Source organism: Schistocerca piceifrons, chromosome 8 (genome assembly GCF_021461385.2).
Source record: "Schistocerca piceifrons isolate TAMUIC-IGC-003096 chromosome 8, iqSchPice1.1, whole genome shotgun sequence".
NCBI classification, from domain to species: Eukaryota; Metazoa; Arthropoda; class Insecta; order Orthoptera; family Acrididae; genus Schistocerca; species Schistocerca piceifrons.
Genome location: NC_060145.1, coordinates 492,911,856 through 493,036,345, shown reverse-complemented (window position 1 = coordinate 493,036,345; position 124,490 = coordinate 492,911,856). Strand labels below are relative to the sequence as shown.

Sequence of the window (124,490 nt, the reverse complement as noted above, 5' to 3'; positions counted from 1 at the left end):
AAACCCACTCAGCTGACGATGAAGAAGAAACTGCTACAAAGATTCGACAGTCAATCTAAAGCTGTAAAACAGTCCTATGACACAGAAGCAGCCAGTTCGACTCTCCATGTATCAGTGCCAGATTCGTGTGAATCATCAACACAGACCTGCTTTGACGATGAAGTGGTTAAATTAAGTGTAGCTGTTCTTTGGTAATTTGCCAAATTGTATCAAAAGTCTGACAGACAGCCAACCAATATTTAAATGCAAATTAAAAGAATTTCCGAATGACAACTCCTCCTATTCAATAGATGAATTCTTAGATATGAAGTAGTAACGGTAAAAAAAAAACAATGAAGTGTATAGCTACAACATTAGAAGAAAGGATGATCTTCACTATTCTGGATTATATCTCACTTTGACGCAGAAAGAGGTGAATTATGCTGCCACAACAATCTTTGGTAATTTGCCAAATTGTGAAGTGTCAGAATGCCCAGAAGCGAAACTATTACGGGACAAGGAAAGTGCCTACAGACAGATTGTTTGAAAATTATTCAAATATTTGGTTTTTCGTGAAATGTAATGTATTCAGCTCATTATAGTGTTTTCAGCATATGTCTCCCACTATTTAGCAGTTGCTTGTCCCACTTAGAATAATATAAAGATGAAGGTCGTACTTGTGGCAACAGGAGACAATGACAAACACAGTAAGCCTACAGAACGATAAACGAGCTGTCGATCGCTTTTGCATGTAGAGGTATGTGTCTGTGCTTCTTACATGTAAATCTGTGTGTTTATATTCTTTTGATATCAACGTGGTAAGCTGCAATTGTGTCCAATGTCACAAGTGTTTCTTCACGAATGTGTTGTAGCTTGCCACTCTATTCATGGTTTTTGTCCATACTTGCGCATATTTTAGAATCATTTTTAGAAACGTATATGCCTTCTGATACCACACAAACTCTTGGAGACAAGAAAATAACTCGAATAAATCGGAAATTACGTAGGAAATGGATGCAAACAAACATTATACTTACGACGCGTCTGACGTTCACCTTACCCGCCGCTTGGAGCGCTAGTGTCGCTCCATCTGTCAAACGGCAACAACTTTTACAGCAGTGAGTGTCGCGACTGTTATGTTAGACTGTGGTAGCACATTAACATCCTTTTTTTTATTTTCATAGACATTAAATAAAGATGCTGCTCTTAAATTATCTCTGCATATCAGTTGTTTCAAGAACAGTAACTATATCTTTTATACTAATTATATTCATAACATTCTTTAACTGCGGTTTACAACCGATAAAAATGTCAATATTTATGTGACGTACCGTCACAATACACTTTCACTTATCAAATATTAAATGCATTGAATAACTGAACATCACCCACTGGGATATTTTGTGATCTCTCAAAGGCTTTTGATTATGTAAATCGTGAAATTCTTCTAGATAAGCTTAACTATTATGGTATGAGTGGGACAGTGCACAAATGGTTTAATTCATACTTAACTGGAAGAATGCAGAAGGTTGAAATTAATAGTGCAGATAGTCTGCAAAAACCAGCACAGTCCCCTAACTGGGGAGATATCAAGAATGGTGTCCCACAGGGCTCAGTCTTGGATCCTTCATTGTTCTTAATATATATTAAAGACTTGCTACTCTATATTCATGAAGATGCAAAGCGAGTTCTTTTTGCTGATGATACAAATATAGTAATCACATCTAAGAAGCAAGAATCAGCTGAGGAAATTGGAAATAGTGTCTTTCAGAAAATTATTACGTGGTTCTCTGCAAATGGACTCTCACTAAATTGCGAGAAAACATAGTTTATACAATTCTGTACAGTAAATGGCATAACATCATTGATAAATATAGACTATGAATAGAAGTCTGTTGCTAAGGTAGAATTGTGGGTGTGTGCATTGATAAGAAATTGAATTGGAAGAAACACATCGATGATCTGCTGAAACGGTTAGGTTCAGTTACTTATGCAATTAGGGTTATGGCAAATTTTGTGATAAACATATCAGTAAATTAGCCTACTATGCCTATTTTCATTCACTTCTTTCATCAAGCATTATATTTTGGGGCAATCCGTCATTAAGGGACAAAGTATTCATTGCACAAAAGCGTGTGGTCAGAATAATAGCTGGAGCCAATTCAAAATCACCTTGCAGACATTTATTTAAGCAACTTGGGATATTCACAGTACCTTCGCAATACATATATTCATTTATTAAATTTGTCATTAATAACCGATCCCAATTAAAAAACAACAATGAAGTGTATAGCTACAACATTAGAAGAAAGGATGATCTTCACTATTCTGGATTATATCTCACTTTGACGCAGAAAGAGGTGAATTATGCTGCCACAACAATCTTTGGTAATTTGCCAAATTGTATCAAAAGTCTGACAGACAGCCAACCAATATTTAAATGCAAATTAAAAGAATTTCCGAATGACAACTCCTCCTATTCAATAGATGAATTCTTAGATATGAAGTAGTAACGGTAAAAAAAAAATATTTTGTGTAAAGAAAACTTATGTTAAAATGACATATTCCACATCATTATGAAATGTCGTATTCATGACAAGGATTAATCTATGTATGTATGTATTAACGGTAAAGCTGCTGATAGCTCAACAAAGACAACAATTAAATTGCGGTACGATCTATATAACATTACATACGTTCACAAACGGTGAAAAAAATTTTGAATCGATAATGCAAAAAAATAGATGTTGCGAGCAAAGTTTTCTTTCAATTCCAGAAATAGTCATTAGTCACGGTTTACTTTTCTGAACTCGATTACTTATTCGATTCATTGTTATCAATTACATCGATTCATCGATATCAATTGCTTAAAAGTTAACATTGATTTGAAAGCAGCATGTCCGTGTCAAAGTTTTACGGTCTTACTGCAATCATCCCGATTCTTTCTGAAATAAATATAAACATCTGCGAAATGTAATATTACTTCCATTTTGACTTTTGCTCCAAAATATAGGTATTCAGAAACTATTTGAAAAATGCTGTAATATTGGGACTGGCTGTATATGTTGCATGAAAGTATTACGGGGCGTTAAACGCCAACCTTCGTGTGTTTTGATACTGTTGTTCATTAATTTTGAAAATAACAGTGCTGTATCATAATCGTTGATAAATTCGATACCAACACGTGGCAGCGTATTGTCAAAATAGCAGTGCTGCACACGTTGACGCAAGGAGTGGGTTACATTAGTTTTATCTATTGAAAATTCGCTATGAAATATGAGTACTGTAAAACTGATTTCATCTACGAAACATCACGGAGTGACAGTAGTGTTCAAAGTGGAAGTGTATTCGATTCAACGTTGCAAAATACGTGGAAAGCCGCGTTGGAGCGTGGTGTCTTCCGATACGTTTTGAATATACAACATTCTAAAATTCTAGAGGGAAAATTTTCTTTTGTGGCACAGGTGAGAAACAATAAAAGACCTATAAGAAATGCTACAGCCCATATTGTTTTATTAATCTGACATTTTTGCAAAAACTGTCATCAGTTAAATACAGATCGCGCTCTTAAAAGAAGGGCCCCCGAGGAAATAACAAGCCTGACGCAGCCCTTTGACCACGACAGATTTAATTTTACGAAAATAGACGAGACTGAAATACTTTTTGAGCTGAGAAGAAAATGTGACACAACAACAAATAGGCATTGTGTGATAATTAATGAGAGCCCACTAGAGTTTGGGCATTGTTTACTTTTACCCTCACGGCTGAACTGCTTACCACAAATTGCTACACAACATAGTCTGCAGCTGGCAATAGAAGTTATGCTTCTTAGTTCAAATCCGTAAGTATCTCCTTAATGAGTTACAACAGTTTCGTGATTTTAATATTACTGTCGCCTTGCCTTGGGATTAAACTTGTGTTTCATTGTTAAATGGTTTGCAAAACTTCTCAGTATGTTGAAATATTATCAGAATCAGTTAGGAAGTGTCCAAGATCTTTCGTTGACAGTTTCTACATATAATTTATTTGCATTCTGGAATAATTTTTAATGTAATGCATCTACACTTTAATGGAGACCTTACCTCTTTCTTCATCTTTTTTGTCACTATGTGGTCACTCTATTATCAGCCCTTAAATGTAAATACTAGACATCAGTTTGGTAATTTATTGTTGGTTTGTTTTCTTTGGCAGCATTCCATTTTGAGACATCTCATTGGATATTTACGTTTGCATTCTGCAAACAACCGTGAAGTGCGTGGCAGAGGGTACTTCCCATTGTACAACATATTAGAATTTCTTCATGTTCACATATGGTGTACAGGTAGAATGATTGCTTAAATCATTCTTTGCACATTTAAATAGATCTTGCCTTTACAGCCTATAAGGATGTAATACATAGAGAATTTTAATATAATCCTAGTTTCCTCAGGTAATACAGATGAGTCATTCCATGTCAAATCAACACAGTTTAAATAAAAATTTTACCTCACCCTCTTAGATTTTGCTGAAAGTTGGTATACATATAGTGGGTGCTGAAACTAAGAAAAATACCAAATTTCAATTTTTTACCTCAAACCATTCCTGAAATATGGTCATGTAAACTTTTCAAAAACTGGCCCAAAATTGTGTGAACGAACTTTTTTTAAATTGCCCTAGTAGCTGCCCTAATTGAGCTAGAGAACTGGGAAAGGTGTCATTTTGTAGCATTTTTGGGACTAGTGCAGCAGGGGATACAACCCGTCGGCTTTGGACAATGACTTCACAAGCGGCCAATCGAGAAGCGATTCTTCTTAGTGTTGTAGCTCCCTTCAGTGGCTGATAAGTGTTTTTTGGCTTTTTTTAAAAAAAATCTCACGAGATAGAATAAACAGATCCACTTTATTAAGCAATCAGTAAAAAAACGAAACTGAAATATAACAGCAAAAGCGAAAATGGGAAACTGCTCTCTGGCGGCTTGTGACGTCCTTGTACAAAGCCGACGGGTTGTATCCCCTGCTGCACTAGACCCGCATTTTTCATGCTCTTTCCAGTGATAGACAAAAAACCATAGCTTCTAATTAACAACATTTTTCAAAATGGTAATTAATATTTTGATTTAATTTTTTTACAAAAAGTACATAATTGAAAATTTTCAAAATATTTCCATAACTACTTCATACTCTTGTAAATCACATGGCAAAACATAAATGTGGGATGATGATTGGTTCATTGTTTAAAAAAATTTATTCCGAACTCTTGTTTTTCACTAATGGCCCTAGTTTGGCCAAACTGACCTATAAGGTAGTACGTCAGTAGAGGACCGTATACATAGGGCTTGATGTCTGTACAATAATTCAGAGACTGGAGCCATTGTTGAGATGATGTAGTCTGCATTGATACCTTCTAAGGCTTTGTGTGCCTACAGCATTATTGTGCACTGTGGTTTTAGCGCAAATCAATTGTTACCTCTGTGTTGACCAATCTGTATGTATTATATTTAATAGTTCATTTGCAAGTAAATCTATACATTGAAGGCCAGTTTATAAGTGGTTTTTGTATAAATATGGAACCAAGTAAAAAGTGCAGTGCTGTAAGAGTTCAGTGTTGTAATCCATTGAAGAAGTCAAATCATTTTATTAGAGACAGAAAAAAAAACTGAGATATGTCACAACATGGATGCCCAAATTATTTCCTCAAATACCAAGTGGTGACAAGATTTGTGATAAATGTAGGAAATTGAAAAATACACCAGAGCCCATCAGTGATGAAAGTGTTGAAGAATCTTTTGGATCAGAGATAATCATCCGAGGCCAAGACCCTGACTTCACTCCAACTTCAGTAGCTGTTAAAACATTTAACACAACACTTCAAGAACTAGGTGAGTGCCCAATTGACAAGAGAAAACTAACATTTAGGCATTACACCAAATCAAAAGTGAAGAAAATCTCATCAATGACACGTAAACTTTTTGTTGCTCCTGAAACTTCTTCGTCAGATACTGATACTGATGAATCCGTTCTTGAAAATCTTGAAAGAAACTTTAAAAATTCTATGAGTAGAGCAAAAAAACTAATGATTCTTACAAGTTTAATGCTCCTAATTAAATTGTTCGGCAGTCCAACAGAAACTGACAAAACCGTACATTCATTTTATGAAAATGATGAAGTTAGCAGGGCAATGCCAGGTATTAAAGATTGTGTGACAATTACAGAAACAAATGGAAATAAAACAAAAATATAAAAAAAGACTTATTTTGTGTAACCTTAAAGAAGCTTACAAGCATTTTAAAGACAAGTTTCCTAACATAAAAATAGGTTTATCTAAATTTGCTGAGTTGAGACCAAAACATTGTGTATTAGCTGGCCAGAGTGGCACACATACTGTCTGCATGTACACAACTCACCAAAACATAAAATTAATGATAGAAAATGCCAAACTAAATACAGTAACAAACAGCAGCTTAAACAATTATAAGCAGTGCATTGCAAAAATGCTTTGCAACCCATCATCAGTTGATTGCAACATGGGAAACTGTGAATACTGCCCAGGAGAAACTGTCAAACGTAAAATTTTAAAAGACTCTTTTTATGAAAACTTAATTGAACAAGTTCAGTTCCGACAGTGGATGTCAGTTGACCGATGCAATCTGAAAATTGTTCAGAAAACTTCTGAAGAATTCATAGATTTATTTTGTAGTAAGATGTCTACTTTGATTCGGCATGACTTCATTGCCAAGCAACAACGAACATTTCTTAACTCCACAAGAGAAAACCTTATGGAATCTGAATTTGTTGTCATATGTGATTTTTCAGAAAATTATAGTATAATTCTACAGGATGAAGCTCAGAGTTTCCACTGGACAAGACAATAGATTACCATTCATCCTTTTGTTATATATTACAAACAGGAAGACAAAATTGAGCATATGAGCTTTGTCATTGTTTCTGATTGCCTGGAGCACAATACAACTGCGGTTTACACCTTTCAAAAGAAGCTAATTTCATATCTAGCAAACACATTTCAAAAGATTCCAAAAAAGATATACTATTATTCTGACAGTTCTGCCGCTCAGTATAAAAATAAGAAAAACTTCCTGAACCTTTGCCTTCATGAGGAAGACTTCAACATAAAAGCTGAGTGGCACTTTTCAGCCACAGCACATGGGAAAGGGCCTTGTGATGGAGTAGGGGGTTCAGTAAAGAAACCAGCAGCTCATGCAAGTTTGCAAAGGCCATACCAAAATCAGATCCAACCCGCACAAGATCTGTTTGAGTGGGCAGTAGATAACATCACAAATGTTGATTTTGCATATTCCACTCAAGAAGACTACGCTGCTTCAGAAATATTCTTAAAAAACCGATATGAAGAGGCATTGACAATCAAAGGAACACAGCAATTTCACGCTTTCATTCCCAACACTACATCAAAATTAATAGTCAAATACTTCTCAGGTGATATGCAGAGTTGGGGGAGGGAAGTAACTACATCACCAGACAAACTGAAGTTACAAGATGTATCAGGCTATGTCACCACTGTATATGGCAGAAACTGGTGGCGTGGGTACATTTTAGAAAAAAATGGAGAACTTGATGAAGTGAAAATAACTTTTCTTCATCCATGTGGACCAGCTACCTAAGTCATTTTCTTATCCTGTACATGCAGATGTCCTGTGGGTGTCAGTTGTGGATGTTCTCACAAAAGTGAATCCATTTACTCCGACAGGGAGAGCATACATTCTTAATGAAAGTGATGTAAACCAAACCCAGTCAGCTTTATTAAAATGCAATATGTGAAGTTCCAAGACAATTTACAGGGAAACTGCTTTCAACTCAAAACTTAATTTTTGTCTCAGGTTAGTGTTAATGTATATTTTATAGAAAGATGTTTCAAAACTATTGTTAGTACCTATTGTGTTAAATTAAGCTATGTACATATACCTGTTACTCAAAAACAAGCATTACGTATTTAATTTGTTTAATAGTTCCATTTCCAACATCATCGACTATAACTATTATGTAAAGACTTGTCTTATTCATACTTTATTTCAGTTTGTATTAAATGCTCAATTTCTTGTTTTTGTTATATTGGTTAATATACTGTTAGTGAAGGTGCACGAAATTAAAATAAGCAATCAACTTAATTATAAAATATGTTGATTAGTTTTGGTTTAATAAGGTGACGTTTTGATATTTCTAATACTTTTTTACTTACCTTTCAGTATATTTTAAAGAAATTCCTGTTTGTTAAAGGTCAATTTGGTCAAACTACGGCTGTTAGTGAAAAACAAGAGTCGGGAATCATTTCTGTAACAATGAACCCATCATCATCCCAGATTTATATTTTGCCATGTGATTTACAATAGAAGTAGTTATGGAAATATTTTGAAAATTTTCAATTATGTACTTTTTGTAAAAAAATTAAAATTAAATCAAAATATTAATTAGTATTTTGAAAAAGGTTATTAATTAGAAGCTATGTTTTGTTGTATATCCCTGGAAAGAGCATGCAAAATGCTGCAAAATGACACCTTTCCCAGTTCTCTAGCTCAATTAGGGCAGTTCCTAGGACAATTTAAAAAGGTCCATTCACACATTTTTGGGTGATGTTTGAAAAGTTTACATAGCCATATTTCAGGAATGGTTTTAGATAAAAAAATTGGAATTTGGTATTTTTCTTAGTCTCAGTGCCCACTATAAGTATACCAACTTTCAGCAAAATCTAAGAGGGTGAGGTAAAATAGGTGTGTTGATTTGACATGGAATGACTCAGGTTTTCAAAATTCTACAAGTAAACTTTCATGAGACAGTTCGCATCTATCTAAAACCCCTTGCTTGTTCAGCCCGAGTTCTCCCTAGCAAGAAATGTGCGATCAAACCTACACAATATCTCTCTTTCACTAATATGTGATGGTGTGATGCAGAGTTAAATATATTTTGTAAGTCAAAGAATACTGTCTTTATCTGATTGACTTGATCCATGTCCTTCAGGATGTCATGTGAGAAAAGTGTTAGTTGGGTTTTGCATATCATTGTTTTCAGAATTCCTGCTGGCTGTTGTGAAGGGGCTCATTTTGTTTGAGATAGCTGATTATGTTTGAGCTCAGTATGTGTCATAAGATTCTACTACAGGTTGACATCAGGGACACTGGATGGTAGTTTTGTAGATCACTTTTGTTACACTTAGAACTTGTAGTGGATGAGACCTGTGTTGTCTTCCAACTATTGGGCATATTTTTTTAGGATCTGTGGTAAGTTATTGATAAAAGAGGGGCTAACCCTATAGCAAATTCCAGGCTAAAGTTACATATTGAACCCTCGTAGAAATCTTGGTTGTTTTGACAGAGGTTGGAAGGCGGGAATTTTTATTTATTTTGCTTACATATGTACAGAAGACTGATAGATGAACACACTTCGGACAATAAATATACCCATTATTATTTTAAGGACACAAATGGTGGAAAAATTGAAATTTTTTATGACGTTATTAAATTCTATAGTCTTTCAGAAGATTGATAGATGAACACACTACATCCATTATCATTTAAAAAAATATATATTCGGGGTTGCCAAACGTTCTGGAAGTCAGGGAATATGAGTAAATTTCAAATGTATCAGGGAAATTTCGGAAAAAAAACTGGAAAAATCTTGTTTTTGTCTCAGTAGCATGAAATTGTTCATTTACTGAGATGTCATGCTTCATTGCTGGCTGGGTGCAGCTAAATACGCGTGCCGCTTCTCTACTGTTGCATTCTTACTGCTTCTCCCCTTTCCACCCCTCCCCTCAGCTTGCAGTCTGTGCTGCGACCATTACTTACTGTAAGCCTAGCAGCTGCCTAAGCGAGGCTGGGAGGCATGAGGAGTGGTTTGTTTGGATCTGATTCTCAGAGATTGTTGACGCAGCAGCAGTAGACAATGGTCATGTGTGCACGAGTTGTGTCTGAGTGATTGTGAGTGTGTGTGTGCGCTCTCATTTTCTGACAAAGGGTATGGCCAAAAATTCAGTTATGAGAATGTGATTGTCTCTTCTAAGTGCCTGGCTCAGCGATCATCTTTTCGGTGAGTTGCTACCTATCCTCATTACTATTGATTATCACAGTATTTGCGCAAGTTGTGTGTTGCGTGGGTGATAATCGCAGTCTCATTTCATCAACATGATGTCTGTGACATGTGAATAGCTGGCCACACGAGTAGGGTTCCATGGTGGGCCAAAACCACAGGCCATTTCTGTGAACATCTCTAATGGATCAGGCCTACCAATCTCAGGTCCTGCCTGTCGGATCTAGTCTCACCGATCTGCCCCCAGGCTGGGTCTGTCTGTGTGCCGTGTAATGCACCGGATTTTCATGGTTTATCCATGGACCCAGGGCTGTGGTGCTGCTTGACAGGTCAGAAGTTACAGGTGACGGATTTCAGGAATTGTGACTGTCTCATCGCAGGTACATTATACAGTGCCGTGTTTTATAGACATTTTATTTATCATAGTACGTTTTGGCACTTCAAAAGTAGTTTATATATTAGAAAGTGTGGACGATAGGAAGAAGAAAATTGTGGCAGTCACTGGCAGTTTGTACGCTATGTACTCAGTATTTCTTGAAAGAAAAACCTGTAGAATAATAGACATATTGCGGTGGGTAATTACTGACACTAACAAACATAGTAGAAGCAACATTTTATTGGTGGTCACCTGTAGTATTGGTTTACATAACTCTTCCCCACCTTATATGTTTCTTTCAGGAGGCCTACTTTTTTCTGAGGTTATTTCTGAAAGCAGTGAAGGTATTTTAAATCTGTCTTGTGACTCCAACAAAATGCATATTTTTGTCATCAAATGCATTTTGCTTTATTGAAATAAAATAACATCAATGGTCTTAATGAAACATGTATAACATGCGGCTTGCTTTCTCCATCTAAAAACAGTTCATTGCAAAATATTTTGCTGTTAGTTTTTAACATTTTTGCTCAGACATTTTTAATACAGAAGTCCTTACATTTTTTGTCAACTTATGTCTTTACTTACCCTTAAGATCTCAAAATTTGTCAGGAAAAAATGCTAAAACTTATCTGGAAGTCAGGGAATTTTACTTGGGGAAACTTGAGGCAACCCTGATATTGCTTGTGGCCCTTTTCTGCAGTTTGAAATTTGTGTCAATGTTTTGTGCAATTAATCCCCAGAAAAAATCACATGGCTAAAAACTGAGTCACATAGGAGTAGTATGTCAGTGCAAGACAATGGGTGTTACACACTGACAATGGGACCTTAAGGGCATAACATACAGGTGACACTCTGTTTCCCAATATTCCCAGAAGTATCAGTGTAAGATCGAGAGACATGCCTCCCACAGGTGAGATTATTAAAATCCTAATGGTAAACTGCTGAAGCATTTGCAACAAAGTGCCAAGGACTTATGAAAAACAGTAAAGCTCACACAATACTAGGTACAAAAGCTGGTTGAAAGCTGAAACAGATAGCAGTGAGATTTTTGGGGAGAATTTAAGTGTATGTCAAAAGGATAGGCAAATGATAGCGGGAGATGGTATATTTGTCAAATCCATTGAGATAGAAACTGAAGCTGCCTGTGAGACTGGGCAAGAGTCAGTATCAGAGGGTGGGCATAAAATGATAATTGGATCCTTCTATTGCTCACCAGACTTATCTTCTGATGTAACCAAAAACTTCAGAGAAAATCTCAGTTCACTTGTATGTAAATTCCCCCCTCCCCCCCCCCCCTCCCCCCCCCCCCTGCTGTAATAATCAGTGGAGACTTTAATCATTCAACAGTTAATTGGAAAAATTACAATGTTGTTAGTGTTAGGCCTGATAAGACATCCTGCCAAACTTTCCTAAATGCCTTCACTGAAAACTACCTAGAACAGACATTTAGGAATGCCACTGATGATGGAAATGTAGTGGATCTAATGACAAGAAATAGACCTGACCTCTTCGAGGTTGTCCACATCGAAACTGGAATCAGTGAACATGGCGCGGTTGCGGCAACAATGATTGCCAACGTACAAAGGACAGTTAAAACAAGCAGGAAGATATATATGTTCAGTAAACTAGACAAAAAATTTAGTAATGTCGTATCTTATTGAGGGACTTGAAACATTCAGCACAGGTTAGGAGCATGTAGAATGTCTCTGGCTTAAGTTTAAAATAATAGTTGACAACACACTGGATAGATATGCACCCAGTAGAACAGTTCATAATAGGAGGGAACCTCCATGGTATACAGTCACTGTAAAGAAACTACTAAAGAAACAGAGATTACTGTATAATAGGTTCAAAACAAAGCATAGTGCTATAGATAGAGATATGCTGAATGAAACACATTTGGCTGTCAAGAGAGCAATGCATGATGCCTTCAATGACTGCTGTACCAGATCATTGTCAAATGACATTTCACAAAATCCAAAGAAATTCTGGTTGTAAAGGTTGTTTGTGGCACCAGAGTTAGTGTCCAGTCCCTAGTGAATGAGACAAGAACTGAAATTGAGGGTAGCAAAGCAAAAGGACTCAGCATGTTATCTTGGATGGAGACTCAGTGTTGGATGCAGGAGTAACTTCGGGTGTGTCACACGGAAGTGTGTTGGGATTCTGCTGTTCATGATTTGTTAATGACCTTGCAGACAAAATTACTAGTAAAATCTTGCTTTTTGCAGATGATGCTGTTATCTATAATGGAGTACTGTCTGAAAGAAGCTGCGTAAATATTTAGTCAGATCTTCATAAGACTTCAACATGGTACAGAGACTTTCAATGTGCTTTAAATATTCTGAAATGTAAACTTCACAAAACATATGACTATAATATCAGTGAGTCACTACTGGAATTGGCCAACTCATTCAAATGTGTGGACGTATTACACTTTGTAGGGATATGAAATGGAATGATCAAATAGGTTCTGTCATTGGTAAAGCAGGTGGTAGACTTCAGCTTACTGGAAGAATACTGGGGAAGTGCAATAAGTCTACAAAAGAGATTGCTTAGAAATCACTCATGCGACCCATCCTAGAGTATTACTAATAACTGGTACAATGGAATGTACCCTGTGCCATGCACCTCACAGTGGTTTGCAGTGTGTAGATGTAGATGTAGATCCTGCGTCAATTGATAATCAGTATTCACCCCTAAAAAAAGCTTTTTATTTGCTACAGTCAATTGATTTATAATTTATGCTTAACATGACAATGTTGGCCCTACGCAGTGCAGATTGCAAACACCATTGAGGGTTTCGTTTGCCTTCTCTTACAAAAGTTCTGGTGTTTTATTAGTGACTCTAATATTTCTGACACTGGCCAATAGAATTGTTTCTCTGTATCTTATACTGTCTAGACTTTGATAAAAATATCTCAATAAATAAGAGACTAACAAATAGTTTCTGATAGGAAGTGTGTCCTAATTGAGTATATCTTATTATCACAATGTAAGGTAAATTAAAGCCTCAGTGAAGCCTGAGAGACCTGATCATATATAAAGTAGGATATTAAAAAAATAAGCTTCTTTTGCACACATTACAGTCATCCTCTTGCACTAAATCTTCAATCATGCCTCAATTAATTTGTAAATTGTGCACCTTAGATCTCATTGTGGAGTCAAGACAGCAAAGCTATAGAGGACTGTTCTAGACATGTTTGACTCTATAAGACTTTGTTTATAATGATTGGTTGGTTTAATTGCTAACACATTGGAAAAGTAAAATACAAAAGTTGTTGCACTCATGGATCCTAAACTAGTCACATTTCCTTGACACAAAAGGTACAAAATTACTCAGGAGCTATTTATCACAGTATACACCTGTTTTTTACCTTCTCATATCATTTTTTATTTTATCCTGTTGATTACATATTGTACTAGTGTGCATGGACCCAAGTGGGTCAAGCTTTGAAGACAACTACCATATCTTATAAATTGCAGCATCAGTCTCATTTGTTTCAAGAAAACCTCACACAAGAAAGTTTCGAGTGGTCTTAGTAGTGTTATATTGTGTGGGATGTACTTACGGATTTAATTTTTTTTATTGTTATCTCACATATTATTTATATCACCAAGTACATGAATGACATGCAACCTTTCTCATAGTCTCAAAGAGAGTTTGGTTATTTTCACCTGAAGATCTGTGTGTCATCTTTATGCCTATTTGCTTTAGGTTAACACTGAAAGTTGAAATGAATCCTGTGGTAAGGATATTTGTATTGGACTCAGCTACTTTATAAAATTTTGAGAGAGAGAGAGAGAGAGAGAGGGAGAGAGAGAGAGGGGGGGGGATAAAAGGAAAGGAATTCTAAGGAATCAACACTGAAGTCACGTAATTAACTATTTACCATCTGTGACTGACTGAGGAAATGTGAGGTGTGATATGCAAAGTTAGGTGCACTTGTATTCTTCAGGAATCTCAATGAGGCCAGGTTCCTTGGCTTTCATAATGTAAATAAGATTGGCAATTGTCACCTGTATAGCATTTAGAGGGGGGGAGGGAGCAAGGCTGGGCGACCATTGTTATTTCTCCTTTGAAGGAGTGGGAATGCTTTGCTTGTGTATGCCATTGATCAGGGTACCTAAGCATAAAAGACTGCTGTGTTATGAATTCACAATAGTGGAGACTAGCAGTCATGTGAGCACAGCAGGCCTGATACAACCATGTCATCAGAAACCTCAACAGGACCAACAGATGCACCACACTTAACCTGGCAGCTCCCTTTAGTGCTGCAGTCCAGTTGCCACATCATCATGTAAATCTGCTCTGTGCGACCAGCAGTGAGACAATTTGTGTTTGTACTGCTTGCCCATATGCATTAACTAGTACTTCTGTTCTTGCTTCTCAGTTTCTCCGGAGTAACACTGGTAGTTGTTGCTGTAAGCTAGAACTTTGAGTAGTGAATTTGACATTTCTCCTCCTCCCATGGTCATGGTTTGAACCCTCTTGAAACTCAATTGAAGATGGAAGTGTCTCCAGGGTGTGCTCCAAGAGCTACTATGGAAGAAATACGTTTGAGAATTAAAGAGTACTTAAAAATTATTCCTGTGCCTACAGTGTATACCCTTGGAATTCGATTAGCAACAATGCATAAGATTGTACATGAGAGCTGTAAAGCTGGGCACATATGCAGGAAGGAACAAATCCCACAATGTAACATAGGGATATGATGACATATTCATCTTTCATATCTGCAGCTCTTGTCTTTCTTCCTGAGTTTGCAGTTAAATTATAGCGTGTAGGTTCCATCTTCATGCAAAAACACTGTTTTTATTTCCACCCAAACATGTTTTGGCACCTCTGTGCCATCATCAGTGGGTTTTGTTCATTGAAAATGTGTTTTTACATTACATGTTTTTTGCAGGACCACTGTATGGTGTCCTGCACTGATAGCTTTTCATGTTTTGTTGTGACTGATCCTTCTTCTTTTACATTCTGTGGCAGTGCACATACATATTAAGGTACTTTGTGTAATTTGGTTTTTCCTATAATAGGATATGGTAACATTTGGAATTAATTGAAACAAACTTTGTTTTAAAGTGTGTAATAGATATAAATTTGAACGACTACCATGGCAGAGTTTTATTATAAATTTTTTTGGATTAGAAGTCCTGGTCATATATTAAATGTCATAAGAATGAGTACAATAACATTTTCCAAATCTTGCAAATCATGTCCTCTCCCATCCCAACATTACCAGTCTTGATTCGCTATAGTCTATTCACTGTTGATCTTCACCTGCAATCACCTGAAAGAAACCCTGATCTACTTGCTCTTGACTGTAATTAATTTCATACTCACTAATCAATATTTCTTCCTTGAGCAGCATAATATGGAGAGTATCCAGAGAAGCAATTGTTTAAGAAAAAATTAGATACATTGCATAATTTCCCAGTTATTTAGCATTGAAGTGGGCCAGTCAGGTTGTTGCGTACACAGATTCAAGCACTTATTATGCATTCTGGCTTGAGCTCCCAGAGTCGGCAGTCATGTGTGGATGACTGGTGTGTGGTTCTCCCTTTCAGATGAAGCCTATGGCCAAAATGATGTGCGTAAGTGTCTTTTAATTGTACCTGTCTGCAATTTCGTGTGTCATTTTGATGGTAAATAGCAATCAATTTTTTCCTACATTATTGTTATTCCTACCTGGAGTTTCTATTTTTTGTTTTAGCTAGAAATACATTCGTTCAGTTTGAGTTAATCAGAAGAAGATCAAGTTTGGCAATACTGTCCCTGACAGGCAGCTTGAATTTGCACGCATGACAAACTGATTTGCTAACTTAAATGTTAAGTATTTCAAAAATGGCACAACATTTTGAATTTTTTTCTTAACAATTATTTTTTAGCACAACCTCCATTGCAACACTCTTATAAGCTTTCTGACTGGTTCTGACCACCCTGTATAAACAGTTCAGGGCATGAAACTTCCTGGCAGATTAAAACTTTGTGCCGGACCAAGACTCGAACTCAGGACCTTTGCCTTTCACGGGCAAGTGCTCTGCCAACTGAGCTACCCAAGCACGACTCACACCCCGTCCTCACAGCTTTACTTCTGCCAGTACCTCGTCTCCTACCTTCCAAACTGAAAGGCAAAGGTCCCGAGTTCGAGTCTTGGTCTGGCACACAGTTTTAATCTGCCAGGAAGTTTCATGTCAGCGCACACTCCGCTGCAGAGTGAAAATCTCATTCCAATTCAGGGAATCTTTATATTTACCTTTTAGGGGGCTGTACAAAGAGAGCTTTCTGAGAATCTATGGCTGAATCTAAGACGTGAACTGTTCTCTACCTGTATGCATAGCTGAACTGTAATATTATTGAAAACACCTGTATTCATTTACATATATAAGATCCATGTCTTAGTATCCTACCCCTTACTTGGCAAGCTTCCTAATGGTAGTGGTGGTGGTGGTCGTGGTGGTGGTGATTGTTCACTGGCTCTCTCAGTGTGATTCTCCATTCTACACATGGTGAGTTTCAAAGTTCAGTACATGGTTAGTCCACCAAAAAAATTGTTTCTGCTCTTTATCAGTTGCCATTTTTTTTATATGAAATAGGTTCTACTCCAGCCTTGGAGAGAGACTAATTCACTACAAAAATACATAGACTGTCTTGACTGAAATTATTCCTACAGACAAGCAGTTTATTTCACAGGAATATTCTGAATACCATCTTGACCATCACAAAAAATGTTGACAAATAAATATAAAGAATGTACCTTTCATCACCCAGTACTGTTCTTACTTAGAAATCATCAATTTACCTTCCTGCTAGAGCTATGTTTATCTGACAACATAACCTAGAATGAGGTCCAACATCAGTTAGAGCTGTTGTCATGAAGAGACCTTAGTGGAAATTGTGTTGGAAAAAAGTGGGGTTAACAGAAGTGTCCGATTCCACCTGTCTGCTTTGACCCATGACATAAGGGTGGTGTTGTGTGTGACGTCATTACGGCACGGTGTTTATGAGTTAGTTGTGTTTGTAGATGTCATCTTGTTGTGTTTCATGGTGCCATCGGGTTTTGTGTGTGTGTGTGTGTGTGTGTGTGTGTGTATGTGTGGGCGCGTGCGCGGGCGTGCGCGCGTGCGTGCTTGCGTGCACCTTGGTGTTGGATTGGATGTGTGAAGTCATTGTTGGCAGCGTTTGTAATTCCAAACGTAAGGTTTTTCAATGAGTTATCAATTTTGTTTATGTGTTTGGCATTTTTGTTAGGTGTTATTGGTTTGTTGTTTGTAGTATGGTAAGACGTTTAATTTGTGTGTGTGTGTGTGTGTGTGTGTGTGTGTGTGTGTGTGTGTGTGTGTGTGTGTGGGAAAAGGGGGGGGGGGGGTGTTGGGCTGGCCAACCTAGTTTGCAGTGCTGGAGTTGGTTGGTGGTAAGTAATCACTCAGGATAGCAATGTCATCAGCAAATCATATCATTGATATCCTTTCACCTTGAATTTGAATTCCAGTCCTGAACCTTTCTTTTATTTCCATCATTGCTTCTTCGATGTACAGATTGAACAGTAGGAGTGAAAGGCTACATCCCTGTCTTACACCGTTTTCAATCTGAGCATTCCGTTCTCGGTCACCCTCTCTTATTATTCCCTCTTCTGTCTCTCACTACAGCATACCCCTATCTTTCTCAGAATTACGAACGTTGTACACTACTGGCCATTAAAATTGCTACACCACAAGGATGACATGCTACAGACACGAAATTTAACCAACAGGAAGAAAATGCTGTGATGTGCAAATGATTAGCTTTTCAGAGCATTCACACAAGGTTGGTGCTGGTGGCAACACCTACAACATGCTGACATGAGGAAAGTTTCCAATAGATTTCTCATACACAAACAGCAGTTGACCAGTGTTGCTTGGTGAAATGTTGTTGTGATGCCTCGTGTAAGGAGGAGAAATGCGTACTATCATGTTTCCAACTTTGATAAAGGTCGGATTGTAGCCTATCGCGATTGCGGTTTATCGTATCGCGACATTGCTGCTCGTGTTGGTCGAGATCCAATGACTGTTAGCAGAATATGGAATCGGTGGGTTCAGGAGGGTAATACAGAACCCCGTGCTGGCTGTGCTGGATCCCAATGGCCTCGTATCAGCAACAGTCGAGATGACAGGCATCTTATCCACATGGCTGTAACGGATCATGCAGCCACGTCTCGACCCCTGAGTCAATAGATGGGGATGTTTGCAAGACAACAACCATCTGCACAAACAGTTCGACAACGTTTGCAGCAGCATGGACTATCAGCTCTGGGACCATGGCTGCCATTACCCTTGACGCTGCATCACAGACAGGAGCGCCTGCAATGGTCTACTCAATGACGAACCTGGGTGCATGAATGGCAAAATGTCATTTTTTTGTATGAATCCAGGTTCTGTTTACAGCAACATGATGGTCGCATCCGTGTTTGGCGACATCGCGGTGAATGCACATGGGAAGCGTGTATTCGTCATCGCCATACTGGCGTATCACCCGGCGTGATGGTATGGGGTGCTATTTGTTACACTTCTTGGTCACACTCTGTTCACATTGACGGTACTTTGAACAGTGGACATTACATTTCAGATGTGTTACGACCCGTGGCTCTACCCTTCATTCGATCCCTGTAAAACCCTACATTTCAGCAGGATAATGCACGACCGCATGTTGCAGGTCCTGTACGGTCCTTTCTGGATACAGAAAATGTTCGACTGCTGCCCTGGCCAGCACATTCTCCAGATCTCTCACCAATTGAAAACGTCTGGTCAATGGTGGCCGAGCAACTGGCTCGTCACACTACTCCAATTACTACTCTTGATGAACTGTGGTATCGTGTTGAAGCTGCAATGGCAGCTGTACCTGTATGCGCCATCCAAGCTCTGTTTGAGTCAATGGCCAGGTGTATCAAGGCCGTTATTACGGCCAGAGATGGTTCTTGTGGGTACTGATTTCTCAGGATCTATGCACCCAAATTGCGTGAAAATGTAATCACATGTCAGTTCTAATATAATATATTTGTCCATTGAATGCATTTCTTCTTGGCGTAGCAATTTTAATGGCCAGTAGTGTACATTGTCAAATACTTTTCCTAGGTTGACAAATCCTATGAACGTGATTTCTTCTTTAGTCTTGCTTCCATTATGAGCTACAAGGCCAGAATTTCCTCTCTGGTTCCTCTACCTTTCCTAACGCCAAACTGATCATCATCTAACACATTCTCAATTTTCTTTTCGGTTCTTCTGTATATTATTCTTTTTTACAGAAATCAGTTAGTCTTTCTCATCTCTCATCCCTTGTCCCTGCCCGTATTCTTCTGTAACTTTTTCTTCTGCTCCTTCCCCTACAACTGCATTCCAGTCTCCCATGACTATTAGATATTCATGTCTGTTTGCATATTGTATTACCCTTTCAATATCCTCATATACTCTCTCTCTCTCTCTCTCTCTCTCTCTCTCTCTCTCTCTCTCTCTCTCTCTCCATCTTCAGCATGCGATGTCGGCATGTATACCTGAACTATCGTTGTCGGTGTTGTTTTGCTGTTGATTCTGATACGAATAACCCTACCACTGAACTGTCCACAGTAACACACTCTCTGCCCTATCTTGCTATTCATAACAAATCCTACTCCCATTATACGAGTTTCTGCTGCTGTTGATATTACCCTATATTCATCTGACCAGAAATCTTTGTCTTCTTTCCATTTCACTTCACTGACCTCTACTATATCTAGATTGAGCATTTGCATTTCCCTTTTCAGATTTTCTGGTTTCCCTACTACATTCAAGCTTCTAACATTCCACACCCCAACTAGTAGAATATTATCCTTTCATTGATTATTCAATCTTTTTCTCTTGGTCACCTCCTCCTTGGCAATCCCCTCTATTCCAGAATCTTTTGCCAATGGAGAGATCATCATTATACTTTTTCAATAACTGGCTGCATGTCCTGTGGATACATGTTGTGTGTCTTTAATGCAGTGGTTTCCATTTCCTTCTGCATCCTTATGCCATTGATCACTGCTGATTCTTCCACCTTTAGGGGCAGTTTCCCACACCAAGGGCAAGAGAGTGCCTTGAACCTTTGTCCACTCCTCCGCTCTCTTTGACAAGGCTGTTGGCAAAATGAAGGTGACTTCTTATGCCGGAAGTCTGGGGGTTTTCAAACCCGGGATCAAGGATGTTTTGATTATGAATCAGAGATGCTACCCCTAGACCATGGGAATCATAGGACCATAATTTTCTTGGGTATTTCCTATTGTATCGTGTATGAAGATTTCTTCTCATTCCATTTACATATTGAGCATGTAACAATGCTTATTTAAATGTCTCTGTAATTAGTCTAATTACTGCAAGTCTGTCACTCTGTATCACTGATATCTTTCTCTTGCAGAATATTAGAACATATTCGGAACTCAAATGCAATGAGGTATCTTGAACAGAATAACCTCCTCCATGGCAACTGTTCCAACTCAAGTGCAATAAAACCCATGGCCGTAACAAATCTAGTATTTATTAAGTTGTGGCAAGACACCATAAGTACAATACAATTTAGAGAACATACACAAGGCTGCTGACGTTGCCAGTACGTGGCTCTATAAGAACCATTTGCCCACTAAGTGCTGCGTGGCTGCAGGCGCTAGAGGCACTGATCCAAGGTCAGCAGCCTCTGGTGGCAGCCCAGAGCAACCAAATGGTGTGCTACTCAAATGAATGTGCATATCGACAGATGCCACTGTGGTGGTGGCGGAGGTGCAGTAATGTGCGGGGTACTTCACTGACCAGCAGTGACACCAAAGATATAAATTGTATGAAACTTTGTTTTTCTCTTGTGAAAGTCATGGATGAAGGAAGTCATGTGGATACAATATTTCTTGACTTATTGAAAATAATTTAACTCAGTGTCACACCAGTACTTAGTTATGAAAGTGTGTTCATGTGGGGCATAAAACAAATTTTTGGACTGGATTGATTTCTAGGTTTGTGAGATGCAACGTATCATCTTTGATGGAGAGTCATTCAGAGATGTGTAAGGAACGTCAGGCATATGCAGGAACCCTTAATGTTTGTATAATATTTCAATGGCCTGATAGTTAGAACAACCTCAGACATTTTTCAGATTATGCAGTTGTCTATAAAACAGTACTACATTTAAAAATTTGTGCCAACAACCAATGTGATCTGATAAGACTCCAGGGTCGTGCAAAGCTGCCAATTTGCTTTAATTGTTCAGCAATATAAATTGTTTAACCAGGAAACAAAGAAACATAGTATTATATTAAAATGGCATCAGTGAGTCACAGCTGGAATTAGTCAACTCATGCCAATATCTCGATGCAACAATTTAAGGACATATGAAATGGTATGATAAGACTGGCTCTGTCGTAGGTTAAACAGGCTTAACCTTCAGTTCTCTGGTAGGATACTATGAAAATGACCCAGTGTACAAAGGAAGTTAGTTGTGTTGCAGCTACACTACTCATCCTAGAAAAGTGCATTGATTACAACTAATGTGGTTAATGAATGTGTTTTATCTGTCTGGCAGTCATTTCCTGTGCAAGCCGTGTGGGCAGCAGCCATGCTAGGATGACATGGGTAAACAGCTCTCAACAAAACGAAGATATTTCCTTGTATGTCCTGGGCTGTTTATCACGGAATTACATGTCACCTCCACAGCACCTGGATGCCTACCTCACCGTCAGGCAGTGTACCTGCCATGGCAGGGTAGTAGTTTGTTACACCAGGTCATAAGCACTAGCACCGCAGTGTGGATAGCCATATGTGCCTGCCTGTTCAGGTAACTGCCAGACCTTGTGAAGACTGTTATGCATGCCCATCATGCAGACAGTGCTGCCAGCAGGGCACTATTATGCTACGACAGGTCAATGCACTTGCAGCGGCATGTAGATATCCATCCATGCGTGCAGGGCCTACTTCGCTGCTACTGGACTGTGTGGAGACAGTTACACCCTACACCTCAAATTGGCAGTACCAACAGTTCAGTCCGGCCACATCAGCAGTTCAGTTTCACCACCTCAGCAGTTCAGTCCCAGCATTACAAGTTGGCAGTACCAGCAGTCTTGCCTCAGCATTGCATGCGAGCCGATCTGGTCCAGTTCATCCAGGTCTTCACCAGCAGCACATCAGCCATAATATGCCAGCAACTCTGCCACAGTAATTCTCCCCAGTCTTCACACCACTGCCTACCATGACTCTGGGGTTTATCGTGTAGGCACATACCAGACAATGTCATAGGATAGACATTTCTGTTGTATGTAGTTGTGTGGATATTCATCTGAGGAGTTTATAATTGAATTCTGTTTTGTTAATAACATTATGCTTTTAAAAGTGTCTTCAGTCAGTCCTCAGTAATAGATATGACATAATGTGTACAAAGGAGGTCACAGGCTTGATTGACTCTCGTGAGAGCATCACAGATGTGCTCAATAACCTGAACTGGTAGATGCTTGAAGATAGATGCCATCTGTACCACTTACTTACAAAATTTCATGAACTATTACTAATCAAGTAATATTCCAGGATATGTTACAGCTCCTTACATATTACTCCAATAGGCACTGCAAAAACAAAATTAGACCAATTACATAGGGACTTAAGCAAGTGTTGTCACGTGCTCCATATGCAAATGGAATGAGAAGAAACCCCCATATGTGACAATATGAATGACCTCTGCCGAGAACATCAGAGTTTCTATTCACCTTTCAGTATTTTCCACATAACTGACTTTATCAAAGTACACAGTGTAGTATACAGTAATCAGTTACATAAGGTCATGGAAAACAAACAGCTGGTTTAAGAACTAAAATGCTTACTTCATCATTTAAGAAAAACATATGTAATAGTGATTAGTTTCTAGGAGTTTGTCAGCTGAATAGAATTCATTGTATTTTAGCCAAATTTGTAAAGCTCTTATATTAGTGGTGCTATAAGAGCTGAATGTGGTAACTTAGTGATTTTTTTTTCTTTTTTTTTTTTTTTTTTTAAGTTGTCATAGTTATTATTGACGGTAGCTAGTCTTGAGGAAGGCAAATCAAAGAAAGTGATTGTTTTTGGCATTGTGTGCCTACACATAGTATTTCATGTTGATTTTTCTATGTTTTCTCTAGCATATATTAAACAGTTAAACATGTACAGGCTGGACATTGTCATGCCGAGACATTGAAAGTAGTTTTTGCAGGATTCTCTGGATGTTAATACTAATTAACACCTGCTTGCTTTCCTCTGCCATCTGAAAATATGTTTAACTCTTGGGGAATTACACCATAGCAATATTCCATAGTGCAGATAAGAGTGAAACTACACAAACTAGCTTTCTGCAAAAATAATTTGTGTGTATTTCCCAAGAGAACTTTTAGTCTGTGATTTGTTCAAATTCTGTTTTCACATGGTTAATGCATGACTTAATTGCCTGACACCAGTGACTAGTTATTTGCATCATTTCTCTTTTGTTATCTAGTAAACTTTGTAAATTTTTCCAGTAGTTATTAGAGTCATATTATCAGCATATAGTAAATTCTTATTTAATTACTATACGGAAAGTCCAGGATGGAGTTGTATTATGAAAAGGAAAATTGCCACTCGCCATATAGCGGAGATGCTGAGTCACAGGTAGGCACAACAAAAATACTGTCACACATAAGCTTTGGGCCAACAAGGCCTTTGTCAAAAATAGATCTCTCACACACACACACACACACACACACACACACACACACGCGCGCGCAAGTACATCTCGCACACATGACTGCAGTCTCTGGCAGCTGAAGGAGTGTGGCTTCAGCTGCCAGAGACTACAGTCATGTGTGAGTTGCGTTTGCGTGTGCGCATGCATGTGTGTGTATGTCATCTGTTTCTGAGAAAAGCTTATTTGTGAGTTATTTTGTTGTGCCTATCTGTGACTCAGCATCTCCTCTATGTGGTGAGTGGAAGCTTTCATTTTCATAATATTGTTAATTATTGTATGTAATTATATAATATGAAAAATCATTAATGTATGCTATGAACAGGAAGTTACAAGAACATGGAGCATTCCTCTAGTCATTGGGAGTATTGCTGATCTCTGCTCATTTACATATACGGGCCCTATGTAACCTATTGCTTGGATAAAATTTGAATAAACTGACTGATTTAACTTTGATGCTGCAGTATTGTAAGATTTTAATCATTATGAAATGTGACAGGGAATCAAATAATTTGCTTAAATCAATAAATGTTCCACACGTAGCCAACCGTCTTTCATACCCTTGATAAACATAATTTACTAGAGCTTAAATTCTTTTTACAATTTAATTTTTGGGAAAATTCATTCATCTAGTACTCTGACAGTGAGAGAAATATTCTGATTTCATTTGCTATACTTTCTATAATGAAATTAATGCATCTGAACACAGACTTTTTTTTGAAAATGCTTAGTTTGTTTATTAATTTCTAAATGTCATTTGTAGAGAAGCAGTCTATCCTTTTCATACTGTTGATGTTGTTGTGGTCTTCAATCCTGAGACTGGTTTGATGCACCTCTCCATGCTACTCTATCCTGCGCAAGCTTCTTCATCTCCCAGTACCTACTGCAGCCTACATCCCTCTGAATCTGCTTAGTGTATTCATCTCTTGGTCTCCCTCTACGATTTTTACCCTCCATGATTTTTACCCTCCACACTTCCCTCCAGTACCAAATTGGTGATCCCTTGATGCCTCAGAACATGTCCAACCGACCGATCCCTTCTTCTAGTCAAGTTGTGCCACAAACTCCTCTTCTCCCCAACTCTATTCAATACCTCCTCATTAGTTATGTGATCTACCCATCTAATCTTCAGCATTTTTCTGTAGCACCATATTTCGAAAGCTTGTATTCTCTTCTTGTCTAAACTATTTATCGTCCCTGTTTCACTTCCATACATGGCTACACTCCATACAAATACTTTCAGAAACGACTTCCTAACAAATCTGTACTCTATGATAACAAACTTCCCTTCTTCAGAAACGCTTGCCATGCCATTCCCAGTCTACATTTTATAGCCTCTCTACTTCAACCATCATCAGTTAGTTTGCTCCCCAAATAGCAAAACTCCTTCACTACTTTAAGTCTCTCATTTCCTAATCTAATTCCCTCAGTATCACCCGACCTAATTCGACTACATTCCATTACCCTCGTTTTGCTTTTGTTGATGTTCATCTTGTACCCTCCTTTCAAGACACTGTCCATTCTGTTCAACTGCTCTTCCAAGTCCTTTGCTGTCTCTGACAGAATTACAATGTCATCGGCAAACCTCAAAGTTTTTATTTCTTCTCCATGGATTTTAATACCTACTCCGAACTTTTGTTTTGTTTCCTTTACTGTTTGCTCAATATACAGATTGAATAGCATCGGGGAGAGGCTACAACCCTGTCTCACTCCCTTCCCAACCACTGCTTCCCTTTCATGCCCCTCACTCTTATAACTGCCATCTGGTTTCTGTACAAATTGTAAATAGTCTTTCGCTCCCTGTATTTTACCCCTGCCACCTTCAGAATTTGAAAGAGAGATTCCAGTCAACATTATCAAAAGCTTTCTCTAGGTCTACAAATGCTAGAAACGTAGGTTTGCCTTTCCTTAATCTATTTTCTAAGATAAGTCGTAGGGTCAGTATTGCCTCATGTGTTCCAACATTTCTACGGAATCCAAACTGCTCTTCCCCGAGGTCAGCTTCTACCAGTTTTTCCATTCGTCTGTAAAGAATTCATGTTAGTATTTTGCAGCTGTGATTTATTAAACTGATAGTTCGGTAATTTTCACATCTGTCAACACCTGCTTTTGTTGGGATTGGAATTACTATATTCTTCTTGAAGTCTGAGGGAATTTCACCTGTCTCATACATCTTGCTCACTACATGGTAGAGTTTTGTTAGGCCTGGCTCTCCCAAGGCTGTCAGCAGTTCTAATGGAATGTTGTCTACTCCTGGGGCCTTGTTTCGACTTAGGTCGAAGGTGCTCTGTCAAACTCTTCACGCAGTATCATATCTCCCATTTGATCTTCATCTACCTCCTCTTCCATTTCCATAATATTGTCCTCAAGAACATCGCCCCTGTATAGACCCTCTATATACTCCTTTCACCTTTCTGCTTTCTCTTCCTTGCTTAGAACTGGGTTTCCATCTGAGCTCTTGATATTCATGCAAGTGCTTCTCTCTTCTCCAAAGGTCTCTTTAATTTTCCTGTAGGCAGTATCTATCTTACCCCTCGTGCGATAAGCCTCTACATCCTTACATTTGTCCTCTAGCCATCCCTGCTTAGCCATTTTGCACTTCCTGTCGATCTCATTTTTGAGACATTTGTATTCCTTTTTGCCTGCTTCACTTACTGCATTTTTGTATTTTCTCCTTTCATCAATTAAATTCAGTATCTCTTCTGTTACCCAAGGATTTCTACTAGCCCTCGTCTTTTTACCTACTTGATCCTCTGCTGCCTTCACTATTTCATTCCTCAAAGCTACCCATTCTTCTTCTACTGTATTTCTTTCCCCCATTCTTGTCAATTGTTCCCTTATGCTCTCTCTGAAACTCTGTACAACCTCTGGTTTAGTCAGTTTATCCAGGTCCCATCTCCTTAAATTCCCACTTTTTTGCAGTCTCTTCAGTTTTAATCTACAGTTCATAACCAATAGATTGTGGTCAGAGTCCACATCTGCCCCTGGAAATGTCTTACAATTTAAAATCTGGTTCCTAAATCTGTGTCTTACCATTATATAATCTATCTGGGACCTTCTAATATCTCCAGAGTTCTTCCATGTATTCAATCTTCTTTCATGATTCTTGAACCAAGTGTTAGCTATGATTAAGTTATGCTCTGTGCAAAATTCTACCAGGCGGCTTCCTCTTTCATTTCTTAGCCCCAATCCATATTCACCTACTACGTTTCCTTCTCTTCCTTTTCCTACTACCGAATTCCAGTCACCCATGACTATTAAATTTTCGTCTCCCTTCACTATCTGAATAATTTCTTTTATCTCATCATACATTTAATCAATTTCTTCATCATCTGCAGAGCTAGTTGGCAAATAAACTTGTAGTACTGTAATAGGCATGGGCTTCGTGTCTAACTTGGCCACAATAATGCGTACCCGCACTCCTATTTTTTATTCATTATTAAACCTACTCCTGCATTACCCCTATTTGATTTTGTATTTATAACCCTGTATTCACCTGACCAAAAGTCTTGTTCCTCCTGCCACCGAACTTCACTAATTCCCACTATATCTAACTTTAACCTATCCATTTCCTTTTTTAAATTTTCTAACCTACCTGCCCGATTAAGGGATCTGACATTCCATGCTCCGATCCGTAGAACGCCAGGTGTCTTTCTCTTGATAACGACGTCCTCTTGAGTAGTCCCCGCCCGGAGATCTGAATGGCGGACTATTTTACCTCCGGAATATTTTACTCAAGAGGACGCCATCATCATTTAATCATACAGTAAAGCTGCATGCCCTCGGGAAAAATGACGGCTGTAGTTTCCCGTTGTTTTCAGCCGTTCGCAGTACCGCAACAGCAAGGCCATTTTGGTTAGTGTTACAGGGCCAGAACAGTCAGTCATCCAGACTGTTGCCCCTGCAACTACTGAAAAGCCTGCTGCCCCTCTTCAGGAACCACATGTTTGTCTGGCCTCTCAACAGATACCCCTCCATTGTGGTTTCATCTACGGTACGGCTATCTGTATCGTTGAGGCACGCAAGCCTTCCCACCAATGGGAAGGTCCATGGTTTTGTGGCGGCGTTCGTAGCGACAAACAATTCGCTGTAGAAACGGCTTACGAAGTCGCCGCCACACTTTTAATAGCGGGCCGACCGGTCCGCTGGAACAGTGAACAGAAAGATGAAAACCCAAACACTCTGATTAAATAAAAGTCAGTACTTATCTTTATTAACAAAGATACAGAAACTCAGTAGTGAACTCCGTGTCTACAGAAATCTGTCTAGTTCGGGTCAGAGCGGCTAGGTCAGCGTCGGCTGACGACAAACAACAACTCTGCTGCTATGAACACACAACTGACTGGCAAGTACACAATTCGGTGGCGAGTATACAACTGAGCGGCGAATACAGAACTGTCCTAGCGCTCGCGACTCCAGCGCTTAAGAAACCAGAAGCCAGCGGTGGCGCGCGCAGACTTGCGGCGATTTCCTGTCTTGCTGGCGCTGCTTATGCGGTCGGCATCCGGACTTTGATGCTGCCAACCTTTTGGCAGCGGGCTCGGGTGGCATTACTGGCTAGGATATAACACATGGTTCATGCTATTGTCCTTTAAAGTGATTTAAACCCAAGTAAAACTCTCATTTCTTGGCTGTTTTGCATGAGTATAGCATTATCGCATGGACTGGTGGTACTGGGCCTATTCGTAAAATATTTATTGAAGATATCTCATTTAGTGTAGACATCATTATTTTTAATTGCTTTGCCCTTCAATAACATTGCAGGTTTATAAATGATTTATCTTTGGTGTTTAAAAAAATACTCATCAATTGCATTATACTTTGCAATTCACAGTGGTTTTCGGAAAGTGGGTATAGTAGAAAGAGCTGTGCAGACATTAATAATAATAATAATAATAATAAACCCCGTGGAGGTCCGGCAAAAGAATAGGCCTCCGTTGTGTTCTGCCAGTCGTAAAAGGCGACGAAAAGAACAAACCACTAATAGGGCTAACCCCCCTTTTAGTGTGACTAATTGGTTCAGGACAGAACTAAAGAAGCCTCGGACAACCGCTGTCATGGTCGGGGATGACGCTTGAACCCTATGCCCGTTCACAATGGTAACAACACTGCTAGCCACATGGAAATGATTGAAATCCAAATAGAGGTGTTTTGCAGGATATGCTTTCTGCAACGACTCTAGAAGGAAAACAAAGACAGAGGATGAGATGGTCAGATGAAGTTAACCGACACCTCATGTTCTGTTATTACCAAGCAACAAACTTAGGAACCAACACAACTGGATACAGATCACAAGTATACACAACATTTATTACCAGATACCCAGAATTAAAATTTTTAACAGAACAACGACTAGCTGATCAGATCCGTGTAATAATAAAAAATAACATGATATCCCAGTCAGAATTAGAAAACATCAAACAACAAGTACAACAAATACTGGAACAAAATAATGTGCAATCAGAAGAAGAAGAAAATACAGTAATGGAGTCAAACATCCCAGAGCAAACAAACAAAGAACAACACGCATCATTTAAACAATCAGAGGAAAACAAAATCTTAAGACAGCCACCAGAACAAGCAGAAATAGAACACAAAGTGACATACATGTTAGATATAGAAGAAAAATTTCATCTGACATATATAGAATACAAAGACACTAATACAGACATTAGACCATTCTTGCATAGACCGCCAAATAACCCATAAGTTGAAACAACAATAAAAACTATGAACACAATCATACACAACAAAATAAATGAAAATACAACTATGGAAGAGTTACAACTACTGGTTTATATAGGAGCACTCACTACACTAAATATTCACACTAGGCAGAGATCAGAACCAACCAACACACAGAAGAAACCCACAAAACCAGCGTGGAAACACAGGCTACAGATCAGAATAGAAAACTAAGAAAAGACATCGGACAGCTAACACAATTTATAGGAAATGAAATATCAGACAAAAAACGATAAAGGTTAGGTAAAATCTGACAACAACAAGCGATAGAACAATTAGATAAAAAGAAGCAGAAATTACAAGCATTGGCCAAACAACTTAGAAGATACAAAAAAAGTGAAAATAGAAGGAAACAAAACCAAACATTCAACACAAACCAAAAGAAATACAGATACAGACAAAAAATAGGAATAGATAATACAAATATTAAAGAAGAACTAAAAGAAAAATATAGACAAAGATTAACAAAAATACTGAAAACAGAACTGACAGAAAGAAACAAGACAAAAGCTATAAATACTTATGCTATACCAATATTGACCTACTCATTTGGAAATGGAGTAACACAGACCTAGAAGCACTCAATACACTTACACGATCACAATGCCACAAATATAGAATACATCACATACATTCAGCAACTGAAAGATTCACATTAAGCAGAAAGGAAGGAGGATGGGGATTTATCGACATTATGGACAGGTAGACAATTTAAGAAAATTCTTTTTAGAACGAGCAGAAACTAGCAAAATACACAAAGCAATCACTCATATAAATACATCGGCTACACCACTGCAATTTCATAACCACTTCTACAACCCTTTAGATCACATAACATCAACAGATACGAAGAAAGTAAATTGGAAAAAGAAAACACTACATGGCAAGCACCCGTATCATCTAACACAGCCACACATCGATCAAGACGCATCCAACACATGGCTAAGAAAAGGATTCATGATTGCAATACAGGATCAAACAATAAACACCAGATATTACAGTAAGCATATTATTAAAGATCCCAATACCACAACAGATAAATGCAGACTTTGCAAACAACAAATAGAAACAATAGATCACATCACAAGCAGATGTACAATACTAGCAAATACAGAATACGCCAGAAGACATGACAATGTAGCAAAAATAATACATCAACAACTTGCCATACAACATAAACTAATAAAACAACAAGTTCCCACATACAAGTATGCACCACAAAATGTACTGGAGAATGATGAATACAAATAATACTGGAACAGAACCATTATAACAGATAAAACAACACCACATAACAAACCTGACATCATACTCACCAATAAAAAGAAGAAATTAACACAACTAATCAAAATATCCATACCCAATACAACAAATATACAGAAGAAAACAGGAGAAAAAATTGAAAAATACATCCAACTGGCTGAGGAAGTCAAGGATATGTGGCATCAGGATAAAGTTGACATTATACCAATTATACTATCAACTACAGGAGTCATACCACACAATATCCACCAGTACATCAACGCAATACAGCTACATCCAAACATATATGTACAACTACAGAAATCTGTAATTATTAATACATGTTCAATTACCTGAAAGTTCCTAAATGCAATGTAACATATACTGTACAGTTAGAAGGAAGTCACACTTGATCAAGGTCCGCATCACTTTCCATTTTTAACCTGACATAACATCTGAGAAATAAAGAAATAATGATAATAATGATAATAATAATTCTATGCGACTTCACAGTCTGGTGCAAGTCATTGAACTGCATGCTACTTTGGTGACTTGTGTGTCCCTAACCTATGCCAGTAATCCTAGTGGGGAATGGGGCTGTGATTTATCGAGGAACATGAACCACTTGTTGTTCCTGATGAATTTTCACATCATTGAGAGGTGATGGAACACCGCCGCAAGCCGGTCCCAAGCCCGGGCCCATCTAAAAACAAGAGGATGGGGAAGTGTGGAGGGGGAGGAGTAACAACCTCGTAAAAAAACCAGGGTCCGTCCGGCTCCAGATGGTAGCACCCTGTCATAGGGCCCCTGCCTAGGGTTACTAGGTGAAACCCAGCCAACGGTCTCAATGGCGGAAGAGGAACAATTTCCCAACGGCAGAGAGAGCGGAAGAGCTAACTCCAGGGCTTACTACCTTGGTTTTAATTTCGGATTCGGGGCAACCCGATCCCCCAATTTATTATCCAACAATTACTGCAAAGCATGATGGGAACGTCGTCAAAGATAGACACTACTCCAAGAGGTAGACCGAATGGCAAATCCTCCGTTGTTCGTAGAAACAATGCAAAGGGGTCAAAGGATTTTGGAGGACCCCAACCAACATGTATGCAGCCCTCAACACTGAAATTTAAGAAAGCAACTATGTTTGCAACCCTAAATGTAAACTCTCTAATTAAAGTAGGAAAATTGAAATTATTGATTGAAAAGCTGAACCAGAAAGAAATTTTAATATGTGCATTACAAGAAACAAGGTTTTTAGATGAAACTGCTTTAGATTTTGAAAACTATCGTTTATTTAAAGGAAAACCAGGTAAAATCTTAATGAAACAAATGCCATACCTGGGAACAGATTCAGTTACTAACTTCTACTCGAGTTCTGAGAGACTATCCATTCTTGAGATTAAATGTAAAAACAAAGGATACTCTATAATCAACTGTCATGCACCCATAAACCAGGACAACAAAAATAACCCGGAGAAAGTTGAAGAATTTTGGGAGATACTTGAAATGGAACTGGATAGATGCTCAAAGAAGAACATAAAAATGTTAGTAGGCGATTTTAACGCACAAATAGGAAGGGAGAAAAAATACCATGGAACAGTAGGCCTCTTCCCAGGTCACAAAAGAACTTCAAAAAATGGAGAAAGGCTTATAGAGGTATGTAGGCATTTCAACTTGAAAATAATGACAACACATTTCAAAAAGCTGAGCCGAAAAACTAAAACATGGAGATCACCAAATCCACTTCTCGGAGAATTCCAAATTGACCATGTGGCTATCTCACTTCATTGTCAAGAAGAAATTCAAAACACTAAAGTGCTGAAAAGCCTTGATGTTGATTCAGACCACTATTTGACTACGATTAAATTCAGACCACTCCCATTTCGAAAAGAGAAGAAAACCTTTTACAAAATTCCAAAATATAACACAGAAACTTTAAAAAATGAAGAAATTAAACAACGGTTTCAAAGAGCATTGCACAAAGATAGCGATGGCATATCCACAATAAATAAGGAAGCGGGATGGGAGGAGATCAAAAACGAAATAGTTGAAATAGCAAAAGAAAATTGTCTCGTGAAAAGAGTAAGAAGACATCCATGGTGGGACAATGAATGTGATGAGAACCTGGAGAAGAGACAGAAATTGTGGCAGAAATGGAACTCCACAAAAGATCCTCAAGATCTTGACAATTTTAAAATCCAGAGAAGAGAAACAGCTAAGCTTTTCCGTAATAAAAAAAGAAGACAATTTCAGGATAACCTAGAACAGATTGAGGAAGACTTTAAAAGAAATAATTCTAGAGATTTCTACAAAACTTTTAGAAAACAGCTAACCAAATACCAATCCCCAAATTTATGTTTCAAAGATGAAGAGAACAAGCTAGGTTTGACAAACAAGACTAATTGTGAAATATTAGCAAAATATTTCGAGAATCTACTAAATTGTGAACCACCCAAAGATAAAATGAGTTTTGAAAACCACCGAAATACTAATACCGAGTCAAAACCTCCAGACGCTGAAGAAATAAAACACATAATACACAGTCTAAAAAACAATAAAGCCCCAGGTGAAGACTCCATAGTACCAGAAATCCTAAAAATAATGGATACCAACCTCCCACAAGTTTTGGAACATATGTTTAAGAAGATCTGGGACGAAGAAAGAATTCCTGAAGACTGGCAGTGTGCCCTGATACACCCACTACACAAAAAGGGGGATAAGATGAATGTTAATAATTATAGAGGGATCTCGCTACTACCAGTAGGATACAAAATTTTGGCAAGGAAATTACTTCAAATCGTGGAGCCAGTTCTGGATAAAAAAAATAGGTGAATATCAAGCAGGTTTTAGACAAAGTAGATCCTGTGTTGAACAAATATTTAACCTGAAAACACTAATTCGTTACAGAATCTCAAGAGGCCAGAGATTTGCAATAGTATTTGTAGATTTCAAAAAAGCATACGACTCGGTAGATAGAGAAACATTACTGAAAGTATTGGAAGAATTTGGGGTCGATAAGAAAACAATTCAAATTATCAAACAGACGCTAACAAACAGTAAGGCCAAAGTTAAATTTATGGGTGAAATTTCAAGGAAGTTCGAAATTAAAACAGGTGTTAGACAAGGTGATGGTTTATCCCCAATCCTCTTCAACTGCGTACTGGAAAAGATATTGAGAATATGGAAAGAAGAACTCAAAGGCACCAAGAATGACATCAGAATTGGAACAAAAAAAGAAAAAAATAGAAGTGGACTGTTTAGCTTTTGCAGACGATCTGGCAATAGTTACAGAAAACGAAGAAATAGCTCAGAACTACCTGGAGAAACTACAAGAAGTTTCGGCCAGAGCTGGACTGCAGATTTCATTTGAAAAAACCGTGTATATGTCTAATCATAGAAATAACAAGAAAAATCTTATTACTAAATACGGCAATATTAAGAGAGTAGAAAAATTTAAGTATTTAGGTGAAATAATTCAAGTGAATGGTTTAGACAAGAGTGCAAACCAGGCGAGAGCAAGGGAAATGGAATTTGCTTTTCAAAAAACCAAAGACATATATAACAAAAAAAACATTTCGATTCAAGCTAAATTAAGACATTATAAAACTGTCATTAGACCAGAATGCCTGTATGCATCGGAGTGCCTAACTCTTAACAAAAAGGGGGAAATAGAAAACATGGAAAAGAAAGAAATGAAAATTTTGAGAAAAATATTAGGACCGAGAAAGATTGGAGAAGAGTACAAGCTAAAGAGTAATAAGGAAATATACAAAACTATTGAGAAAGTGAGTGAGGCAATGCGTAAACGCAGACTAACGTTTTATGGTCACCTGTCGAGGATGGATGGAAACAGACTAACAAGAAAAGTGTTTGAACATAGTAACAGGAACGAAAAAACCAACAATAAATGGATACAGATGGTGAAAAAGGATTTGGCCTATTTTAATGTCACCCGTGAGTCAATCAGGGACAGGGAAAAGTTTAGACAAATAGTGAACGAAATTAAGTGTTTTCCAGAAGAAACGAAACTAAAGAATAATAACAGGAAATGGTCGGAAGAGCGGAGGAGGAACCACTCGAAAATGATGAGGAAATATTGGGAAGAGAGAAAAAAAGATCAAAAAGCCGGGCAAGTGAATTGTTGAACGTGGTCCAAAGATGGCCGAAATCGAAAGAAGAAGAAGAAGAAGAAGAGAGGTGATGGCTGTGTTAAAGGCAAACTCATACATTCTACAGTCTGAGCAGGATTCAATCCCATGATTTTTCTGTTTGTATGGATGTGTTTTACTACTGGACAACCAGGCCAGACACGTATGGAAGTGACGAAGAATCCTTTGGTGACAGCTGTTGGGTTGCATGTCTGACATACTTTATAGATCACAGATCCAGAGACCTTACTGACCAGTGCATGCAATCAGTAACTTCACTTCAAAAAAATTCATTCATCAGAACAGCATTATGTAGACAAGCATTAGACATGGGAATAGAAAATCTAGCTGCACCTTAAAACATAGACATGTGTCTCTGGGCTACTACCAATAAGATGCCAAAGCTAAACAGACTCTTTCTTTTTGTTACCCATGTGGGCATTGGACAACCTTTTTCCCCTTTGTAGACGAATAACATTTTATGCTCAATTTTATACCATCGAGTGATGTAAATTGCACCCACTGTTTCTTGAAATCATCCTTACATTCATCAATTAGTCAGCAGCTTTTCTTACACATTCTGCAGGAAATGTATTGCCCAAAAATGAAAACACATAATTAACTGAATAAGTTGGTTTAGTTATTGATTTAGAAAGTAGTCATATTTAGAGGCAAGCCGTACTTTTTCCTTACCACAGGACCACAGTTGTACATAAATCACCATTACATACTTAATTTTACTTTCATAAATTTAGATTATATCTTTCATTTTCACATATTTTTATTGTAATCAGTATTTTAGCTGTTGTACAGTCAAGTCATGATTCGTTGCAGTGTGGATTTTATCATATTACTTCTCCACATGTGGAAACCATACGTACCCCAGCAAACACAACTCTTTTATCTTTTGAATCTTAGTTCTCCTCTATAGACAACAACTTACTCCTCACCAAACCCAGAATCCAAGCACAAGCAAAAGCAAACATTCTGTTCAAAGTATACCACTCAGTACTAGAAGGGTTTATAATCTCTTTGAAATGTAATGTGAGTGTCACAATATTTATTCCTCCTTAGATTAATATTTCAAGAATGTATTTAATATTCACGTAATAAACACATTGATGAGTGTCATTTAACCTCATGATTATGTCTGTTATGATATTTGCTTTATTTGCTTTTACAATACTCACATGACAACTCTCCATGCCAGGACCCCCTCATGAAAAAAGTAGCCTCTTTCCACAATATTCTTGTGACTGTACCAACTATAACTTTTCCTTCAAACTTTTCATTTATTCTTTTCTGCACTACACCCAACTTTTGGACACTGTGCTGTTTGTAATGTTTTGCTAAATATTTGAAGCTATTTGCATTAACACAGTGCAGGAGGATAACATGAAACTTTTGCTGTTTTCTTGCTATGACAGGGCTCAAATGAATATAAATGACACAGTGATCATTGAAGTAGAAGCAACTTTCTTGAACGCTGTATTCTGTTACTGAAAGAGAGGAAAACAATACCTATTATTTGTTGTTTGTAATTTCAAGTGATAACTGTCATTTTTAAAAATATAAATTTTTGTTTGTATGGACAACTTTCCTTCTTTATTTAGTTATTTTTTTCTCTATTGCAGGGCATTTCGTCTAGGTTTCAACAGTCTCTGTGGCTATGCATCTGTTAATCATCTCCACTATCATGGTTATTACCTTAATTACTCCATGCTCCTGGAGCGCATTGTAAGTTTGTCAGATTTATCTGTATTTGATTGATCAAAAAATTTCTGATTGTAATTTTTATTTAATCTTTGTGCATCAATATTTCATAAATTGTATAGGACACGTACATTTCCTGTAGGCAGTTCCCAAGAGCATGTATCTGGACTGTACCTGCTTTCCATGCAGTAACAGATACTTTGATGTCATTGCTTTATCATTATCAGTCATTTTAATGGTAATAATGGGTGTTTCAAAATGAATATTGAGGTTCTAAGGCTGTGTAGCATTTATTACAGTCAGTTTACAATTATAAATACCACAGCACATGAAAGAACAACTCATACATTTTTTTTTTTTTTTTTTTTTTTTTCCATATCTGTCTGTATGTAAATGCACTGTTTCCTTTGTCACATTTTCAAACAAATGATAAAAATTTTCTCGATCGTACCATCTTCAGTGAATAATTTACCTTTCATTTAAGTGGAATTGTGAACACACACAATGTGGGCATCTGGTGGTCCGTAAATCCCTATGAGATGGTACAGTTGTAATGAGACTCACATTAATTGAATGTTTTTTATATCGTTTTATTGCAGAAAGTTTGTAGTCTTTCATTTTTCAGTGAAGCATCTGTAACTGGACTGGAGCTATGGCATTTTCCTCAGTGGAAGAAGATGGACCACTTAACTTTATTTGACAGCAAGGTGGTGTCTCAGTACAGGATTGAGTAAATTATATTGTACCTGACTGCTGGCTTGGCCGCAAAGGGCTGGATAATAGAGTTGGTTTTGCATGGCTTCCATGGTCACCTGATCTATGTCATGAAGTTTTACCTTAGGGGTGGAGAGGGAGGGTGTTCATAAAGGCTCATTTGTATGTGCCTCTGCCAACAGCTCATCAACCCAAATTAAGAAACAGGATTGAAGCAGTTGGTGCAACAGTTACCCAGCGCACTGATCAAGGTATGGAAAGAACTCACCTATCGATGACTGTGTACCGTTTTGAATTCTTGAACACTTGTCAGATAAACTGTTTGACTTGCTCATTCATTTAATGTGTTATTTATAATTGTAAGTTGAATGTGATAAATGCTACAAAGCCTTAAAACCTCAATATTCATTTTGAAACTCCTGGTATATTTCATGGACTGTGCTGCATCGTGTGCTTTGCATGGATTAGCTGCTTTACTATCTATGTCTAGCTTTTTGTTTAGCAAAAAACTTTATAATAAATGAAAAGCACCAGTTTGTTCCACAATATTACTTTTATTGTTAACTGGTTTTCGGCTTACAAGGCGATCTTCAGACATTTACTGAGTATTATCACCAAAGAAGTTAAATGTTAGCAGACAACATTGGAAGAGAAGTTGTCTGCTAACATTTAACTTCTTTGGTGATAATACTCAGTAAATGTCTGAAGATGGCCTTGTAAGCTGAAAACCGGTCAACAATAAAAGTAATGTTGTAGAACAGACTGGTGCTGGTGGCTGAAAATTTTACAATATATTCTAAGATCCCAATCTCGAACAACCCTACAAATTGTCTGGATGCCTTTACCCTTTTCTGAGTTACAGAGATTCAAAGTTACTGCACTTATACTCGTAAAAATATGCATGTAATTTCTGGTGTGAGATTGAGGTGTGAAATTAGTTTATTTCAATTTCACATAAATAAACTGTCAAAACTTTACTCACCCAAAAAGTTCTTTTCATGTGAGTGACATGCCCTGCTGTAGCAGGGAAAATAAGGAAACCAGTGGAAAAATGCTCCTATCAGAGCACAAAAAAGGCTAATACGCTCCTGTTTTAAAAGACTCTGAGTGAAAAGTGGGGTACCAGCTGTCTCATTCTACCTTTTCCCCAAAATTTTGGCGTGCAAACATATTCACGCTTTTTTATGCTGAGAGAGACAGTGGCTGCAGGGAAGAGATGGAAAAGTAATAAATACTCGAATAGTAGATAGTGGTAGCATTGTAGAAAGAACGAAGGAGGCAATGGCAGTGCGAGGGCAGGAGAGGGATGCAGTTGCAGTGAGTGAACAGTGCTAAGAAAGGAGTGAAAGGGAGAGTGCCATGGAAGAGGAGTAAAGAGAAGGAGAAAGTGGAAATGGGTGAGAGCAATAATAATGAGAGACAGAGTGTGTGACAATGACTATGAGGAAGACAGAGATAGTGGCAGTGAGAAGAGACAGTAGCAGTGGGAAGGAATGAATGAGATGGTAGCAATAAGGGAGTGGAAGAGGGAGGCTGTGACAGTGAGAGCAGACGTTAGTAGTTGGACAGAGCGAAGGAGGTTGTGGCTGTGAGACAGGAGACAGTGACAGTTAGAGACAAACAAAGTGGCAAAGACAAACATATTGGGCTGAATGAATGAGTGAGAATGGGCAAATGGGAGTGGACGGGTGTGAATGACTTACTACAATGGACTAGTGGGTGTGGATGAGTTACAGTTAGGGGAGCTTGGGGAAATTAGATGTGAGTTGCATGTTGAAAATAACATAAATATTCTCACATGCCAAAATTTTTGGAAAAAATTTTAAAGGTGCTGAGGAAGGTAGAATGAGGCAGCTGGTACACTACTTTTCAGTCAAAGTCTTTTGAGACAGGAGCATATTAGCCTGTTTTGTGCTCCAATATGAGGATTTTTCACTGGCAAATTGAAGATTAATTTATTGTACAGAGTGCACCTTTCCAAAGCTTTAGTGAGTGAGTCTTCCTTAGGTCGAGCCATAAGCAGCGTTGTAATTGCTACAACTACCTCTTGCAACTGTTAACTGTTTTCCACCCCTGTGGTGCACTATGCGCCGATGGAGACATACGCTGCATGCATGGAGAAAGAAACAGTGTTTATAGGTGGCCAATGGCATTACTACTGACATATCCTGTTGCTGAAGGTGTGGTTGTTTGAGGTTTTCTGGGCCATAGAGCCGGTATGGGCCATGCCCTCATCACCAATGCTGGCGAACTGACTGCAATGGCTTCTTCCATCTTAAACAAACTCTGCCCTGTGGGAGCAGGGTTCCTCATTCTGAGTCGGGGTAAACCACACTATAACATCCCTGATTAGAGAGTCTGCATAGTTCTCACAGCATGAAAATTTAAGATTATAATTCGTATTTAATCCATGTAGGTTGGTAGCCCAATCTGCATGTGATTTATTGGGACCTTTTTTTTTTTTTTTTTTGCTGCCAGAAATCTAAACCTAGCTGCAAGAACATGTTTTTTGTCAAAAAATGTTCTCATAATAAAGTAAATATTCTAGACAGAACAAGTTGTACCAGATTCATTAACAGCTCCAATTTCTGTATTAAGTGATACAGTTCAGGATTCCATAATGAGAGCATTGTCTTTTGTCTTTCCAAGTCAGAAACGTGACAGGCTGAGAAATATAACTGTAGTTGTCAGTAGTAAGGATCCTGTTCTTCATGATGTTCATTAAATAGTGGAAAAGATGTAAACACAGATGGTGCTTGAAACGTTCCTGCTACATTTGCTAATGCTTGCACTACCTGTAATATAGCTGCTGTTAGCTGCTGATAACTCTGCATAGTTTATGTTAGTAGTTGTTGTAAGTGCCCATGGTTGAAAGACAAACACTTTCACCTAATTGCAAAAGTATTCAAGGTTTAGTTTGAATGCACCATGGGCCCAGAGTCTTCTCCAGTTTTGTAAAATCATGTTACACACAAGCTACTGGTTACTTACCTTGGCTTATTTCCAACAAGTTACAGGGGCAGCTAAGTAAGGTACCATAGTTGCCAAGAAGAGTGTGAAAAGTTTAAGAGACAACAATTTGTATGAAGAAGGGACAGAGGTAAGGCTTCAACTCATTGTCTCACTTGACAAAGAAACAGCTAAATATGTGTGTGAAAATTCTGAATGGGAATAAAAGATCACACTTGGGAAATATATTTACAAAAAATGAGCTTTGAATATTACATGTCCCTTCTATCAGGAAGCAAATAAAGAATTGGAACAGTTGAACTGGATGCATGGGCTACTTTAAACAAAAGAAAGGTGAATGTGATAGAGAGTAGTAGAAATGAGAATAACAACTGGGAATTATCCTGAGTGGCAGGCTGCACCATATGAAATGATAGCAGCTATTTTTCAAAATCTGCTATCAGAAAGTGGCTGGCATTCAAAAATAGAAATGACGAAAAAGAGTGCTACATACAAAATGAGGCAGGAAGGTTTTCTAATGTATGTGGCCACAAAAGAAAACAGGTTCAGTTGAAAACTTTTCTGACAGAATCTTCTGGTTAATAACCCAAGATGCTTTAATCCTACTCAGGTCAGTTCATGAGCAATTATCGAGTAAAAAACTAGCAAAGTAGCCACTACTGAAAGAGTATGTGCATTGGGTCAAAGTCCTTTTAAAAAATCCTGTAATCAAATGTGTGGAAACATACCTGTTGAGATATGGGCCATTTTTCTTGGGGTGTGGGCTATCTTCTTGTTGATAACCCATGCCCATGTGTTACTGGCTGCTTTTGTCTTCATGCTCAGTCCTCTGACTTGCTGCAGCACTTACAACTATCCTCTGCATCAGCCATTTCGTAATTGTTTTGAGATTATGCTGGTATATGAATAAGATTACAGATTCCATGGAGAGTGAACACTACAAATAAAACAGTGAAACAGTGTCATATTATTCTATGCGGGAACAATACAGGAATTGTATTCTGCTACAGTTTAAGGATGAGTTTAATCAACAGGCACATGTCATGTAGATAGGATAATATCCTCGATGGCACGTTCTGTATGAAAAATGGATTGGCCGAGGAGTCCCAGTGGCATTTCCATATTTTTCTGGCTATTGTGTATTCCACATGCATTGACAATTTGCACAAGTCACATATTGTGTACCCCATGCATGTAACCAAACTCAAGGGCAGTGAAGTGTGTTTGCTCGAGTGTGATTCTTTGAGAAAGTGGACTTAAGGATGTATAAGAACAATTGATAACCACAGTGAGTCCATCCTAATTTTTGTCAACACACAGATGGTTATCCTAAGACAGAATGGCCCATATCATAATAAGAATATTGTTTGTATACATTTAATTATTGGAGCTTTTTCTAGTTTTGGCCAGAACTGCCTCCTGTAACAATATGGGATTTTCTTTTTTAATTATGTGTATGCATGTTTGTTTATATTATTTTCTGTGGTAAACTTTGAACACCATACTGTGTCAGACAACACCAGTAGTACCATATCACCACGAGCAGCTGACTTTGGAAGCTTATACTAAATGACTTTACAGAAATGTTACTGTACATGTTGTGATAACCAAATTATTTCTGTCACCGACACACAAATGTCTTTATTGCTTTACACTGTGCAGTGACGTACAGATATAATTTAGTCTTGCCAGTTTAACTTGCTGATAATATCAAAGGTCGATTTTGTGAACGCAAATAACAGAAAACCAAGTTTTTTATGTAAAACTTAATGAAAAGAATAAGGGATGGAAGTTCGGAGATGGCATGGATAGTTTCACTGTCAACCAAATTGTGTAATAAATATGAGAGAAGGATAATTAATGATAGAAAACAATTAATACTGAAAGCAAGTTTGTTTCATAAACACAGTGCAAGTCACAAACAGAGCTGAAGTGCCCTCTGAATGGTGAGCATGGCTGCCAACTATTATGGATTGAATGCTATGGATTTTGTACCTTAATTATGGAGGCATGGAAAGTGACTAAAATTGTGGAAATAGACATTTTCAATTTGCTGTTTTAAACAATTGAAAACGGTACTGTTTATATTTCAGTACTCATGTGCTACTAAAATACTTTGTAGATTGTAATGATCTCCTTCCCGAGTACATAGTAAATCTGTCTATGAATGATTTTGTCACCACATCTTATTAAGATAGAGGGTGCTGAGTGAGGATGAAAATTTTTCATTCTGTGCATTTCAGCTTTAAGGACAGGAATAATACTGCTTTCGAACCATATGACATCACAAGGTTCAAGGCGTTCATCTGTAAGCTGTTCAAGGTGCCAACAGTCACAGGTTTACTTACTGTTTTGATTGTAGTAAGAATGAAAATTAAAAAGTTAAAGTGAAAAATGATCGCAATAAAAAAGTAAGTACTGTAAAAGAAGGCCTAGTTACTGCAGCAATTTCATATTGTAATATTGTGGAACACCACAGAGTTAATATAATAATGGCTGGTGATGTAACAACAAAAATAGAACTGGATAGAAATATAGGAAACCATATGGTATAGAATGACCGTGTTTGGTAAAATCTAATAAGCCAGACCAACATATGTTTTGCACATTGTGTTCAAGAGAGTTCTATAAAGCATGCTGGTCATGATGATTTTAGTTTTCATGTTTTGTGTAAAGTATATGTACACCTAACAAACCTCAAGTCTTCAAACACATCATTGTCATCATTTGGAATAAAACCTGATGAGGAAGACTAACACCAACACTGAAATACTTTTTTAGTTCATTAATTGTCTGCCAATTTCTTGTGGAGCCCATACATCACAGCTGTTCAAAAAAGTTTTCTGGTTCTCAGATTGTTGAAGAACACATTTATGGTAGAACTAAAACAACTACAGTTATAAATCCTTTGTCATCTGGAACATAAAATAAAACAGTAGAATATTTAAAAGTAAACCCCTTTTCTTTTCTGCTCTACATCATACTCCACAAGCCACCTGAGAGGGTGTTTCTGGGACCACTGACTGATGCTCCCTAGCCTGATCCACTTGCAAATGGTGTGTGGTAAGGCTTTGTATTAGCTGTAATTTCTCAAATTTTCTCATCGTATTGATTACTCGAAACGTATTTGGGAGGAAATAATATGTTGTCTCACTCTTCCCGGAAAGTGCCCTATCAAAATTTCAGTAGTAAATCTCTTCGTGATGCACAGTGCCTCTCTTGCAACCAATGATAGCACAAATATTAAAGATATCTGCATGTTACTTTCATGTTAAAGAGGGAAAGACGTGCACCACAATACTCTCCTTTGTGTAATCAAGTTTAAACACTGGTGAAGAGATTTTTAAACTCTTGAGTGATGAGCTTTTAAGAAAAGGAATTCTATAGAAAAATTGTATTTCATTTGCACATGATAATGCAAATACAATGGTGGGGACATATTAAAGGAGTTGCTGCTTTTTGGAAGAAAGTTCAACCACACACATGAATAAAAGCTTGTTCAGTTAGCTGCAAAAACAGGTGCAAAAATTCTCAAATATTTCAGTGCTGAAGAATTTGTAATGGACATTAGCTACTCCCTCCAAAAACGTTCAAAAAACTGTCTATGTTTAAAATTTATTAAAATATACATGGCACTAAACCCCATAAACTACTGACGCATATTGTTGCAAAATGGCTGTATTTCCATTAGTCAACAGAAAGAATAACTGAACAGTGGTAAAATATGATAAAAGTTTTCAGTGAGGAAGTTTCAAAAAGCATAAATAGCTCTCACTTAAGTAGAGTACACCCTATTCTAAGTGATCCAGTTAGTAAACTATATCTTATTTCCTGGAATAATAGTCTTTTGATACTTACCAAAGCAAATGTATTCCTCCTTATTTACCAAAACAAATGTATTCCTCCAGAAAGAAGAGCCAGTAATTCATAAACTTCATAGCACTCAAAATACCTTATTTTCAGATTTGATTGTGAGATTTATCAAACATCAAACCTCCTGCAGTAGCTATTTCTGGCTGTCTGAAGGAACTGAAGTTCCAGAAAAATAAATATCACAAAGGGGATGAAGATTTTGTCATTGTTGTAGACACTAGAAGCTACATTCATCATACCAAGCTTCAAAAATCTGTTGTTAAAAATTTTTATGAACATACGAGAAGTTGCTTTTGTCAGCTCTTATAGTTACATCCAACAAAAGTTTCCATTAGATGACAACTTCTTAAAAAATATAGATGTTGTAAGTATTGGATCTAGGAAAAGTTAAACCTTTTTCTTCAATTGTAAAGCTGAGTGAGCTCTTTCCGAACACCCTGAGTGAATATGGAAAGAACAGTAGAATTGGAATTTTCTGGATACTGGTGTGATGGCTTTCCAACAGCAGACGAGAGGATGATACTCATCTTGTGGTGTTGCAGTTTTTCTTATTTCCATGCTTCCTAAGAAAATGGGATGAGGAATTCCGTTTTATGCAAGGTGCCTTTGAAGTCTTGTTTTACCCAGACATTTTTCAGCGCTTTTTGTCCTGTCTTCAAGAGGTTACTTTATTTCCTTTCTGTAAAATTGTCATTACATATTATCATTTAGAGAATATTTGACAAAAAATATTTATATTTGTGAATGAGGTGATTGTTGTCAAATATTATACATGGTTTGTTCACGGCTCACAGTTGAGGTATGTATTACTGGGCTGATGCACTATATATTGTTTATTACAATATGGCTAAAGTTGTGTTTTTTTAACTTATTTCAAAAAAGGATGGGTTTATGCATTAGCTTGTATATCGTACATGAAGCTACTGAATGTTTATGTTGGTAGCTGTGAGTCTACTACACAATCTACAACTTGTCATCTGCAAACAGCAAAATGTAATTTTTATCTTTGTTTATTATGTATTTCCGAACAAAAATGAATACGTATTGCATTTTTTTCCCTGTAACTTACAGCTAATATTTCTGCTATGTTTGTTGTGGGAATGTTTCCTTGCAGTTGGATGTTTTGTATGTTTTCATTTCATGTTTTTTCTGTTAAGTCACATGAGTTCTTTAGACTTTTGTTTTCAGTGTATTTTATATTGTCTGGAGAGAGAGAGAGAGAGAGAGAGAGAGAGAGAGAGAGAGAGCACAAGAAAGAGAGAGAGAGAGAGAGAGAGAGTGTGTGTGTGTGTGTGTGTGTGTGTGTGTGTGTGTGTGTGTGTGTGCGTGCGTGCGTGCGTGCGTGCGCGTGTGCGTGTGCGTGTGCGTGTTTGGCTAAGCAGTACATTGGTGCTTTGGTAAAGTTTATCAATGGACATATAGGAATTCCAGGTTTGTGAACTTAGGCAATGATTTTAAAGGGGGGTGGTATTTTTCTGGATCATTCTTTTAATGTGTGTGTCTGTAAAAAATGTTTGTGTGGTTTTCAGAGTTTTCTGGAAGTTTGTTTGGTATTGGTTTGTTGGATCACTTGTTAATTTGTGATGTTGTGATATTCTCTATTGTCCTGTGTGACACAATTGTGTTTATGCCATGTTTTGGACCCTTTTCAAGCAGACTGCTCTCTTGTTCAGGCAATTTTGTGTCTTTTAGATTAATCACTGTTTTGTGAAAAGTGTATTTGTTGTATTGCTGATGTTTCTGTGATTTATCATTTTGGTGAGTTTCTTTTGTTGTATTGTATGTTTTCTTTCAATTATGGTATCTATGTATGTTCTAACTGTGTGCATTAATTCATCCAAAAATGGTGAATGTTTGTGATTTGCTAGTTCTACATGAAATCTATTCTTAAGCTTGGCAACTGTGGATTAGTGTTCCTATTCATATATAATAATAATTATTTTGGTTAACAAACAGGTTCTGGGATTTCTAACAAATCTGAAATATAGAATTAAAAACACAAACATGAGAACAGAATTGAATCTCTGATTTGCCTGCCAGTGACATTATGCTGGACATCATGTTGTAGCAGTACAAAATCATTTTGTTTCAATAGATCCTGTAGCAATAATAAAGAAAAAGTATTCTTTTAGTTTGTAAAACCATTAGGCTAAATGTAAAATCATTATTTGTTATTCTGTAGTCATTGTAACAACTTATTCATACATTATTTAAAATAAAAAGCCTAATTAAGTTTTGAAGTTGTGTTGATTCATATTGTCAATGCTAAATTAGTCTGTGCAGCATTTGAGTGGCCCATGCTTCATACTGGTCAACTATCCGGCGAAAGGATTTGTCTTTCAGCTGCCATCAGATAAACGTCCAGAAACCTTAGCAAGGTAAGCCTATTTCTTGCTAACTTATTATGAATATGTAGCTCAGTGAAAACCTTTCACTTTCATACAGTGTAGAGCTATAATACTCTGACATATTACTGTATATACAATGGGAAGGCAGTTGCACGTAATCAGGATCAAAGCAGGTTTTTTTTTTTTTTTTTTAAATGTTGTTTCCATTCATAATTTGATTTTTGTTAATCTTCCTGCATCTTCAAGCTACCTTCTGATTTGTGGCAAATGATACTACATGAATGGTTCATTACTGTAAGCAAGCTCCTGTATGAGCTGAATTTGTCTGGTTTTATCATTATGCTTATTTTCAAGACATATGTGAGAGGAACCAGTATGCCACTTGACTCTTTTTGGAATGTACACACTCAGAATTTTGAAACTTTATCTCTCCACACATAGATCTCTTTTGTATTGTCTGCCAATAAAGCTGGAATATATTATATCCCCGCAATGCTCTCATACTTTCAAATGTGTGACAAAACATCCTGCTCTTCTTTGGATATTTTGTGTTTTCTTCTCTTTCTCCTCTCCCTGATTAGCAGTGCACAAGAATCTGACAAGTGGTTTGTAAGTTAACTCTTCGTAGGTGAATTATAAAAATTACAGAAGCTGTAAAAGTAAAAACTAAGTGTACAATTAGTGTGTTGAGTCACTGACAGGCAAGTAAATAAGACTGAGAACATTGCTAAACTTTTGGACAAAAGCATTCTGCAGAGGTAACAGAACACATGTACATACACATATGTACCTGCATGGCTATATTTTGCTGGCTGCACAATGCGCAATGAGATGGAGTAGTGGATTGGGAGGGGGAGATAGAACCAAGATAGAGGGAGACTGTGGAATGGAGGGTATGGATGTAGGACTAGTGAAGTTACAGTCGTAGAGCAGGGGAAAAGGCGGATCCGAGGTTGGGGTTAGCAGTGGTTGAGGCCTGAATGTTTACAGGATTGAAGGATTCTTGCAAGATTGACTATTGTTTGCATAATTCAGGGAAGCTGGTGCTGGTGGTGGGAAGGATCCAGATGGCACAGATTGTGAAGCACCCAATGAAATCAAGCACATTGTGCTTGGCACCTTGTCTCGCCACTGATTGGTGAACTTTGCTTGCAGCCAAAGTTTGACTGTGACAATTCATTTGCACTTTCTTAGAATTCACAGCTTTGCTTTCCCAAGGCTCTGCAATATCATTTCATTCAAGAATGTTAGCCCTACATGGTATACAGGGGAGAATTTCTGTGAAGTTTGGGATGTAGAAGGAGTAGCATTGGCAAATGTCGAGCTGTGAGGGTGGATTGTGATTTGTGTTTGGATAGCTCATTTGATAGAGCACTTGCCCATGAAAGGCAAGGGTCTCAGATCTGAGTCCTGGTCCAGCACACTGTTGTAATCTGGTAGGAAATTTCACATCAGTATACACTCTACTGCAGAATGAAGATTCTTCTCTAGGCTGTGGCTAAGCATTTCCCCACAATAATCTGTCAGGAAGTTTCTTGTATGTTACAGTTTCATATTGGATATGCCAGTCTTAGCAGTGCATCTTCGAAATTCTTTGATGTCTACTGTCTTGTCTATTTGATAAGGACTCCAAAAATTTGAATAGAACTCTAGAATACATGATACTAGTGTCCTGAATGTGAGTTATCAAAGAAATTTGTGACTCAATCCAGAATCCATCCAACTAATATAAATCTTCTATCTGTTTTCCCTGCACTTTCTATCCACTTTTCCTCACTTTTCCTTGTTTCGTAATTTGACTTTCTTGTATTTCTTGTAAATATTTCAAGAACACTGCAAACTCCAGAAATGTGATGATCTCCTTCCAAGTTCCTACTGTTTTTTGTTTCTACAATAATTTGTCTTTTTTTTCTCCGTACTAATTCAACTGCATTTCATTTCATAGTCATTTTTCCTTTACTTCTGAATGATACTGTTCATTTTTCAGTTCCAGGTTTGTTTGTTGGTAGCATGTTAGTGTTGATTTCTGTCTTGTACTGTGTTCTGTCCCTGTTTTGCATACTGTCCTAAATTATTTTCTTGTGATATGTTTAAATGCTTCCATTTTCTTCAACCTTTTTTACTCCATACTTCAAAAGACAAGGATTTTGTAGAAGTGTTTATCTGTATGTTAGCTGATGTGTGATAAGTGATAGTTTTTATTTTCATTTAGTTGACACTGTAATTGATGACAGTTTGTGCTCTAACCCAAGAACACTGTACTTTATTGCTTGACCAGTACACACACATGGAAGACAAGGTACAGTACAGTTAGCTGTGTACAACAGGCCAGCAGAGCCTTGTGATCTGGCCTATATAGACATTAGTTCCAACAGGGGATGCAGCCAGCATGCTGTGCACGTAACTGCTGTTGTATTAGCAGTCTGGGTGGCCTGTAGTGGCCGAATCAAGCACAAATGTCACACATGAACTGTGCAGTGGTGCAAACATTAAATTGGCAGTTACAGAACTCCTCTTCCTTTGCAAAGAAGTGAACACTGTGCTCACGTCCATTTATTCAGTGGTTGACAAAGATTATTAAGTCATGCAATACGGTTACCACTGGTGTGTAGTGTTGGAAGTGGCATGAGCATGGGCAGGTGCAGTGCCCACCTCCCTGTGAGAGGCCATGTAGTAGGACAGGTGATGCTGGTGGTGCTGCCATTGCCACGTCCAATTCCACCCCCAGGGAGGGAAGTTGTGGCATAGATGGCAGAACAGGTGGCCCCAGCTGCAACGGAGGTGTCAGTGGCCGAGATGTTGGCTGCGACACAATGGGAGCCAGGGTTCTGCCGTGGCCCCTGACAGCTGAAGGACGTACCCATGTCAGAGGAAACAGTTGTGAAAACAATGGCAGTGGAGACGGGGAAGGTGAGGGCACTGGCTGCAATGTAGGAGACAGTTGGGCAGATGGAGGATGTGGGGACAGCAGAGGCATGCCTGTTGCGCAGCCACCCACATGAGCCTCCCTCATCCATGTGGTCGACACAGAGGGCAAATCCGTGAGCCTAAAAAGATGTGCCAGGCCAGAAGCATTGCGACACTGGTGCTGGCAGATGGCCTGACATTGGCTGAAGCAGATGTAGCGGAGTCTGGTGCTGACTATGCAAAAACTCTGCCAGGCTCTTATCGCCAACAGGGGTGAACCTATAAGAACTGAGGAACTGGTAAAGAGCTACTTCCGGTGACACATTTGAAACTTATTTTTTCATCCGAGTCTTAAATGTTCGTACTAGTCATTCTGCTTCCCCATTTGATTGAGGGTGGAAAGGAGGAACTGTGACGTGGTGACAAAATATCTTCAGGTTCCTGAGATATGAATTAGGCGTCACTGTCTGTAACTAATGTATATATAAGACCTACCATTGCAAACATTTTTTGAACAAGTTGAAATTGTTGCTGCCACAGAGGTAAACAGGCAATGCACCACATGCGGAATCTTAGAATAAGCATCAGTTACAACAAGCACGTCTTTCCTGTGGCTGCTATTGATTGGACCATGGTCACAAAGAACCAAACACACCTGTGTGCTAGTGCTTTTGTATGTGACACACGTTAGTTGTTCACATATTATAAACTCATAATCTCACACTGAAATGCAGACACGCCCACAAACAAGGGACCGGTGTCCTCAGTAGCTAACAACAGTACTCCATTGCAAACAGAGGGACAATTTTGTGATGCGAAATAATTTCTCAGAGGATCAGAGGCAAAGCCCAGAAGTTTGTTTAGCCAGTGTTGGACAAAAGAAACAACTTAATTTAACACAGGATCTGCAGCTGCAATTTTAGTGCTAGTAATAGGAAAATCATCAACAATGTTTTGAGCTTTCATGTTTATATGAAAACAAAATAATTCCACCTTATCACACTCTTCATCTGGACCAGTTGACAAATACAAGAAGGCATCAGCAATGGCATATTGCACCACAGGCCAAAAATGTAACTCATAATTGTATCGTCACAGAAAAGAGCCCACTGTGGTAAGTGACAAGCAGTTTTGTCTGGCAAAGACGCCAGAGGGCTAAAAAGAGAGGCTAGTTCTGTGCTCAGGTGGAACTTAGACCCATATAGAAAGACACAAAATCCACAACAACAAAAAAGGCCTTGCACAAATTTACATCTGTTTCCCCAAATACCTGGAAATATTGTCAAAGGCATTTTTCACAAGCACCCCAGTGTTCTGCTGCAGCGCCATATGCAGGGAATGGCAGCAGGTATGTTGTTGATGGAACTGCAGGTTGTGCCAATGTGTTAGGAGTAGCTACTGTCAGCGTCTGCTGTTGCTCAAGAAGAGATTAAGCACTGCCTCTGTGGAAATTAAACTCAAAGGACCAGTGACTGAAGTGGAATACATGGAGTTGAACACTGTACTCATTGCCAGAAAAGTGTTCTAACCCAAGAACACTGTAATTTATTACTCGGATAGTGCACACAAGAGGAAGGCAAAGTACAATGCAATTAGCAATGCACAAATGGCCGGCAGAGGCCGGGTGGCCTCTAGTGGTCAAGTCAACCACGAACTTCACCTGCGAACTATGAAGTGGTGAACACACAAATCTGGTAGTTACAGCAGTTTGTGTGTTCGGTAATAATGAGGAGCATTAGTTCTGCTTAAAACATTTGGGAGTGTGTTTCATGTACATGAACTGTGTGTGAAATAGAAAACATTTATTCTCTATTTTATTATCTTACTTTTACTATTTATTTTTTGTGAAGTATGTGCTGGATTTTTTCTTTTTTCACTGAGAAAACACTGTAAGACAAATGAATTATATGTTAATCTTCCTGTTCATAAATTAGTTTTATATAATTTAATTTGTTGATAATCTTGATTGGAAGATTATTGTGTCTTTATTTCCCATTTCACAGGGATGTATTCAAGCTAACAAATTTTCTAGTATGCAACAATGTAGCACACAATATATATATAACCAGAGGAACTCATTTTTCCTCATCGCATACAAACTCTAAAATTTGCAACACAATCCGTGTTTATGTGTGGGCGAGGAAATCTTCTTCAGGTCTGTATTAACTGTTTTTCCATTTTTGCTTTTATTGGTTCTCTATTTTCGTACAAAAAGAAGCTTGACAGAAAAAGAAACACTAGAATTTGTAAATGTCAACAAAAGATATTGCAGTGTAAATACATATCAAACAATGTATTTGGAATTTAAGAAACCCAAGATAGCATTTTGGGTACAGAAATTTGATTTTTCCCTTTCTAACTATTCTGGATTAATAATAGAAGTAAAAAATGGACTGATACTTACCAGAAAGATGACATGTTAAGTTGCAGATAGGCACAATTAAAAGAAACTTACAAATTAACTTTAAGTCACAGCCTTCATTAGAAAAACAAAGAGAGAGACACACACACACCATACCTTCACACAAGCAAGCGCACCTCACGCATGCAGGGTTCTCCACCAGCTGTCAGAGTAGTCTATCATATGTGCTTGCTCCCTGTTTGCAACTTAATGTGTCTTCTTTATGGTAAGTAGCAATCTTATCTTTTCCTTACATTGTTGACATTCCAACCGGGAGTTTCCATTGTTTTATTTGGGATTAATAGTTTTTATACGTCAATGTTCTACTGAAATTTGCTTTGTAAGAATTTACCTAAAGCAGTGCTGATTAAAGGTCATAGGAATACTAACTTTATTGGCCACATTGGATCTCTTGACTCATTCCACATTCAGCTTTTCTTTGATTGGTTCATGCACTCTGCCTAGTACTGTTTCATTCCTTCTGATTGTAACTTTCTCTGTATGTCTTAAACCACTATACTCGTTCAGCGTGTCATTTCTGTTGACAATTAGTGGTTATTAAGAAGAATATTAATTTTATCTTTTTGCTTTGCATCTTTTGTCTGGAGTCCAGCTGACTTAAGATCTTGCAGAATATCTTGGCTTTATTACGCTTCTGTCTTCTTTCCAAGGTTTCTCACCGCACAATGTTGTCACATTATGTCTCTCTGCAGTCACTAGATGTGGAAGAAATAAGTGTTTCTTTTCTTCTTCATTGTGCTGATGACAGGGTGATGCTACACGGCATAGAAGTTACATAAATTATTTCATTTCATTAATAGTAAGTGAAAACAAAATTGTAATGAAATTCTAGATGTAGTGGTAAGATAAATTCTGCAATAATTGTGTTATAAGTTTATAATTACAACCTCTAGGAGGTTGACCATCCTTATAACATGTATAAACAATATTCAAACGATCTGAAATTGAGAAGCTGAAGTCTTATTTTTGTCTTCAATGTAATGTACACTACTCGCCATTAAAATTGCTACACCACGAAGATGATGTGCTGCAGACGCGAAATTTAACCGACAGGAACAAGATGCTGTAATATGCAAATGATTAGCTTTTCAGACCATTCCACACAAGGTTGGCGCCGCTGGCGACACCTACAACATGGTGACATGAGGAAAGTTTCCAACCGATTTCTCATACACAAACAGCAGTTGACTGGCGTTGCCTGCTGAAACGTTGTTGGGATGCCTTGTGTAAGGAGGAGAAATGCGTACCATCACGTTTCCGACTTTGATAAAGGTCGGATTGTAGCCTATCGCAATTACGGTTTATTGTATCGCGACATTGCTGCTCGCATTGGTTGAGATCCAATGACAGTTAGCAAAATATGGAATCGGTGGCTTCAGGAGGGTAATACAGAACGCCGTGCTGGCCGTGCTGGATCCCAACAGCCTCGTATCACTAGCAGTCGAGATGACAGACATCTTATCCGCATGGCTGTAACGGATCGTGCAGCCATGTCTCGATCCATGAGTCAACAGATGGGGATGTTTGCGAGACAATAACCATCTGCACAAATAGTTCAACAACGTTTGCAGCAGCATAGACTATCAGCTTGAGACCATGGCTGTGGTTACACTTGATGCTGCATCACAAACAGGAGCGCCTGCGACGGTGTACTCAATGACGAACCTGGGTACACGAGGTGGCAAAACGTAATTCATAATCGCCATACTGGCATATCACCCGGCATGGTAGTACGGGGTGCCATCGGTTATACGTCTCGGTCTCCTCTTGTTCACATTGACATCACTTTGAACAGTGGACGCTACATTTCACATGTGTTACGACCCGTGACCTTACCCTTCATTTGATCCCTGCAAAACCTTACTTGTCAGCAGGATAATGCACAATCGCATGTTGTAGGTCCTGTACGGCCCTTTCTGGATACAGAAAATGTTCGACTGCTGCCCTGGCCAGCACATTCTTCAGATCTCTCATCAATTGAAAACGTCTGGTCAATGGTGGCCGAACAACTGGCTCGTCACAATACGCCAGTCACTACTCTTGATGGACTGTGGCATTGTGTAGAAGCTGCATGGGCAGTTGTACCTGTACATGTCATCCAAGCTCAGTTTGACTGAATTCCCAGGATCAATGCACCCAAATTGCGTGAAAATGTAATCACATGTCAGTTCTAGCATAATATATTTGTCCAATGGATACCCATTTATCATCTGCATTTCTTCTTGCTGTTGCAATTTTAATGGCCAGTAGTGTAATATCTGTAGTGTATCATCATCCCAAGTTTAGAGTTTTATTATATGTACAGATTGATACTGATGTGAGAAAAATATGACAATTACCTAAACATTATGTTTCTTCTGATCTTGTGCGGAAGCCATAGAATGAATTGTGTGTAATGTGCTCTATGCTAAGACATGTCATCACTATCTTTCACACAGAAGATTTTAGAATTCACAGATCACCATCTTATCCTCACACCATAAGGCATCAATCTCTCTTGACAATAAGTCAGTACCTTAAATAATCTCAGATGTTCTGCTGATTTGTACCTTTTGGGATTGGACCATCTCAGAGAAAAGAAAGGCAAAGTAGTTAACAGCTGCAGACTAATATTATCGTGTAAGAAATCATAATGTTTTAACGGCCATGCAGTAGGATTTAGAAATGCCTCAACTAGTGACAAAACAGTTTATTACTTCTGGTATGGCTCAGCAGGGTATGTTTTGTGATCAGACATATCTTTCTGAATGTGTAGGTCAGTGGTAGTCAAACTGGTCTCTACAGCACACTAGTTGATGTTCCAGCTTTCACGGTGTGTGGTAGCTGGTAAAGGTTTTAAAGACATTTTCATTTGGTTTGCGTAATGTTTTGATGTAAAGTGTGTAGTAAGTAATTATTATTATTATTATTATTATTATTATTATTATTATTATATGTTTTAACTTGCTGTAACTCTGCTTTATAAATTTTATAAAGTTACTTCCCCAGTTCATAAATCACCGTTACTGTGGAACCGATGGTTGGTTATAAAATTTTATTACTAGCAGAAATACAGAAGTGGGCTGTAGGTAAAAAAGTTGACTACCCGTAGTGTAGACAATCCCCTATTATTAACTGAACTTGTACCATTATGGAATTAGACAAACTGTCATGTACGCTATGTTGTTGAAAACAAACATATTGAGAAAAGCTATACGTTATAGACAGAAACCAATCAAGAGGTATAAATCTGTTTTATTCAAATTTCAGCTGTATAGGTTCTGAATCATGAAGTCCTGTTTTAGATGGCTATTACTTTTTTGCTGAGGTCTCATTTTCTTATCACTTAGTGATGTGGTGCCATGGAATTTGCTGTTAAGTGACAGAATCATAATATATTTGAAATATATCTTCCTACAATGTATTCTGTTACCTTGGCACAAATATGTGTGCCAGTACAGCTCTTTTAATAATAGTGCAATAAGCATTACTCTTCTTGCTAGGAGACCACATACTATTATAAAGACTTATAACACAGTAATTGAGTTCACTTGAGGAATGAAAACAATAATTCATCAGTGTTCCTAGACTATAAAGATGTTCAAATACTTGTGTAACATACACTACTGGAAAAAAGTGCAACACCCTCATGGACATGGTCATTTTAATGACAAGTGAGGTCACAGATAGCTCATCATAACAAATTGGGATCAAATGAAACACGTGTGTATCAGTAAAGGGTGTGCAGTCACATCAATTCACTATGTACAACAACCAAGAGGGAGTAATAAGAGTGGATGATCAAGAACGAAGTGCTTGTATTAAGAATGGTGTAAGACAAGGCTGTAGCCTTTTGCCCCTACTCTTCAATCTGTACATCGAGGAAGCAATGATGGAAATAAAAGAAAGGTGCAGGAGTGGAATTAAAATACAAGGTGAAAGGATATCAATGATACAATTCGCTGATGACATTGCTATCGTGAGTGAAAGTGAAGAAGAATTAAATGATCTGCTAAACGGAATGAACAGTCTAATGAGTACACAGTATGGTTTGAGAGTAAATCGGAGAAAAACGAAGGTAATGAGAAGTAGTAGAAATGAGAACAGCGAGAAACTTAACATCAGGATGAAGTTAAGGAATTCTGCTACCTAGGCAGTAAAATAACCAATGACGGGCGGAGCAAGGAGGACATCAAAAGCAGACTCGCTATGGCAAAAAAGGCATTTCTGGCCAAGAGAAGTCTATTAATATAAAATACTGGCCTTAATTTGAGGAAGAAATTTCTGAGGATGTACTTCTGGAGTACAGCTTTGTATGGTAGTGAAACATGGATTGTGGGAAAACCGGAACAGAAGAGAATTGAAGCATTTGAGATGTGGTGCTACAGACGAATGTTGAAAATTAGGTGGACTGATAAGGTAAGGAATGAGGAGGTTCTACGCAGAATCGGAGAGGAAATGAATATGTGGAAAACACTGATAAGGAGAAGGGACAGGATGATAGGACATCTGCTAAGACATGAGGGAATGACTTCCATGGTACTAGAGGGAGCTGTAGAGGGCAAAAACTGTAGAGGCAGACAGAGATTGGAATACGTCAAGCAAATAATTGAGAAGGTAGGTTGCAAGTGCTATTCTGAGATGAGGAGGTTAGCACAGAAAGGAATTCGTGGCGGGCCGCATCAAACCAGTCAGTAGACTGATAAAAGAAAAAAAAAAAAAATATATATATATATATATATATATATATATATATATATATATATATATTTTATGTCTGCTTGTGTCTGTATGTGTGGATGGATATGTGCGTGTGTATACCTGTCCTTTTTTCCCCCTAAGGTAAGTCTTTCCGCTCCCGGGATTGGAATGACTCCTTACCCTCTCCCTTAAAACCCACTTCCTTTCGTCTTCCCCTCTCCTTCCCTCTTTCCTGATGAGGCAACAGTTTGTTGCGAAAGCTTGAATTTTGTGTGTATGTTTGTGTTTGTTTGTGTGTCTATCGACCTGCCAGCGCTTTTGTTCGGTAAGACACCTCATCTTTGTTTTTTTTTTATATATATATATATATATATATATTAATAGAGGGAAACATTCCACGTGGGAAAAATATCTGTGTCTGTATATGTGTGGATGGATATGTGTGTGTGTGTGTGTGTGTGTGTGTGTGTGTGTGTGCGCGAGTGTATACCCGTCCTTTTTTCCCCCTAAGGTAAGTCTTTTCGCTCCCGGGATTGGAATGACTCCTTACTCTCTCCCTTAAAACCCACATCCTTTCGTCTTTCCCTCTCCTTCCCTCTTTCCTGATGAGGCAACAGTTTGTTGCAAAAGCTTGAATTTTATGTGTATGTTTGTGTTTGTTTGTGTGTCTATCGACGTGCCAGCGCTTTCGTTTGGTAAGTCAGATATATATATATATATAAACAAAGATGAGGTGACTTACCGAACAAAAGCGCTGGCAGGTCGATAGACACACAAACAAACACAAACATACACACAAAATTCAAGCTTTTGCAACAAACTGTTGCCTCATCAGGAAAGAGGGAAGGAGAGGGGAAGACGAAAGGAAGTGGGTTTTAAGGGAGAGGGTAAGGAGTCATTCCAATCCCGGGAGCGGAAAGACTTACCTTAGGGGGAAAAAAGGACAGGTATACACTCGCACATATCCATCCACACATACAGACACAAGCATATATATATATATATATATATGAATATAATAGAGGGAAATATTCCACGTGGGAAAAATATATCTAAAAAGAAAGATGATGAAACTTACCAAACAAAAGCGCTGGCAGGTCGGTAGACACACAAACAAACACAAACATACACACAAAATTCTAGCTTTCGCAACCAATGGTTGCCTCGTCAGGAAAGAGGGAAGGAGAAGGAAAGACAAAAGGATATGGGTTTTAAGGGAGAGCGTAAGGAGTCATTCCAATCCCGGGAGCGGAAAGACTTACCTTAGGGGGAAAAAAGGACAGGTATACACTCGCACACACACACATATCTGCTTGTGTCTGTGTATGTGTGGTTGGATATGTGTGTGTGTGCGAGTGTATACCTGTCCTTTTTTCCCCCTAAGGTAAGTCTTTCCGCTCCCGGGATTGGAATGACTCCTTACGCTCTCCCTTAAAACCCATATCCTTTTGTCTTTCCTTCTCCTTCCCTCTTTCCTGACGAGGCAACCATTGGTTGCGAAAGCTAGAATTTTGTGTGTATGTTTGTGTTTGTTTGTGTGTCTACCGACCTGCCAGCGCTTTTGTTTGGTATATATATATATATATATATATATATATATATATATATATATATATATTTTTTGAATAACATTTGATGTAGGCTACAACCCTGTCTCACTCTCTTCCTGTCTAATTCTCTTCTGAATCACTGCTTCGCATTTGTGCCCCTCGACTCTGCCATCTGATTTCTGTACAGATTATAAATAACCTTCCGCTCCCAGTATTTTACTTCTGCCACCTCTAGAATTTGAAAGAGAGCATTCCAGTTAACACTATCGAAAGCTTTCTCTAAGTCTAGGTCAGTATTGCCTCGTGTGTTCCTACATTTATCTGGAATCCAAACTGATCTTTCCTGAGGTTGGGTTCTACCAGTTTTTCCATTTGTCTGTAAAGAATTCATGTTAGTTATTTTGCAGCAGTGGCTTATTAATCTGTGGAAAATCCAGGATGAAATGTAACAACACTGGCAGTATGGCATCGGTTGCCTGAGACTGCAGAGAGAGAGAGAGAGAGAGAGAGAGAGAGAGAGAGAGATTTTGACGAATACCTTACTGGCTGAAAGCTGTATTTGTGACAGTCTTTTTGTTGTGCCTATCTGTGATCTGTGCTATATGGTGAGTAGCAACTTTCCTTTTCACAATATTGTAACATTAAACTGATAATTTGGTAATATTCACACCTGTCAGCAACTACGTTCTGTTGAATTGGAATTATTAAGTCTGAGGATATTTTGCCTGTCTCATACATCCTGCTCACCAAATGGAAGAGTTTTATCATGGCTGCCTCTCCCAAGGCTATCAGTAGCTCTAATGGAATGTTTGTCTACTCCCAGGGCCTTGTTTCAACTTGTATCTTTATGTGCTGTGTCAAATTCTTCATGCAGTTACATATCCCACATCTCATCTGCGTCTACATCCTCTTGCATTTCCATAATATTGCCCTCAAGTGCATCTCCATTGTATAGATACTCTATATACTCCTTCCACCTTTCTGCTTTCCCTCTTTGCTTAGGACTGGTTTTCCATCTGAGCTCTTGATATTCATACAGGTGGTTCTCTACTCTCCAAAGGTCTCTTTAATTTTCCTGTAGGTGGTATCTATTTTACTGCTAATGATATATGCTTCTGCATCCTTACATTTATCTTCTAGCCATTCTTGTTTGGCCATTTTGCACTTCCTGTTGATCTTGTTTTTGAGACATTTTGCCTGCTTCATTTACTGTATTTTAATATTTTTTCCTTTCATCAATTACATTCAATATCTCTTTTTTTACCTACTTGATCTTGTTCTGCCTTCAGTATTTCATCTCTCCAAGCTATCTATTCTTTTTCTACTGTATTCCTTTCCCCTGCTCTTGACAATTGATCCCGAATGCTCCCTCTGAAACACTCTACAACCTCTTGCTCATTCAGTTTATCCAAGTCCAATCTCCTTAAATTCCTGCCTTTTGGCAGTTTCTTCAGTTTTAATCTACAGTTCGTAACCATTAAATTGTGGTCAGAGTCCACATCTGCCCCTGGAAATGTCTTATAATTTAAAACCCGATTCCTAAATCTCTGTCTTACCATTATATAATCAATCTGAAAGCTTCCAGAGTGTCCAGGCCTCTTCCATGTATGCAACCTTCTTTCATGATCCTTTCTGTGCAAAATTCTACCAAGCAGCTTCCTCTTCCATTACTTAGTCCCAGACTACTTCATCTACTATTTTTCCATCTCTTCCTTTTCCTACTATCAAATTCCAGCCCCCCCCCCCCCCCCCCTCCTCCATGAATATTAAATTTTTGTCTCCCGTAACTATCTGAGTAATTTCTTTTGTCTCATCATACATATCTTCGATCTCTTCATCATCTGTAGAGCTAGTTGGAATGTCAACTTGCATGACTGTGGTGAGTGTGGGCTTCACGTCTATCTTGGCTACAATAATGCATTCACTATGCTGCCTGTATTAGCTTATCCACGTTTCTATTTTTTATGGATGTAATAGAGGGAAACATTCCACGTGGGAAAAATATATCTAAAAACAAAGATGATGTGACTTATCAAACGAAAGCGCTGGCAGGTCGATAGACACACAAACACAAACATACACACAAAATTCAAGCCTTCGCAACCAACGGTTGCTTCATCAGGAAAGAGTGAAGGAGAGGGAAAGACGAAAGGATGTGGGTTTTAAGGGAGAGCGTAAGGTAAGTCTTTCTGCTTCCGGGATTGGAATGACTCCTTACCCTCTCCCTTAAAACCCACAGCCTTTCGTCTTTCCCTCTCCTTCCCTCTTTCCTGATGAAGCAACCATTGGTTGCGAAAGCTTGAATTTTGTGTGTATGTTTGTGTTTGTTTGTGTGTCTATCGACCTGCCAGCGCTTTCGTTTGGTAAGTCACATCATCTTTGTTTTTAGATATATTTCTATTTTTTATTTATTATTAAACCTAATCCTGCATTATCCCTATTTGATTTTGTACTTATAACACTGTATTCATCTGACCAGAAGTCCTGTTCCTCCTGTCACCAAACTTCACTAATTCCCACTATATCTAACTTCAACCTATCCATTTTCCTTTTTAAATTTTCTGACCTACTTGCCCAATTAAGAGATCCGTACAATACCAGTTTTGTTTCTCCTTATAACAATGTCCTCCTGAGTAGCCCCCACCTGTAGATCTGAATGGGTGACTATTTTGCCTCCAGAATATTTTATCCAAGAGGATGCCATGATCATTTAACCATACAACAGTAGTGCATGGGCAATAGCTCATGAGGTCTACACCATACAGGTGTTCGTCCATCACTTATATACTGACAGGACCTTCCTAGCCTCACAAAACACCAAACCCATAGTCTGGTGCAGGTTCATTGATATATCTTCAGGATCTGGACTCAGGGCCAAGACACCCTATCTTCATTCCTTCACTACATCAATCCCTTCTCTCGCATACGCTTAATGTGGTCTTCCTGAACCCATCATGCCACCTTTCTAAATGTTGACCACCTCCTCTCTAATGGCTCCATTCTCACCTCTGTCCACATTACACCCACCAACCACCAACCATCCATGCATTTTGACAGCTGTCATCCCTTGAACACCAAATAATCCCTCCCAACCAAATAATCACTCCCTGGTCACCCAGGAATGGCATAGTGACAAAAACTCCCTTGCTCAGTATGCTGAGGGTCTCACAAAGGCCTTCACAGAAATTTATAATGAGAACACTAATTACTGACATCGAGCATCATCTCAAGAGGTGACACAGCTAGTGTTTCCACTACGTGTGTATGGTCTAATGGTCATATCCTTCCCCCCCCCCCTCCCCCCCCCTGCCCCCCCCCCCCCCTATAACAGAAATGGTCTAGTGATCCAGAGAGTGCGGAATGAAATCTTGTGTAGACCACAACTTTTTCCCTATGATTTTTAACTGAGCATTTACTCCTCACAGATGTTGGAGTGGCCATGAAAGATGTGGTTTGGATTCCACATTAAACTGCAGGTGGTTGGAGGTGTTGGTCAGTGAGGGCTGAAGCTCTTTCAGTGGGAGCACAAAGCAGCCATGTCATATAATAGCTCTGCTGCAATCATTACACAGCTTTTTATATTGGTATACGTATAAACCATATGTCCACCAGAATGAACAGGTCTCCATTTTCCAGTTAGGTAACTGGGGAAGGTTAGGGATACATAAGTAGCTGCAGTGGCATCCAGTTAAAAGACCTGCAAGAGGCCTGCCAGATAGAACAGACAGAATTATCTTTTGCTCGTGCTTGTTAGCTTGTTTGCTCCAGTGAAAACCTAGCTTAAAATATGCAAACATTTTTGAATAACTTCATATCAACATGTTGAAAAATATGGAAGAGCGCAGAAAGTGGAAAAGTGTAGAAACTGAAGAAGGCAAAAAGAGGTACAGGAAACTGAATAATGAATTAAGAAGAGAAACTGAAGAAGCAAGAGAAAAATGGATGAAACAGAAATGCAACGAAATAGAGAAAATGGAGAGAGAGGGAAAGTATGAAATGATGTATAGACTGGCTAGTGAGATAGTTTTTGAACGTAAAAGAAAGAGGAATAACATGGAAATAGAAAGAGCGGATGGTACTCTAGCAGCAGAACCACAGGAGGTTTTGAACAGATGGCAAGAATATATTGAATGTCTGTATAAGGGGGATAAAATGCAAGCAAAATTAAGGTTGAAGAGGAGCAATATGTGCCGGAAGATGGAAAGGGATTTACCATCTTGGAAGCGGAAGTAGAAAAGGCGCTGAAGGATAGGAAGGCATGTGGAATAGATGATTTGCCAGCAGAACTGTTGAAGAGTCTGGGAAACAAGGCAAGAAAAGAAATAGTCTACCTCTGTAACGAGATATATGACAAGGGGGAATGGCCTGAGGACTTCGTTGCAACAGTTATGATACCAGTAGAGAAAAAGAGAAATACTAAAAAATGTGAAGAGCACCGGACCATCAGTCTAATTTCTCATGCAGCTAAAGTCTTGCTGAGAGTGTTGAACAGAAGGTTATATGGCAAGCTAGATAGAGGGATTGCAGGGGAGCAGTTCAGATTTAGAAGAGGAAAAGGAACAAGAGATGCTGTTGGCCTGCTGAGAACTATAGGGGAAAGATATATGGAAAAGGGCAGAGAAATCTTTGCTGTCTTTATAGATTTAAAAAAGGCTTTTGACAGAGTTCAGTGAAACAAGCTCATGAATATCTTGAAGAGGAAAGGAGTAGATTGGAAAGAGAGACGACCCATACAGAATCTATATTTACACCAGAAAGTAAGGATAAGGATTGGAACTGAAATGCCAGAAGGAAGCAGCATTGGATGAGGTGTTAGACAAGGGTGTTGCCTTTCCCCACTGTTGTTTAATGTACACCTTGAAGAGATTATTGCCAAAAGTTTAGATGGGAAAAGAAGAATATGTATTGGTGGAAAGAGAATAGAATGTATAAGATTTGCTGATGACATGGTATTAGTGGCAGAAAGTGAGTGGACAGTGAATAACATGCTCAAAGATCTGAATGAAGCTTGTGTAGAATATGGGATGCAAATGAACACATCAAAAACAAAGAGTAGGGTCACGAGTACAAGACACAGACTGTCCAATATTAAAATAGGAAAATCTACCATTAGCCAAGTAAGTCAATTTAAATATCTCGGAAGCACAATAACTGAAGACTTGAGATGTCACCAGGAGGTGAAAACTCAAATTGCCATAGCAAAGGAGGCATTCAACAGAAAGAGGAGACTCTTATGTGGCAAATTAGATAAAGGACTAAGGAAAAGGCTGGGCAAATGTTTTGTCTGGAGTGTGGCGCTATATGGGGCAGAAACATGGACGCCGAGACGAGAGGATGAAAAAAGGTTAGAAGCATTTGAGATGTGGATGTGGAGGAGAATGGAGAGAATAAGCTGGATGGAAAGAGTGAGTAATGAAAGAGTATTGGAAAGGGTTGGTGAGAGATGTATGCTGAAAGTTGTAAGAGAAAGGAAAAAGAACTAGTTGGGACATTCATTGAGAAGGGAGTGCTTGCTAGTAGATGCTTTGGAAGTATTGGTTTGTGGGAGAAAACAGAGAGGAAGAAGGAGATACAAGATGATAGATGACATAAAGGGAAGAGGAAATTATGCAGAGCTGAAGAGGATGGCAGAAGACCGGACAGCCTGGAGAACTACCATGTGAAAACCTGCCTTTAGGCAGAACACTGATGATGATCATATCGACAGTTCAGTTTTTGCACATGTAATTCTGATAAAAGTGGCTAGCAGAGGAAATAAAATCAAGGCAGTGTTTGATGTCACAGATGACTTCCATTAATGAGGACTTGTAATTTGTTGAAATGAAATGTGTCTTGCAATACTTCATTTTATAACAATTCCTGTAGGCCATTCCATATAATAATGTTTGAATGTTGTACATTTGACTATCAGTGAAACAGTTCTTTGTTTATTCCCTGTAATCATCACAGATATACTAAGTGTCAATTGAATGATAAAAACAAACATTTTTCTTGCACTAGGCACATCGGACAAAGGAAAAATTGACACAGTCGGGCACTTTGCAGGAACCACTAGTTGTATTTAGACAGAACTGGGATGGAATCAGAAATGGTCCCAGCTGTTGTTCTGCATATTGCTGTGCATACCAGGCATACTTGATCAGATTTGTAACTGTGGTGAAGAAAACTGGTGATGCACAAATGACTGGAGCTTAAGAATACTGTTCCACTGATAAACCTGAAATAAAAGAGAGGTATTGGAAATTATGTTGTCTGATAATTCCCTGAAAAATGCTTTCCACTGTTGCTTTGAGAGGATGAATCGCACTAGTAGTTCCAGATGTAATCCATGTTACATATACAGATTTTTTGTCGTTCTCTTACAGAAATAGAGGCATCATTATGTCCACAGCATGAATCAAACAAAAACAATGAATTAGTTTGTGCACCCACTTCAAAAAAAATGTTGAAAATAATCCTTTCTCATTTTTCAGATTTTGATACATTGATTACAAGATTTTTGCAACTAAACAGTCCATTTCTTCCCTAATTTGCCTTGCAGTTCTTGAAGACAGCTACACAGCTGCAGAAACAGTAAACCACTCATACTTACAACTGGCATTATTGTATATGAATGTATCATTGGATTCATTGATTGGGCAACCAACTCTGTCTTTTTTTCACCCCAAAATGGTACAGTGCAGTGTGCACACAGTTCTTTCATTGTTATAAACAGAGGAGAAGAGAGGGAGCAGGTTATGACCCAGGGTCATGTACTGCCACCAGTTGAGACATCAGGGGTCTACTGATATAGGTTCTGGGGTCATTGCCTGGGAAGATTTGGCACCTCAGGGGCCTCTGGGATCTCCAACTTGGTCACAGAAGTAGTACATGCAGAGTTCACTGAAATGGGAGTCACCAGAGTTTACTTTGCTTCAGGTGATTACTTCTGGTCTTTCTTGTCCCCCCTTCTCCTTAGAAGGTGAGGACTGAGAAGGTTTCCCCAAACTGGTTTTAGGAACAGAGGGAGAACAAGAAGTCTGACAGCCAGCAGCCTGTAGTTCCTTCAGCCACAGGTTGGCATCTGGCTGATGACCAGCAGGAGCCATGGAAGAAAGAGTATCAAGGGACTTCTTTCTAAATAGACAAGCCAGAAGAGGATGAGGGCCTCCAGCTGGGGGATGGGGACCAGTGTCCAGGCAGGTAGAGCACCAGTGCCCCCTACAACCTGGGGAGCATGTATGAGCAGATGGCAATGAGCACCCACTATAAATGGCACAACAGAGGAAGGCACTGTCAACACAGAAGTTGACGGCATTGCAGTTGTAGCATAAGATTGGCCCATTTGTATGAGATTTAGACACTCGTACTTTTTTTCTGGCTTCCTGAAATTTGAGCTTGTCCAGAGTCTGATAATCTTGGATTTTCTTCTCATATTTATAAAAATAGCAATCTGGTGAGCAGTGAATAACAGCAAGTTTCGTCTTTGTCAGCTTTGAATTTTTCTATAGCATTGTCTATCACTGGTAGCTGCTTTACGCATTTACGCGACATAAACTTGGTAATTTTGTGACTTCCAATTTTGTGCAATTTCTTGAACCTGCAAAGCCAGGTTCACAAACCCTGGAAATTAGTAATGTTCATGTCAGATGCAATTCGGAGGGCCTAGTCTCGTAGATCTCAATCGGTAACGGTGCATAGCCTCTCACAAGCAGTTCTAAATCTTTCGAACAATTTTTCATTCAGATGGTTTCGGGTTTCCATTTGACACGTAATTCTTACTTCATGTAGTTCATTCTTCCATTTGTACAGTTCACACACTGATTTTATGAAACAAAAATGCCTTTGCACACTGCATAACTACAAGCGTTTTTTCCCTCCTTAGTTTAACCAATATTTTACTGCCTTTTCTTTGCTGCTGAAAGCTATTGCAGCATGTACTTTTATTTTATTTTCTTCTCTCTCTCTCTCTCTCTCTCTCTCTCTCTCTCTCTCTCTCTCTCTCTCTCTTTACATCCCTCATATTTCGTCATTGCTAAATTGAGAAAGTTAACTATATTCGACATTACTGTGTGAAACTGGAAGAAAAAAAGGTACTATTAGCAGACATGCCTCATAAGAGCACAGTAAATGTTAATTCAGCTTTAGTTGTATTGTCAGTACTTACCAATACTGGTAAAAGCAACTGATAATTTGTAATAGATGTTGCATGAGTGGCTAATTCGAGAGAATGGTAACTGTGTACTGTAGTGTCAGAGACACTACCAACGAATGGTAACCTGAAAAGTTCTTTACAAATTACGATCGGGTTGTGTCGTGTTTCCTGTTTACAAATGTACCGCCTACCTCGGTAGTGTGTGTGCCTAGTTCTGCATGTGCAGTTGCTACAGTGCTAGTAGGGGTGTACATTTCTACCACCACCTGGCATGCTATGAATTTGGCAGTTTTCAGCTTTTTGACATGTCTTATTGGACCATTCTCTTGTCAGTATGGTCCAGGTCATCATCTTTTACGATGACCTTCTTCTGCAATCTGACAATGAGCTGCAGGCCGATTAAAGCAATGGGATGTGCACTTCATCTGTTGTGTTCACAGGGGACCAAGGGAAAACAGAGATGCTATTGGGGCCTTCATCTTGGCTTTCGAGAGTGATAGATTGCCTAAGGTCAAGGTGATGGTCTGCCGGTTTGATGTGAAACCCTATGTTCCTCCTCCTAAGAAATGCTTCAGGTGTATGAAGTTCGGACATATGTCTTCCCGTTGCATTGCTACCCCTGTCTGCAAGGATTGCAGACATCTGCTGCACACGAATATTCCTTGTGCCCCTCCCCCATCTGTGTAAACTGTGGCAAGCTCCACTCTCACTGCTCACCAGATTGCTATTTTTATAAATGTGAGAAGAAAATCCGAGATTATCAGACTCTGGACAAGCTCAAATTTCAGGAAGCCAGAAAAAAAGTATGAGTGTCTAAATCCCATACAAATGGGCCAATCTTATGCTACAACTGCAATGCCGTCAACTTCTGTGTTGACAGTGCCTTCCTCTGTTGTCCCATTTATAGTGGGCGCTCATTGCCATCTGCTCATACATGCTCCCCAGGTTGTTGGGGACACTGGTGCTCTACCTGCCTGGACACTGGTCCCCATCCCCCAGCTGGAGGCACCTCATCCTCTTGTGGCTTGTCTATTTAGAAAGAGGTCCCTTGATACTCTTTCTTCCATGGCTCCTGCTGGTCATCAGCCAGATGCCAACCTGTGGCTGAAGGAACTACAGGCTGCTGGCTGTCAGACTTCTTGTTCTCCCTCTGTTCCTAAAACCAGTTTGGGGAAACCTTCTCAGTCCTCACCTTCTAAGGAGAAGGGGGGACAAGAAAGACCAGAAGTAATCACCTGAAGCAAAGTAAACTCTGGTGACTCCCATGTCAAGGAACTCTGCGTGTACTTCTTCTGTGCCCAAGTTGGAGATCCTAGAGGCCCCTGAGGTGCCAAATCTTCCCAGGCAATGACCCCAGAACCTATATCAGTAGACCCCTGATGTCTCAACTGGTGGCAGTACATGACCCTATGTCATAACCAGCTCCCTCTCTTCTCCTCCCTCCCCTTTTGCAGGTTTCCAGCAACTTGAACTCCACCTCTTTGTGGCTACCAAGTTTATTTCAAGAATCATACCGACTATGAGAGGGTATTAGGTTGAGCTTGTACATATGTACTGGACTTTATATATGACCCACCACCTGCTGAGCTAAGGAAGCTTTTAAGCACGTACCCTGCATTCTGTATTGCGATCCAAGAAATGTGGTTTCCAGCAACTCAGACTCTTGCCTTTCATGGCTACTGAGGTTATTTTAAGAATTGTATTGACTAGGAGAGGATATCGGGTCAAGTTTTTACGTCTGTGCTGGAGTCTGTATAAATTATATCCCTTCCGATATGAGGATGTCCTGTCTGCCTTACTCACTCAGCTTCCACCATCTTTCCTAGCCTTGCCAACTTCAATGCCGATAACCATTTTTGAGGTGGAACAATGATCATTGGCCATGGTAAAGACGTTGAAACTTTACTGGCATAACCTGATCTTTGCCTCTTGAACTCTGGTGCCTCCACAACATCACTGTGGCAGCCAGGACTCACTTGGCCATTGATCTCTCCTTTTGCAGTCTTGGTCTTCTACCATTGGAGGGCTCACGATGACCTGTGTGGTAGTGACCACTTCCCATTCTTCCTGTCCCTTACTCAGCATTGCTTTCTTGGACACCCACCTATTTGGGTTCTCCGTAACGCTGACTGGGGTAGGTCCACCTCTGCTGTCGTCCTTAGCTCCCCACTGAAAGGCAATATTGATGCATCTGTTCAGCATACAATGGCAGCCATTCTTTTGGCAGCCAACCAAGCCATCCCCTCTTCCTTAGCAATCCCCCATCAGAAGACAATATGCCGGTGGACCCCAGAAAAGGCTGCAGCCATTAGAGATCATAGTCGAACTCTCCCGTGCCATAAGTGACACCCTTCACTGGAGCACCTCATTGCCTTTAAATGGCTCTGTGACCATATTCACTACCTCATAAAATGATGAATGCAAGAATCTTGGGAATGGTACGTTTCCACTATCAGATTATGTACCTCTTCATCACAGCTATGGGCAAAGATCAGATGACTCTACAACACCCAGTACCCTGCATGTGTACCAAGTATTTCCTTAGATGGTGCTATTTATACTAATCCAGATGCTGTTGCCAAGGACTTGACTGAGCATTATGCTCACACATCTGCGTTTGAGAACTAACATCCTGCCTTTCAGCCCACAAAACGAGGAGGAGCAAATATGCTTATTGTTTACTGCCTGCCACCTGGAGCCATGTAATGCTCCATTCAGTGAATGGGAACTCTCCAGTGCCCTATCCCATTGCCCTGATACAGTCCCAGGGTCAGTTGTCATTCACAACCAAGTGCTGAAACATCTCTTAGTGGATTGTCAACGTTACATACTTGCGCTCTTTAGTTGAAACTGGAATGAGGGTGAGTTCCCATATTAGTGGCAAGAAAGCACAGTAGTTTTGGTATTGAAACTGGGTAAGAACCCCCTCAAGATAAACAGTTATTGCCCAATCAGCCTTACTGACATTCTCTGTAAGTTGCTCGAACACATGGTGAGCAAGGGACTGTATTGGCTTCTTGAGTCTCAGGGCCTTTTGGCTGCATATTAGGGTGGTTTTCGCAGAGGCTGCTACACTGCTGATAATTTGGTTCACCTTGAGTTCACCATCTGGTGGCCTTTGCACATCATCGGCACTGATTACTGTCTTTTTAGACCTACAGAAGGATTATCCGATGACATGGCATCGCCACATCCTTACTACGTTACACAAGTGGAGCCTCCACGGTCCACCCCCAGTTTGTGTCAAGAACTTCCTGCCACACCACATGTTCCAGGTTTAAGTGGGAGTTTCACTCAGTACCCCCCATATCCAAGAGAACATGGTCCCACAAGGCTCTGTATTGAGCTTCTCCCTCTTTCTGGTGGCCATCAATGGTCTAGCAGTGGCTGTAGGATCTTCACATGTCCGTCCCCCTAGCTTGCCCTCACTCTGCCTTGCACAGTGGGCCCTCAGGGTCATCGGATTACATTGCTCCCCCCACCCCCACTTGATGGCTGGGGACACTTCTTCTTCTGTTGCTCCTAAAGCATGCACTGTGGGAGCAACGTGCTACACATGGAAGGGACCCCTTGGGACACTACCTTCCAAGGTCAATTCCTGTGCAAAAGTTGACACCAGCCAGTGGCTGCCAAATGGCTTTGCAGTCTTCTCCTGTACCTGAAGCTACTTCAGAGAAGCCCTCCTAGCAAGCCCCTAAAGAGAAGGGAGAGGGCAAACAGCCCTGCAGTCATACATACAAGCACTCAACTGGTGGTGACAGATGACCTGAGGTGTAAACTGTCTCCTTGGTCCCTGCATGCGTTCCCAGCCCACCGAAAGCATCATCCTCCAGTGGAACTAGGCAGTTTTTCCCCCATCTGGCTGAGCTATGATAACTCTTAAGCATTACACCTGCTTGCTGTGTTGCCCTTCAGGAAACTTGGTTTCCAGCAATGCAGGCCCCTGTCCCTCATGGCTATTGGGGGTATTACAAAAATCATAATTACTGTAACAGGATGTGAGGTGGAGTATGTCTAAATGTCTTTACCTCTGTCTATAGTAAACCTATGCACCTTCAAACACCTTTAGAAGCTGTGGCCGTCAGGGTTAGGACAATAAGGGAAATTACCATGTGCAACATCTGCCTTTCTCCTGATGGTGAAGTACCACAAAATGTATTGGCTGCACTAATTTCTCAACTCCCCCCACCTTTCCTACCTTTTGGTGATTTCAATGCCCTTAACCCTTTGTGGGATGGAACCAAGATTATTGCCCATGGTAAGGATCTCGAGAATCTACTAACTCAACAGGTACCCCACCTCATTTCAGTGTGGCACATGGCACGTACTTGGCCATAGATCTCTCAGTTTCCAGTCCTGACCTCCTACCATATGTACACCGGAGCGCTCACGACAGCTTGTGTGGTAGTGACCACCTTCCGCTGTTCCTGTGCCTTCCCCGGCAGCTCTCACCTGGACGCTTGCCCAGGTGGGCTCTTACCATGGCTGGCTGGGACACTTCCACCTCTGCTACCCCCATTGGATTTCCATTGCTTGGCAACATTTTTGTGGTGATCCAGAATGTTACTACAACCATTGTTTCTGCAGCTGCCTTATTCCTGTGGCTGACCCCGGCAGAAGACAGTGCCTTGGTGGTCGCCGGAAATCATTGTTGCCATTAGAGATCACAGGCAGGCCCTACAACATCATAAGCAGTGCCCATCAGTGGAGTATTTCATTGCCTTCAAACAACTCCCTGACCAAGTCCATCAGCTAATCAAAAGACAGAAGCAGGAGTGCTGGGAATGGTACATCTCCACCATTGGAACACAAACCAGGTTTGGACTAAGCTCAAATGCCTTTATGGATATCAGATGCCTGCAGGTATGTCTGGGATTTCCACATATGGAGCTACATATACTGACCACACACACACAATCACAGAGCATTTTGCCGAGAATTATGCTTGAAACTCTGAGAATTACCACCCCGCCTTTCATACCCTAAAATAGCAGGTGGAACTACAATACCTATCTTTAACTAAACACCACCCTGAACCAAACAATACTCCATTCAGTGAGTGGAAATTTCTCAATGCCCTTGCACATTGTCCAAATACAAGTTGTGGGTGCAGGTGAAACGTATGATGACGACGACAGATCATGACACAAGTCTTGGCGGCTGAAAACTGAAAGCTGTGGGTAAGAGCCCATGACTGTACCTTTCATATGGCTCCCTGCAGTCAATGTTTCAGCCATGCCAATAGCAGACCACATCCATCAGCAAATGATTAAATATCTCTCAGCAGATTATCAGTGCTACCTCCTTGCCATCTCCCATTGCCTCTGAAGCACTGACGCATTCCCGTCACAATGGTGAGAAAGTATCGTCATTCCAGTGCTAAAACCTGGTAAGATCCTGCTAGATGCGGGTAGCTATCATCCTATTAGCCTCAACAATGTTCTGTACAAGCTGCTCAAATGTATGGTGAGCCAGCAGTTGCATTGGCTCCTTGAATCTCAGTGGCCTCTTGCTCCATCCCAGGGCAGTTTTTGCGAAGGTCGCTCCACCGCTGGCAACTTGGTATACCTGGAGTCTGTCAGCTGAGCGGCCATTTTCCACCACCTTATTGCCATCTTTTTTGACCAGGCAAAAGCATATGACACCACTTGGTGACACCCTATCCTCACTACATTACACAAATGACATTTCCAGAGCTCACTCCCAATTTTTATACAGAACTTTTTGTTGCGCCACACCTTCACAGTTTGAGTTGGTGCTTCACACAATATCCCTCATACCGAATAGAATGGCTCTGTACTGCTTGTCCCACTCTTTGTAGGGCCATTAACCCTTCTTATATGCTGACGGTTTTTGCATTTCCTTTCGCTCATAGTGGCTGAACATTGACTGCAGGGAGCCATATGAAAGGTGCAGACATGGACTCTTACCCACAGTTTTCAGTTTTCAGCCGCCAATACTTGTGTCCTGCACTTCTGTCATCATTGTACAGTTCACCTGCACCCACAACTTTATCTTGATGACCATCTCCTTAATGTAGCATATCCTTAATCAACCAGTAGTGGACTCATAACTTTTTAGGACTCGTTTTCAACACTTGCGTAACTTGGTTTCCCCATTTTTGTCAGCTTAAGCAAATGTGCCGGCAGTACCTTAACATTCTTTGATGCCAGAGTCACACTGAGTGGGGTGTAGATCACTCCACACTGTGCAGTTGTGCAAAGCCCTTGTACCATCCCATCTTGACTATGGGAGCCTGGCATATGGTTCAGCATCAACCTCAGCATTGGAGATGCTTGATTCTATACACCACTGTGAAGTCTGACTTGTGATGCGAGCTTTCCGAACAAGCCCTGTGAACAGCCTACTTATGGAAGCTCGGGTTTCTGCTTTGCAGGTCAGACGACAAGAACTTCTTGCCAGCTATACCACACACACTTGTAGCTCACCTAAACATCCAAATTACCGTCTCTTTTTCCATAACATGGCGATCCATCTCCTGCAATGGTGGCCCAGAACAGGGATTACAATTACAGTCTGTGACCAGTCCCTTCTCACTGAACTCGACTCTTTCTCTCTGTTACCTGAGTTTTTCCCTCCTTGGATTGACTCACGTACACCTCCATGGTGTATACATTGGTCACAGCTTCATCTGGACCTATGACAGGTCCCAAAAGACTTGGTTCATCCAGCGGCCCTTCGCCACCTGTTTCTCTCTATTCTTGACACGTCCCAGGGTTCAGAGGTAGTTTGCATGAATGACTCGATGGTTGATGGTCACATTGTGTTGCACAATGTACTGAACAGTGCTCCTTGCCAGATGGCTGCAGGGTTTTCACTGCTGAGCTGGTACCATCTCTCATGCTCTTGAGCGCATCTGTTCCTGCACTGGGAGACCTTCGTCATTTGTAGCGACTCCTTGGGTGCCCTTAAATATCCCGACCAGTACTGTCCTCGCCATCCTTTGATAATGGCTATCCAAGAGTCTGTTTAATCCTCAAACAATGTGTACAGTCGGTGGTCTTTGTATAGATTCCGGAATCCCGGGAAATGAACTTGCCAACAAACTAGCCAAAGAGGCTACTTGTAAACCGAGTCTGTAGATTGGCATACCAGAATCTGATCTTCGATTAGTATTATGCTACGAGGTTTTTGGACTCTAGAATACGGAATGGAACTCCTCGTGCTTGCCGAATAAGTTACGTCCGGTAAAGGAGACAATGAATGTGTTGAGGTCCCCCATACAAGTCTCTCACAAGGGCTCCGTTGTCTTTTGCCGGCTCTGCATTGGCCATACTTGGTTGACTCACTGTCACCTTCTACATCGCGAGGACCCACCTCAGTGTCACTGTGGTTCACACTTGACAGTGGTCCACATCTTGTTGAACTGTCAAAATTTAGCCGCCCTGAACCAGACTTTTAATCTCTCTGACATGCTCCCTTCTCTTTTAGGTGTCAATGCCTCAGTACCTCAGTTTCATCTGTGAAGGGGGGTTTATTGTTGTATTTAAGGGTGGGCACCTTACCCTCATATTTCATGCCGTCACCCTAACTGCATTTTAATTTTTCCTTGCTGCCTCTGGTGCTGTCTGTTCTAATTGGTGTTCATCTTTTCCCTTACTGTGTTTTTAGGCTGGGGATTTTAGTGTGTTGCAGAGTGGCTGGCTCTTTTATTCTTGCAATCAGCCAGCCAAGGCCATCCGCTATATAGTTTTTTAATACCTTTTACCACTTTTTTCCTTTTTCTTAATGTTTTCAATTTTGGTTTGATACTACCGTTTTCTACATCAGTACGGTTACATATAGTTTTATGCATTTTGCTCCCCCCTCCCATCCCTGTCCTGGGTTTCAAGCATTAAGATTAATTTGGGGTGTGGTTTTAATCTGAGACCTATGTGACTAAGCAAAAAGGGACTGATAACCTTGCAGTTTAGCCCCTTTAATCTCCAAACCAACCAACCAAAAAGATCACTCTACCCTTTTGTGGCTGTACAAAGCCCTGATCCAGTCCTATCTTGGCTGTAGGAGTCTTCATATGGTTCAGCATCTCCCTAAGTATTGCGGATATTGGACCCATTCATCATTGTGAGGTCCAATTTGTGACTAGCCACTCTGAACAGCCTACTAGTCGAGGCTGGAGTTAGTTCATTACCTATCAGGTGCCAACAACAGCTGCTGAATTATGCTATACGCATTCGTAGCTTCGCTGAATATTCCAGCTACCATGTCGTTTTCCCTGGGTGGGAGCTCCACCTCCCAAGCGGTGACCCAGAAATGGGTTTACAATTGCTGCAGCATCCAGTCATGCTCTTCGGAATTGCAGCTTCCTCCACTGTTGCCTCTGATCAAGGAGACATTGCATCTTCTCCCATGGCTTGTGCCCTGTCCTCAGATTTGCCTCAAAGTCTCCTTTGGTCCAAAATATTCCGTTGACCCCATGATTTTTCACTGCCTGTTCTTGGCTGTTCTTGAGAAGTACCTGTTTCAGAAACGTTATTCACCGATGGCTCAACAGTCAATTGTGTACACACATGCACAGTGTAGTGAACTCCACTCTCTGCCAGAGGGCAGCAGTGTCTTCACTGCTGAATTGATGGCCATTAAATTAGCCCTTAGCCATGTCTGTTATTGCATTGGCCTAATCTGTAGGTATTGACTCCTCTAGTAGCCTTCAAGCTATAGACCAGTGCTACTCCCCTTAGCTTCTGGTTACAGCTATTGAGAATCTTGTCTCTGACCTCCGTCAGTTGTTTTCGTTTTGGGAAATGAACAAGCTGACTGGTTGGCCAAGCTGGCCACCAAGATGCCAATTCTCAAAATGGGACTTCCAGAACTGGACCTATGGTCGTTTATATGCCATTGATTGCTGGAAGTCTGGATCTCGGAATGGTCTGCACTGATCTTTCAAACAAACTGAGGACAATTGAGGAGACCATGGCCATGTGACAGTCTTCACTGCATGCTTCTCGCAGAGAATTCACCATCCTCTGTAGCCTCCGCATTGGCTACACTTTGCTAACCCATAGCCACATTCTCAGATGTGAGGATCCCTCTCACTGAAATTATGGAGCCTGGCTGACAGTGGCCCACTTACTCATAGACTGCCCTGATTTGGCTGCTTTGAGGTGGCATCTTAATGTTCCTGATCTGTTGCCTCTGGTGCTAGCAGACGACACCAACTCGACTGATCTGACATTATGTTTTGCCCATGGAAGTTGTTTCCATTCGTCCTGATGATCTTGCAGTTTAGTCCCTTTCACACCAAACCAACCAATCAGACATGAAGGACTAAGAGAAGATAGATGCAACATATAGAAAAATTAGAAAAACCTTTGGAGAAAAGAGAAGCTATTGTATGAATATCAAGAGCACAGATGCCAAGGCAGTACTAAACAGAGAAGGGACAACTGAAAGATGAATACCATATTTGCTGGTTACCATATGATACTTACTGGTAATTCATTAGAAAAACTTGAGGTGTCAGTTAAGATATTTAAGGATACAGTGAACTAGTTTAGCATAAATAGTCTTTTTGTAAATTATACTGAAATAAACTTTACTCATTTTCACACAGCCTCTGAAGCTGAAGACACAGGAGAAAACTGGCGGACCGGCAGATAACTGGGGAGGATACTTAAAATACTTGGGTTTATGTACTGATAGTAAACTAAAGTGGTCATACCACATCCTGGATCTTTGCAAATGACTGTGTTTTTCAGCTTTGGCTTCACATTTTGTCTGTCATTGTAGAAGTATGGAAATTATAAAAATCAGCTTATGACAGTTATTTTCATGCCATTACAACATATCAAATCATATTTAGGGGAAATCACCACTGGCTAGGAAAGTACTATATGTGTAGAAATAGGTCATAAGAAACAAGAGTGGAGTCCACTCTAGAAATTTTTTTAATGAACTTGACGTCCTGACATATTGCACAATGTATACTCTACCAGGAGCATGTAAGAAGGGAATAAAGACAAATTTTTAAGCCCAATAGGATGTATCAGGATAGAAGAAATTAAGATATCCACTATAAGCATATGAACCTGAGTGTGGTATGGAAAGGAATCCATTTCAGTGGCTGTAAGATTTTAATGCCCTTCCTTCACAAATTGTCTTGGTGATGGTGAACTTTTACTTAAAAAACGCTTAAGGCAGTTCCTATTACAAGAGTCATTCTGCACTATAGAATACTTCCTGAACCATAATGTATAGTATCCACATAGCTATAACACTCAGATACGTTCCCAGATCCTTATTTGTGTGCATGTTTTCAATTATTATAAGCATATTTAAATACTTTATCCCCACCCCCATGAACCATGGACCTTGCCGTTGGTGGGGAGGCTTGCATGGCTCAGCAGTACAGATAGCCATACCATAGGTGCAACCACAACAGAGGGTTATCTGTTGAGAGGCCAGACAAACATGTGGTTCCTGAAGAGGGGCAGCAACCTTTTCAGTAGTTGCAGGGACAACAGCCTGGATGATTGACTAATCTGGCCTTGTAACATCAACCAAAACGGCCTGCTGCGCTGGTACTGCAAACGGCTGAAAGCAAGGGGAAACTACAGCCGTAATTTTTCCTGAGGGCATGCAGCTTTACAGACGTTTTCAGTTGGTGAGAGATCTGGCGAATGTGCTGGCCAGGGCAGCAGTCGAACATTTTCTGTATGCAGAAAGGCCCGTACAGGACCTACAACATGGGGTCGTGCATTATCCTGCTGAAATGTAGGGTTTTCCAGGGATCGAATCCAGGGTAGAGCCATGGGTCGTAACACATCTGAAATGTAACGTCCACTGTTCAAAGTGCCGTCAATGTGAACAATAGGTGACCGAGACGAGTAACCAATGGCACCCCATACCGTCACGCCAGGTGATATGCCAGTATGGTGATGATGAATACACGCTTTCAATGTGCGTTCACTGCGATGTCACCGAACATGAATGCAACCATAATGATGCTGTAAACAGAACCTGGATTCATTCGAAAAAATGACGTTTTGCCATTCGTGCACCCAGGTTTGTCTGAGTACACCATCGCAGGTGTTCCTGTCTGTGATGCAATGTCAAGAATAACTGCAGCCATGGTCTCCAAGCTGGTAGTCCGTGCTGCTGCAAACATCGTCGAACTGTTTGTGCAGATGATTGTTGTCCTGCAAACATCCCTATCTCTTGACTCAGGCATCGGGATGTGGCTGCACGATCCGTAACAGCCATGCGGTTAAGATGCCTGTCATCTCGACTACAAGTGATACGAGACCATTGGGATTCGTATTACCCTCCTGAATCCACCGATTCCATATTCTGCTAACAGTCATTGGATCTCGACCAGTGCGAGCAGCAATGTCGCGATACGATAAACTGCAATCATAATAAGCTACAATCCGACATTTATCAAAGTCGGAACGTGATGGTACGCATTTCTCCTCCTTACACGAGGCATCACAACAATGTTTCATCAGGCAACGCCGGTCAACTACTGTTTGTGTATGAGAAATCAGCTGGAAACTTTCCTCATGTCAGCACGTTCTAGGTGTCGCCACCGGCGCCAACCTTGTGTGAATGCTCTGAAAAGCTAATCATATGCATATCTCAGCATCTTCTTTCTCTCGGTTAAATTTTGCGTCTGTAGCACGTCATCTTTGTGGTGTAGCAATTTTAATGGCCAGTAGTGTAATAAATGCGCAACCTCACACTGAAGGACAGACGAGATTGCAGCCTGTGGAATGGTGTCCTTTGCAGCTAACAGCAGCACTCCATCTCAAACAGACAGATGATTTTGTAACGCAAAATAATTTCTCAAAGGATCAGAAGCACTGCTCAGAGGTTTGCCTGGCCAGCTATTTTGTCAACAGTAAAACTTCACGTGAACAGCAATAACATGTTTACAGTAATAAGTAGAAAGTAATTCACACATCTGATTGAAAGAAAGACTTTAAGGTTTTTGTAAGGGGGTGAGCTGATACAACGCTTGATACATGCAAGGTAAAATCCATGATAAAAAAAAAAAAAGAGCCTTACGCAAGTTTACATCTGTGATACAAAATGCCTGGAAATGTTGCCACAAGTGCTTTTTGTAAGTCTCCCAGTCTTCTGCTGCATTATCGTGTGCAGGGAATGGTGGTGGGTATGTTGTTGCTAGGACTGCAAATTGTCCCAATTTAGTCATTAAGCTGTAAACTGTCAGTGCCTGCACTATCTCCATGGAAATTAAACTCAAAGGACCAATGATTAAAGTGGAAGTCATGGACCCATTGCCAAAAAGTGTTATAACCCAAGAAAATTGTAATTTATTACCTGAGAAGTAAACATTTGAGGAAGACAAGGTCCAATACAATTAACAATACACAAGTGGCTGGCGGAGCCTTGCACTCTGGCCTATACATTCACTAGTTCGAACAGTGGGCACAGCCTGCAAGCCTCTAGTGGCCGAATCAAGCACAAACTTCACATTCAAACTATGAAGTGGCATGCACATTGAATTGGCAGTTACAGCAAATGGCATTTAATAATGCCATAGAACGTTCCTTGTGAAACTAAGTCATTCTGTACCCTGTGATATATTCACAATAGGATCACTGGACAACAAAATAAATAAATAATTAAGTTGCACAAAACAGTTTTCATTTACCTTACAGAAGGCCTTCAGATAAGAATGTATACAGTACAATCCTAAACTACTAATACCTTGATGGAAAATCTTGTACGAAAGACACGAAATAACTGTGGGAGGTAACTCGTCATACAGGATGAGGCTGTTCAGTAGGCACATAAAATTGGCACATAAAATTGGAAATGTACTTACTCATCTGTCAGAGTTGTTTGTTATGACAACATGTCTGTTGCACAACAGCTCAACCATATTGCAAATTGTTATCTTCCCTTAAAGCATTTTCTTTCTTTGTTTCAGTAAATGATACATGATTTATTCAGTTGACTGTATAACTGCTTGGTGAAAAGGAAAAGATCACCATATACAAATATGCTTTGAACTGAACTTTCACTGATGTCACTAACACGTATGTACATGTGCTTTTTAGGAGCAAAACAAAATGATGCTTTCAATCCTGCAATATGTGAGCTGTTTGGCCATCTCAGTGTTAAAAGTAAGTATCTTGAACTTTTCCCAGTTCACTTAAACTGAAGTATGAAACTGTGAAACTTCAGGTATATTAGACAAATAGAGGAAATACTCACTTACAGTATAAAATGTAAAGATACCTTACGTGTCACAAAATGTTGCATTTGAAACAAGCATCCTTATGGAAAGCTGTCTTGAATAACAGATATACATCAAATGTTGTCTCTTATTTCATAGTAAATAGTTAAGGTTATTGAAGACTATAAAAATAATGTGAATGTCAGACTTTTTCCGAGGGCATGCAGTTCTACTGTATTGTTAAATGATGATAGCTTCCTCTTCGATAAAATTCTGGAGGTAAAATATTCCCCCATTTGGATCTCCAGGCAGGGACTACTCAGAAGGATGTCTTAATCAGGAGAAACAAAACTGGCATCATAAGAATCGGACTGTGGAATATTGGTTCCCTTATTTGGGCAGGTAGGTTAGAAAATTTAAAAAGGAAAACTGATAGGCTGAAGTTAGATATAGTGGAAAGTGGTGAAGTTGTGTGGCAGGAAGAACAGGACTTCATGCCAGGTGAATATAGGGTTACACAAACAAAATGAAATAGGAGTAATGCAGGAGTGAGTTTGATAATGAATAAGAAGAGAGGGATGCGAGTAAGCTACTATGAACAGCATAGTGAATGCATTATTGTAGCCAAAATAGACACAAAGCCCACGCCTACGACAGTACTACAAATTTATATGTCAGCTGGCTCCACAGATATTGAAGAGATGAAGAAAAGTATGATGAGATAAAAGAAATTATTCATATAGTTAAAGGAGATGAAAATTTAATTGTGATGAGGAACTGGAATCCAATAGTAGGAAATGTGAGAGAAGGAAAAATTATATGTGAATATGGACTTGGGGGGAAGGAATGAAAGAAGAAGCTGTGTGGTCAAATTTTACACAGAACATTATTTAATCGTTGCTATACTTGGTTTAAGAATCATAAAAGAAGGTTGTATATGTGGAAGAGACCTGGAGACACCAGAAGGTTTCAGATTGATTATGTAATGGCAAGACATAGATTTAGGAACTAGGTTTTAAACTGTTAGACATTTTCTGGGGCATATGTGGACTCTGACCACAATTTGTTGGTTATGAATTGTAGATTAAAACTGCAGAAATTGGAAAAAGGTGGGAAATTAAGGAGATGGAATGTGGATAAACCGAGAGAGCAAGAGGTTTCTGAGGGTTTCAGAGGAGGCATTAGGGAACGATTTACAGGAACAGAGTAAAGGAATATGGTAGAAGACAAATTGGTAGCTTTGAGAGACAAAATAGAGAAGGCAGCAGAGGATCAAATACACAGAAAGATGTGGCATAGTAGAAATATTTGAGTAACAAAAGAGGTACTGAATGTAACTGATGAAAGGAGAAAGTACAAAATGCAGTAAATGAAGCAGCAAAGATGAATACAAATGTCTAAAAAATGAGATTGACAGGAAGTGCAAAATGACTAGGCAGGAATGGCCAGGGAATAAATGTAAGGATTTAGAAGCATATCTCACTAGGGGAAATATAGATATAGTGTACAGGAAAATTAAAGAGGCCTTTGGAGAAAAGAGAGGCAGCTGTATGAATATCAAGAGCTCAAATGGGAAACTGGTCCTAAGCAAAGAAGGGAAAGCTGAGAGGTGGAAGGACTATATACAGGGTCTGTACAAGGGAGATGTACTTGAGACAATATTATAGAAATGAAGGAGGATGTAAATGAAGATGAGATGGGAGATATGATACTGTGAGAAGAATTTGACAGAGTGCTGGAAAACTTAAGTCAAAACAAGGCTCCCGGAGTAGACAACATTCTGCTGTTAGATCTACTGATAGCCTTGGGAGAGTCAGCCATGACAAAACTATCAAAACTATTCCATCTAGTCACCAAGAAGTTAAGTAGACTTCAAGAAGAATTTAATAATTTCAGTTCCAAAGACAAGAAGTGCTGACAGGTGTGAATATTATCAAACTATCAGTTTAATAAGTCATGCCTGCAAAATACTAACTCAAATTCTGTATGGAAGAATGGAAAAACTGGTAGAAGCTGACCTCAGAGAACACTAGTTTGGATTATGGAGAAACCTATGAATACGTGATGTAATATAACTTCTCAAAGAAAATAGGTTAAGGAAAGACAAACCAACATTTATACAAGGTGTACAACATTGCTTCCGCCATTTTTTCACCAACATTTGGTTATACACATATCATTCAAAGACTTTCTATTGCTGGGCACTACTTTCTCCCATCTTTCGGGCAGTGTACGAATCCCTCAGTGAAAAAATTGTTCACCTTGTGAAGCGATCCAGGAATCAATCCAATTTGTGACTTCTTCATGAGATCAGAAGTGCTGGTGAGCCAGGGCATGTGCCATTGATCTAAACAGGTGAAAGTGAGAGGGAGCAATGTCTGGAGAATATGACGGGTGGGGTAGGACTTCCCATTTTAGCATTTCCAAGTACATTTCGACCTCTTTTACAATGTGACGTCGAGCGTTGTTGTGCTGCAAAATCACTTTATTGTGCCTCTCGCTGTATTGGGGCCATTTGTCTTTTAATGCTCTGCTCAAACACATTAATTGCATTCGATAACCAGCACCTGTGATTGTTTCTCTTGGTTTTAACACCTCTTAGTACACGACACCGAGCTGGTCCCACCAAATGCAGAGCATGATCTTGGAGCCGTGGATATTCAGTTTGGCCATCGACATGGAAACCGGGATACCCTATGATTTTTTGCATTTAGGGTTATTGTAATGAACCCATTTTTTGTCCCTGGCAGAATGTGATGCAGAAATCCCTTCTGTTTTTGCTTCTGAAGCAACTGTTCACAAACAGCATTCTACATCCCATGGTTTCAGCTCACATGGGACCAAAGTTCCTTCTCTCTGAATCATACCCATAGCCTTGAGACATCTTGAAATGGCTTGCTGTTTCACTCCCACTAATCATGCCAATTCTTCTTGAGTTTGATGCGGGTCTTCACTCAGCAATGTCTCCAATTCTGCATCTCCGAAAACATTCTCTCTTCCACCACTATGCTGGTCTATTACATTAAAATCACCATTCTTGAAGTGCTGAAACCACTCATGACACTTTCTTTCACTAATAGCATCCTTACCATATGTACTTGAGAGCATTCGATGAGACTCACCCGCTGCTTTCTTCATATTGAAACAAAACAGTAACACCTCCCACAAATGAAGAGAATTAGGCTCGTAAACTGACATTTTCAATCAAGAACAACTTTATGATGCAGAGACAAATCTACTAATGTTTGAATGAGATTATGTTGACCGCAGTTCAATCTAACTGCCTGACATCTTCGATCTGTTTCTTTCGACCGCTACTTATCATTGTCGCCACCAATCAGCAAACGGCGGAAGCAAAGTTGTACACCCTGTATGATTTGTAGACTTAGAAAAAGCTTTTGGCATTGTTGACTGGCACACTCTCTTTGCAACTCTGAGGGTAGAAGGGGTAAAATACAGGGAACGAAAGGTTATTTAAACTTGTACAGTAACCAATCAACAATTTTGGCATTGTTGACTGGCAAACTATCTTTGAAAATCTAAGGGTAACAGGGGTAAAATATAGGACTGAAAACCATTTGAAATTTGTGCAGGAATCAGACAACAGTTTGTAAGAGTCGAGGGGCCTGAAAGGGAAGCAGTGTTTGGGAAGGGAGTGAGACAGGGTTGTTGCCTATCCCTGATGTTATTCAATCTGTATATTGAGTAATCACTAAAGGAAACAAAAGAAAAATTTATTAGAGTAGGAATAAAAATCCATGGAGAAGAAATAAAAACTTTGAGATGTGCAGATGACATTGTAAATCTGTCAGACAGCAAATGACTTGGAAGAACGGCTGAACAGAATGAATAGTGTCTTGAAAAGAGTATATAAGATGAACATCAACAAAAGCAAAACAAGAGTAATGGAATATAGCAGAATTAAATCTGGTGATGCTGAGGGAATGAGATTAGGAAACAAGACACTTAAAGTATTAGATGTGTTTCACTGTTTGGGCAGCAAAATAACTGGTGATGACTGAAGTAGAGAGGATATAATATGTACCATGGCAATTGCAAGAAAAGTGTTTCTGAAAAAGAGAAATTTGTTAACACTGAATGTAGATTTAAGTGCTGGGAAGTCTTTTGGAAAGTATTTGTATTGGTGTAATGGAATATGGATGATAAACAGTTTAGGCAAGAAGAGACTAGAAGCTTTGGAATGTACTTTTACATAAGACTGCTGAAGATTAGCTGGGTGTATCATGTGACTAATGAGGAGGTAATACAATTGGGAGCAAAGAAATTTGTGGCAAAACCTGACTAGAAGAAGGGATCAGTTACTACGACACACTCTGAGACCTCAAAGGATCACCAGTGTAGTATTGGAGGGAAGTGCAGGGAGTAAAAGTCATAGACAGAGACCAAAAGATGAATACAGTAAACAGATTCAGGAGGATGTGGTTTGCAGTAGCTACTCAGAGATGAAGAGGCTTGCACAGCACAGAGTATCTGGAGAGCTGCATCAAACCTATCTTCAGGCTGAAGAGCACAACAAAAAGTAATATTTAGCTTACCCATTGTTTAATATTTAACTTTGTGTTATCTGAATCAGATTGTCTGCCTGTGAGAGGTTCATAGAAGTTAGAGAAAATGAGAGAATGTAACAAATTACATTATCTGCATAGTAAGCAGTAGGATTTCCAAGTAATACAACTCGTTGTACAATAGAACCATAGAGTGGATCAGGAACAATATTTTTGTCATACTTTAGATTTTGGATGAATGTGAGGGCTATTTAGGAATTAATCTCACAGATTTATTTAAAAATCCATTATTTACACCGTTATACTACTTTTCAATGTAATGACATTCAGATTTTAGCACTTCCCATAATTGTAACTAGTTAAAAAATACTTCTGTATAAAATTCAGGTCCTGATATTGCAATTCACCAGTGACAGGCTCTTGCAGTTCTCCAATGTAGTTAATGTGTCAGGGCAAAACCACTTTTTTGCATACACCACATAGTAGAAATCAGACAGATAACGCTCAGGCTGTAAGATGGATGTTCAAAAATGTTTCGTTGAAGTGGCACACAGAATCTCATGTCCTGGGCAGTGTCTGACTGACCCTTGTAGGCAAAACACCACATTAACTAGTAGTCAAGAGATTGCTCTTCTTGTTCTCTTAACTGATTTGTATCTCTCCATCCACTTGAAGGTATGTATAAAATTTTCTTGGTGCCCAGACAACATCAAACATGAGTTTAAAATTTGAGATTTTGAAGATAATTACCATTTTCTTCGTCAGGAAATGACTGTCTGTCTGTAGCAAAATCTGCCTACTTTATGGTAGTGGTCAAGCTTGTTGCTGATCGGGTGACATTGCTTGTGTTGGGGGAGTGATGTCGCCTAGAGGGTGTGGTCACAGGTACAAATTCAGCAGATCAGCAAGGAGAACAGAGAGCACTCCTGTCACCTATCTCCTTAGGAATCACATTTTTTGCTTTTATTTCCTTGAAAACGTTCTGTCTCCAGGCACCACCAAGATGATAACCTCAATCTCTACAGGTGCGCATGCAAACTTTTACTGCTTGTTTTATTACAGAGCACCTATAAGTTGATGTGTAGTGTGGGGGAGGATCCTCATATTCTCGAAGTTGAACTGACGTGCATCTGTGATGCTATCACTGATTTTTCAAAATTTCTGTAGTTGATGTGCCATGTATAATGCAACACTCTGCTACAGTTTTTTTTGCCACGTTCACGTGACACAGTGGAGACACCAGGCACTCCCAGATACAGGCTGTCATTCACTGGAAGCAGTAAGCCCTCCATTTTCCATAGAGTTCGAAATGCTGGTCTAATGCCATATGTATCTAATATGCTCCAAGTCTTGCTAGAGGTCACTGTATAGAATCGGAGGAGTGCTTGGGTCAAGAAGAAGTAGCCTGTTATAGCACACTTGAACCCAACACAGAATTTTAAGATATTGTCAATAAATAACTGGTCTTGAGGGGCAGTTGTTATGCACAGTGAATTTGAAAAATGGGTAAGTGATTTTATAAATGCTTAAATTTGAATTGTGGGTAGAAAAATAACACATTGTTGTGTATTTAAAATTCTTTAAAGCATTTTTCCTCAGCTATTGAAAGACTTTATTTGTAGCCTACTGAATGCTGTTTTCCTGATAGTACTCAAACTTTGTGTACGCTTTGTGCCGGTTAACATATCCCTTAACTTTTTATACAGCAGAAGCAGCATATTGGTCTCTGACAGAAGAGCAGGTGGTTGAAATGCTAAGTGATGTTTGTGAGGGTACTTTTGGACAGGTTACAGATTCTGTGAAGGAATTGTTTGAAGACTAAGACAGTGCTCATCATGTTCAGGTAAACAAACACTTTTAAATGGAAGAAGAATATCAGCAAATTACAGTATAGTCATTTTTTATGTATCTTTCATTTTCATTTACAGATGACATGGCATCCAGTGATCATGTTAACTACGAAATGTTAAATGGTACAGAATAAACAAATCAAATATCATACAAGTACTTAACATTCACTGTTGTATGAATTTTTTTATTTATTAGTAATGAAGACTTTTTCAGTAAGGAAGAAACACTGTGTGTGTTTCTTACAGTGACTGCAAACACACTGCATACACTGTTTTACTGCAGTACAAGATTGACATGTTGTATATTAATTAATGTAATTTACTTCAGTTTCTATGGTTTGGTCCAAATTACATACACAGTTCAGTATTAAATTTAAAAATAAAGGTTGATTGTACTTTCAACAAAGAAATAAATGATAAAAAGACTTGCGACCAAATTGATCACTGAATTTCTTCTGGAGTTCTGATGTACCTGAATTCCTAAACCAGGTCTCGTACAAATCCAGCCATGCAAACGAAGCACTAAACGAAACATGTAGGTTTATTACAGGTTGTTTGAAACCCAAGCCACCTGCAAAACTCTACCAGCTCACAGGCACAGCACCACCAAATATTTGTCATGAAATTGCTGCTGACATGGAGAGACCAAATCAAGCTCATTAGGAAAACCGTCCATTATGTGGGCGCATTCCAGCATCCTCAAGGTTGAGGCTGAGAAAGGGCTTCCTCAAGTCCACTCCAATCTTGTAAACAGCAACAGCTACAGCAAGAAAACAGCTGTTCATTTATTTTGACATAACATGGCTAAGAGTCCAAGATATTTCCTTTATTTCAAATTATTATCAAACAGCTGTCGGTTATTAATGTCTGTTCATCCAGACATGCAAATAAAAATGTTAACTTCTTGGTCTGAGAATAACTCTACTTGGCCACACCCTTCCACCTGGGCACGAACAGAATTGGATCATGCGGAGACCCCTCTGCTGTCATCATTCTGCAGTTGGAAGATCTGAGAATAATCTTCGGAAATGGCACTTACCTATGGTTTCCATGAAATGTGACTGGAAAAGCACACAGAAGAAAATCTGCTTGCAACTCTGTGTTGGAAATTGTAAGATTTTGTCAACACTTGCGCAGCTTGAGAGTGCTTCCTTTATTTTGCTTTTAGCGGTAAGTACCATGTATTGTATTTGTCTCTGACTCATACAAATAAAAATAAGGACTTGCAATAAGTGAAGGATATATGCAGTCTGTTAAAAAAATTCCAGAACTTTGTCCACAAAACTTTTCTGCACTTAGCTTTTATTTATTGTGCATGCCCTCCTTAGAAATACTCGCCTTTACAATTGATACGCCGTTGCTGTTCCGGATTAAAGTCAAGCACCGAAATGCTAGGTGGAAATGTTCGAGCAGAAAGGACTGTCAGATGATGTCAGCCAATTGCCTGCTGACCGACCCCTCTCCAGGATGACAATACGATGGCAGCACCTTCTACATGAACAGAACGTAAGCACTGTGCTGCCTGGCTGTGGCGAAGTTCTACTGCAGGCAGTTCTACGAGTTCTACAGCAGCAAGACTAGTCATTTCGCTTCTACTATGTAGCGCTGTCTATACTGAAGAGATTTCTTATTTTGTCTGTCGCCCTTTGCTTGTGACACATCTGTTTAGTGCAAAGTTAAGTATTGCAATCATTTCCTTTTGTAATAAAATTCACTAATACAATTTGCTTGACTTGTTTTCTAGTGATCCGAGAAAACAGGTTTCCTAGACACCCCATATTTGATGAGTAGGCAGAATGCAACCGCTCCCAACACCATTTTCACTTGTGGAAGCACTCTTGGTATGCCTCTTGCTGGATTGCATGAGGCACTGTCCGCAAAATTTCTTTTATCTCGTCTATCATTGCAAATCTTCATCCTTTCAACAGGGTTTACAACTTTGGAAATAAAAATAGCCCACAGGGTCCAAGTCTGGAGAGTATGGAGGATGAAGCAGCACAGTGATTTCGTTTTTTGTGCAATAGTCACACGCCAACAGGGATAAATGTACGGATGGATTATCATGATGCGCAATCCATGAATTGTCTCACCAAATTTCAGGCAGTTTCCTTCTCACATTTTCTCGCAGGCATCGGAACGCATCTCAATAGTATCATCGATTAAAAGTTTGTCCATGTGACATGAATTCATGATGAACTAATCCTTCGATGCCAGAGAAATCTATCAGCATGGCTTTGACCTGTCCTGACAAGCTTTTTTTCGTCTTGGAGAACCTTTCACGACCCATTAGGTAGACTGAAACTTGGTCTCAACATCATAACTCACCACCAGTTAAGATTCTCTTAAGGGATGTTTAGTTCTCATTTGTGTGATCCAAAAGCTCTTCACAGATTGTGAGGCAAAAGTCTTGACCATTGAGCCGTGGGATGAAATTGGTGGCAACATGATGCATTCCAAGATCGGGTGTCAGAATTTCGTGACATGATCCTAGTGAAATGTTACATTCTTCTGCAATGTCTTCGACAGTCGGCCTTAGATTGGCATGCACAATTTCTTTGACGTTCCTGACATGAGCTTCATCAGCAGACGTCGGAGGGCGTGCTGAACAAGGGTCATCTTTAACTTCCATCTGGCTATTTTTAAGTTATGTGAACTATATGTAACACCGAGTACAGCTTAAGCTCTTATGACTTAGGCTTCCTGCATCATTTGGTGTGTCTCTGTGAAGGTTTTCTTGAGCTTCTCACAAAATTTAATGCAAACACGTTGAATTTCTAACTTACAGGTTTCTTTAAATGTATTTGTTTGGAGAAAATAGAAACAAGGAAAAGAAAGGGCAAGATGTAAGGATGTCGAAGGATTTCTTTAAAGCTTTTTCTCATTTGAAGTACAGATCATCTCTCATTTTGGATGTCTACTTTGTTTAAGTGCTCAGCACACTTCAAATTTACATATGTATTTCATCATCATCATCAGTTATCTGCTATATTAGCAGGTCCTTTGCCTCTCCATTTTCTGCGATCCATTGCTTCCTTCTTAAGGCTGCTGTATGTTGTACCGTCCATCATGTCATCCAGTATCTGGAATCTCTTCCTTCCTCGCTTCCTTTTCCCTTCTACATAACCTTCTAAAACTGTTTTTATCAGTCCGTCATTCTTTCTTAATATATGCCCAATCCAATTTCTTTTTCTTCTATTTGTTACATCTAGTAACTGCCTTTTCTATCCCACTCTTCTCAGTACCTCTTCATTTTTTACTCTGTCCATCCAACTTATTCCTTCCATCTTCCGCCATGTCCAGATCTCAAAAGCCTCCAGCCTTTCTCTGTCTTTTTTCCTCATAGTCCATGTTTCAGCGCCATATAGAAGAACACTCCATACAAGACATTTTATGAGTCTCTTTCTGAGTTCTCTGTCCATACCGCTGCAGAAGATTCTCCTTTTCTTATAAAACGCCTCTTTTGCCATTGCTATCCTTGTTTTAATTTCTGTGGTGCACTTCCAGTCGGTGTCTATCCTGCTTCCAAGATACTTAAAATTTTGCACCTGTTCTAGTTTTTCTCCATTCAGCACAATTTTTAGTTCCTTATTTCCTCCTATTGCCAATACTTTTGTTTTATTTGTGTTAATTTTCATTCCATATTTTTTTCCGTTAGTTGCAATGGTGTCCACCAAATCCTGTAATTCTTTTTCCCCTGTGGCTAGAAGGACCATGTCATCAGCAAATCTCAAGCACCCTACTCTTCTTCCTCCAATTTCTACTCCTTTGTCATCTAATGAGCATTGGTCAATCATATTTTCCAAGTACAGGTTGAAAAGAGTAGGTGATAAACAGCATCCTTGTCTTACTCCTTTCCCTAGTCTGATCCAGTTTGTACTTTCTCCTCTCACTTTAACTGAAACTTTTTGATTAAGGTACAATGAGTTTATAAGTCTTCTGGTTTTCCAGTCCACTCTCTTTTCCCTCATAATAGTCGCCAGCTTGTCCCAAACCACATTGTCAAATGCCTTTTCTAAATCGATGAAGCACATATATAGGTCTCTTCCTTTTTCAATAAACCTTTCCCCTAAGATTCGTAGGAGCCCTATTGCATCTCTGGTGCCTGTATTCCGTCTAAAGCCAAACTGCTCCTCGCCGAGATTCTCCTCTATTACTTTTTCAAGCCTTTTATTAATTATTCTTAACATCACTTTGGCTGCATGTGAAATGAGGCTGATTGTCCTGTGCTCGCTGCATTTCTTGGTTCCTTGTTTTTTCGGCAATGGAATCATTACTGTTGTCAAAAAGTCCTCAGGCCATTCACCACTGTCATATATTTTATTACATAACCTCAATATTTCTCTTATTCCATTGTGGTTCAAGCATTTTAGTATTTCTCCCGGTATTGTATCTGTACCTACTGCTTTGCCATTTTTCATTGCAGCAATAGCAGACTTTACTTCTTCCATTATGATGGTCGGTCCTTTCTCTTCATCACTTACACTGTTGTGTGATTCAAGTTCCAGAGTTTCTGGTTTGCTATTTGTGTCATATAGCTCTTTTATATATTCTTCCCATCTCTGGAGGACATCGTCACGATCTTTATACACTACCTCTTCGTCTTTACTCAAAATTTCCATAGTAGCACTTCCTGCTCTGTTTTGTTCCCATGTCATAGTCTTTACTCTGTTGTATAGTAAGTCGTATCTTCCTTTCCTGTCCAGTTCTTCAATTTCATCACATTCCTCTTTTAGCCATTTTTTCCTAGCCTGCTCTGTTTCTCTTCGCAGTTCGTTATTTAACCTTCGGTATATCTTTCTTGCATCTTCAGTGTTCTTGTTTTTCAATTTTCTTCTCTCCTCCATCTTGGAAATCATTTCTTGTGTGACCCATGGTTTTTTTGACCTTTTCCCTTTTACATATCCTATATTTTGCTGTCCTGCTTTAATGATTCCATCTTTCAGCATATTCCAGTACTCGTTGGCATTATCAGGTGCTTCTTTGTCTCGTAATGTGTTTAGAAAGTCCCGAGACAGCATTTCTGTAATTTGTTCTTTGTTGGACCTTATCTTCTCTAGATCCCATTTCTTCACCATTGTCGCCTTTTTCAGTTTTTTCATTCTTATTTCTATTTCTGCCATAAGTAAGTTGTGGTCACTATTAATATCTGCACCTGGTAATGTGTGCACCTTCTTGATTCCATTCCTGTATCTTTCTTTTACCAGTATAAAATCGATTTGGTTTCTATATTTATCCCCTGGTGATTTCCAAGTGTAGAGCCTCCTCTTATGGTTCTTGAACCATGTGTTTGCCACTATCAGCTTCCTTTCCCTGCAGAAGTCAATTAACCATTCACCTCTGTCATTTCTCTTTCCAAGACCATGACTGCCTACTATGTTTCCCTCTTTCCCCTCTCCCACAATGGCGTTCCAGTCTCCCATTACTATTTTGCAGCATTTTTTATTTTCGTCCATTATTCTCTCTATTACATTGTACGTTTCCTCTACAATTTGGTCATCATGTTCTGAAGTTGGCATATACACCTGAACAATCAGTAAATCTTTTTGTGCTCCTTTCAGCCTTACACCAATAACCCGGTCATTTGCATAGTCTACATATTCCACACATTTAGCCAATTCCTTTGTCATAATCATTCCTACTCCATTAATTCCTTTTACTTCTCCTCCTGAGTAGTAGAATACATATTCATCTGACTGCAACTCTCCATGTCCATTCCATCTTACTTCAGCAACTCCTACGAGGTCCATATGATTCTTTTCCATCTCTCTTTTAAGGTTTTCTAGTTTTCCTGCTTGTAGCAGAGTTCTGACATTCCAGGTACCAATTCTCGTTTTGATTTTTTGCCTCCTTTCAAGTTGTCCCCCCCCCCCCCCCCCCCCCCGGAGATCCGAATGGGGGACTATTTTACCTCCAGACACTGATTTAACATGAGAGGAAGCCATTTTTTGTGCATAAAATGGAGACTGCATTATGCAGGGAAGATAATCTGCGGTGGTATTCCGTTGCCTTCCGCAGTTCTGGAGGCCGCCCCTAACATGGGATACAGACGCCTTTTGCAGCCGCCCGTTCCGGGTCAGACGCTGCATGAGAAGTATAGGTAGAAAAATGAAAGACCCCTAGCCCTCGAAACCTAATAGCGTCAGGGTCGGAAAAGAACAAGAGCTGGCCGAGGGTGGCCAGATAGGAAAGATAAGAGTGAGGAGCCTGGCATAAGTAAGTGGAAGCAATGCCAGGACTCAGCTCGGGGCCCCGTGGTCGCCAGCCACGTATCACTAGGTGTGACTCCCTGAGGTATTTACAGAATCTTTTCTTGCATGTGGTAGGTAAATGAGAAGTTTCAAGTTGCTCTGTGTTCTTGATAAGGCCACAGCCATCATAGCAAGTGAGGAGTGTGTAATCTTACCCTCCCACACATCGCTATTAAAATTCTCATTCTTTGCACAAATTTTGAAAGCTTTGAGAGGCATACGATATACAAAAGAATAACTTTTTACTTATCTTCATTATCTCATTGTTGTTGTCGATGGCTCAAAGTCTTGTCTAGGGGTACAGTCCTGCAGCAGAAACTTCGATTTTGTAGGTTTTTGATGACTAAATAACTGGTGAAGATTTGCCTGTATTATTCTCGAATTTTATTCTTTGTCACATCTTTCAACATCACACTGTTTTTACATTTTCCAAATTAAAAAAAAAAATTGAATTGTTGGTGACAAACTTAGAAAACACCTATTTCCATCAGAGGCATGCCCATCACTCTTACAATCTGTGGTACTCACATTATTCCAAAGAGATTACAAAGCAAAAGAGTTTACAAACTTTCTTTACCAAAGAAGAATCTCCACCAAATTATATCGTTATTTTAATACTAAATCCAGAAACAAATTTAATAACTAGAGTTAGGTTGTGCAGTTAATAATATGATTTTTAAGTATGCCACAAATTTTGTAATTTCAAATATTTTTAAAAGAAGAGTAATTTCAACTGTTAGTACATATCAATTGTAAGACATTAATTTGTTTTTTATACATTTTAGCCTGAAATATAATACATCATATACAAAATAATATGAGTTCTTTTAATGAAACAGGTGAGATAATTTTAACCTGTGCAAGAATAGATAGTATACATGGTATTAGTTACAGTGTGTTAACTGTAAGACGGCTGAGTTGTGGGGGGGAGTGTGGGGAAAGGAGGAAGCAAGCATTGGCTGGCGAGGGGAGACGAGCAGTTGGGAGGGAGGTGGGGGGGGGGGGACAAGGCACGCCTACCAGTTGCAGTGTTGGCACTACAAATTGCGCATCATGCTTACACGAAAGCAGACGAAAGGCATGGAAGTATAACTCGCTTTAAATGTTGTTCGTAAACGAAATTGAAATCATCATGTACATTAAAATATATATATATGTTTGTGTACTATGCGCTCACAAACCATTCATCCGATTGCAGTGAAACTTTGGTGAGTTGTTCTCCGAACGCCCGAAAAGAATAATGGATAATGTTTCAACAGTTCGGTTACTGTGGCATGCGTAACGCAATTGATTAGGTAAAGGCTTGTCATGCAGGGGACCCGGGTTCGATTCCCACCGTTCGCAATCTTTTTTCATTTTATTTCATTCCCCGCAATCATCGATCATTACTTCGATTTCTCCATTTCTTTTCCTAAGTTAAAAGAGAGAGAGAGATTTATAAGGAAAATGCCTTCTGCACTGCATGTATTTTTTTGAATTTGAAAATGTACTGTAATATGAATGTGTTTCGAAATAATACAGTGATGTTTCCATACAAAGCAATGTGGTAGCAAGGAAAAATGAAATATAAGGTAATTCGGACGAAATAAGGGGCTCCTTCAAAGTGATCGCGAACAAAATATCTGAAATGGAAACTCACCTTTTCTTGCCAGCCGTTTGTGATGATACGCCAGGGTGAGTCTTGGAAAACTGTTTGAATCTTCCAATGCTATGCATGCTTTGTCCTGCGTATGTAGCAGCTCTCACTGAAGATTTGTAAATAGGGTGAAGCAATTTTTTCTGCTCCCTTTCCCTTTCACAGCATTCAATAACACGCAATATAATTTCGCGAGCATTGCTACGTAATACTGGTTTCCTTCTAACTGTAGGCCTACCGGTTGGGGTTGTTGGCGACTCCCGAGATGGGCCAGCAACTGTGTCTTCACTCATTTTGATAATGTTTAGCACAACTGCACAATAAAAACACGCAGAACAGTACAGCGCAAAACAATAACGAAGCAGACGACAATGGCTACCTTGTACAACACGTAATGTTGGCAGCAGTCGAAACTGCGTGCCTACCGAAGCCTCCCGACCTTTACCAACTTCTACCGATTCAGGACTAGGGAGAGGTCTGCCATCTAAAAGTTTACACACTGTCTCTCTCTCTCTCTCTCTCTCTCTCTCTCTCTCTCTCTCTCTCTCTCTCTCTATCTCTCATAATGTCAGATGAGGGTGATTTATTATAAGTGTCAAATGATCCTGAAGTGCCATGTGATATTTTGTAACCAGTGTTTGTGTTTCCTCCTGACATTGGATGTTTACCACAATTCTTAACATCTTCTGTAACATGACAAAAAATTGTTTATCCTCATATTGTTTTCTTATCTTCTTGAGCTTCACTCCATACCATTTCCTCAAATATGTTTTTCAAGGCAGTTTCGCCATATTCTACAGCACTCAAGATGCAGGATAAGGTAAGTTGCTCTGGACAGCAGAGGTTTAGTTTATGCAGCACTAACTATTTGCATTCTGCTATTTCTTGTGTGTTTTATCCATTATTTGCATCCTATTGATTACCCAAAAGTATTAGCTGGTAGTATTGTACCTTAAGCTCATTTGTTAGTCCATTGTGTCTGCCCAGTTCTGGTGCGTTAATTACCTTTCCCTCTTCTTCAGAGCCTCAACATTTTACCTGCACTTTCCACTGTTTCGATTTTCATGCAATGAAAAATGTAATGTATCAGAAGCTACAGGTTGAACCATTTTCTCCAAATCTGAGTTTGTATCTCAGCTTTAAATCAGTTGATCTGGTTTCAGGAATTAGTAGGTACATTGTTCTCTAACATTTAGTGTGATGATGCCACATATTTGAGTGTGAGTTATTTCACTTTTGATTCCAAGAACCCATGTTGAACAAAGCTCCTTGGAGAAGTAAACCATGCAAAATAATTGGTCAAGGATAGAATAATAGTACACAAGTATACAAATTGAATAGTAGTGATGAAAATAAAAAAAATATATTAAGAAACTGAATAATAAGAAAAGATACAGCATTACTGTTGTCACTTATTAGGAGGAAGTTCTAAATGATAACTGAAGTGTTGCTATTTTTGTGATTCTCTTTATCATCCATAAACAATCCATTCTTGCATTCAAAAAGTTTTTCAGTTTTCCAGTTAGCTTGATATGTTTTGTCTAAACAACGCAAAATTAGAAGTATGTACCAAATAATGAGAACAGGTGATAGAATATAGGAAGGTCAGATCTGTGTTCATTTTCATACTTCTGGGATTCATAAATGATTAATGATACACTTTCAGTTTACTTCATTTGCTTTATAAAAGTTTGTCCTATAATTTTTTTTCTTTAGGATCAGCAGAATAATATATGTCTGATAATCATTTTGTCCTATAATTTTGCAGTGTGTTTGATCCTGCTTATTTTTAGAATGAAATTTATGATTGTGCACATACTTCCTCTGTTTGTGATTTTTATAGTTGCTTTCCCACAATTGTTTACAGAGCTGCACCTTGAGTGTGGTAATAAAGCTGTATGTTGTGTGTCACCAGTTACCAATTCAAACAGAAGTATGCCAGTAGTCAGTAAGAACAGTAACTGTTGTTCTGTTTCCAAATGCCATTCATTGGGTAGTTATTTTTTTAGCACAAAATAGCCCTAGTATGTTTATACACAATCCTTTTTTGCATTTCACTGTTAGCTTGTGATGAACAGTAGACCACTGGAAAATTTCCATCTGTGATGGATGTAGCTGCAGAAGAAAGCGAATAAAGCAGTGCACACTTGAAAAATCACCATTATTCATATTGTCCTATGCATGTAACAACATCAAGGGAACATAATGTTTATGCAGTAACTTGTTATGGTTATGAAGCAAATACATAAAAAACTTTAATTATTCATTCACTCATTCATTGTTCATATGAGTAAGAAAACTGTATCTTTAACAGGCTAAATATACTGCAGACATTTGTGTTCACACAGTGTGATTGGAAGTGGTTAGATTCTGCCAGTTTCTTGGAGTCGAAGAAAAGGGAATCCAATACAGTAGAGTTAAGTAGGTTCAGAACAGAGTATTATGAGAAAGATCTATAAATTTTTTAAATTAAGTCAATTTCAAGAACCATAAAAGGCTGTAAATATCTGTGCTGAAGATCCTTTTCTGTACTATCTGTAAACAAATCACTTTCAGGAAGATAATGTCTGTGCTATATTTCCTCCATGTGGATGCATGTGTATGAATTAATACCACTGTACATAATTTTGTCAGTATCCCACACTTCACAGTTTACTTTTAATGAGATATGAGAGAAAAAATTAATAATATATTTCAAAAAACTTCCACATTTGGAAGTTGTTCTACAATAAACAGATGTTCTAGTGAACACGAATGACAAGTGTATATAATATTGTATTGAATTCTTATGATGGTCAAGGGTCATATGAATTGTGTGAAAGGTGAAGGAGAAAAATCTACATCTACATTTATACTCCGCAAGCCACCCAACGGTGTGTGGCAGAGGGCACTTTACGTGCCACTGTCATTACCTCCCTTTTCTGTTCCAGTCGTGTATGGTTCGCGGAAAGAACGACTGTCTGAAAGCCTCCGTGCGCACTCGAATCTCTCTAATTTTACATTCTTGATCTCCTCGGGAGGTATAAGTAGATGGAAGCAATATGTTCGATACATCATCCAGAAACGCACCCTCTCGAAACCTGGCGAGCAAGCTACACCGCGATGCAGAGCACCTCTCTTGCAAAGTCTGCCACTCGAGTTTGCTAAACATCTCCGTAATGCTATCACGGTTACCAAATAACCCTGTGACGAAACGCGCCGCTCTTCTTTGGATCTTCTCTATCTCCTCCGTCAACCCGATCTGGTGAGCGATACTCAAGTATAGATCGAACGAGTGTTTTGTAAGCCACCTCCTTTGTTGATGGATTACATTTTCTAAGGACTCTCCCAATGAATCTCAACCTGGTACCCGCCTTACCAACAATTAATTTTATGTGATCATTCCACTTCAAATCATTCCGCATGCATACTCCCAGATATTTTACAGAAGTAACTGCTACCAATGTTTGTTCTGCTATCAAATAGGTCGTTAAAATTTGTCAAAAAGGTATTTGAATACTTGAATATGTTTTGTTGTTCAGAGTGACAGAATTCCTTATTTTGAAGCGAACATTGGATGATTTATGTCAGGTGGTAATCTACACTGATGAGCCAACACATTAGGGCCACTTGCTTTATTAGGTGTTGATCTGGATTTGGAAAGCAATACAGCATTGATTTTGCAAGATGTGCATTCAGATGTACGTGGTACTAGAACTCTGTGCACATGTCACACAATTCCTGTAAATTATAGATAGGTGATTTTTGGGTGCAGAGCTGGCACCCAATACCATTATAGATATTTTCTGTCAGGTTTGGAATAGGTGAATGTGGTGGCCAAGACGTCACCACGAGTTCACAAAGGTGCTCTCTAAACCCTGTAGCATGATTCTGGCCTTGTGATACAAACAGTTATCATGCTGGAAGATGAAATCACAGTTGGGGAAGACAACAAGCATGAAGAAGTGCAAGTGGGTAAGAATAGTGTTTATATAGTTCAAAGCTGTCATGATGCCTTTTCCATTGACCTATGATCCAACCTCAGTAATCCCATGCCACTGCAACCGTAACTGATAATGTGGTGTCAATGTGGGAACACATATGGGTTGTCTGCTGTAGGATCCCATGTTCAACATTTTGTGCTGCATGGTGTGCTCTAAAACAAATGTTCCTTCACCAGTTTGTAGCAAACCTCTGACCTCCATGTTCTCTGATGAGTTGTGGATAGCCAACACCTTCTTGGCTCCACTTACTACAGTTTCATCATCCAACCATTGGTGCTCATAATACTTGTGACCAGATGATCAGCTTCACTGTTTTCAAGGTCTGGTACCCTGGTGCCAGGCTGTAACAACTTCCCCTATTCAAAGTTGCAAATATCAGTAAATTTCCCCATTTGTGGTCGTTGTTGTTGCTAGAATGATTCCCCATTGATCTTTGGTTCAGTTATATACTTTCCTTTGCTCAGTGTACTATGGTAGCATATAACATCGTAACCAACTTCCTGTGGCTGACAGTGCTGTATGCCACTGTTAAGTCAATGAATTTCACACCTCCGATTTGACTTCTTTCAGAATCTGGGATAGGTTCAGCATTTGACAAGGACAAGACCTCTCTGAATGACTACCACACTACTATTATCTAAGAGTCTGGTCAATATATTCAGAGATGTGGTTAAATATCAGTCTCTTAAAGACTTTGAAGAGGTGGGAGAGAACTGTATCTCATTGGAAGTTTTTTTATCAGACTGCTCTTTCCCAGGCTTCAATAATGTTACAAGATTTGCATTTTAACATGGCTTTGATATCTTTAGTTGTGAGAAGCACCTTTTTACTTGGTCCAGGTTGCAGTTTGTGACTGCAGCACCAAACATTTTTATTTCTTCTAGTTAAATGTCAACTTCTCCTTCATTAATTTGCATTGGATGGGTGGCAGCCTCTAATTGCTTCAGACTAAAAGAAGCAGGAAAGGAGTTGTTCTCTTCAGCAGATCTTTTGCCAATCTTCCTAGTAGACAACAGCTGATACAGCATTTAATTTGCAATGACTTTGGAGGTTGCCTGACAAATTTTTTCTGGATTATTGCTAAGGTTCTTCAGCTGCTCTTATGCATGTGGCGACCTGCCTGAGATCATCCAGTGTTTGAAGAGTGTCCCCCAACAATGCTCCACAAGCTTCAACTAGTACAAAACATATTCACATGTGTTGATGGCAGCAGATATCCATTCCTTTTGGTTGATTCCTGGCCTGTGGAGGAAGTTATCACAAAGTGGGAGAAGTGTGCTCGTGCATTCCATCCTGCTCCATAATTCGAGTTTGTGCATAATTTCTAGTTACCTGAATCTTTCTTCCTTGTGTTTGCTGTTCTAATTATTTATTCAGAACTGCTTATGGTACTCATCTCTAGGCCTATTGACGTTCAATCTAGGCAGATGAGTCACGTGTGGCTTAATATTTATGGTGCTGGTTCACCAGCCAGCCAGAGGATATGGGTTTTAAGTGGTTTTGCTCACCTCTCAATGGGAATTCTAGATTCATTTCCCATCCACACCTCAGAAACAACAGGCAAACAGTTACAATGCAGATTCATACAGAAGAAAATTCACAAGGTTCACCAGCAGCAGGCTACCACTACTTGTACCAACTAATGCAGTAGTAGTAGTAATAGTAGTAACAATAATAATAATGATGGTAATGTGTTCTGCCTACTAGCAGTCTGTTGATACCATTTCTGTCTCTGTCTGATGCTAGTACAAGCACTTTTATTCTTCTCCTTCCTGTTTTATTCTGTCCTTCACTGAACATTTGATAGCTGTTGTCGCTATTCCTTTTCCTCACAGTGTACATCCCAACCAGTCCTCTTTCCTTTTTTAATCAGATTTAGGAGAGTTATCTGTTCCTTTAACCCTTTCAGTGCTTCACTGCTGTTCACTTTATCCACCCATTTTTTTTTCTCCACTTTCCTAAAAACCCACATTTCAAATCCTTCAGTTTTGTCTCTTTGTCTTTTTTACACGCACAGGTTACAGCGATTTTTGGAGAAAAAATACCACCTCTATGAAAATCGAGATAATTTCTTCAAATAGGTATTGGTGATATCAATCTGTTGAACTACAGAACGCATTTAATGCTCATCTGGTATGTCGTATTTGGAGAAGGAAAATCTCTTCTGTAAAAATCAATGTGAATTCTGCAAACAGAGCTCTTGCAAAACTTGACTCACTCTGTTCATCCATGACCGAGCGAGGTGGTGCAGTGGTTAGCACACTGGACTCGCATTCAGGAGGACGACGGTTCAATCCCGCGTCCGGCCATCCTGATTTAGGTTTTCCGTGATTTTCCTAAATCGCTCCAGGCAAATGCCGAGATGGTTCCTCTGAAAGGGCACGGCCGACTTCCTTCCCTGTCCTTCCTTAATCCGATGAGACCGATGACCTCGCTGTTTGGTCTCTTCCCCCAAAACCAACCAACCAACCATCTGTTCATCCATGAGATCAAGAGTGCCACAGACAGTGGTTCCCCACATGGATGCTATATTCCTTGAAGTGCGGAAGTAGTTGCACATTTTCACTTACTGAGAAAAAATATGAGGTTGCCAATTACCGGACCAAATTTGTGGCTGTATTCAGGACTTCCTTGCAAATAGAACTCAACATTCATTCTTAATGGAATAATATCAACAGATGTAAGGGTCAGTTTAAGAGTACCTAAAAGGAAATGTGATAGGACCATTACAGTTTACAGTATATACGTTGGTGTGCAAAACCTAAGGACAAAAGTAATTTGCACATAATGTGTCACTGCCAAGTAACACAACTCAATGAACCTTCAACCATACACAGAACAAACTGCTACAGTACAGTACAGAAGGCAACTGATAGAAATAGGCAGTGAGATGGACATACATGACACTTTTCTTCAAAGACAACCAGTACACTGAAGTCACTACAGTTTATGATGTTCCACTGTACATTACAGAAGGCGGGACACGGTTCTCTGTAGGATGTATGATCACCAAGGATGACAATGCGCGCTCTGAAACCTGCTCCCGTGCTGGCCACAAGACTGCTAAGGCATTCCATTCCTCCACCAGTGCCATTGTCAACTGCTGGATGGTCATTGGTGCGTGTGGATGTTGATGTACTGCAAACATGCTGCAATACATGTGTCTGATGCATCCGACATTTGCACATTTGCTTGTTAGTATTTAAGTTGGAGGGAATGGGGCGGGCCAGTCCATTTGCCGAATATCCTTTCTTCCCGAGAGCCCCTCCAGCTCGATACTGATTCACTTTGCCATCCGTAAAAATAAAGTCAGGGCTGAATGCACCCTTAAAAGGATGAACGTGATGGAGGAGTACAGTGTCATAACAATGTTGACCGGTGAGTGTGCAGTGTTTAAGGATTTGGAAGTTAATATGCCCATGCAACATTATACCTTTCCACAGCATAACAGCTGGACCACCAAAAGATCATGTTCGACTGTGTATTACGTGTTCCTGTCTCTTGGCAACTGGCGGCATGTCCAGAATTACTATTCGTACTGAATCTGCCTCTCATTTGAGAAGAGCTCCTGAAACCACTCATTGTCACTCCAGTGCCTATGCTCTCGGCACCATCGGAAATGGTACTGACACTGTGTGGGTGTCAGTGGAACGTGATGTACTGATTGTCAGGTGGAGAGACCACAGCCGTGCAGTCACCTGTGCCACTGTGAAGTGTGAGATTGTGTGCCTTGCAGTTCTGTTAAATGTGATTACAAATGCACCTTCTGTTTGACATGGATGCCTTCTTGCCTGTTGAACATGTGGCAGTCATCTGCTGCTGTAGCTGACTGTGGTCAAGCGTTTTTTCTTCTTTGGATAGCAGTACGTACAATTTGGAACAGTACCTATCACGTGAAACAATGATATGAACAACACCAAACTCCTGGGCTACTCTTCATGTTTTCCAATGATTCTTGCCTATTTGAAGTCATCCAAATGCTGTCTCCGGGCCATGTTGTAATGAAGAACACTGGCACAGTGCACTGTAACTGCTCACTGATTGACATACTGTCTTTTTCCTGTTCCTTCAGCTGCTTCGTGCTGCAGTGCCAGTCTCATTTGGTGCTATAGTCACACTGATCTCACGTCATGTGGTGCCCGGCTTTCTGTGCAGGACTCTGAGACTTCTGGCAACGTGCCCCACACTTTCATTCGTTTCCACTGAACAGTTAATATGTGATGTTACTTTATTGAACTTTTCTCTTAGTTTTATAGATCTTTGTATAAATGATTTAGTGGATAATTCTGAAACACTACAAAGCTATTTGCAGATGATGCTGTGACTTAGAGGAATGCCAAAACACTGTAGCAAAAGATGTGCAGAGGATGAACTGTTGGTGCAGAAACAGGCAGTTGACCGTAAACACAAATGAATGTAATGTACTGCACATTAAAGGACAAGGAAACAGTGACTACTGAAAAAGTACATAGGAGTAGCCATTGGAGAGATGTGATGTAGCAGCCTCAGTACTGTGACCTGGGGTCATGGAGCAGGTACCGTACAGGGAGCCCCCCCTCTTCTTCCCCGTCCTGCATACGTAACACTACTCCTAGCACCCCACCCCATTCCCAGCTCAGCAAAACATCACCCACACATCTCTTCTTGCAACTTTCTATTCCTGCATCATTGCCATATGGGGATTTGAACCATCATCCTACCGAATGAGAGTCAGCGTGCTACCCACTGTGCCAACTCACTCAGTTACTACCGTAGCATTTGTATATGTTCTGAAATCTTTTGAAATAAAAGACTGTTTCTTTATTAGCCTTCAGTCTCTTTAAGGACTAAATTTAAATTATGACTCGATTCATTTCTGCACATCATTATACATGGTGAACATTAATAACATCAACAAACTGCAGGGATAGGTTCCCGACTGGAAGTGGAGGAAAGAATGGCCTATGAACATGTGTCTGGAAATGCATCATTGCCAAGAGGTGGCAGATTGTGTGTACACTAGATTTGGAGGATTGGAATCTACAGGATATAGAGATGAACCCTAGTATAAGTTCCGGGCAAGTGGCCTGCCAACACGGTGTTAGCCAAAGTACAATTACATGAAGATGGTATCTGTTCTTTCGGACATGTCTGAAAGATTAGGTGCCATCTTCATATAGTTAATCCCGTGGTGGCCATCTTGTACTTCTTGTGACGTGGATGCGATGCAGCTCTGTACTTGTTCCGGAAAGACTTGTCGCTGCACACACTCCATCCATTTCTGGACAGATGTTCATAGGAAAGTTTTCCTCTGTTTCCAATCAGGAATCTGTCCCTGCAGTTTATCGGTTTTATTAATGTTCAACCTGTATACGGCATTCATGATGGATACATTGTCACAGCCTTTGCGTAATGTTTGCTCAAATGTAGTTCTGTACCTTCAGTTAATAGATGTTCGAGTTATGATGCGGACTGATCTTTGACCCCGCTAAGTTAGGAAAATATTCGCGTATCTTTACCTCTCAGTGGTTTCCATAACAGTTTATTTGTGGGAGATTTCTGTTGACTGATTTTACTAATTTTTCCACTTTTTTTTCCTTTTTAATTTTTTTCCTTTTTTTCTCCTTTTTAATTTTTTCCTTTTTTTTCTCCTTTCTGCTCTATGGACGTCATGGGCACCTTGCCCTTAGGGGAATTGCCCCAGTCGTCCGGCCCTAATTACTCTCCTGCTATTAACGTTGGGTTGTTCCCTTATTGTACAGTGACTATTTTCCAAGTATCCTCCCGACTAAAGGGCGAATTGTGACGTGACGCAGTTCTCAACAATACAGTGTTCTCTGCATTGAGCCGTGGCGTTGATTAGCATTAATTCAAGACGTGTCGAATTGAGAGCGACAATAAATTTTCACTCGCCATTCATCAAAATCTTAAGAAAGCCGTGAAATGTAAGAGCACCGAGGAACGATCGCAGTTGGAAGGTATGTGAATTCTGCCAATCCGTGACACGCAAAACACATGCATCTAGTCGGTTGCCTTTTTCTTCGGACGCATAACGTAAATTCTAATAGGTATGTATGTTAAATGAATTTGGAGATCCCTGAAATAGCTGTGGCATCCACGGTAATTTGAATTTTCGGTCATGTCGTCCAGACTGTTTATCATGGTTTGTCTAAATAGTTTGCGTTGGAGACACCCAAATTATATAAATCTCGCGATTACAGGCAGATTAGAATACTGCAAATTATACATTCTCCTGCGAAGTTTCCACTCCAAGTGCTCTCTGCATTCGCTCGTACAGATCGTGTTTGACAAGTCGAGTAGCTCACAATCTGTTTACGTCTTCATGTCACTATGGTTAATATCATCAATCTTTAGTACAGTGTGTCCATATTTTCTTGGCTTCTCATCTGCCTAGTAGAGGGTCGGTGGAGGTCGGTAGAATATGAGGTGCTAGTACAGTAACTCCTCGCTAATTCGGACTTGACTAACTCCGACCTGACCAATTCAGAGTTAATAACAATCCGGAGTTGTTTATATCGCAAAGTGAAACATCGCCTTACCGGATACGACTCGCCCAAGCTCATTTATTGTAAAATGTCGACATCACCCCTCCCTTGCCAGGTTCAATCTGTTCAAAAAAAAAATCCGGTAAATTCATAATTTCGCGCCAATGGTTTGTTGGAGCGAAATGCTGTTGGCATCTCTGCATACGCCTGTGTTTAATGTGTAACTGCCGGAAGTTTCATTATTGTATGTTTCTTAGTTATTATTCAGTGCTGTATTGAATAGAACGTTGTGTCGCACAGCTCGCGAATTTCGAGATTGCAGAGTTAGAGGAGCAATACGTCTGCATTAAACTGTGCGAGAAATTCAAGAAAACCTTTACAGAGACACACCAAATGATGCAGGAAACCTATGGTGATGGGTACTTAAGCCGTACTTGGTGTTACGAATGGTTCGCGCGGTTTAAAAATGGCCAGACGGAAGTTACAGATGACCCTCGTTCAGGAGTGATGACCTCAGATGTTAAGTCCCATAGTGCTCAGAGCCATGACCCTCGTTCAGGGCGACCTACGAAGCTCGTGTCAGGAACGTCAAAGAAATTGTGCTTGCCAATCGAAGACTGAGTGTCCGAGATATTGCAGAGGAAAGTAACAATTCAGCTGGATCATGTCAACAAATCCTGACATAGCATCTTGGAATGCAACGTGCTGCCGCCAAGTTCCTCCCACGGGTCTTGAGTCGAGACCAGAAAGACCTTCGCTTCGCAATCTGTGAAGAGCTTTTGGATTGCGCAAATGAGAACGAGATGTTCCTTAAGAGAATGTTAACTGGTGATGAGACGTGGGTCTAGCGTTATGATGTCGAGACGATGGGTCGGGAAAGTTTCTCCAAGACGGAAAAAAGCTCGTTACGTCAGGTCAAATGTCAAAGCCATGCTGATCGTTTGCTTTGACTTTGAAGGATTAGTTCATCATGAATTGGTGTTACAGGGACAAACTGTTAATGGATGATACTATCGGGACGTGTTACAACGCCTTACTTACTTACTTACTCACTGGTCATTCGAGAGTCCATTGCCGCAGCAACGTATTTTCGCCGTCTGTCCCTGTCTTGGGCTATTTCCTTCCATTCCCCTTCAATACCTAGGCTCAGCCTTCACATTGTCCTCCCATCTACGCCTCGGTCTCCGCACAGGACGTTTTCCTTCCAGGTGCCCTACCAGTACTCTGCGCACTGCCCTGCTCTCATCCATTCGAGCTACGTGGCCCGTTCATCGCAACCTACGTGATTTAATAATACTGATTATGTCGGGGCTTGAATAGAGTTCGTGAACCTCTTCGTTACGCAGTTTTCGCCACTCTCCGCTAATGTCATCCCTTTTTGCTTCGAAAATTTTCCTCAACGTTTTGTTTTCAAATACTCGAAACGGCTTTTCATTTTGCACAGTGAGAGACCAAGTCTCACACCTATACAGCATAACTGGTAGAATAATAGTTTTCTATATTCTAATCTTTAAATTCCTAGACAATATCCGTGATGAAAGTAATCTATTCAATGAGAAGTAGCACACATTTCCCGCCCGTAATCTCTTCTTCAGTTCGGATTCAATCTCATTTCTCGAAGTGATGTCCACGCCTAGATACTTAAATGTGTTCACTTTTTCAAACTGCATGTTTGCAACTCTTAACATTTCCTGATCTACTGCTGTTGGCATTGTAGTAGTAACCAGGTATTTAGTTTTGTTTTCACTTATCCTTAGACCTACATCTTCACTAGCCCTGATTAACGCATTCGCATTTGCTGTTACAGATTCTTTCCTATCGCTAATGATGTTTAGATCATCTGCATACCCTAATATCTTAATATTTCCATTTAACTCCACACCCTCTGTATTATCTGCTGCCATTCGTACAATATATTCTAGGACTAAATTAAAAAGTAGCGGAGACAGGGCATATCCCTGCTTAAGTCCGTTCTTTATTACAAATTCTTCTGACTCCAATTTCCCCACGCGTACTCTACCTTTTGTGTTTTTCAAACTCGCTTCTATAAGTCTAACATACTTCTTTGGTATTCCAAGTTCCAAAAGAATTCTGTACAATTTTGATTGTAATACTGAATCATATGCTTTAGTAAATCTATGAAAAGATTATGAAATGGTTTATTGTATTCCCATTTCTTTTCCAATATTTGACGCAGGGTGAATATTTGGTCTATAGTTGATCCGTTCCTCCGAAAGCCGGCTTGGTAATCCCCCACAGTTTCATCTGCATATGGTGTAACCCTGCTTAGCAAAATATTCGAGAAAATTTTGGAACATACTGGTAATAGCGATATCACTCTATAATTACTACAATCCATTTTGTCACCTTTCTTAAAAATTGGGATCAAAATCGACTCCTGTCACTCTTCAGGTATCATCTCTGAGTTCCATACTTTAGTTATCACTTTGTGAACTACTTCCACCAATTTCTGTGCCCCATTTTTAACTAATTCTGCAGTTATGCAATCTGATCCTGGTGCTTTATGGTTTTTCAATTTGTTGATTGCATCTCTTACTTCCTTTAACGTTGGCTCAGGTATCTGGGGTTCTGCTGTATGTATTTCGTACGCCTGCCCATTTCCTGCTTCCTGGTGTACATTTAATAGATGCTCAAAATACGCCCTCCATTTACTTAATATAGCATTGGGGTCTGTCAGTATTCCCCCAGCATCCCCTCGAAGTGCATTTGTCCTAGCCTTGAAGCCCTTCCTACACCCATTTATGTCTAGGTGAAGTTCCCTAATGTTTTTTGTTTTACTGTTTGTTTCCTTTTTTGTAATTTGATTGTTCAAATAATTCCTCTTCTTTGCCCGTAGCCTACGACCAACTTCCCTTCTCAAGTTCAAGAACTCCTTTCGTTTTCTGTCTCCCATTCTGTCCCAATCTAATCGCGCTTTCCTCTACCAATTTCTTGCATTTCTCATCAAACCACGGTTTCCTCCTGTTCTTCTTAATTGTACCTATTGTGACCTTCGCTGGACATCCTCGCCTTGATCTTCCTGTGTCCTGAGAGCATCAAACCTGTTTGAAATTTCTATCATGTACCTTCTTCTAAAGTTTTCATCATTTAGCTTGTCAGTGTCGAACCTAACAAGTTCTGCATTGTGACACCTTGATGTTGCTGTAGATAGCCGTTGGTGAACTTTTGCAACTACAAGAAAATGATCAGAATCGCAGTCTGCTCCCCTGAAAGTCCTAACATTTTCTATACTAGTGTGCCATCTCCGATCTACAAGAACGTGATCAATTTGGTTTCGGGTGTGTCCATCCGGAGAGACCCAAGTTGCTTTATGAATGTCCTTCCTTTTGAAGTATGTGCTCTCAACAATCATGTCTTTTGAAAGAGCAAAATTAACCACCCTTGTGCCATTATCATTCGAAATGTTATGCAAACTTTCTTTCCCAGTTGTAGGCCGGAATGCTTCCTCCTTCCCTATCTTCGCATTAAAATCACCTTGATTAATTTTGTATCATACGAGGAGAACTCATCCCACAGCTTATCTAGTTCTTCATAAAAGCCGTCTTTAACAACCCTTCAGTGTCCTCAGTTGGTGCGTGTACATTGATTACTACTAGTCTATTCCACCTGCCGGACAACACTATAACTGATAGTCGGTCACTAATGAACTTTATATCTCTGATTGCGTGAAGCACTCTTCTCTGTACCGCGAAACCTGTTCCGAAACTGTGAGCTTCCGCACCTCCATAGAAAAATGTATAGTTACCCCTCTTTATGCTACCCTGCCCCTGCCACCGAGTTTCTTGAATAGCTGTAATGTCTACATCGTATCTATCTAATTCGTCTAATAATGTCTGGAACGTTCCTGGCCTGTTCAAACTTTTAGCATTCCATGTTCCCAACCTGAAAGTTCCTTTCGGCCTGAATCTCTTCGAAGTAGGTTCCGCCCGGAGACCCGAATGGGAACCTAGTTTACCTCCGGAGTATTTTACTTCAAAGGGACCCATGCCTATTAATGTTGCTGATTCTTGATGAATATATTTGATAGTAAGAGAAGAAGAAACTGGGATGGTTCATCACGCCATCGCCTGCTCCCCAGCGGCTGTCCGCGACTGCTTATTTTTTGTATTCGCAGCCACCCCTCATATCTGAAGGCCGTATCCCCTATCCGCAACCTGGGGATGCGCTGTGCCGTGGTGGTACGGACCCACGAGACAATGCCTGCGAGAAAATAAGAGGAGGAAACGGCCTGAAATATGGCGAGACAATTGATGGCTCTTGTGCGTCACGATAACATACCCACACACTCCTACCTATTGGTGCGTGACTATTGAACGAACAGCGAAATCACTGTGCTGCCTCATACTCCGTACTCTCCAGATCTGCCCCCTGCGGACTTCTTTTTATTTCCAAAGTTGAAAACCCTGTTGAAAGGAAGAAGATTTGGTGACAGACGAGATAAAATAACAACATACAAGTTTTCTGGGTATGGTACCGCATCATAATGTGAAAAACTACTGCTTCTGGAGAAAAACCAACGTTTCGGCCACGGTTGCAGCGGCCTTCTTCTGGGTCTATCGGTGCGTTCTAGTTATGCAGTGTCCTGCAATCCGTGCGCAGCGCCTAAGTGATGCTCAAAACATCACAGCTGAGCTTCAAAGGCTACGCACAACGTTTCTAGTCAATGCCTACAGCCATAAGTCGATCCACACAACCTTGTCGACGAACACAAGAAATAAAGATAACCAAGAAATAGACAAACTGCAGCCACGGTGCGCTTGCCTTATATGAAAAAAGTTACTGACCGAGTAGACAAACACCTTGGCCGCGTTGGGGTGCAGCCTGTCTTCAGTCTTCTATAGTGGTCGTAGGATCCAGGACGTGCTAGGCTCCACTAAGGACAAGGTGGATGCATTATACACTGCAGGCGTTTACAAGGTGGAATGCGAATGTGGAGAGGCATACATCGACGAGACTGGTAGGCCAATAGCAACGAGCATTCTGGAACACAAGCGCTATATTCGTCTAGGGCAACACAACAAATCCGCAGTAGCAGAACACCAGCAAGACTGCGGAAAAGAAATGAAATTCACCGAAGCCTGTGTGTTGGCCAAGCAGCCAGTTATGACGAAACGCAAAATCAGAGAGGCCATCGAAATACTCAGACACCCTAATAACATGAACAGGGGGGATGGACTCAGGCTTGCCCCATCTTGGCTGCCAGCAATCACAGCCCAACAGACCGCACTGTCAACACGAGGCACGAGCACTACCGGCGAGTAACTGCCGCCGCGTGGCCGACGTCCAGCATTCGACGGTGACCACCAATCATGGCACATAACACAAGAGCCAATAGGCAACAGAGGTTACCCTCACCGGAATAACCTATTAAAATAAAGTTTCCTCTCCTTCTTTCGTAAGTGACCAATGAAACTACCTTTTTAAAAAGTATGACTTAATGGCATGCGTAGTGAACAGTAACAAAAAACATAAAGGACACTGCATAGCTAGAACGCACCATTAGACCCAGAAGAAGGCCGCTGCAACCGTGGCGGAAATGTTGTTTTTCTCCAGCAACAGTATTTTTTTACATTATGACGCGGTACCACACCCAGAAAACTTTTATATCGACTGGCTCTGGCCGCGGAAGCCTACGCAATTATATGAAATAAAAGAAAATTCGCAGACTGCGCTTCGCGCGATCAGGCAAGAGGTGTACCTAGACTGCTTCCAGAAGTGGAAACGGTGTTGGGAGCGGTGTATCAGTTGTGGAGGAGAATGTTTCGAAGGAGAGCGTGCACTATAAGTAACCGGCAAGTGTAGAAAAAATTTGTGGACAAAGTTCCGGAATTTTTTGAACAGACCTCGTATGTATCATTGTAGTTCATAAGCATGCAGCAGAGCCAAGGCAACCAAATCGCGAATGAGGACCAGCTACAACGAGCTTCCAGCAAAGAAGAGGATGTCAGGATATCAGTGGTGTGCAGGTAACAGACCAAGGTTTAAACTGTCAAACTGAAGGGAAAATTCGGGTATACTGATCAACTTGATTCACATTAATCTGGATTACGTCAAAGGTAGTACCTTGCATTAAAAGAGACGAGACAACAAGCGATAAATTGCGAGTACATTTAATTCATTCTATACGGCTGTCATTCGTCCCAGTGTCCGTTCCTTCAGACATCCATCATGCAACACAGAGGAAATAGTATTCTACAATTCTTCATTTGTGTGATTATAGTGTCCGTATTTGCAGTGACAGAGCAAAAATACCCTCAAGAAGTACTCCACAAGTCTGTATTGATGAGAATGATAGTGTCAGGCCACGTCAGCTTTGAAATCGAAGTGTCGTTCATACGGGAAAATAAGGAAATTATATGTAATATTTGATCTGTAGTTCGCTTCTGTAGCAAAGTGGTCAGCTTGTCGGACTGCGGTGCGGCGGATCCCGCTACTGCCAAGGATTTCTACTTGTTCGTGTGTCATGTGGCACTTGCCGCGAGCGTATCTTTCTCCTTTCGGATGGGCTCGGCTAGAGCCGCCGGTTCGAGCTGTCGCGCGCAGGGCAAGCAGACAAGGACCCTCTTGCATAGGGCAGGAGGCGCGTGGAGCTCTGGCGGCGGTTTGTTGGCGGACGTGCCTCGGTGGGTTGCGTTGTGGGCAGCACCTCGAGGTTGTGATTGCTTTTCCGTTCCTTGGAGGGTTGTCTTGAATGGGTTGTGGCCAAATGTTAATTCAGTTTTAAATATCGCAGGACCAGCTAGGCTGTTATTGAGTTCGTGTGGGTTGTTGCAGTTGTGAGTGAATTTTCACGTGGTTTTAAGTGCCGTACAGATCAGCTAGGCAGCCATTGCGTCCTGTAGCTTTGTAGCAGTCTGTTGTTAAAATTTACCAGTCGTTTTAGGTGCTGCTCAGATCAGCTGGGCAGCTGTTGAGTTCATTTGAGTTGTTGACTAAATTTTAGTGGATTTTGAGTTGTGCACAGATTAGCCAGGCAGCTCATGGCGTGGTTTAGGTTGCTGCAGATTTTGCGCGTTATATATTAATGTGGATTTAGTTGCTGCGCAGCTCAGGGTAGCAGCTTTTGGGTTGATTAAATAGGCTGCACATTGGTGGTCCTCATGGCAGCTGTGAATTAAAGGGAGCTGTTGCTGATGTTTACCGTTTCAGTTAAGGCCACAGTAGTAGGCGCTGGGCTCCACGGAGTTTATAACTCAGCGATTACGAACTGTCCATTATTAGCGGACTGAAATCCGTTTGCATCGGAATGAGTGAATGATATTCGTTTTAGAACGCTGTGAAACAAGTATATTCTTCGGCCTTCCATATATGCAGTTACTGTGTACCTTAGTGGCCCAAGTGGGTTGTGGGTTCTGGCCGCTCATTTGGTTGCTGAAATAATTAGTTGTTAAGATATTGTTATTAGGATAGTTCCCCAGCCCTCCACTCAAGGTTTGCTCGTAGGATCAGGATCGCGTTGCAGTGGGACGACTGGTACGAGGTGCACTCAGCCTCGTGATGCCAACTCAGGAGCTGCCTGACTGAGAGGTGGCAGCTCCGAGTTCACGAAAGCCGACAACGGCTGGGACAGCACTGCGCTGAAGACAAGCCGCCCCCCCCCCTCTCCCCCCCCAGACTCACACACCGCATCCGAATAACTCCACTGACATAGGTCATTCGCTACTGAATGGCCCCACAAGACTAATACACGCATCATCAGCTGATGCATAATTTCGCAGTCATGAGCAGATTCAAATGAATGTGGTAGAGCATATTTGTGCGTACGTCAGGTATTCGGTTTGTTCAGTAAGAGTGATTACAGAAAGTGAGCAACAATTACCAATCGGTTTAACCCTTTACATCGCACTAATTTAGGTACCATAGCAAAAGTCATGTTCTTTGGTACATGTGATATGATAGAAAAAAAATCATTTTGTTTCTAGAACACAATTTATACTGTTGCAGTACTGCAGTGTTGCGCTATAAGGGCCAAGATTTTCATACAGAGTATTGTCTGTTGTGTTACTCGAAATGAAATCTCTCGAAACAATCATTGGGTTTGTCGAAACAGGGTCCCATATCGCACTTTCCACATATGTTGTATATATAACCCGTGCTTTAAGAGAAATTGCATCTAATCTTCTTTTTACTCCATATTGGCCTGTGATCGACTTGTTCCTTTAACAAATAAAAATAAAATAATAATAATAATAAATTGTAATAATAATAATAATAATAATTGTTTGGCTAAGTAATTGAGAGATTAAAGTTTAGTCCGCTTTTAAGATTGGAATTGAATTTCTTAATGTTTCATAAAATCTTACGTAGCATTATTCATTGAGGTCTCACAATAACGTAAATGCAATTTACGCCGTGAATTTATCGAGCTTCGCACGTCCGAAGATGTACGAAACGTAACCAGGGCTTATTATATATTTTTTATAGACAAAGTCTGATTTCTGGCCTCAGCTTCAATCATGACAATGGGGTGACTAAAACTACTAAAACAGAGAAAAGCATACGATTAAATAAAACATGTATTCATTTCAACATATACATTACGATATGAATGACACTTACGTGAAATTCTAGGTAAATAATTGCAGATAATTCGCAAATGAGAACGACTTATTAATTCTGCGCCTCTTTTCTGCAAATAAGTATCAATATGGCTAACTGTGAAGCCACACAAAACATTACGTCCGTTTAGGATAACGAATGACATAAGAGTGCTGATGCCTTCTGGCTGCGACAAGAGAGCGGTGTTAATTCCTTTGTTTTGCTTTCTCTTGTCTTAAAAAATCGATACATATAATCTAAGTTCAGTAAATCAAATATCGTCTGTGCTCGTGTGCAAATGGCTCCTTAAAGTCCTGACGCACAGGTTTTGGTGCCACATCGTGTTTGGGACCGTTTTGTTTCTTTGCCGCAATATCCTCTATCGAATACCTTATTTTCCTGCTTTGATAAGCTTTTGTATTTAGTTTGCACAATACTTCTACCAAGTCAAGCAAGAACTTTCCTGAATTCATTGTTTACCACGATAATCCTTTCTCGCCTTCTATACTTTTGTATAAAAAACCAGGAAATCGCTACAGCCATGTCAAGAACATGGTAAGATGGTGCAAGATGGTGATACAAAGCGTAAAACACATGGAAAACAAATGGAGATTGATCGTAGTTGCGCTTCCTGCTCGGCACACAGAAAATTACGATTTATTTTTCGCTGAACTCTCGTTTATAATGTGGTAAGATTTCACCCTATTTTTTAACAGTACAGCTGTTAGTGACTATCTCGAAGTTACAAATCCTTAATTTTATTGAATGAAAAGCCGCAAATGGATTCGTAACGAAGGAAGAAGTGTTGTTGTTTCCTTGTATTGAAATTCTCATTTCTGCCGATTATGAAGGTACGTTTACATTGGAGATAAAAATTACATACTGTCGACAGCAGGGGGTGGTAATGTTGTGCGGCATCAATGTCCGCCTTACAAACTGTCGCCACATTGCCGGTCAATGCTGCCCAGTAGTTTCTCGTGTAATAAATGTCCGGGCCAGAAGTGTTTAAGCGGACCACTTTAAGGCTGCGGAATTGACGAAAGTGAGCTAGTGGAAGTCGAGTGGGGCTCTTCTGCTTTTACATCACACGAGGAAAAAAGCGTGAAAAACAGAAATCCAACCCCGTGTTTGGGTTGTGTTTTTAATTGAGCGGTCTGCTTCCGAAACTTTAACTCCTGAACTGATGCTGGACGCATGTTTTCCCATAATGGAAACACAATTTCGCTTATACAGTTTAAAAGGAATTCGCCTGAGGACTGACAAGACCAATACAAATATGAAAGAATGTATACCAATTACAAGCAGACTGCCTATCACCCCATTATCTACTACGAAGATAAAAGCGCAATTACCTTTCTCAGATTTCTGTCTTCGTGTACTGTTCTGCAAGGTACTACAGCGTCGTAGAAGAAGTCGAGACGAGGTTTGATAGCACAGGTGTGGTGTACCAAGTCTAACTGGCCTAAAAAAGATACCCAGACCACGCGCAGTCTATGTGCGCCGCACGACCAACTGAATATCCCATCGCCTCTAAGCAAACCTGTTTCGTCCGTCGTTTGAAGCTCATTTCCTTTTCTTGCCAAAATTTCTTGAATGTTAAACACACCTTGTTCTTGCACTTTCAAATTTGTAAAATCGACATTTGTGTAAATTTACTATTAAAATTTTGTGAATTTTAACAGGCGAGATTAACAGATATTACTACGAGAGTACTATGCTTCTAAAGAAACGTTCACATTCGAGATTTGTATCTGCGCAAGTGTGGGCGACACAAGTGAGTTGTATGAGTGTGCTAGTGTGTGCTACTTGCAAGTCATACATGTATGATCGTGCGTTTACATCTGACAATTTGTATCAGTGCGTTCAGAAGTGCAGAGCCGACGGAATCCGCGGTGGTTACCCTAAACGATGTGGAAGACTTTACATTTTTATGTGCTGGTGTGCTTGCCCTTTTGGGTGAAGAAAGGAAAGAAAGGCGGAGGTAGCGCTCATCGTGGCAGCAGGAGTTCCTTCGCAAAGGGGCTGCTCACGGAGCTTATGCAGTGTTCGTTCAAGGACTAACTCTCGACGATAGCGCGTATTCAAAAAACCTTGTAAGTATGAGCATGGAAGATTTCCATGTGTCCAGAACCAACACAAGTGTTCTGGAAGCGATTCCGCCTGATGATCGGCCGGCAGTGACCCTCACATTTCTGTTCACTGGGGATACCTTTCCCACTTTAATGTACTTGTATAGGATTTCAGAAAGCACAGTATGCAATTCTATTGTTCGGGTCTGTGAGGCCACTTTACAAGTTCTATCCCTTCTGTGAGGGTAGGATGGGAATTATTACAATTTCTAACTTGTAGCAACACAATAATAATGGAATATATAATATGATAATATATAATAAAATTCTTTAAATTTTTCATATTTTTTGTTGTGAAACTGGCAAATATACCCTGCCCTACAATTTCGGTCCCATTTTTGCCCAGTGTTGTTAGAGCCTTAAGTCGGGCGACTGGTTTCATACAACTCTCCATGCAAACTACATCGGTGATCCCTTGATGCCTCAGAGTATATCCTACCAACCGTTCCCTTCTTCTGGTCAAGTTGTGCCACAAATTTCTTTTCTCACCAATTCTATTGAGTACCTCCTCATTAGTTACATGGTCTACCCACCTGTTTTTCAGTATTCTTCTGTAGCACTCAATTTCAAAAGCTTCTGTTCTCTTCTTGTCCAAACTGTTTATCGTCCGTGTTTCACTTCTATACATGGCTACATTCTATACAAATACTTTACAAAATATTTCCTATCATTTAAATGTATATTCGAAGTAAACAAATTCCTTCTCTTTAGAAACGCTTTTCTTGCCATTGCCAGTCTACATTTTATATCCCCTCTAGTTCGGCAATCATCTGTTACATCTGTTATTTTGCTGCCGAAATAACGAAACTCATCTACTACTTTAATTGTCTCGTTTTGCCCATTGCAGAGGGATAAAATAGCATTTGAAAAAACTCTTTTTCTACTCTTTATGTCTATACCGATCGATTTTCTATAGCATAAGCTCTTATACCGTATTTTCTTTTACTAAAATATCAAAAACAGTGTCAGTAATTGGTAACTCTATAAAGATTAAATTTTGTCTTCATTTGTGTGTGCATTATCACTATTATTTACATGAGACTAAAATACCTAATGAGAAATACGCTGTGCTAGCTATAACACTCCAAACAAAGATATATGTATAGTGATTTCTTTTCTGAAAACTGACTGGCATCAGTGGACTAGAAAAATGCAACATATTACTGTAAGCGCAATTCATAAGCTGTACAAATGAAATAAACTTCCAAAAATTTGCTATCAGTGAGATACTTTTTAGTGCTTTGGAAAGACTGGCATACTCCACTTTCTGCATAATGAATATATCCAACAATATTAATTTATGTTTCATTTTACTCGTTGTTATGCATTACTTTCCTTCGATACATTCATCAAATCGACATTTGCCTCTTGCAAACAATTAAAATTTCCGTTTTCTAACTTGGCCATTACTGTTGTTTGACCACTTTCAAATATCCTAAAACGGATGGGTTTGTGCCAAATGTTTTTATAGCAGTCGAAATCTTTGGCTTAGAACAAAATATCGTTAAGCCATTTGCAGGTCTGCACCAAAAAAATAACTCGCACCTTATTTTTTGTTGTTGTTTGTTGTTTTTTGGGGAAGGAGACCAGACAGCGAGGTCATCGGTCTCATCGGATTAGGGAAGGACGGGGAAGGAAGTCGGCCGTGCCCTTTGAAAGGAACAATACCGGCATTTGCCTGAAGCGATTTAGGGAAATCACGGAAAACCTAAATCAGGATGGCCGGACGCGGGATTGAACCGTCGTCCTCCCGAATGCGAGTCCAGTGTCAGTATTTGTATTTATACGGCTCTGAGCACTATGGGACTCAACATCTGTGGTCATCAGTCCCCTAGAACTTAGAACTACTTAAACCTAACTAACCTAAGGACATCACACACATCCATGCCCGAGGCAGGATTCGAACCTGCGACCGTAGCGGTCACGCGGTTCCAAACTGACGCGCCTAGACCCGCACGGCCACACCGGCCGGCGCATTTGTATTTATAGATTATTGTGTGTGTTGGAGCTTACGGGCGCTCAACATCGAGATCATCAGCGCACTGACACACATAAAAAGAAACGAATGTGGACAAATTTAGTAAAATGGAAGCATACAAGCAAAGAAAGCGGAGAAAGATGCAAAATGCTGTATAAGAAAATAAAACGCCAGGAAAACGAGAAAGGAGCGTCAAGGGTGCTAGAGGAAATTGCACTAGCTGGCCATTTACGTAAAGTATGGGCGAGCCAGTCATCCTGTGAACAAATTAAGACTCTCTCCCTAAAATCTTGGTAAAAACATTGGACAAGTCACAGAACTTTAAAACTTTAACCACATTCGTTTGAGTATTTCCTTAAAGAGATGGCAGATCCGCCAACAAGTCACCCGCGGGCCGCTGGTGAGAAAATAAAACGTAGTCCAATAAAACGTGGCGCACAGTGACCTGGATGCCACAAGTACCACACATTGGTGGGTCCTCTTGCCGAAGCAGGAAGCCATAGGACTGTGGCCTATCCGAAGCCGAGTGAGGAGAACCTCGTCGCGTCTACGGGGCTGGAAACAAGTACACCGCACACGCGTTGTGGGCTTGACTAAACCGAGCTTATTGTCAGTCATTTCCAGCCACTCATCCTCCCACCGACGCGTGACGCATGAACTCAGTAGCGAGGTGAGTGCGTGCAGGGGATGGCGCACTGAAATACTTGCGGATTGAGACACGCCAACTTGGCTGCAAGATCTGCCATTTCGTTCCCAGCATTGCTGACGTGCCCTGGAACCCGGGAGAAAACCACCTCCGTCCCCAGTCGTTGTCGTTGGAGGAGGGCATCTGGAATGTTCTGTACTAATCTGCTGGATACAAACGTTGCAATGAGTGAAGGACACTTACTGAATCGGAACAGACAAGAAATTTAATACGGGTAGAGCATCTCATCTGCTCCAGTGTCCGCAAGATCGCAGACAATCCTACTTCAAAGACAGTAAATGCTTGAGGCAGTCGGACCTTGAGGACACGATCTGGAAAAACAACAGAACAACCAACAGAATCATCCTGTTTCGACCCATCCGTAAAAACAGTTACATAGTCGTGATGCTCAGATAAAATGGCAGAAAATGTTGCATTTAAAAACTCTTGTACTGCACCAAATCTAAAACCACTCTGGGCCTCTCCAGTAATCGTGGTGGCAGGCGGTTAAAACACTGGATTTGGGACTGTACGAGCTCCACACCGAGAGACCCAGCACACGTTACACATGGATCCCTAATGGCATCATGGCTCGTGGACGGTTGGAGAAAAGGTGCTCCAGAGGCCGACGAGCAACAATATGGTGACCGGGTGAGGTTGTAGCTGCAAGAAACTTAAAAGCCTGGCGCACCAACAGGAGCTGTCGCCTGATGGTAAATGGCGGTTCTCCCGCCTCAGCACAGAGGCTAGGTATGGGACTAGTCCGATAAGCACCCGTGGCCAGTCGAATCAATGGTGGACAGCGTCAAGGATCCGCAAATAAGAGGGCCTCGCTGACACATACACTGTGCACACGTAGTCCAGCTGCGAACGCACAAAAGCCGATAAAACTGGAGAAGACGCGTCCTGTCTGATCCCAAGACCTGTGGCTAAGGCACTTATGGATGATCAACGACTTCAGGATTCTGACTTCCAAGTCTCACAGGTGTGGCAACCATGACAATCTGGAGTCAAAAATAAGGCCCAGAAACCGCACTGTGACTCCTAGAATGTAGGATAGTGTCCCCTATATGCAATGCAGGCAAAGTAAAAGGACGACGAGAACGATTAAAATGAACTCTCTCTCTCTCTCTCTCTCTCTCTCTCTCTCTCTCTCTCTCACACACACACACACACACACACACACACACACACACACACACACACATCGGCAGTAAACTGAAAACCCGTCTTTGCAGCCCACTCCTCTAACCGCCTCACTGTAAGTTGCAACTGACAGCTCACTGTTGCAACACTGGAGGAGGAACAGAAAACAGCAAAGTCGTCCACAAATAAGGAGCACTGTACTGGACTCCTTACCGTATATGTTATACAGTTGGTGGCTTTGGCAAAGAGGGTAACACTTAAAACACTACCCTGGGGGACACCATTCTCCTGCTCAAATCGATCAAACAGTGTGAGACCAACTGGGGTCCGAAAAAACCACTGAGACAGGAAAGACCGAAAGAAAATGGGGAGGTGGCCACGAAAGCTTCATTAATGCAGTTGTGCGAGGATACTGTGTCGCCAAGTAGTATCGTACACCTTACTGATATCAAAGAATATTCCCATACAGTAATGCTGAAGGAAGAAAGCCTGCTGAATAGCCGCTTCTAGGAGGGACAGGTTGTCCACCGTGGACCGAAACTTTCGGATTCCACACTGAGAGTGGCTAAGGAGTTGCCTGGTCTCTAAAAGCCAGACCAGACGACGGTTAACCATCCGTTACAGGGTCTTTCCTACACAGCTCGTCAAGGAAATACTCTGATAACTACAGGGACACGTGCGGTCATTTCGTGCTTTGAGGAGAGGGATTAGAATTGCCTCGCTCCACGAGTTGGGGAAGACACTTGTCTGCCATATTATATTAAAACATTCGAGAAGGATTTCCTGTGACGCCGCTGGTAGATGTTGAAGCATGCAGCACCGGATGTGGTTGTGACCGATTGCAGTGTCAGAAGTCTGAGTCAGTGCCAATTTGAGCTCCCACATCGAGAAAGGGGAGTTGTAGGCCTCAGGACTGTTCGACCTAAAGTCCAACTTTTCCTTCTCGACAGTCGCACGGTAGTGACAAAACGCTGCAACATACTTGATACCAGCCGGCCGCTGTGGCCGAGCGGTTCTAGGCGCTTCAGTCCGGAACCGCGCGACTGCTATGGTCGCAGGTTCGAATCCTGCCTTGGGCATGGATGTGTGTGATGTCCTTAGGTTAGGTTAGGTTTAAGTAGTTCTAAGCTCTAGGGGACTGATGACCTCAGATGTTAAGTCCCATAGTGCTCAGAGCCATTTGAACCATTTTGAACCTGGATTGCACTGGCAGTAGTTTGTGCAAAATGCTTGGCCAGCGTCTGAGCAATGTTTCTAGGTGTTGTTTGGAGGCACCCCTGGTTGAACACTGTAGCTATCAGTAAATGGCTGTGTTTACCAGAAATCCTCGGGATGACTTCCCATACTTTTGAGGAACAAGTGGAACGATCTATGGAGTTCAGGAACTCGTGCCATGACCGCATTTTGCTCTCTTTAATGACACGGCGAGCCTTGGCTCTCGCGATTCGAAAGGTAGAGAGGCTGTCCACTGTTGGGCAGTGTTTACACTGTCGAAGAGCCACACGCCTGTTCCAAATGGCTAAAAGGCACTCTTCTGTCCACCAAGGGACAGGTCGCCTCTGAAGAGGGCCGGAAGACGTTGGTATGGCTAGATCAGCAGCATGATGGATCATATGCATGATGTGATCCACCCATCCCTTGATGCTGTCACAGTGTTCAAACACAGCCAACTGGCCAAACAGCATCCAGTTAGCTTTGCCAATCATCCATGTTGGTGGCTTCTGTTCTAGCAACACACCATCGAGTCGCTGAAGGCGGATCGGGAAGTGGTCACTGGAATGGAGGTCATCAGTGACCTTCCAGTGAACAGAGTTGGCAAGGGCTGGAGAGCGGAGAGGTAGGTCGATGGCTGAAAATGACCCAGTAGCAACACAGAAATGAGTCGGAGTACCAGTGTTTAGTAGGCACAGCTCTCGAGATGTCAGGAGGCTCTTCAAAACTCGACCCCAATGGCAAGTAGATGTTGAGCCCCACAGGACATGGTGGGCATTGAAGTCTCCCAGAAGGAGAAATGGTTGGGGGAATTGCTTGAAGATTTGTGACAGCCCCAGAGTCTACTGCATCCAGTGGAGGTAAATAAAGAGAACAAACTGACGTGCAGAAATTTCGACTGCAACCGATTGTAGGTCAGTATCTGGGGGAAGAGCAGAGGAGAGGTGCCCATTATTGACAAGCACGGATCATCCTTGCGATATAGAGTATAGCCCCATAGTGCAGGGGCATCAGATGCTTTGAAATGTGTTTCCTGCAAACACAAGGACAGAGGGCATTGGTCTGCTAGCAGTTTCAGTTCGTCCATGTCTGTACTGAATCCATTCATGTTCCACTGTATAATGGGAGCCATCTATCCAGAGGGTAGTACTTTCATCCTGACTTTCTGATGGGGAGGGAAGCCCACAGTGGGTGGAGGCTCAGGTTTTGGGCGAGGTGGTAGCCCCAGTCTGACTGGGCTCCATAGCTTCTAAAGAAGAATCTACTGAGATGTCAGAGAAGTCGATGTCGACATCTTCAGGTTGTTTTCTGCCCGATTCCACTGGTGTTGGACGTTTTACCTTGGATTTTTTTTTGCCTGGGTAGACTTTGCAGCCACAACGGCAGTTGAGGGTGTGGCAGCATTTGACAGTGGACTAAATGGAACCTTTGGAGAGGCAGGGAGCTCCACAATATCAGCAATCACAGCTTTTTCTGAAGTTCTCGGTGGAGGGACAGGCTTAAACACAACTGCAGCAGCATAAGTGCAGGGACACACGCAGATACTAGTGCCAACACTAGCAGCCTCTGTTTGTGTAGCAGTGTCAGCTTTCCGCGTGGGCTTCTTAACAACTGAAGTGGAGGATGTGGCAAAACATGGGGGAAGCATAGCTTTATATAGTTTTTTTGCTTCAGTATAGGGGATGTGCTTCATGGTTTAAGCTTCTGTATCTTCCGTTCTTCAAGATACACACTGCAGTCCCAGCTCCAGACAGGGTGAGGTCCAGAGCAATTTACCAACTTCAGTGGAGACAAACAATGGACACTACCACAGGCTACCTGACTGCACTTGCCACAACACCCAAGAGTAGTATGCCCAAAGTGATGGCATTTGAAACACCGTATTGGGTTTGGTATGTAAGGCCACACACTTAAATGAAGGAAACCTGCCTCAATATGCTCAAGGAGTTTCATGCTATTAAACGTCAGGATAAAGGAGTCAGACAACAAGAGCCCCATCCACCCTCTTCATGATATTTTGTACATAAACTATTCCTGCTGGAGTCCACTCATCTTTCAATTCCTCTTTGGGAATGTCCACCAGATCTCTGCATGTCACAACACCTTTGCTGTAATTCAAGGTGGTGTGCAGCTCAGTTTCGGTGGCATATTCCCAAAGGGATTGTGCGTTCTGTAGATTCTTAGCTTGTTGGGAACTAGCGGTTTCCACCAAAAGCATCCCATTATGCAATCGCTTAACAGATTTCAGACTGCCTGCAATGTCCTGGAACCCTTTTTGAATTTAGAAAGGTGAAACTTTCTTGAAGCTGCTCTCTTTCCTTTTAACGGTTAAAAACACATTGTGACCGCCAGCATGTGTTCTGTTACTAGTCATGATACCCTGAGATTTCACTCCTGAGTCAGGAGGTACCAGCGGTCCACCCTTTCTGCTGGGAGGAGGCAAAGAAGATTTCGAAGGATCCATCTCGGTCCAGCGAGCAGCTAGGGAACTAGAAGTCCACCTAGACAGAACCGCACATGCATAGGTAAGCCTTACACAACTGAGGTGCGGCAGGTTTCTCAATGATTGCACGTTAATGACTCTTCCACCTCAACAGCCATGCATCTGATCAGTGCACTGCACAGCTTGAGATTGAGTTTTTTTTTTTTATATATATATAGAGGTTTTTACCATCCTCACGATCCGAGCAGACAAGCCAAGATTCCCATTCCCTGAGACACACAACGTTCCACTACTGTGCCACACAGTGGTCGCTGAAGCATTCCCAGAGCTTACGGTGACAGGGGTGTGGCGGCAGTTACCAGTCCCCAGCTCAGGAACCCTGGGGTCGCCAAGCCCGTACTCAGCAAATTATTGCTGAGCCCCTGAGGGCTATTTATAGGCTACATCGAGCAAGAAGAGCTTGGACTTATAACCTCTTTTTTCAGAGTTTTGAGAAAGCAAATGCTGCTTAGTCCACTAAAGGCTACAATGACGATACTAACTTGTGTGTAGTACATAATTTACTTTAAAAAAAGAAAATACCAAACTTATGCACCCCCATGAACATACCAGTACAACAGAGATGGGAATGATGGGAAGGTAATATGGGGGTTGTTCAGAAAGTAAGGAACGATCGGTTGGGAAATGGAAAGTACACTGAAAATCTGATGAAGTTTTGCACAGATGCGATGGGCACTAGTACGTCTGTCGATCGCATCATGTCGCTCTTTTCAGAACTGAGCTCACAGTGAGAACGTAAAGATGGCTAGAAATTAGCGTCTCCCGCCAAGTATGAGAGCCTGGCGAAGGATTTCGCCTGAAGCTATGCAATCCACGTAACATAACTGTCATGTCGTTCGTTCTCCACGACAATTCTCAGCCGCACTCTGCAGGGGCAATAAAGATGATGCTGCAGCGTTTTCGATGGAAGTGTTTGATCGCCCACAATACAGCCCGTAACTGGCTACCCCTGAGGTTCATCTCTTCTCAAATGAACCGCTGGCTATGAAAATATTTTGACACAGACAACGAGCTGCAGTCCAGAGTACAAAATCGTCGAGAAGCACTGGCGGCTGTCTTCTATAACGAGGGAATTGAAAAGTTGGTACAAAGCTACGACAGATGTCTAAGTCTGAGCGGCGACGGTGTAGAGAAATAGGTGGAAGTGTAGCTAACCGTTGCAAATTAAAAGTTTTGATTTTCACTGTGATTTCCATTTCGCGACCAATCGTTCCTTACTTTCTGAATAACCCCCGTAGCTGAGTCTTGGAGGGACAGTGCTACACTGACAGAGCCACTGCCGGAACATCACTGTTAAACGGATACAGAAAAGAACATGCAGAATTATTTTGTAGTATTCAGTATTTCTTAACGTAATTATTGTGAATATGTCAGAAGCTGGCAACTACATAGTTCCTGTGTGACGCGGAGCAGTGTGGAAGAGGCCGCCGCAAAGTCTGTCGGAAATGCGAGATGCTGATTTTAAGTGACCAACGTTTGAACTGCGGCAGGAGGCGCGTTATGTAGGCTTCAGTATGAACTCACGTCCTAAGCTAACCACAGCCTCACGATGTGTGATGTATCTGAGAAACAGTGGTCAGAAGTCTGCTGCAGAACTAAAATAACGATCTCTCCGTTCACGCCTCTACGAGCAAATTCAAGGCAAAGAAAGTCCAGGTTCAGCGCTAAAGGCAGTCTGTAATTTCTTGCTGTTATTGGTTACCTGAAACTGTCCTCTCACTGACTACATGAGCTGCCGTGTTACCAACCGATGAGCAGTCCTTGTTGGACTTGGTAGCCGATTAGAGACGTCACAGGCAGGTTCCAGATGGAAAAAGAATAATAGGTAGAAAG

The 124,490-nt window shown here is 40.3% G+C and overlaps 1 protein-coding gene across 6 annotated transcripts; it reads left to right on the top strand.

Moving 5' to 3' along the window:
- Window positions 1-2,883: 2,883 nt before the first annotated feature.
- On the top strand, window positions 2,884-86,472 carry LOC124711942 (GDP-D-glucose phosphorylase 1). Of its 6 annotated transcripts, none has more exons than XM_047242206.1 (8): window positions 2,884-3,443; window positions 3,528-3,820; window positions 36,876-36,978; window positions 46,795-46,889; window positions 51,770-51,921; window positions 79,599-79,664; window positions 85,950-86,086; window positions 86,172-86,472. In XM_047242206.1, the coding sequence occupies exons 1-7, from the start codon at window positions 3,249-3,251 to the stop codon at window positions 86,063-86,065; spliced, it is 1,020 nt and encodes a 339-aa protein (XP_047098162.1). In that variant the 5' UTR covers window positions 2,884-3,248; the 3' UTR covers window positions 86,066-86,086; window positions 86,172-86,472. The 6 variants fall into 6 exon arrangements, with proteins under 6 accessions (XP_047098162.1, XP_047098161.1, XP_047098158.1 ...); XM_047242205.1 differs by having other exon boundaries at window positions 46,786-46,889; window positions 85,953-86,086; XM_047242202.1 differs by having other exon boundaries at window positions 46,786-46,889.
- The last annotated feature ends 38,018 nt before the right edge of the window (window positions 86,473-124,490 follow it).

Bases quoted from the DNA above. Each gene is read 5' to 3' on its own strand.
- LOC124711942 (XM_047242202.1), top strand. From the start codon at position 3,249: ATGAAATATGAGTACTGTAAAACTGATTTCATCTACGAAACATCACGG. The intron at 3,821-36,875 runs GTAAGTATCTCC...TCTCTATTGCAG, and splicing joins ATGCTTCTTAGTTCAAATCC to GGCATTTCGTCTAGGTTTCA. The intron at 36,979-46,785 runs GTAAGTTTGTCA...ATGCTAAATTAG, and splicing joins CCATGCTCCTGGAGCGCATT to TCTGTGCAGCATTTGAGTGG.